The sequence below is a fragment of the Dendrobates tinctorius genome, unplaced genomic scaffold (assembly GCF_039654945.1).
Source record: "Dendrobates tinctorius isolate UK_male_01 unplaced genomic scaffold, ASM3965494v1 ptg000015l, whole genome shotgun sequence".
NCBI classification, from domain to species: Eukaryota; Metazoa; Chordata; class Amphibia; order Anura; family Dendrobatidae; genus Dendrobates; species Dendrobates tinctorius.
In genome coordinates, this window is record NW_027361683.1 from 51,545,271 (window position 1) to 51,689,449 (window position 144,179).

The 144,179-nt window shown below is 44.4% G+C and overlaps 1 protein-coding gene across 3 annotated transcripts; it reads right to left on the bottom strand.

Annotated features, from left to right (window-relative positions):
• Positions 1–26,553: 26,553 nt before the first annotated feature.
• EDN2 (endothelin 2) lies at positions 26,554–113,286 on the bottom strand. 3 transcript variants are annotated; one of them, XM_073564169.1, is made up of 6 exons: positions 113,119–113,251; positions 111,757–111,904; positions 110,894–111,013; positions 48,571–48,672; positions 27,370–27,486; positions 26,554–27,279 (listed from the first exon to the last, which is right to left on the bottom strand). In XM_073564169.1, exons 1-5 carry the CDS (start codon positions 113,159–113,161, stop codon positions 27,381–27,383), a joined length of 519 nt encoding a protein of 172 aa, XP_073420270.1. In that variant the 5' UTR covers positions 113,162–113,251; the 3' UTR covers positions 26,554–27,279; positions 27,370–27,380. The 3 variants fall into 3 exon arrangements, with proteins under 3 accessions (XP_073420270.1, XP_073420269.1, XP_073420271.1); XM_073564168.1 differs by having other exon boundaries at positions 26,554–27,486; XM_073564170.1 differs by lacking the exons at positions 26,554–27,279; positions 27,370–27,486; positions 48,571–48,672 and adding an exon at positions 73,743–73,919 and having other exon boundaries at positions 113,119–113,286.
• Positions 113,287–144,179: the final 30,893 nt, after the last annotated feature.

Here is a 144,179-nt window from a genome sequence, read left to right on the forward strand (position 1 = left end):
TTATCCAGATTATTTTATTCAAAAGCAATCAACACGTTTTTTTTTCTCCATTTGCTTGCTGGCACTACAGAATACAGCCAGATCCTTTCCATAGTACAGCGTGAAAATATATCTATTTTAAACAGGGGTTTGGCTGTCACACCTATCACATCTGAGTGCGCAGAAAATTCTGCCATTTTTGTGGTACTGTAAAATTTGTTGGAGTGTTTTATACATGTTCTTGACACCAGTTTGCTAAAAAAAATTATTTACCTACAGGGCAGATATTTTACACTGTTAGGGCTGGAGGAAGGCACCAAATAATAATAAGATGGTAATAAGGTGCGTTCGCAGCCCAGGGTCCACCGTGCAGAGATGTTAACTGCTGCTCGGTAATTGCGGACACTAAATGGCAGTATCGCACTGGACACGTGGGTTAAACGCCACCCAGTATGTAGTAGAAACTGGCTCTGTTGCTTCACAGAGCCACAGTACCGCATAACACAGATGCTGTACCCTGTTAACTGTCAGAGAGCACAGCTAAGTCAGCGATAGTGTACGGTCACAAGACTCTGCCCCAAGAATGCAGGGTCAGAGCCTCTCTAGACCCATTGGGCGCACGGTATCGCAACTGTGAACGCCACTAACAGACACTGGCTACTGTGGAGTGCAGACCAAGTGCACAGTGACTTACAGTCAAAGCCACTACTTGGCGCTGAAGCTAGGCCCTGACTCCGCCTCCTACCTGCAGTATCAGTCTAGGCACTACCTGGCAAGGCTGATCAACACATGCGTATCAGGGGTAGGGGTTTCATAATGAGTCAGCCACCAGAAACTTTCATACGTGCATACAACACTCACTCCACATTGTCTATACTAGTGCACCGCCATGCGGCGATGCGATCATTTTATAACCGCAGCCTTCCGGGACCTTCCTGATAGCCCAATCCGAGCTGCTTGAGGACCTGAGCATGTGATCTTCGACCACCAATGAGTGGTCATCTCACGGGCATGCTCAGATGGAGAAAAGCAGGACTTAGTCGCTGGAGCGTCTGCTCGCCACTGACTAATGCTGGATGCTAGACGCATAGCATTAGCCTGAGCAAGATGCTGGGACCGATGTCTCCGCTGAACAGAAACCCCTGCGGCCGCAGAAGCATGGGAGACCACAGAGGACGTGGCTTGAGATTCCCCCTGTGCAGTGGTGGGAACTCGATGCCTAACAATAACCCACCCTCCTAGGGTCCCCCTATGCTCAAAAGCTGCAATGAGCTGAGGAGCACGAATGTGTTCAATAGGTTCCCAGGTCCTGTCCTCTGGGCCATGACCCTTCCAGTCCACCAGTCCACTTTTTGCCACGTACCACCTTACACCCAACAATGGCGTTCACCTCATAATCGTCCGTAGATGAGCGCAATTTCCCTGCAGATGACTCGGAAAACCAGGACATGTGAACGGGTTTTAGGAGGGACACATGAAAGTTGTTGGTGATACCTAGGCATGGAGGATGGGCCAATCGATAGACCACAGGGTTAACTTGTTCCAGGACCTTGAAGGGACCTATATAGCGAGGTGCAATCTTAGTGGACTGCACTCGCAGCCTGATATTACGAGCGGAGAGCTACACTAAAACGCCAGGAGAAAAGGTCAGAGTGGGGCGCCAGTGAGCATCGGAAGAAACCCTCATTCTCTCCTTGGAGGCCCGGATGGCATCCTGTGTGCGGTCCCAAATGTCACGTGCTGCTCCTGGAACTCTTGGACTATGAGAATCCATCCTGTCTTTCATGTTTCCCTACTAAAAGCTGCAACAACTAACACATTTCCTGGACGTTCTTGTCCAAACCTTGACCCAGTGCTGGTCGATGGTCAGGAAGAATTTGTGGTGGAAAGAATTCTAGATTCCAGGTTGTACAGAAATCAGTTACAATACTTGATTAAATGGCAGGGCTACCCAGTGGAGGACAACTCATGGGAACCAGTCAATAACATTAATGCTCCTCGCTTACTCCGCCAGTTTCATCAGAGGTACCCAGACAAACCTGGTCTGAGGTCATCCAGAGGCTGTCCCTAAGGGGGGAGTAATGTAAGATTCTCAGTCTTTTTTGACATGTTTTCGAAATTCAGTTTTTTCCATCGGCCATTTTGCTTTCTGTCCTGCTGCAGCTATCTTGCCCTCAGTTAATATGGAGTTTCCAGCTTTCATGTTCCCGCCCTGATTCTCTCCCTCTTGCCTCTTAAGCAGCCTCAGCTGAGCAATCAGTGCTTCAGAATCAAGTCTGCAGTTAGCCTGTGACCTGCTCCTGGAAGTCTTGGACTTGGTACTCCAGCCATCTCCTGCTGAGGAACTTTTGAACACTTGTGGACACTGGAAACCTGCTGCCTGATAAATCCACAGTTCCAAGGGAAGTAACAGAGAGAGACCATGAACCTGTTGTGGAAGTTCTGCTGTGCTTAATGCTTACTCTGGCCTGCTGTGTCTCCTGCCTCTGTATCTGCCTCTGTATCTCTGTACTTCTGTCAACCCGACCAGCTCCATTACCCGCAGCAACCACCAGAGGGAGCCCAAACTCAGAAGTCAGGTCCAAAGTGTTCACAACACTCCAGGGTGGCAGACTGGACAGTGGAAGCACAAGACGCCATATGAATTGTACACAGTACATCACACGTGTCTCCACTGCCCAGTCTGCCACCCTGGAGTGTTGTGAACACTTTGGACCTGACTTCTGAGTTTGGGCTCCCTCTGGTGGTTGCTGCGGGTAATGGAGCTGGTCGGGTTGACAGAAGTCAATCACCTGAAGAGGATGATTGGAGGTCAGGTGTTACAGACTGGGAAGATTTAAGTCAGCAAGCTTCCCTCAGTTTTTGCTGGTGATTTGGTTTTCTTCCTGTGCATTTTGAAGTCTGCTTGCCCCCTGCTTGGTCCTGCATCGTTCAGATAAGTTACTTGTTTGCTGGAATCTTTTTGCATTTGATTCAGTTTTTGCCTTTCTCTGCTTAATGCTTTGCTGTGTGTTCAGCATTGTTCCCTGCAGGGACCTGTGCTGGACCCCGTTCCATATACCACAGCTTATGCCAGTCTGTTTAGGATTACTAGTCCCCTGTTATATCAGTATCTTTTGTTTTGCTTCCAGTTCACACCAGAATTCTGATCTAGTGGGGGGAGAGGTCGTGTGGCCTCATAACAGACGTGTTGGATGTTTCTTAGCGTTTTTTGCGTGATTGCAGACAGTATCTTTCCTGTCCTGTTCTACCTAGACAGTTTGGGCCCCATCATTTGCTTACTCTATTTTCTGCCTGTGTTTGTGCCTCATCTTGTCTCACTGGCAATATATGTTTGGGGGCTATCTATTCCTTTGGGGTTCTACTCTGGGGCAGTTTAGCTTTCCCATTTCTTGTTTTAGGCTTAGTTAACTCTCTGGCTGTGCCGAGGTGTCTAGGGCATCGTAGGTACGTCCCACGGCTAATTCTAGTTGTGTTGTTAGTTTTAGGGGTCTGCAATCTGCTAAGTTGCCAACCTTTCTGGTTGCCTAGCTTATTCCCCGGCTATCCTCCTTGGTGACCTAATTATAACAGAATCACCAGCCAAAACTGTAGATTCTAGGGTACTCTAAAGAAGAGAAAAATTGTAAAAAAAAGAAAAAAAAAATTTAAGTGTCAGAATTTTTTATATATTTTTTTTTCTCTGGGGGCCGTAGGAGGATTTTTTCTTTAATGGAGACTAAGCAATTGTCCGATCGTGTTGAGCAGCTCGCTGCTGAAGTTCGGGGAATTTCTGCCTATCTTGCTCAGTCGTCTGCTGTAGAACCAAAAATCCCTATTCCTGATGTATTTTCTGGGGATCGGTCAAAATTTTTGAACTTTAAGAATAATTGTAAACTGTTTCTTGCCTTGAAACCTAATTCCTCAGGAAACTCGGTGCAGCAGGTTAAAATTGTCATCTCCCTGCTGTGCGGCGACCCTCAGGATTGTGCTTTTTCTCTGACACCTGGTGATCCTATTCTGGCTAATGTCGATGCATTTTTTCAAGCTCTGGTGTTGTTGTATGATGAACCTAATGTTATTAATCAAGCTGAGAAAACTTTATTGGCATTGAACCAGGGTCAGGAGGAGACAGTTAAATTGTCAAAAATTCCGAAAGTGGGCAGTCCTTACTAAATGGAATGATAAAGCCCTAGCATCTCTTTTTCGGAAAGGTCTGGCAGAAACCGTAAAAGATGTTACGATGGGATTTCCTGTCCCCTCTGGTCTTAACGACTCTGTCATTAGCCTTCCAAATTGATTGACGTTTATGTGAACGTAAAACTATGCGAGAGACGGTGCTGCCTTTTGAACAAACTTCTGAGCCCATGCAATGTGATACAGTTTTGTCTAGGGCCCAACGTCAAGCGTTTAGGAGGCGTAATAAGGTATGCTTCTTTTGTGGGGACACCTCTTATACTATTTCTGTCTGCCCTAAGCGGGAAAAACGTTTTGCTCACTAATTTGCTGTGGGCAGTGTACAGCCTAAATTCCTTCTGGCGGTTTCCTTGATCTGCTCCTTATCTTCATTTTCTGCCAAGGCTTTTGTTGATTCAGGAGCAGCCCTGAACCTGATGGATTTTGACTTTCCCAAACGTTGTGGTTTTCCCATGGTACCCCTGCGAACTCCTATTCCTTTAAGGGGTATTGATGCTACCCCTTTGGTGGTGAATAAACCCTAGTTTTGGACCCAGGTGATAATGCAGGTAGCCCCGGACCATCAAGAGAATTGTAAATTTTTGGTGTTGCATAATTTACATGACATTATTGTACTGGGTTTTCCTTGGTTGCAGACCCATAACCCTGTTCTGGATTGGAAATCTGTGTCTGTGGTTACTTGGGGTTGTCAATGTGTTCTTAGTGACACTCCTGTTTTCTCCACCTCTCCCCAGTCTCATGATGTTCCTGACTATTTGGCTGGTTTTTCTGATGTATTTAGTGAGAGTAAGTCCGCGTCTTTGCCTCCTCATAGGAGTTATGATTGCGTGATCGAGTAAGTGCCCGGTTGTAAATTTCCCAAGGGTCGACTTTTCAACTTATCTGTACCTGAACATGATGCTATGCGATCTTATATCAAGGAGTCATTGGAGAGGGGTCATATCAGACAGTCCTCTTCACCTTTAGGTGCTGGGTTTTTTTGTGGCCAAGAAAGATGGCTCATTAAGGCCATGTATTGACTGTCATCTCCTTAATAAAATCACTGTTAAATATCAGTATCCTTTACCCCTGATTTCTGATTTATTTTCCAGAGTGAAAGGTGCTAGTTGGTTTACCAAGCTTGACCTTAGGGGGGCATATAATCTTAGTCGCGTCAAGCATGGTGATGAATGGAAGATGGCATTTAATACTCCTGAGGGACATTTTGAGTACCTAGCGATGCCTTTTGGGCTCACTATTGCCCCTTCCATCTTCCAATCTTTTATGAACGATATTTTCCGGGACTTTGTGGATAAGTTTTTGATCGTTTATTTGGACGATATTTTGATTTTTTCCTGTGATTGGGATTCTCATGTGGAACATGTTCGGACTGTGTTCCGGATTTTGAGAGAAAATGCTCTGTATGTTAAGGGATCGAAATGTCTCTTTGGCATACAAAAGATTTCGCTTTTGGGATTCATTTTCTCCCCATCTGCTATTGAAATGGACCCGGCCAAGGTCCAGGCCATTTATGATTGGGTTCAGCCCACTTCCTTGAAGGCTCTCCAGAAGTTTTTGGGTTTTGCTAATTTCTACCGTAAATTCGTAAGTAATTTTTCTGGTATTGTTAAACCACTGACAAATTTGTCCAAAAAGGGTGCTGATGTGGTGAATTGGTCTCCAGAGGCAGTCTCGGCGTTTCAGGCGCTTAAGCGGAGATTCACTGCAGCTCCTGTGCTACGGCAACCTGATGTTTTACTCCCATTTCAGGTGGAGATAGATGCTTCTGAGATTGGTGCAGGAGCCATTTTGTCTCAAAGAGATCCGGTAACCTCTAAGATGAATCCCTGTGCTTTCTTTTCTCGAATATTTTCCCCATCTGAACGTAACTATGATGTGGGGAATCAGGAATTGTTGGCTATGAAGTGGGCATTTGAAGAGTGGAGATATTGGTTGAAGGGAGCCAGACATCAAGTTGTGGTCCTCACCGACCACAAGAACTTGATCTATCTCAAATCAGCCAAGCAATTGAATCCGAGACAGGCTAGGTGGGCCTTGTTTTTCACGCTTTTTAATTTTGCGGTGTCCTTTCTTCCGGGCACTAAGAATGTTAAGGTGGATGCCCTCTCTAGAAGTTTCTTTGCGGACTCTCTTGATGTGACCGAGCCCACTACCATTCTAAATGAGGGTGTGGTTCTTTTTGCCATTTCACCCGATTTGAGACTTGCCCTGGAGGAATTTCAGGAAGACAAACCTGAACGATGCCCTATGTGGAAATTGTATGTCCCTGACCAGTGGAGGGGAAGAGTAATGTCTGAAATTCATTGCTCCACGTTAGCTGGTCATCCTGGTATTTTTGGTACCAGAGATTTGGTGAGTCGGTCTTTTTGGTGGCCTGCTTTATCTTGTGATGTCAGGAATTTTGTGCAGTCCTGTGGGACTTGTTCTTGGTCCAAACCCTGTTCTTGTTCTAGTGGTTTGTTAATGCCCCTGGCGGTGCCCAGGCAGCCATGGACCCATATCTCAATGGATTTTATTTCTTACCTCCCTGTCTCTCAGAGAATGACGGTTATCTGGGTAATCTGTGATGGACTATCTTAGAAAATCTATCTTGTACCACTCCCGAAGCTGCCATCTTCTGAGTTGGTGCCCTTGTTTTTACAAGAGGTGGTTTGTTTGCACGGTATTCCTGAGAACATTGTGTCTGACAGAGTAGTCCAGTTTGTTTCCAGATTTTGGAGAGCTTTTTGTTCTAAACTAGAAATTCAGTTGTCTTTCTCCTTTGCATTTCACCCTCAGACCAATGGGCAGACTGAGAGAACAAACCAGACTTTGGAAACCTATTTGAGATGTTTTATATCTGCTGATCAAGATGACTGGGTCTCATTTTTGCCCTTGGCTGATTTTGCTCTAAATAATAGGGCTAGTTCTGCCACTTTGTCTCCTTTTTTTGCAACTTTGGGTTTCATCCTCGATTTTCTTCAGAGCAAGTGGAGGCTTTGGCCTGCATAGGTGTGGATTCTGTGGTAGAGAGAATGCAGCAGATTTGGGATCAAGTAGTGAATAAGTTGTCTCACTCTCAGGAGAAGACCCAATGGTTTGCCAACCAGCCCAGGACCATTGGTCCCCGGTTTAAAGTGGGTGACATGGTTTGGTTGTCCTCAAAAAATATTCCTATGAAAGTTGTGTCTCCAAAATTCAAGCCAAAGTTCATTGTACCCTATAAGATTTTGGAAATCCTTAATCCCGTTTCTTTCCGTTTGGCTCTTCCAGGAACGTTTAAGATTCACATTGTTTTTCATAAATCTTTGTTGAAAAGGTTTGTGGAGCCAGTAGTTCCCATGGCTGCGCCCCCTTATTCTGTATTGGTTAAGGGTAATCTGGAGTATGAGGTAGAGAAGGTACTGGATTCTCATCTGGCTTTCTGGTTGCCTAGCTTATTCATCGGCTATCCTTCTCGGTGACCTAATCATAACACTAGAGTCAGTGGAAGATATGGGCATCGGCACAGGAACCCACAGATGCTGGCCGTAGTTAAGTAGGAATGGGGTTTGTCCAGTGGAATCGGCTAAGGCGTTGTTCAATGCAAACTCCACCCACAGTAGCAAGGGTGCCCAGTAGTGTTGAGCATTCCGATACCGCAAGTATCGGGTATCGGCCGATACTTGCTGTATCGGAATTCCGATACCGACTTCCGATATTTTTTCAATATCGGAATTCGGCATCGGAATCGGAAGTTCAGTTGATTGACGGCCTGACGTCATCATGATGCGCGGTGTGTGCGCATCATGATGCGCCGTCATTTCGGGCCTTCCGGGGGTCTCTGCCGGCCTGCCGGGGGGCTGTGCCGGCCTGCCGGGGGGCTGTGTGGACTGCCCGGGGTCTGTACCGGCCTGCCGGGGGGCTGTGCCGGCCTGCCGGTGGTCTGTGCACCCTGTGGGGGTCTGTACCGGCCTGCCGGGGGGCTGTGCCGGCCTGCCGGGGGGCTGTGCTGATGTCCGGGGGTCTGTGCAAGCATCGTCCGATGGGACTACAAGTCCCATCTGGCGATGCCTGCTACCATGACAGTGATTGACACATTAGCCAATGATGGGACAGTAGTAGTCCCATCATCCGGCTAATGTGTTAAATGTTAAAAAAAAAAAAAAAATACTACATACATACTACATGCATGCTACATACATACTACATGCTACATACATACTACATATATACTACATACATACTACATACATGCTACATACATACTACATGCATGCTACATACATACTACATATATACTACATACATGCTACATACATACTGCATGCTACATACATACTACATACATACTACATACATACTACATGCATGCTACATACATACTACATATATACTACATGCATGCTACATACATACTACATACTACATACATACTACATACATACATACTACATGCATGCTACATACATACTACATGCTACATACATACCACATACATACTACATACATACTACATACTACATATATACTACATGCATGCTACATACATACTACATGCTACATACATACCACATATATACTACATACATACAATACATACTACATACATACTACATACATACTACATGCTACATACATACTACATATATACTACATGCATGCTACATACATACTACATGCTACATACATACCACATACATACTACATACATACTACATACATACTACATGCTACATACATACTACATGCTACATACATACCACATACATACTACATACATACTACATGCATGCTACATACATACTACATATATACTACATGCATGCTACATACATACTACATGCTACATGCATGCTACATACATACTACATACATACTACATGCTACATACATACTACATGCTACATACATACCACATATATACTACATACATACAATACATTCATACAATACATACATAGACATACAGTACATATAACATAGAGTAACATACTTACCAATACTTGTCACATTGTTCCCCGAAGCCATTGTCGTCTACGGAATAAATATTAACATAACAAACCACAAAAATACTCACCCACGATCCGAAGCAGTCCACGAGTGTGTCCCACGACGATCTTGGGTAGAGAACTGCAGCATCAGCTGATGCTGCCGTTCTCTACGGGCTGCAGGAATCCAATGACGGAAGGTAGGTATCCTTCCGCACTGTATTCCTCCGCCACTTAAAAAAAAAAAGTCCCTAGTCTCACTTTATGCCATTGCTGCGTGGGAATTTCCCACACAGCAATGGCATAAAGTGAGACTAGGGACTTTTTTTTTTTTAAGTGGCGGAGGAATACAGTGCGGAAGGATACCTACCTTCCGTCATTGGATTCCTGCAGCCCGTAGAGAACGGCAGCAACAGCTGATGCTGCAGTTCTCTACCCAAGATCGTCGTGGGACACACTCGTGGACTGCTTCGGATCGTGGGTGAGTATTTTTGTGGTTTGTTATGTTAATATTTATTCCGTAGACGACAATGGCTTCGGGGAACAATGTGACAAGTATTGGTAAGTATGTTACTCTATGTTATATGTACTGTATGTCTATGTATGTATTGTATGAATGTATTGTATGTATGTAGTATATATGTGGTATGTATGTAGCATGTAGTATGTATGTAGTATGTATGTAGCATGCATGTAGCATGCAGTATGTATGTAGCATGCATGTAGTATATATGTAGTATGTATGTAGCATGCATGTAGTATATATGTAGCATGTATGTGGTATGTATGTAGCATGTAGTATGTATGTAGCATGCATGTAGTATGTATGTAGCATGCATGTAGTATATATGTAGTATGTATGTAGCATGCATGTAGTATATATGTAGTATGTATGTGGTATGTATGTAGCATGTAGTATGTATGTAGCATGCATGTAGTATATATGTAGTATGTATGTAGCATGTAGTATGTAGCATGCATGTAGTATGTATGTAGCATGTAGTATGTATGTAGCATGCATGTAGTATATATGTAGTATGTATGTAGCATGTAGTATGTATGTAGCATGCATGTAGTATGTATGTAGTATGTATGTAGCATGTAGTATGTAGTATGTATGTGGTATGTATGTAGCATGTAGTATGTATGTAGCATGCATGTAGTATATATGTAGTATGTATGTAGCATGTAGTATGTAGCATGCATGTAGTATGTATGTAGCATGTAGTATGTATGTAGCATGCATGTAGTATGTATGTGGTATGAATGTAGCATGTAGTATGTATGTAGCATGCATGTAGTATATATGTAGTATGTATGTAGCATGTAGTATGTAGCATGCATGTAGTATGTATGTAGCATGTAGTATGTATGTAGCATGCATGTAGTATATATGTAGTATGTATGTAGCATGTAGTATGTATGTAGCATGCATGTAGTATGTATGTAGCATGTAGTATGTATGTAGCATGCATGTAGTATGTATGTGGTATGTATGTAGCATGTAGTATGTATGTAGCATGCATGTAGTATATATGTAGTATGTATGTAGCATGTAGCATGCATGTAGTATGTATGTAGCATGTAGTATGTATATAGTATGTATGTAGCATGTAGTATGTATGTAGCATGCATGTAGTATGTATGTAGCATGTAATTTTTTTTTTTTTTTTTTTTACATTTAACACATTAGCCGGATGATGGGACTACTACTGTCCCATCATTGGCTAATGTGTCAATCACTGTCATGGTAGCAGGCATCGCCCGATGGGACTTGTAGTCCCATCGGACGATGCCTGCACAGACCACCGGCAGGCCGGCACAGCCCACCGGCAGGCCGGCACAGCCCCCCGGCAGGCCGGCACAGCCCCCCGGAGCCTGCACAGCCCCCCGGCAGGCCGGCACAGCCCCCCGGCAGGCCGGCACAGCCCCCCGGAGCCTGCACAGACCACCGGCAGGCCGGCACAGACCACCGGAGCCTGCACAGACCCCCTGGCAGGCCGGCACAGCCCCCCGAAAGGCCCGTACAGACCCCAGAGAGGCTGTACAAGGGCAGGAAAGGGTTTTTCTTATTCCGATACCGGAAGTCCCATAGACTTGAATGGGACTTCCGGTATCGGAATCGGCGATACCGATACTTTTTTTAAAGATCGGCCGATACCATCCGATACGATACTTTGAAGTATCGGACGGTATCGCTCAACTCTAGTGCCCAGTCATCCTGCCTGGCCCAAACAAAATGATGCAGATACATGACCAGGGTCTGGTTTGCCTTCTCTACCAACCCATTCGTCTCGGGATGGTAAGCTGAAGAGAGATTCAACTCAATGCTCAGTAGGCGGCAAAGCTCTCTCCAGAAACGAGGCGCAAACTGGGGACCCTGGTCACTGATGATTTTGCCAGGCATACCGTGTAGGCGAAAAACGCCACTAAGGTCCGTGCAGAAGGCACCCGCGGAAGAGGCACCAAGTGCACCATTTTGGAAAAATGGTTGGTCACTACTCAGATAACGGTGCAGCTATGAGACTTGGGTAAACCCACCACAAAGTCCATCTCGACCATTTCCCAAGGGCTTTCTGCCATCGGCAGGAGGTAAAGTAGCCCAGCAGGCCGTTGTCGAGAAGACCTATTCTTGGTGCAAGAGACGAACACCCGAATATATGCGGCCACCAGTATGTCCTCGCCAGGAGCTCAGATGTCCACTTGGTCCCAAAATGTCCACCCGCCCGTGCGACCGTGCGATTCTTTTATAACCGCAGCCTTCCGGGCTCTTCCAGGTGGCCCAATCCAAGCTGCTTGACGACCTGAGCATGTGACCTCCGACCACCAATGAGCGGTGGTCTCCAGGGCATGCTCAGATGAGGAAAAGCAGGACTTAGTCCCAGGAGCGTCTGCTCGCCGCTGACTAATGCTGTATGCTATAGCTGAATTTGGGCGGTAGCAGCAACCAGACGCATAGCATTAGCCTGAGCAAGACGCTGGGACTGACGTCTCTGCTGAGCAGAAACCTCTGCGGCTGCAGAAGAATGTGAGACCACAGGGGACATGGCTTGAGATTCCACCTGTGCAGTGGTGGGAACTTGACGCCTAACAGGTGGTCCCTAAAAATAATGGTTTTGTAAATTTTGTTGGAAAAATGAGAAATTGCTGGTCAACTTTTAACCCTAATAACTTCCTAACAAAAAAAAATTTGGTTCTAAAAATTGTGCTGATGTTAAGTAGACATGTGGGAAATGTTATTTATTAACTATTTTTTGCAACATAGCTCTCTGATTTTAAGGGCATAAAAATTAAAAGTTTGGAAATTGCAAAACTTTAAAAATTTTCACCATATTTCTGTTTTATTCATAAATAAACGCAAGTCATATCGTAGAAATTTTACCACTAACATTGTTAGGGCTGGCAGAATGCACCAAATAATAAAAGATGGTATAAGGTGCGTTCGCAGCCCGGGGTCCACCGTGCAGAGATGTTACATGCTGCTCGGTAATGGCAGACACTAAATTGCAGTAACAAATACACGCGTGTTAACCTCAACCGGTATAAAGGAGGCGATCCCTGTTGCTTCACAGGGCCACAATACCGCAAGGTGAACGCTAGTGTTTTGGTCACAAGACCCTGCCCCAAGGACACGGGGTCAGAGTCCCTCCAGACCCACTAGCGTTCAGCGCCACATCTGTGGTGCCAGGTAAAGATTTAACTAAAGAATAACTGCTCGGAGTGCGTACAGCGCCGCACTGGCAGACGCCACTAACCACCCTAAGCTTAGGGTCAGGAAAGCGCACAATTTGCGCACGGCACTGTTCTGATGGACGCTGCTGTAGGCGCTGTAATGTCATGCCTTGTGCTGGATGGCACAATCTGCCGCTAGTAGCTCAAACACCCAACACATGCAACAACGCTAGGTAGGGGATCTTAATGACTCATTCACCAGATACAAACATACATCCACACATACATGAATATAATTTTATATTAGCGCATTGCCGGGCGGCCATGTGAACCTTTTATAGCTGCAGGTTTCTGGGACCTTCCCTGTTGTCCCATCGGAGCAGCAACAGGACCTGAGCATGTGACCTCCGACCTCCAATAAGAGGTCGTCCCACAGGCATGCTCAGTAGGCTGAAAGACAGTCCCAGGAGCTGCTCGCACCTGGCTAATGCAGGTTGCTATAGCTGAACCAGGGATGGCAGCAGCAACCCAACCGACAGCATTACCTTGAGCAAGACACCGGGATCGACGTCTAAGCTGAGCAGGCCCCTCTGCCATAGGGACTGAATAGGAGACCGCAGAAGGCAAGGCTCGGGATTCCTCCTGTGCAGAGGAAAAGACCCGACGCCTAACAAACATGAAGTACAATATGTCACGAAAAACAATTTCAGAATCGGTGGGATCCGTTGAAGCCTTCCACAGTTATAGGCACATAAAGTGAGAGCGGTCCAATATCAAACTAAGGCCTGGTCATTAACCTACAAAATGGCTTGATCCTTAAGGGGTTAAATAAAAGTTGACCAATACATTCAGTGGCACGTAAAAGTTGGTGCTCACCTGATCAAAATTACTGTTATTGTGAAAAGTTAAGCAAGTTGAAGATGAAATGATGTCTAAAGGGACTACAGTTAAAGGTGACACATTTCCTTTATATTTCAGGCAAAAAGAAAAAAAAAAAAAATATATATATATATATAGCCATTATTTACATTTTAAACATTACAAAAAGGAAAAAGTGTTGATGCAAACATTTGGGTATCCTGCACAGTACCAAGTAGCACTCTCTTTTGCAAGTATCACAGCTTGTAAACACTTTTTGTAGCCAGACAACAGTTTTTAAATTCTTGTTTGAGGGCTTTTCATCAATTCTTCCTTGACAAAATGTTTCTAGTTTTGTGAGATTCCTGGATCGTCTTTTATGCACTGCTATTTTGAGGTCTAGCCACATAATTTCAGTAGTGTTAAGCTCAGTGGACTGTGATGGCCATTGTAAAACCTTCAGCTTGCACCAATTGTGGATTTTGACATGTGTTTTAGGATAATTATCCATTTGTAGGAGCCATCCTCTTTTCAACTTCAGATTTTTTACATATAGAGTTATGTTTGCTTTAAGAATTAGTTGAAATTTCATTTAATCCATTCTTCCCTCTACAGTGAAATATTCCCCGTGCCATTGGCTGCAACACAACCCCAAAGCATGATTGATCCATGCCTATACTTAATGATTGGCGAGATGTTCTTTTCCTGAAATTCTGTGCCATTTTTTCTACACAGATACTTGGCCAAAGAATTCTATTTTAACCTTAACGGTCAACAGGACTTGTTTCCAAAATGAATCAAGCATGTCTAGATGTTCTTTTGCATAATTCTGGCACTGAGTTTTAAAAGGGCAACTTGAAAGCGCTTTTCTATCTTCTTAAAGCCTTCTCCTGCTTTGTGGGCCTTCACCATTTTCAGAGTGCGCAGGAAAGGTTTTCTTCTGATGATTCTTCCATGAAGGCCATATATGTCCAGGTGTCTCTTTCTGAAGGTATTTTGCAGTAAAACAGGGTTTTGATTTGCCTCTCTAGAAATCCTATGAGCAGCTTGGCGTATCTTATGGATGCGCCATTTCTGGTGCGGCTGAGAGCTGATTTTTTTTGAAAGGAAGGGGACCAATATCCATGGTCCCTTCCTAGACTATTAACATCAGCTCACAAATGTCTGCCTAGCTTTTGCTGGTTATTAATTATAGGGGACTCTACGTCATTTTTTGGGACGTTCCCCATTTTAATAACCCGGAAAGGCTAAGTATACAGCTGTAAGCTGATATTAAAAGCATGGGAAGCTCCATGGGAATTACCCCCTTCCCAGGCTATAAACATCTGCCCCTAGCTGTCAGCTTTCCCTCTGCTGGTTAATAATTTTTTTTTCCAAAAATACAATGTCCAGTAAGCTACACAAGCCATGTACTAATTATACATGTCACTGACATCTTTATATCTATCTATTCTATGTGTATATACTGTATCTATTCCATCTATTCTATTCTGTCTGGTCATGCTGCAATTTTATTGTATGCGGCTGATGAAATGTTGGGTTTTCAAAGAGATGGGTGCGTAAAAATCGGATGCACACGCATAGTCTAAGCGATATGTGATTTCTTTCTCTCACCCATTGACTTGCATTGGTGAGTCTCGTCCATGTTGCGATTTTTTTCTCAGTCCAAATTCAGCAGAGAAAAAAAATTGTAGATGAGCAGGGAATCATAGAACATTAGGAAGTCAGTTTTTTTTATTGGGTTGCACTTGCCTATTTTTCTTGCAGATGAGTATGAGTCCTAATAACCTCATGCACATCACCACCGCCAAATATTGCAGTGTGCGCCTAGTTCTGCCAGTTGCTGTTTGGTTCATTCTGTGAAGGCTCCTGCATAAGCTTGTGACAAGGTGGAACATCCCTTTAACCCTTGGATTACTGTCAGTCCTGGGGTGAGTATATTGAGTTAATTTAAATGATTAAGTATGTGTCTGTTTTATTTCAGATAGTGTTTTATTCTCATTGTGTGTTTAAGTTTTTACTTACAAGTTTAGTAATGAGGTTGTCTAGCTAACACCTCTTCATTACTAAACCTAGGGCTAGGTGTCAATGACAGCTGCTGACAACTAACCCTTAATCCCATTAACCTGATGCTACTGCACTGGGGCATCAGGAAGAGCCTGGGCCAAGTACCAAAAATGGCTGAGGGATGGCAATTTTAGCCTGGGACGGGTCAAATAAGCATGAAAAAGAAGGGATTGAACAAAGAAATTATATCACAAACATCTTTTTTTTTATTTATTCAAATATCTTTATTTAGCTCCAAAAAGCATTCATTGATGTACAAAAACACATAACGCTTGCAAAAAAGCATGTTTTTCCTTTTGTTTTTATGCTGCCAATTCATAGAAATGCAGAAATGTTGCAGAAATTTCTGCAATCAAATACTCAACGTGTGCACATAGCCGTACAGTTGCTCAGGTGTACTTTTGAGAGACAATAAATGATGCAAATAAAATTGTACCTATATGGCCGGAAGTGGAACTGCAGAAAACCATCCCTGACACACTGTTCTTCCACACTGCACCTATAGTGTCACTTTAGGTTATAATAGGAGATTTCTAACCAACGCCCCCCAGAGTCTTAGGGCCCAAGCAGCGGCCAATTTTGCCCTTATTATACTGTGCCATCTGTAATTTATAAATAAGTGTTTATCAGTGGAAGAAAAAGGCACATGAGATACTGTCCATATGAGATGAGCAGTTGATTTATGCTGTCCTAGTCCAGCATCCTGGTCTTCGACAGTAGCAGACTTTCCCTTTTTCATTTGACTAGGGACTGGATGCTGGACCAGGGCAGGACAGATTGACTTGTTCATCTTGTCATCTCTCTCTCTCTTTCTCTCTGTAGATAGATAGATAGATGATAGATTGGGTATGTATAGTGCATTTTGTGCATGTAAAGAACAACTTGTTTTGTGTTACTACCTCCTGAGACTCCGTTTTACTTTCTACCTAATCAATTGAGCTACGTAAAGGCTTGAATTTTTTTCACAAGGCGAGTTATTTTTTATACTATTTTGGAAGAACGATGTTTTGACTGGGTTTTTTTGCGCATTTTCTTTGTTGTGTTGTGGGGGTACGGTGACCTAAAACTGGGTATTCTGGCTATTTGATTGTTTGCCATTGAATCATTGGAGAGTGGCATTTAAAGGGAACTTGCCACCAGAAAAACGCACTATTAACCTGCAGATTTGGGATAATTTGCAGGTTAATAGTGTTATTTATCTGCCTAACGTTTATGAATTGGAGCCACTGGGGCTATGCTGAGCAAACAAAAGGGATAACACCAATCTGTCCACGCAGGGACTCAACAATACTCAACAATAACAACACTTTTCTTATCGAGAATGCAACTAATCCGGCTAGACCGGGTGTAATGGGCCACAACGGCCAACTATGGTCCTTAGTTCCTAAAGTCAACTTATCCTTCAGGGTCACAGGCGTGGCTGCTTTGAGGTTGCTGATGCGGTTGTTTTGGCACCCCGATATCCAGGGGAAGCTGGGCTCAACAGGCCCTGAAGGATCTTTGCCGTTGGGGCGTACTAGGCCCTGGAGTAACCCGGACGCTGGGGGCACAAAAGGCCCAGAAGGATCTGTGCTGTTGGGGCGCACCAGGCCCTGAAGGATCTGTGTCGTTGGGGCGCAACAGGCCCTGTAGGATCTGTGCCGTGGGGGCGCAACAGGCCTTGAAGGATCTGTGCCGTGGGGGCGCAACAGGCCCTGAAGGATCTGTGCCGTGGGGGCGCAACAGGCCCTGAAGTAATCCTGGAGCTGGGGTAATCCTGGATGGAGATGACCCCCTGAAGACACAGCGGGGTAGGGCTTTCAGAACGTCTTAGCCGGCTCCCATCTCAAAGCGCAGTTATGTCGCAGTATTTACAGTGACGGTTGGTCGGCCTCTACTAATAGTCCCTCTGTAGACGGGATGTAGGCCTCTACTGCCGCCTATGGCGAGGTCGCGTCCACTGAGGCCGGTGATGGGAGGGCCGCAGCCGGGGGCGAAGACAGGGAGGCAGTGTCCAGGCCGCTGCAGCGGGTTGGTGTGAAGTAACAGCGGCGGCTAGGGGTAGCGGACCAGCCGCAACAGAGCAAGGAACAGCGGCACAGCTGCGACCAACCGTGGGTGGAGAACGGCCCCCCAGTAAGGGTAAAGCACATGTCACTGCTCGGCGAGTACGTCGCTTACCCCTCACAGACCCCTGACCGTCTTCCAACTCTCCAAAGCCCATTACACCGTCCCTCTCTATATCACACGGTTTCTTGTCTCCTGTTCGCCTCTCTGCCAACTGACAACTGAGCGTGCTCCCAGCTCCTTTTATCCTCGCCCCGCCCCTTGCTGCTCTGTCACCTTCAGTCATGTGTTTCTCTTCATTGCCCCCCCGGTGTCGTTCCTTCAGGAACCCTGATGGCGGTCCCCTTGGTTCCGGCACAGTCACTCTATGGGGATCCTTCACTCTATAGGAGTCCTCCTCCCCACACCTGCACAGTGACTGAACCCAGAATAAAGTTTACTTTCTCCCCACAGAGTTCGACTAAGTGCTGGCGCCGAGCAGGTTAATAAGGCTATTAACTTGCATTAACCCCATATCTGCAGGCTAATTGCATCTCTTCTCGTGATAGGTTCCCTTTAGGTGGTTAAACTAAAAAAAAATCAGAGCTCGCTCCAGTTGCTTTTCTTAGAGCCAGGTGCATGCTGGGGGTATAATAAAGCCAGCACCAACTCAGCTTCTGAGCCCATGTCATACAGCTCCATGCCCAGAATGATTTTTAACAGGGAAAAATACAAAGTACAACATCTGGGCAATGAAAATGAAAAAAGCATATACAGAATGGGAGGAATAGGGCTAAGCAACAGCACATGTGAAAAAGACTTGGGTATACTAATAGATCACAGACTGAATATGAGTCAACAGTGTGATGCAGCAGCAAAAAAGGCAAATGCAATTCTAGGATGTATTAACAGAAGCATACACTCTAGATCACGTGAAGTCATTATTGCCCTCTACTCCTCTTTGGTCAGACCTCATCTGGAATACTGTGTCCAGTTTTGGGCGCCACATTTTCAAAAAAGCCAACAAACTGGAGCAAGTTCAGAAAAGAGCTACCAGAATGGTGACCGGTCTGCAAACCCTGTCTTATGAGGAAAGGTTGCAGGATTTGGGAATGTTTAGCTTTCAGAAGAGAAGACTGAGATGAGACTTAATAGCTGTCTACAAATATCTCAAGGGCTGTCACATTGTAGAAGGATCATCTTTATTCTCATTTGCACAAGGAAAGACTAGAAGCAATGGGATGAAACTGAATGGGAGGAGGCACAGATTAGATATTAGAAAAAACTTTGAAAGTATAAAGTGCCATGATATACTGTACATTTCGAATGCCCCTTTCACAAGCATGGTGCTTACTGAAGAACTCCAATTCCATTCTCTTAATCATACATTTTTATGGATACACTGCTATCCACGTTTTTCCCCCATTTAAGATCATGAGAGATGATTCCTTGGTGTTATCATCTCTCATGATCTTAAATGGGGGAAAAACGTGGATGCTGTTATAAGAAAAGCACAACAGAGGATGTTCTTCCTGCGTCAGCTGAAAAGATATGGTTTGTCTAAGAATCTGCTGATCTTATTCTTTAATGCTGTCATCAGATCTGTGATTTGTTCCTCTCTGATAGTCTGGTATGGGGAGCCACTGCGCATGACAAACTCCGCTTACAAAGGACTTTCAGAACAGCAGAGAGAATTATAGGTTCCCCCCTGCCTAAAATCCAGGATCTTTATGATAAGAGTATTCGATCCCACGCATTGAAAATTTCATCCGATCCCTCTCACCCGGGACATTCCTCATTCCAACTACTCCCTTCAGGTTGTCGCTTCAGAGTCCCCAAATGCAGCACCAACCGCCATATGAACAGCTTCTATCCACTCTCTGTTCAACAATTAAATCGTCATGTGTAGACTATTGTATATACTGTATCTGTCTTGTTAGATGTTACTTGTTGTATCTGTTGTTATATATTATGTTGCCTCTTTGCCACAAAGAATTCCTTGTATATATGTAATATGTACTTGGCGATGATAAATTTGATTGATTGATTGATTGATTGATTCATACCATACATGGAATAATCAATTACTAATAACTATAGTGTAGAGAAGATTAACTTTCATGCAGATAATAATTGCTTTGACATAAATTACAGACAGAGATGTCACTTCATATACTTCAAGCTATCTTATCAACAATCCCATGGTTCATAAGGTGATGTAGGTGTGACTTTCAGATAGGTGTGCAGTTGCAAAATGCTCTCTGACCCCAGCTGCTGTTGGACTTGTACAAGTTGCACTGTAATAAAGTATAAGCTTTGTTTTACTCAATCACATAACAAGGGGTTATCCGGTCCAAATCTATAAGTTTGCTATCGCTCTGCGTGAGTGCAGGTTTATGAATCCCCTGTGACCAGAGAGGTGTGTGTGTGTGTGTTATACATACTCCAAGACAGCAACCGTCCAGTGGGCATGGCCTCTCTAGTATGTATACATATCCTCGGTCCCAGATCAGAAACCGGCAAATCTGCACATCTCACAGTGCGTGCCCTGGGGGGGATTCACGAGTCTGCAGTCAGACAGAATGACTACAGACATCAATTTGGACTGGACAACCCCTTTAAGGAAGACATCACTACATATACCTATAAAAAATGTGCAAAGCTCAAAAGTAAATACAAATAAATTTTATTGACAATATTTTAAAAAACAATGGTAGACATAGAAAGTGGCACATATATAATATAATAATTTGGTGAGCAGTGACATCACACTCCCAGATGTTTAAATCAAAATAATAAAGCGTCATAGTTATTGATTCCTAAGTATTGAAGACCGATAATAAAAAAAGAAAGAACCAAAAATAATCAATGTTTGAAAGCAGTGTTGGTAGTCAGAAAGAAAGCGGAGTATCACATAACTGGATTAATACACAGTAGCATTAATAAGAGTTCACATATAAGGAACGCACCCAATGCTTGTTTCGCATCAAGCTTCGTCAATGGGTGGTCCCTGGATAAGGCTTGATGAGAAACGTGCATCATGGGCTCTTTTGAGTATCTGCCTTCAAATCTTGCTATCAATGACTGTGATGCTTTACTGTTTCGCTTTAAAAATCTGGGAGTGTGGTTCCATTGCCCACTTAATTATATTATTTTATAGTTATGACTTTGTACATCTGCCAAATATTTTTAACTATAGTCAATAATAAAATATATTTTAAGTTACTTGTTGAGCTTTGCACATTATTTGTTTAGGTATTTTTCATTTTATTGCACATGTTGGCTTTATACTTTAATCTCAGGATACTAATGTAGGTGTGATAATAATATATATGAAGAATCATTCAACTCCTGCACTGATGATTCATCTTGCATGTGTTCACTTTATTCCATGTCAGGAAGCATTTTGTACTGGTAATCATTTCATTCAACTCCTTTGCTATAATTCATCTGTCATATTGTTCTCAGTACTTACTGTTGTATATCCATGGGGGGAATCACTGGAGATGTTATCATGGGAGAGGTGCTATAGCATAGAGATGGAATCAGGACTAGAGTCTTTGATCATCTATTCCAAACCAGGATGTGTTGAGCAGCTGTTGTTAATTTATAACTAACCAGCTCCCTAAATCCCTTTCTCCTGGCCCTGCAGTGTGTTGTATAAATTTAGATTAATTCTAAGGGTAACACACGTGAAGCGTCGTACGCATTCTGCAAAGCATCGCATTAGCTAAGCATCAAACAAAAGCAGTTATTCTATGGCAGGAGTCAGGTAGCCCACACTTTGCACTCCCTTTTATCCATGTGCTTTTCTTCTATCCTCCTGTGTTCCCTTGCCATCCACATTCACCACCCCATCCCCCCTCCATCACGACTCATACACATCAGCCTCTCTATACTTCCTCTCCCATGTACAGCTCTCATGCACTTCTCACCTTCCTGAAAAACCTCAGCCCATCTTGCCCATACACATTGCACAAAAAAACTTCTTACAATTCCAACAACTACTTGCTCTTTATCTTCCTACTCCTTCTGATTTTGGGGGACATCTTCCCCAACCCCAGTCCACCATCCACCATCCTCAACCCATACTCCTCATATTGAAACCATACTAATCTTATTAATATTACTTACAATCCCTCATCTCCCTCTTTCAATTTTGCCCTCTGGAATCCAAGGTCTGTGTGTAACTAGCTTCCTTTCCTGCACAATTACTTTCTGAACAACTCTCTGAATCTGTTGGCCTTCACTGAAACCTGGATCCAGGACTCTGACACTGTCTCCCCTGCTGCCATTTCCCATGGTGGATTACAATTCTCCCATTCCCTGAGACCCACAAACAGACTTGGTGGTGGAGTTGGAGTCCTGTGTCAATTGATTTACGCATGACCGGAAGTTCCGCGGCCATTTTGCATTCGGGCATATTGAATTAACCGGAAGTTTGGCAGTGAAGACCGCGATGTATATGTATGTATATTGTCGGGAATGGAATAGGTCTGATCGCTGTGTACATGTGAGCATGGGGCTTTATCAGTGCCCGGAGTATTGCGATTATTTTCGCGGTATCCGCGGAGCGGTCTCATGTTGATAGAGTTGCGCATGACCGGAAGTTCCACTGCCATGTTGGTTTCGGGCTGAGTGAGTAAACCGGAAGTATGGCAGCCCAGACCGCGGCGTATACACACGCCAGGAATAGAGGAGGCGTTGTATTTATGTCGTTTAGCGTCATTGATCACAGGTGGCGCTTCAAAGCGTGTGTTCTAATTTCAGGTGGGTGATTTTATCCTGATTAGCAGCCTATATCCAGCCCCTTGTTACAGGCTGCCTCACTCTATTGTCACCTAGGAGGTAGCCTAGTTACTGTGTTTTGCATCAAATATGTGCAACTAGATCCCCTGAAGAGTCAGCAAATGACGAAATGCGTTGTGATGCATAGGAACATTGTAGGGCGAATTCTATGAGGGTCAGATGTGGACTGCCCTTGTTAGGGCGGGAGTCATGGGTGTAAGGTCTGCTAGCTCCTACAGGGTTTGACTAGGGTAATGCCTTGTTTCCTGACCTGACTCTGATGGACATCTGATATTGGGCATCTTCCAGACGCATGGGTGCGATCTAACCTTTATTCAGAGTGTTTATGGATTATTGTTTTTTGATGTCTCCTCCTTAGATATGAATGGGTTATTTCCTTGTTGAAACCTAAATGGGATAGGAGGCTGTATATGCCTCTGATAAGGTAACCATTCATGATTAGACTGTGGTTGTTATTCATATTGTCTTTTATCTAGTAATATTTGTCTGTCCAGGTTTCTCTACTTTTGGACATAGAATAAAGTCACATGTATATACTCAGAGTGATCTGGTGTGGAAAATATACAGACACTCCGTGCTATAGTCTGTGGCAATTGATTTAGTGTGTTTTTTAATTTCACTTTATCTTTTGGTAGCTTTTATATATATTATTAAAAGTTATGTTTTATTATTTCTCTATTGCTGATTCACACTTCTATATTGTGAGAAATTGTGGATTTTTATTCCACTAAGTGCTGTATTTCATACTCCTGACCCCACAATGCACTTTCCAGGTCATCCCCCCAGTTCCATCACTCTCATTCCCTTCTTTTGAGGTCCACACCATCAGGCTCTTCCATCCCCTCGCTCTCTCTCAGAGTAGTGGTCATATACCGGCTCCCAAACTCACCCACCCTCTTCCTTGACCACTTCTCAGCCTGGCAGCTGCACTTCATGTCCTCAGAACTCCCAACCCTTATCCTGGGAGACTTCAACATCCCGATTAACAGCCCCACTTCCACATCTGCATCCCAGCTTCTATCACTAACCACTTCTCTCGGCCTCTCACAGCTCTCAACCTCTGAGACACACAAAGAAGGTAACACCCTTGACCTGGTCTTTGTCCCGCTCTGTTCAATCTCCTACCTAAATAACTCACGGCTTCCTCTCTCTGACTACAACATTCTCTCCTTCATGCTCACAAATCCTCGCCCACCCCAGCACACTCCTACCTAGCACACATTCAGAAATTTACAAGCCATTAACCCTAATACACTTGCAGACTCCCTACACTCATCACTGTCCCCAATCTCCTTTTTTTCCTGTCCTGATCTGGCTGTACATCACTACAATGACACTCTTAGAGGCACCCTTGACCAAGTAGCACCCCTCACCCTCAGAACCTCCAAACACAGAGTAAAACAGCACTAGCTCACATCGCAAACTCAACTTCTCCAGCGATGCTCTAGGAGTGTTGAACACTTATGGAGGAAAACCTGCACACCAGAAGACTTCATCCACTTCAAATTTATGTTAAAAACCTATAACTCTGCCCTTCACCTCAACAGACCTACTTCACCACCCTGATCTCCTTCATTATCCAACAACCCCAAGAAACTTTTTGACACCTTTCACTCCCACCTCAGGCAAAAAGCACAAGCCCATATCACAGACATTCGTGCTGATAACCTGCCCTCCCACTTTATAGAGAAAATAGATATTGGTTGGGAGCAGATTTCCCTGACGGATGCTAAGTGCTGTGAATCCCATCCCTCCCTGCATTTCCCCTGGCTCACTCTCCACATTTGATCCCATCACAGAAGAAGACGACTCCAGACTCCTCTTCTCATCCGACTACATGCACTACCTACCTCATTCCCTCACATCTCCTCCAGTCTCTCTTTCCAGTTGTCACAACTAACCTAACTACAATATTTAATCTCTCCCTCTCCTCTGGCATTTTCCCATCCTCTTTCAAACATTCTATGGTTACTCCATTATTAAAGAAACTGCTCTCAACCCATCCTGCAATAACAACTACGGATCAGTCTCCTATCTCCCCTTCATCTCTAAACTCTTGGAGCACCTAGCCTACTCCCACCTTTCTCATTACCTTTTCACTCACTCCCTCCTAGACCCTTCACAGTCCAGCTTCCACCCCCTTACATTCGACTGAAACTGCACTCAAAGTTACCAATGACCTTCTGACAGCAAAATGTAATGGTGAACACTCTCTGCTCATTCTTCTCGACCTTTCTGCAGCTTTCAACACTGTTGACCACCGTCTCCTACTCTCTTGGTTCCAGTTACTAGGCTTTGGTGTTTTGTTCGCTGGCTTCACTTCATCTCATCTTCCTCTCACTGTTGGGGTATCTCAGGGCTCAGTCCTTGGCCCCCTTCTCTTCTCTCTTTACACAGCCTCAATTGGACAGACCATCAGCAGATTTAGCTTTCAGTACCATCTTTATGCTGATGACACACAACTATACACATCATCTCCTGACCTTACCCCCACTGTACTACAGGATGCCAGTGACTGTCTGCAGTCTCCAACATCATATCCGCCCTCTATCTGAAACTCAACCTCCCAAAAACTGAACGTCTTTTGCTCCCGCCATCTACTAACCTCCCTAAACCTGACATTTCCCTCTCCGTGGGTGGCACCATAACACCCCGGCAGCAGGCGCGCTGTCTGGGTATTATGCTTGACACCAATCTCTCCTTCACATCCCATATACAATCTCTTGCCTGCTCTTGCTGCTTACACCTAAAGAACATCTCTAGAATCCACCCTTTTCTCACTATGGAAACAAAAACCTTTACTGTCGCCTTGATCAACTCTCGCCTGGACTACTGCAATGCTCTATTAATTGGCCTCCCCATTGCTCGACCACCCCCTTTCCAGTCCATGCTTAATGCAGCAGCCAGGGTCAATTTTCTGGCTAATCGTTACTCGGACACGTCCGCTCTTCGCCAATCGTTACATTGGCTGCCCATTCATTATAGGATCCAATTCAAAATACTTGTTCTCACCCACAAAGCACTCCTCAGTGCGGCATCCCCCTACATCTCCTCCCTCATTTCTGTCTATCGTCCCAACCGACCGCTGCGCTCTGCAAACGACTTTCGACTAACCTCCGCACTAATTCGTACCTCCCACTCCGGCGCTGCACCAATCCTCTGGAATGCTCTACCCCAAGAAATTAGGACTATCCACAATTTGCATAGTTTTAGGCACTCCCTCAAAACACATTTGTTCAGAGCGGCCTATCACGGTCACTAATCAAAGTCATTTTATGTGAAAGTGTGCATGTGTAGCCCATTCGCTATCCCCATCTATCCCTCACTCCCTCAAGATGGCTGGACCATCATTGTATATACACACCTGTACTTTGTATCTCCCCCACCTCATTGTAGATTGTAAGCTCTCACGAACAGGGTTGCCTAACTTTGCTTTAATTATTGTATTGTTAATGTTGTTACTTATGAGGTGTTTTCAAACTGTTAAACTGTAAATCGCTGCGGAATATGTTGGTGCTATATAAAGATTATTATTATTATTATTAATCTACTACCTATACATAGAACGTTTTGTGCATAAAACTGGACCACACTGAAAATATGTTATCCAATTGTGCCCTACATTTATACTTTATAATTTTCTTACATAACCAATTAGGGACAGAAAAATTCCTGGTGGATGGATAGGTGTATTAATACTTTCACCATACATATTAATTCCTGTTCCCTCAATTTAATAACCTTATTTAAGACTCATAAGACAGTGAAGCCAATAAAACCTCCTCGGTGGGAGTGAAGTTTAGTAAGTAGATTAAACCTATGCACACATGCAAACTACATGCAGCTGTTAAACCCAGAAGCCAAGCACCGCAAGCTATAGTGCTTGCCACCATGCTGCTCGCAGTGTACGTGCTACAACCCTTTTTTTGTGTGCTTCATCAAGTATGAGACAAGATGGAGCGCTATAAATTACACTTCAAGTTACCTCATCAACAATCCATTTTCTGTTACAAGTTAATAAGCTGTAATTATGTTTTTTAATGTATGGGAGATTCATTTTTGTAATTGAAAAATAAGTCTTAAGAACCATACTTCTATACAATTTGTTCAAATTCTCTTTATAATACACTATTAATTTTCAAAGTTTAAAGGGAAACTGTCACCTGATTCATGCTGCCATGAATCAGAGCTTGGCTGCATGTTAGCAGTCAGGATCATTTTCCCTGAAACCACAGAGCTTTAAGTACACATGAAATATCTCCCCGGGAATCATAGACAGATAAGAGACTAGGCCCTAGTGCAAAGTTTCAACAAAAACAGAAATCCCAAATTACAGATAGCAACAGTATAGTAAAGCTGTAGAGAGTAAGTCATTCATTGGGTTCAGAAACATATTACCTTCATGATGTGGACTTCACTCTTTGTTTACAGTGTGACAAAGTCTATACAGCGTAAATAATTCTACAATAGTTTTTTGAGGGGCACTGCTTTCATTAAGAATACCCAATACAATCTTTCATGCCCTTTTTTCTGCTCTAATGTATGATAAAGGCTCCAATCAGCTTGGAGTCCAAAAGTTTCTGTCTTCTTTACTTCTTCTAAAACAGTACATATATGCAATTCTTTAGTAGAATTCTTCACAGCTTAGGTTCAAAGTGCTTTCCTTTTACTGGAACTCTTTGATCTGCTCTTCCCCTTCCCAAATGGCTGAACAGCCTGAGATGGTCTCCTGCATGAAGACTCCCTGAGTGATAGAGATGCCAATATGTAGCATGGTAAGCCAGGCAAGGCACCCCCTTCTCTATCAAGCCATCTTTTGTCTAGCTTTTAGTACCTCTCCCTTTCTTATCTTTTTCTTTTCCACATTGTAGAGTCTGAAGGCAACTTAGTAGCAGTAGATGAGAAGTATTTTATGGTGTACACAACCTGTTTGTTGTATGTGGCAACATCCCTAAGGAAGAAGAATGAATATTATAAAATTTCTGTATCTACAAATAAAAACATATACACACACAAAGTATATTCGTTGCAGAGTCACGCTACAGAGTTGTTTCTACGTACATTCTAGCATTTGTCGTTACAATTTAGTACCATAATTTTCAATAATTTTGAGGTATTTTATTGCCCCCACTAAATTAGTAATTACATAAAATATATTTGTTCGCCAAGCAGTGGCTGTATATCCTTAGCTCAGTACAAAAGTTGCTTAGCTATCCTCAGCATTACTTAAGTCCTTGAAATCTACTGCAGAGGAATTCAATTTCACATTTGTTTATACCTCTTATCTATGTAATTTTTATAGAGCAATTTGTGTCCTTCCAGTGCCTATAAACTGGGGAGGAACAGCAGGTAAAAGTTAAGATTTAGGTGAGGCCACATGAGTAAACAGAAGCAAGCGGCCTCTTATGTAACTTGCCTTTCCAGCCTTTTTCAGTTATATTAACCATTTTAGATAGACTTATCAAGAATCCATAGTTCTAAGCTGAATGTACAGAACAAAACATAACTGAGTTTAAAAAAGCTTAAACAAGAGTATTAATTTGTACTTAAATGGGTTTTCTGGAGGTTTAACAAAAAAACATTTCAATTTCACATTCTCATTTACCCTTTCAGTATAATTATTATTGCACAGATTCAGGTATAGGTCTGATCGTCTCAGCTCTGCTGTTACATGGGCCAGCTATACTACTGTTTTACAATGCTGTATGCTCATAAAAAAGAGACCGTGCATGCATGATCAGCGAAATAGCTTGAGAAGTCACATGTATGTGATGCATGCCTGTACAACGTAACTTATTGCTCCAAGGATGTAATTATATGTACTAGGAGGTGTTGATGGAGCTCGGAGATGTCCTAGGTGGAGATAGCTAGAGAAAGGGAAGACGAATAATGCAAAGCAGGAAAATACTGACAAGTAACGAAGTAAGAAGTACTGAAAAGCCCCAGTAGACCAAGGTGTCAAAAAAAGTCAGGCAGCGAGACAGAAAAGTATTCAAATATCTTAATTTTCACAGGCAACATGTTCAAAAAGAAGTTCCTCACAAAAGCAACTTTAATGTAGCATACATTTGAAACCAGAAGTTTGCATACACTATATAAAATGACCCTTGCACTTAAACTGATTAACATGGGTCAAATACTTGGGATATCCTTCCACAAGCTTCTCACAATAGTTGGTCGGAATTTGGGCCCATTCCTCCTGACTAAATTGGTGTATCTGATCCAGGATTTTAGGTCACCTTGCTCACACCGGCTTTTTCAGCTTTGCCCATAAAGTTTCAATTGGATTGAGCTCAGAGATTTGTGATCGCTACTTCAAAACACTGATTCTGTTATCCTTAAGACACTTTGTTGCCATTTGGTCAGTATGCTTCGGGTCATTGTCCATTTGTAATACCCATTTCTGCCCAAGCGGCTGTTGTCTTGAGATGTTGCTTCAGTATTGCCACTGTGACGTCCGTCTGCAGTTCTGGGCTGCAGCCAGACAACACCCCGAGAAACACTGATACCCTTTACCCCTATACAGGGATCTGGATTTACAACAGAGCCCAGGAGGTAGCTGTCTGAATATGAGCAGCGGCCAGAGCAGGACGGTCGTCAGAGTGAAGTACAAAAACAGCAGGCAATAGCAGAGTCAAATTCAGGCCAAGGTCACAAACCAGGAGAGTAGCAGAAGTACAGAATCGTCAGGCAAAAGAGGGGTCAGAAATCCAGGCTGAGGTCAGAGTCAAACAGAAATCAATCACTAAGTAACACACAGGGGAACGAAGAATATATCCGGCGGCTTGCAAGACCAGTCCCAAGGTATTTGAGGGATCAGGTCATCCCTCACAGGTTCCTGGACTGGTGATGTCATTAGGGCCGCCCCCAGGACCAGGCCAGACGGTGATGCAGTAACCCCCTGATGACTGACAGAGGGGCGGAGCCTGCGCCCACCAGATGCCTGCGCAGGAGCCACTTCTCTGTCACCACCATAACTCATGGGTGGACCACGGCGCATCCCAGTGGCCGAGGCAGGAACAGCCGTCCCCGAGTCTGACGGTGAAGTGGCGGTCCGGCGCCTCCTAGTGGCCGTGACCGGAACAGCAGGCCTCGAATCCAACGGTGACGTGACAGACCGGCGCCTCCTAGTGGCTAAAGCTGGGACCATAGGCCCCGAGTCTGACGGCAACATAATAGAACCACGGCGCCTCCCAGTGGCCGAGGCAGGAACAGCCATCCCCGAGTCTGACGGCGAAGTGGCGGTCCGGCGCCTCCTAGTGGCTGCGACCGGAACAGCAGGCCCCAAATCTGACGGAGACGTGACAGTACCCCCCCTTTCAAGATGGGCCTCCGGACCCTCAAAACCTGGTTTGTCAGGGTGAAGGAGGTGAAACCTTCTAATTAGTGCTTTTGCATGGATGTCCCTCGCAGGGACCCAGGACCTCTCCTCTGGGCCGTAGCCCTTCCAGTGTACCAGATACTGTACGGACCCTCTTACAAGGCGGGAGTCAAGGACACCCTGGACTTCATACTCCAAGGACCCCCCGACCGAAACGGGAGGAGGAGGGGACGGGACAGGGTGAATTGGGGAGCGATACAACTTGAGAAGAGACTTGTGGAAGACATTGGGTAATTTGAAAGACTGAGGGAGTTTTAAACGGAAGGCCACCGGGTTAATCACCTCTATAATCTCGTATGGACCAATAAATCTGGGACCCAGTTTGGCAGACGGTACTTTAAGCTTGATGTTTTTGGTGGAGAGCCAAACCTTGTCTCCAACTCCCAGGTGTGGTCCTTTGGATCGCCGTTTGTTCGCTGCCGAGGTCTGTCTAACCTGGGCCCCTTTCAAGTTCGAGTTTACCTCAGACCAAATGGTTTTTAAACGATGTATATTTTTCTCTACTCCAGGAAGCTCCGACATTCTGGCCGAGAATGAGCCAAAGCGCGGATGCAGCCCATGGTTGCAGAAAAAGGGGGTAGACTTAATGGAGTCCTGATACTGATTATTTAGCGCAAACTCGGCTAGTGGCAGATGTTCTGCCCAATCGGACTGGTGTTCTGAGACGTAGCAACGAAGGTATTGCTCCAGAGCCTGGTTGACATGTTCGGTTTGACCATTGGTTTCAGGGTGGTAAGCCGAGGAAAAAGATAGCTCAATACCAATGCGTTTACAGAACGCCCTCCAGAACTTTGACACGAATTGGGTACCCCTGTCAAACACAATATTGACCGGGGCACCGTGTAAACGTACCACATGTACAATAAACAGTTTTCTCAACGTTTCCGAGTTAGGTAACCCCGACAGGGGGACAAAATGACATTGTTTACTGAACCTGTCCACCACCACCCAGATACACGTCTTTCCATCTGAGGACGGTAGGTCCGTAATGAAGTCCATGGAGATGTGGGTCCATGGACTCTCGGGGGTGGGCAAGGACTGGAGCCAGCCGGCAGGGCGATTATGGGAGGACTTGGCGCGGGCACAGACCTCACATGCTAAGACATATTCTTAGCAGTCCTTAACCACCGTCGGCCACCAAAAATTCCTAGTTATCAATCTGGCGGTATTATTGAGACCAGGATGGCCTGCCAAGACAGAGTCATGTGATTCTCTAAGCACTTGTAGGCGAAACGAACAATTTGTTGGGTGGCGTAGTGTCAGGGGCTTGTTCTGGGGATTTACGGATCTCCTCCAGAAGGTCCAATGACACTGCGGACACAACGATCCCAGTGGCCAATATCGAAACTGGTTCACAGTCCTCAGCTTGTGAGGGGCAGAAACTGCGAGAGAGGGCATCGGCCCTCACATTTTTTGTACCAGGGCGGAAGGTGATTATAAAATTAAACCTAGAGAAAAACAATGCCCACCTTGCTTGTCTAGGATTTATCCTTTTTGCTGATTCTAGGTATGTCAGGTTCTTATGATCGGTAATTACAGTGATCTTGTGTTTGGCGCCCTCGAGGAAGTGACGCCATTCCTCGAAGGCCCATTTAATTGCCAATAGTTCCCGATTCCCTATATCATAGTTTTTCTCCGTGGAAGAGAATTTGCGGGAAAAAAACGCACATGGACGAAGCTGAGTGAGGGATGTAGTGCCTTGTGATAGCACTGCTCCCACTCCGACTTCAGAGGCATCCACCTCCACAATAAATGGACGGTCCAGATCCAGCTGAACCAAAACTGGGTTGGCCACAAAGCACTCTTTTAATGTAAGAAACGCCTGAATTGCCTCAGGATTCCAGGTTGCCACGTCCGCCCCTTTCTGGGTCAGATCCGTGAGTGGCTTGGCAATCTCTGAGAAACCTCTAATAAACTTGCGGTAATAATTAGTGAACCCCAAAAATCGCTGCAGCGCTTTCAGCGATTTGGGTTGCACCCAAGCCTTAATAGGCTGGACCTTGGCAGGATCCATGCGGAAGCCTTTACCTGAAACCATGTATCCTAAAAACTGTACCTCCTCAGCAAAAAAGACACATTTCTCCAGTTTAGCAAACAAGGAGTGTTCACGTAGTCTTTGTAGCACAGAACAGACGTGTTGAGAGTGTGTCACAGGGTCAGCAGAGTAAATCAGAATGTCATCTAAATACACCACGACATACACCCCACAAATGTCTCTAAAAATATCATTAACAAAGTGCTGAAAAACGGCAGGTGCATTACCGAGTCCGAACGGCATTACCAGGTACTCAAAATGGCCAAGGGGTGTATTGAAGGCCGTTTTCCACTCATCTCCTTTTCTTATGCGGACCAGGTTATATGCCCCCCGGAGGTCAAGTTTAGTAAACCAACGGGCTCCTGTTAGCTGATTAAAAAGATCAGGGATGAGTGGAAGCGGATACTGTTTTTTTATAGTGATTGCGTTCAACTCCCGATAATCAATGCAGGGCCTGAGACCACCATCTTTCTTCTCCACAAAGAAGAACCCGGCCCCAACTGGAGAAATGGACGGTCTGATAAACCCTTTTCTTAGGCTATCTGCAATATAGTCATTCATGGCCTGATGCTCTGGGCCAGAGAGATTAAATATTCTTCCCTTAGGGAGACGGGCATCCGGAATCAGATCAATAGGGCAATCATACTCTCTGAGGGGGTAGCTTTTCAGATTCTACAATAGAAAAGACATCCTCAAAATCTCTGAAAGCAAACGGTATGTGGGGGGTTTTAACCTTAACTTGGTTTACTGCCAAGGATATGCAATTTTTCTGACACTGTGGGCTCCAGCGTACAACGTCACCCAAGTGCCAGTCGATGACAGGATTGTGCTGGCGTAACCACGGCATTCCCAGAATAACTGCAGAGGTTAAATTGTCCATCACAAAAAATGACACAAGATCAGTGTGTAAGGCTCCCACAGACATAGCAACCTTGGCAGTAACAAACTTAACCCCCTCATGAATAATGGATGTGCCATTAATAGCCGTGGTTTTAATAGGGGCGTTAAGTTTTAGTAGTGTTACACCCAGATTCCTAGCAGTCAAAGAATCCATAAAATTTCCTTCAGAGCCACTATCCACATACGCGTTTAAACACTGCGTTTTCTGACCACACGAAACTGAAATGGGTAATAAAACTTTAGCCGCATCTGCGGGCAATACCTGAGCCCCTGGGCAACCATGGCCAGAGTGACTGCCCAGAGGCCGACGTGCCAGGAGCATGGATCTCTGAGGTGCAGCTCTCTCCCTGAAGACTCCAGACTGCCGCATAGTTGTCCAGGAAAATGAGAGTGATCTTCCAGGCTGGGCAATGCAACAGGTGTTCAGGCTAAAAATCAGCTCAGTCAGAAGAAGGGAAAAAAAAAAAGTTCAGGGAGACTGCTTTTGTATATGTTGGGTATATACACAAGAAGCAGTTAATTTTATGGCCGGATATAATGTGACGTCCGTCTGCGGTTCTGGGCTGCAGCCAGACAACACCCCGAGAAACACTGATACCCTTTACCCCTATACAGGGATCTGGATTTACAACAGAGCCCAGGAGGTAGCTGTCTGAATATGAGCAGCGGCCAGAGCAGGACGGTCGTCAGAGTGAAGTACAAAAACAGCAGGCAATAGCAGAGTCAAATTCAGGCCAAAGTCAGAGTCAAAAACCAGGAGGACGGCAGAGGTACAGAATCGTTAGGAAGTAGCAGAGTCAGAATATCCAGGCCAAGGTCACAAACCAGGAGAGTAGCAGAAGTACAGAATCGTCAGGCAAAAGAGGGGTCAGAAATCCAGGCTGAGGTCAGAGTCAAACAGAAATCAATCACTAAGTAACACACAGGGGAACCAAGAATATATCCGGCGGCTTGCAAGACCAGTCCCAAGGTATTTGAGGGATCAGGTCATCCCTCACAGGTTCCTGGACTGGTGATGTCATTAGGGCCGCCCCCAGGACCAGGCCAGACGGTGATGCAGTAACCCCCTGATGACTGACAGAGGGGCGGAGCCTGCGCCCACCAGATGCCTGCGCAGGAGCCACTTCTCTGTCACCACCATAACTCACGGGTGGACCACGGGGCCTCCCAGTGGCCGAGGCAGGAACAGCCGTCCCCGAGTCTGACGGTGAAGTGGCGGTCCGGCGCCTCCTAGTGGCCGTGACCGGAACAGCAGGCCTCGAATCCAACGGTGACGTGACAGACCGGCGCCTCCTAGTGGCTAAAGCTGGGACCATAGGCCCCGAGTCTGACGGCGACATAATAGAACCACGGCGCCTCCCAGTGGCCGAGGCAGGAACAGCCGTCCCCGAGTCTGATGGCGAAGTGGCGGTCCGGCGCCTCCTAGTGCCTGCGACCGGAACAGCAGGCCCCAAATCTGACGGAGACGTGACAGCCACATAATTTTTTCTCATGATGCCATCTATTTTGTGAAGTGCAAAAGTCCTTCCTGCAGCAAAACAACCCCACATCATGATGCTGCCACCCCCATGTTTCACAGTTGGGATGGTGTTCTTAGGCTAGGTTCACATCACGTTAGAGCAATTCGTTTAACATATCCGTTAAACGGATGCGCTAATAATGAGCCCCAAATTGTCTGTATTTTAACGCATGGTTGCATTGCGTCGTCCTGCGTTAGAAATGGAGTTCTATGCAGAGCGACCACTTCCATTCGCTGTGTGTTCGCCATAATGGACCCGAAAATGCGGTAATCCGTGTTTGAAGGTGCGTCACAAAATAATGGACCATCGCTAACGCATCCCGATTTTGATATGCGTTAGGATCCGATACGCTAATGGAAGTCAATGGGTGCGTTAACGGATCCATTGCATTGCATTAGTGCCGCTTAGAAATGGATCCGTTAAAAGGATTGCCCTAACGCGATGTGAACCTAGCCTAAGGCTTCTAACCTTCTCCCTTTTTCCTCCAAACGTAACGATAGTCATTATGCCCAAAAAGTTCACTTTTAGTTTCTTCAGACCCCAGGACATGTCTCCAAAAATTAAGGTCTTTATTACTGTGTGCATTTTCAAACATTAATCTGGCTTATTTATTTTTCTTTTAGAGGAATGGCTTCTTCCTGGCAGAGTGGCCCTTGAGTCCATGTTAATACAGTAATAATTTCACTGTGGATATTGACACAATCTTACCAGCTTCCGCCATCATCTTCTCAAGATCTTTTCCTTTTGTCCTTTGGTTGATATGCACATGTTGGACCAAAGTACATTCATCTCTGGAACACAGAACCTGTCTCCTTTCTGAGCTTTATGATGGCTGGACATTCCCATCTTACTTGTACTTGAGTATAATTGTTTGTACAGATGAACGAGGCACCTTCAGGTATTGTGAAATTGTACCCAAGTTTGAGCCAGACTTGTGCAAGTCCACAATTCTCTTCCTGATATCTTTGCTGATTTCTTGAGACATTCCCATGATGCCACAGAAAGAAGCAGTGTGTTTCAGGTGTGCATTAAAATGTGTCTCTAATTAACTCAGATGTTGCCAAAAAAACAAAAACCAGATGCTTCCAAACACATGACATCATCATATTGGCAGTCCAGAATTGTTTAAAGGCATAGTAATTAGGGATGAGCGAGTACTGAAGTATTTGGATTCGCTATACTTGCACCGAGTATACTTAATACTCGGGTATTTGGTACGAATAGCGAGTCCAATGATAGTCAATGGAAAATGTGAGTAATTGTCTGCTGGACCCTACAAAGCGGTCTGGGGGCTGAGTAAAAGGCTAAAAAATGTGTAAATGTTAAAAAATGCATGCTGCAAACAAATGTATATAACATGGGGGCACCTGGTCAGGGGCTGCATGATTGTTTTTACACCACTGCTTCACTAGAATGTACAAACACTATTTGAAGTCCTGTGGTTTTTTGCCAGGAGAGCGGGACTCGTATGCCACTTACGCAGTGCCAGTGATATATCAGAAGTGCCATAAGAGCGAGTGATGAAGGAGGCGATCTTCTGACAGCTAAGTGTGTAAGTGGTGTAAGGAGAGCAATCTGCCCTAGGGGCTGTGTTATGGTTAACGCAGAAAGAAGCCACCCATCATTATCATCATAAGGGATTCATAATTATAAAGCTTGGACTACTGTCCTTGTTGTGCCACTGCCCAATGTGTAGGCATAGATATAGTGTCTTCAAAACATTAGCCCTAGGGGCTGTATCATGGTTGATGAAGGAACCAAGGCAGGTCTGAAGGGCCAAACAATTATGATAAAGTCAGGACTATTAGCATAGAGGTGGCAGTGCCCAGTGTCCATGCATAGCAATAGTGTCTCCAATAATTAGCCCTAGGGGCTGTATCATAGCTGATGAAGAAAGCAAGACAGGTCTGAAGGGCCAAACAATTATTATGAAGCTACGACTACTAGCATAGAGGTGGCAGTGCCCAGTGTCCAGGCATAGCCATAGTGTCTCCAAAAATTAGCCCAAGGGGCTGTATTATAGTTGATGAAGGAAGCAAGACAGGTCTGAAGGGCCAAACAACTATCTTGTTCAACTTCTCCCTCCTTGACATTGCTACTGTTCCAGCTAGCCCTTGGTGATGAGCCGGTTTATTGAAGATGGCCCAGTTTGTGGACATTTTACCACCACCTCCTCTTTTCGACCTGCTTGGTGTATCTCTCCCCATTAATGCATGATGTTGCACAGAGCTGCTATCTCTGCTAGCAGTGGTGTCTGAGGGTGCTGTTGCCATCAAATGATCGACAACGGCCTTCTTGAAGGATTCCATTGTGAAACCCCTTGGTGACTGCAACAGTAGCAAAGGAAATTTGTCCTTGTACCGTGGGTCTAGAAAGGTGGCCAACCAGTATAGGTTGCTATTGAAAATGTGGATTACGAGAGGGACAGTCAGATATGAAGTGAGCCATGTGTGCCAAGCTGCAAAGAAGCAAATGTTCTGTGACCCCTGATGGAGGAACAATACCCATCCTCTCCTCACACTGACTCTCCTCCTCCACCTCCTCCTCTTCAACCCATCCATGCTGGACAGACATGAAGCTGGGTTTGGGATTCCCCTCTGTAGCATGAGGTGTCCCCTCGGTACCACTGAAAAAGAAGTCCTCTCCCTCCTCATTTTCATCATCCTCTTCATCCCCCAATATTAACCGGTTGATATTGGCTGGGCTGGGTAGGATCACCCATTGTGAAATCTTGCTCCATACCAAGCTGCTGGGCACGCAAAGATTCCATTTTTTGATTCTGCAGCGATATTTTCAGCAGACATAGCATAGGGATGCTTACGCTGATAATAGCCTGATCACGGCTTACAAGCTTGGTGCAGTACTCAATGTTATCAAGCACCTCACAATATCAGCGATCCACACCCACTCGACAGTTATGTGTCTTGGCTGAGTCTCAGTGTGACGGGCATATTTAAGCTGGTATTCAGAAAGTGCCCTCTGCTGCTCACTTACCCTTGCCAACATATGATATGTTGAGTTCCACCGTGTTCGCATGTCGCAAATGAGTCTGTGGTTTGGCAAATTAAATTGCTTTTGAAGCGCTGCAAGACCGGCAACAGCGGTTGAGGAGTGGTGGAAATGGGCGCAAATACGGCGCACCTTCTCAAGTAGGTATGACAAGTCAGGGTATGTTTTTATAAATTTCTGCACCACCAGGTTCAGCATGTGAGCCATGCATGGCACGTGTACCAGCTTCCCGAGCTTTAAAGCCGCCACCCGGTTATGCTCATTGTCGCAGACAACCAGACCAGGTTGGAGTTGCAGTGGGGAGAGCCACTGATCGGTCTGTTTTATTCCTTGCCACAGCTCTGCTTCAGTGTGTGGTGTTTCACCTAAGCAGATCAGCTTCAGCAGAGCGTTTTGTCGCTTTGCCGATGCACAGCTCCCAACTTGGGAGTGATGTGGAGGGTAATTCAGCATAGGATGACGAGGCGGAGGAGGAGGAAGAGGGGAGACTGGACATATATGATGAGGCGGAAACCCTGATTGAGGTTGGGCCCGCTATTCGTGGTGTGTTGAAGGTCCAGTTTGAGATTTGTCCTACCCTCCACCAGGTTGAGCCAGTGTGCCGTGACAGAGATGTATAGTCCCTGGCCACAAGTACTTGTCCACGTGTCTGTTGTAAGATGGACCTTCCCGGTTATGGCGTTGGTGAGATCACGCTTTAGTTTGCTTAATTGTGCTGGTGTAACGCAGGGATGGCACAACGGGTAAAATAGTGCCGGCTGGGAACCGAGTATCGTGGGGCAGCCGCATCCAAAAGATCACAGAAAGACTGTGTCCCCACAAGCCTAAACGGCAACATTTCCATGGCTAGCAACTTGGCAATGTGCGCGTTCAGTATTTGTGCTTGTGGGTGTGTGGCTTGGTATTTACGCGTCCTTTCATACATCTGGCTCACGGACAATTGGACGCTTTCCTGGGACAAACAAGTGGATGAGCTTGTTGTGGCCTGTGTTTGTGCAACCGCAGCTTGTGAGCAAGAGGTATGATGATCACCTGCTTCCTGCCCAGCAGATTGGAAAGGACGTATCACAGGCGACATGGCAGTGGTTTAACCCGCAGTCGCAGACACTGATTTGGTACCCTGTTGTTCAGCCCACCGACTAGGGTGCTTGGCTGCCATGTGTTTCCACATACTGGTGGTGTTTTGGTTGCCTTTGCCCTGGTCTCTGCTCAGCTTCCTATGGCAGATGCTACAGATGACAACATTTAGTTCAGAAGGACTATCGGAAAATAATTTCCAGACAGCGGCTGAATGCACCCTTGCCTTGACTTGGGGCACAGAGGGATTGCTCTTGGCAACAGTTGACACAGTTCGCACTCTGCTCAAACCAGTAGCCTTTGGTGCCTTTGTTGGTGCTACGTATCCACCTTCATCCTCTGTGCTGGCTATGCGTGCCAACGGTCCAGGTCGGATCGGTGGTCTCATCATTGACCACCTTGTCGTCCATGTCATCCTCCATCCATGTTGATATTGGTGACCGGCCAGATTGCAACTGTGTGTCATCACCATCAGCCTCCACCTCTTCACCCGGTATATCACGTGGATGAAAGTGGCTTTCTTCTGGACATGGGGTTTCAAATATTTGGCCATCTTCAACAGACGATACCCCCTCACGTTCCTCTTCAATGTCATGTGGTGAGAGGCCAGAGGCAATGTAAGGAAATGGATCAAACAGATCCTCGGAGTGACCAAGGTTGGGGTCAAATGTTTCCTGTGACTCCTGACCGGGTGATGAACTAGTTACAGGTTGAGAATAGGATGACCCAGCGTTATCTGTATGGACAGTAGACTGTTTTGTCATGGATGATTGGGTGCTGCTACAACATTTCGTTGAGGCCTTACCAGCCATCCAAGACAGTATCTGCTCTTGTTCTTCTGGCTTCCAGGCCCATTTATGTTCCAGACCGGGAAATTTCGCCAGGAACCTAGATGCATCAACCTTCTTCGATCTCCCAGACTCTGTGCCTTGTTGGGCACCAATGACCCCACGTCCCTGTCCCTTCACAACAGCCTTTTTAGGAAATTTGGATTTTTCTGCCATAGTTGCAGATGTTCAGATGCAGATATTGGGGAACAAGGAGCAGTTAGTGCTTTGTGGAAGGTAGCACTACAGCCTACTACTGCTTTGTGTTTTACAAACAGCACCGCAACAGCACAAGAAAACTGCCCTGAGGTTCAAGGCAAGAATACGCACCCCAGACACCACACAAGACAGTGGTGCTGGCAGCGTGTCAGTTGTGCAGTGCCGTGCGTGCATACTATTCGCTGTGAACCCAGCACCGCAACAGCACCAAAAAACTGCCCTGAGGTTTAAGGCAAGAATACGCAGCCCAGACACCACACAAGACAGTGGTGCTGACTGCGTGTCAGTTGTGTAGTACCGTGCGTGCATACTATTCGCTGTGAACACAGCACCGCAACAGCACATAAAAACTGCTGTGAGGTTTAAGGCAAGAATACGCAGCCCAGACACCACACAAGACAGCGGTGCTGGCTGCGTGTCAGTTGTGCAGTACCGTGCGTGCATACTATTCGCTGTGAACACAGCACCGCAACAGCACAAAACAACTACCCTGCAGGGGTAAATGTGACCTCAAAAAAAGCTGGTAAAACGGTCACTACTCAGTCCCTGACCTTGTACTTTCAGCTCTGAAAAGAGCTTTTGGGTTTCGGAGGATTTCTGGATGATTTGCACCAAAAAACACAACTCTCCCTAGCAGCTGCTCACACTCTCCCTACACTAGCTGTGTTCTGCATGCAATGTGAAGAAAATGGCAGCGGCAGGGTTTAGTGCCAGGCTATGATGACTCATAGGATGCTGGGTGGCCAGCCAATCATAGTAATTCCGCCCACAACCAAGAAGGGTGCGGCATTACTGTGATTGGCAACTGCTGGGCGGGAGAACCGAATAGCGAGGCGAGTAAGGAAATATTTGCGATGTACCGAGTACCGCGAGTACCGCATTACTCGCCAAGTACCGAATACCCACGAATATGCTCGCTCATCCCTAATAGTAATCTTAGTGTATATAAACTTTTGACTTTTCAGTAAGTAATAAAAATGCCTTAAAAAATTCTCTCAGTCGCATTATTCTGGCATTTGGCAAATAATAATGATAGTTAATCCTAATTGGCCTAAAATGGGAAAGGTTTATTCTGATTTCATGTCAGAGATTGAGAAAAACATGCACATGTGTCTTTTTAAACAGTGTATGCAAATTTCCAGTTTCAACTGTAAGTAGTTAAGCATTTTAAAGAAGGAATCTAACCTCTACATCATTTATGCTGCCATGACAAGAGAAAGATGGAGCACTGGAAAGAACCAGTGAATGGAAACACAGAAAGTGATAAATGCATTATTTTCTAAGCTCTCTGCCTGGTAGCTCACACGTGACCCGCACTTGTCTTGTTGTGCCAAGCACAGACTTCAACCGTGGCCTAGTAGAGGATTATGGTGGATTTCCAGGTTGAAAGCATGCAGATTTATAAAATTTACTTAAAAGTGACTTTTAGGTGGCAACTTTTCATTTAATTTTTGCCTGAGTCATATTTTAAATACCAGTTCCCAAATAAAAAAAAAAATCAACTTTAACTTTGGTTTTTGGAAATACGTACTATACACCATGTTCTAAATTATTATGCAAATTGGTTTTTAAGTCTCATAGCTTTTTTTTTTTTTGTGTTAATGAAACCCATTGATGGTATTGTGTCTCAGGGTTTTTTGGATCACTGAAATCAATCTCAGATAACTGTGATAATTAGTTTGCCATGTGAGCCCAATAAATGGAAAACTGGATGTTCCACACTATTGAGCAGGCCACAGTTTTCAAGTAACATGGGAAAGAAAAAGGATCTCTGCTGCCGAAAAGCATCAAATAGTGCAATGCCTTGGTCAAGGGATGAAAACATTAGATATTTCCTGAAAACTTAAGCGTGATCATCGTACTGTTAAGAGATTTGTGGCTGATTCTGAGCACAGACGTGTTCGTGCTTATAAAGGCAGAATGAGGAAGGTTTTTGCCAGGCAAGTTGATCGGATTAAGAGAGCAGCTGCTAAAAAGCCATTACAAACCAGCAAACAGATATTTGAAGCTGCTGGTGCCTCTGGAGTCCCTTGAACCACAAGGAGATAAACTCATGGTGTGGCCACCATCTTCCCCTGACCTCAACCCTATACAGAACCTTTGGAGTATCATCAAGCAAAAGATCTAGGAGGGAGGGAGGCAGTTCACATCAAAACAGCAGCTCTGGGAGGTTATTCTGACTTCAAGCCAAGAAATACAAGCAGAAACTCTCCAAAAACTCACAAGTTCAATGGATGCAAGAATTGTGAAGGTGATATCAAAGAAGGGTTCCTATGTTAACATGTAACTTGGCCTGTTAGGATGTTTTGGAGTTAAATAGCTTTTTTGTTCAGTGAATGTGACCACCTAATGCTGCAAATTCCACAAATGAACATTTTCAGTTCTTTAAAACATATCAAATGTTTAGAAATTCTACTGTGCCTAACAATTTGGAACAGTGCATTTTGAGTTTTTATTCATTTTGGAGATTATACTGTTATCATTGGGAGGTTTCTTCAATAAAATTTGATGTATACTCTAATGGGTGTGTCATGATCCAGGATGGGCTTTGTCTTTGGCCCGTCCTGGTCAGACAGGGGTTAATTGTTTCGGCCTCTCTCTGGCAGAGGGCGGCTATTTAATGCTCACTTGACCTAGGTCCGGTGTCAGTTATACTCCTGCCCTTGGCTGAGTTAGTTGACCTCGTGCGTACGTGTGCCTTGTGCCTGATATCTTGCTTGCTTGTTTGGTTTTGATCTGGTTCTGTTCCTGTTACGAGTTCTGCCTGTCCCTCTTGTACTGCGCTACCTCTCTGTGTATGACCCTCTGCCTGTGACTTGACTATTCTCTGCTCTTCCCTCTGGTACTGCACAGCCCTCTCCGTGTACGAACCCTCGCTTGTCTGACCTGTGTTTTCCTCTACTACAGTTTCCCTGCAGTAGGTACATTATATCATCTGCAGCAGTAGGACGCTAAGCCCCGCCTCCTGCAGTCACATGATCTAGGTCCTGGGACTCCTTACTATTTTCAGTAAATAGTCTTAAATAGTCCTGTCTGCTTGAACCGTCTCTACTTTATTGGACCCCGCGCTCTCCCATAGTGGGGGTAAGTCACCCTGCTCGGCGTGGCAGTTTGCCGACGCTGACAGGGTCCTGAAATTTCAGTCGTGACATTATAACTGACCGTTACCATTTTTTTCTCTGCTCCCTTTCTCCTGTGTGTGTGATGGATCCTATGCACACTCTTTATGAGCAGGTAAAGCACCTGACTCAGATGTCTCAGAGACTCCTGGGGGAACAACTTGCCCTGGCTCAGTCTCAGCAGTTGATTGCTGACACTGTGCAGGGGGTTTTATCATCGGGGGCTCGGGATGTTACATTAATTTCCCCTGAGTCTCCGGTTGAGTTACCAGATACCTTTTCTGGAGATAAAAGGGAATTCAAAGTGTTCAAGGAGGGCTGTAAGCTTTTTTTTTTTTCATTGAGGCCACTCTCTTCTGGGGATGAAAGTCTGAGAGTGGGGGTCATTATGTCTCTGTTAAGGGGAGCTCACCAGGCTTGGGCTTTCTCCCTTCCGACCACTGCCCCTGAGCGTATGACTGTGGATGCACTTTTTAAGGCCCTGAGGCATATTTATGATGAGCCTGATCGGATGCGTCTGGCTGAGGACAGGGTGATGAGTGTGTGCCAGAGGAAGCACTCAGCCGAGTGGTTTTGCTCAGAGTTCAGACGCTGGGCTGCGGAGGTCTGCTGGAATGATGCCGCCCTCCGGGGTTTGTTCCGTAGAGGCCTGTCTGAACGTCTGAAGGATGTCTTGGCTCTCCACCCTCCGCCTGATTCCATGGAGGGCGCTATGACACAAGCCGTCCGAATGGATCGCAGGCTATGGGCCAGGGGAGTGATGCAGATTGAAACCCCGTTATTTTCCCAGGAAGGGGAGCCAGTCCTACATTGGAAACCATGGAGATGGGAACCATCGACGTCAAGGAGAAAGAAAAGGGACAACGGCGCTTGGGAAAATGCTGTTTTCACTGTGGTGATTCCGGACATTGGAAAAAGGATTGCCCCTGCTGTCCACTGACCAGCAAGCGACTGAGCCCGGGTGATTGTCGTGGAGGTCACCCAGGCTCTCAGGTACCTTTTTCTCCATTTTCAAAAATGTTATTGCAAGTGGAACTTTTTTGTGGGAGTGTCTCCACACCCACTTCTGCTTTCGTGGATTGCGGATCGTCGTTGAACTTTATTGACTCTGACTTGGTGTCCAGGTGTAGGTTAATACAAAAAGGGTGGGGGAACAAGAGGCGCAATAGTGCCCTATCACTAGTGACACTACGATGTGAGTGGTGTAATGCAGTTCCACTCACCTATTCCAGTTGTGTGATCCACAACTGGCTTGAAGACATAACACAGTATCAGCTGCTGCAGGACCTCCACCGACCACTCCAACGTGGAAAAACTGCCAGAGAATATGGGAAGCAAGGTGTGCCACAGTCCGCGCTGCTGAGTCCACAAAATCACCTGGGATGCAAGATGTTGTAACAAAGTACTTCTTTATTCCTTCCTACGCGTTTCGGCGCCCTTCCTGGCACCTTCCTCAGGTACTTTGTTACAGAAGTACTTTGTTACAACATCTTGCATCCCAGGTGATTTTGTGGACTCAGCAGCGCGGACTGTGGCACACCTTGCTTCCCATATTCTCTGGCAGGTGTAAGTTAGAGACAGTTAGGCTGGAGACTCCTATCCACGTTGTTGCCATTGATAAAACACCACAGGCTAAGAATGATGTCATATTTCTTACAGAGGAGTTCCATGCACCAGGAACATATTTCATGCTTTGTTACGGATAACCTGCCTGCGGGACTGGTGTTGGGGTTCCCCTGGTTACAATTACATAATCCAGTGATTAATTGGGAATCTCGGGACATTGTTAAATGGGGTCCCTATTGTTCTGAAAAATGTCTTGCTACTGTGCCTGTGTCGTCCGTGGGTCTGGAAGGTATTCCGGAGTACCTAAAAGACTATACGGACGTTTTCTCCGAAAAAGAGGCTGAGGTTTTACCACCACACCGCCCATTTGATTGTGCCATTGACCTGGTTCCAGGTGCGAAATTGCCCAAGGCCCGCTTGTATAGCCTTTCGGGTCCCGAAAGGGCTGCTATGAAGGAATATATTTCCGAGAGTCTCTGTAAGGGACACATTCGTCCTTCTGCCTCTCCTGTGGCGGCGGGGTTCTTTTTCGTAAAAAAAAAAAAAAGACGGTGGTTTACGCCCATGCCTCGATTTTCGAGAGTTAAATAAGATAATTGTGAAAAATATGTATCCCCTCCCACTTATTCCTGATTTGTACAACCAGTTGTCCGGAGCCAAGTGGTTTTCGAAATTAGATCTACGGGGAGCGTATAACCTTATCAGAGTCCAGGAAGCAGATGAGTGGAAAACTGCTTTTCTCACTACTGAAGGGTTGTTTGAAAATTTGGTCATGCCTTTCGGTCTGACCAATGCTCCAGCGGTCTTCCAAAATTTTATAACTCACGTGTTCTCTGATTTTATTGGACGTTTTATGGTGGTGTATTTGGATGACATACTGATCTACTCTCCTGATAAACAGGTTCACATTGGTCATATTTAAGCAGTCCTCCAAAGGCTTCGGGAGAACTGTCTATTTGCTAAACTATGTTTATTTTTTGTACAGGAACTGTCTTTTCTGAGGTTCATTGTGTCTGCTGAGGGGTATCGCATGGATCCTAATAAGGTGCAGGCCATTGTCGATTGGGTCCAACCTTGTGGTTTAAAAGTTCTGCAGCATTTCCTAGGATTTGACAATTATCGCAAATTTATAAGGGGGTTCTCACAGGTGGCTAAACCCCTCACAGACATGACTCAAAAGGGGGCCGATATCAAGAATTGGTCAGCTGCAGCGATAGAGGCGTTTCAGTGTTTAAAAAAATGTTTCATGTCTGCTCCGGTTCTTATTCAACCGGACCCGTCTGACCCATTTATTGTTGAGATGGACGCCTCAGAGGTGGGGGTGGGGGCGGTATTGTCCCAGGGACCTGCCACTTTGACTAATTTGAGACCTTGCGCCTTTTTCTCAAAGAAATTCTCCCCTGCGGAGAGAAACTATGATGTTGGGAATCGAGAACTTCTGGCCGTGAAGTTGGCCTTTGAAGAATGGAGGCATTTTTTGGAGGGGGATGTCCATCCTATAACCGTAATTACAAACCACAAGAACCTAGCTTACATTGAGTCAGCTAAAAGGTTGACTCCTAGGCAGGCTAGATGGTCACTTTTTTTTCCAGATTCCACTTCTCTATCACTTTTCGGCCAGGATCCAAAAATGTCAGAGCTGATGCCTTGTCACGCAGTCTAGATCCGGTTTCCCCCCCCCGAACCTCCATCCTCCATTCTTCAGCCCGGGGTGGTGGTGGCAGGTATTTCTAATTTGTTGGAACGGGAGATTCGGGAAGCCCAGTCTCTTGCACCTCCGGCTAAGCCGGTGGATAAACTTTTCATACCAGCTCAGTTTCGTCTCATGGTCCTCCGGGAGTTCCATGACTCAGTTCTGGGTGGACATCCAGGGATCTCGGCTACCCAGAAGGCCATTGCTAGAATATTCTGGTGGTCTTCTTTAGCCTCTGATGTTGGGGAATATGTGTCTGCGTGTGATGTTTGTGCCCGTGCGAAAAACCCCCATAACTGGCCAGCCGGGGAATTGGTACCACTGCCAATTCCTGAGAGACCATGGACTCATTTGTCCATGGATTTCATCACCAACCTTCCCCCCTCCAAGGGTAATACCGTCGTTTGGGTTGTGGTGGACAGGTTTAGCAAGCAGGCACATTTTGTACCTTTGGCAGCTCTACCTAATGCGGAAACGTTGTCCAAATTGTTTGTTGAGCATGTGGTGCGGTTGCATGGGGTACCCTTGAATGTGGTGTCTGATAGAGGAGTACAATTTGTTTCCAGATTTTGGAGGGCATTTTGTAAGAGCTTGGGTATTGGTCTGTCCTTTTCATCCGCTTACCATCCAGAGACTAATGGGAAGACCGAGCGGACCAATCAGTCTCTGGAGCAAATTCTGCATTGCTTGGCCTCAGCCCGACAGGATGATTGGTGTACTGCATTACCTTTGGCTAAGTTTGCGTTTAACAACCGCATTAACCAGTCTAAGGGTACATCTCCCTTTTTCTGCAACTATGGGTTTCATCCTCATTTCGGAGAGTTTTCCCGTTTGGACTCTGGGTGTCCTGGGGCGGATGAGACTATCCAGCGGTTGGGGGAGGTATGGCAGGAGGTCCAGAGTAACATTACGAAGGCCCAGGATAAATATAAGCTTTTTGCAGACAAAAAAATGGTCCGTGGGGCCGGTGTTCCAGATTGGGGATAAGGTATGGTTATCTACCAAGAATATAAGGCTCAAGGTCCCATCTGCGAAGCTTGGACCTAAGTTTTTTGGTCCCTATGAAATGACCAAAGCAGTTAACCCGGTGGCTTTCCGGTTGCGTCTCCCGCCATCTCTACGGATCCCCAATGTTTTCCATAGGGCCCTTTTGAAACCTGTGAGGTCCTGTGGGGAGGGATCATCGTCTTCCCCACCACCGGTTTTGGTAGACGGGCAGTCTGAGTACGAGGTGGAACGAATTGTTGACTCTAGGTTGGTCCGTCGTGCCCTTCAATATCTTGTACATTGGAAAGGCTACGGTCCTGAAGACCGGTCATGGGTTCCTGCTCGATCAGTTCATGCGGATCGGTTGGTCCGGGCCTTTCACGCCAAGTATCCTGAGAGACCCGGGGGTCCAGTGGCCCCCCATTGAGAGGTGGGTACTTTCATGATCCAGGATGGGCTTTGTCTTTGGCCCGTCCTGGTCAGACAGGGGTTAATTGTTTCTGCCTCTCTCTGGCAGAGGGCGGCTATTTAATGCTCACTTGACCTAGGTCCGGTGTCAGTTATACTCCTGCCCTCGGCTGAGTTAGTTGACCTCGTGCGTACGTGTGCCTTGTGCCTGATATCTTGCTTGCTTGTTTGGTTTTGATCTGGTTCTGTTCCTGTTACGAGTTCTGCCTGTCCCTCTTTTACTGCGCTACCTCTCTGTATATGACCCTCTGCCTGTGACTTGACTATTCTCTGCTCGTCCCTCTGGTACTGCACAGCCCTCTCTGTGTACGAACCCTCGCTTGTCTGACCTGCGTTTTCCTCTACTACAGTTTACCTGCAGTAGGTACATTATATAATCTGCAGCAGTAAGACGCTAAGCCCCGCCCCCTGCAGTCACATGACCTAGGTCCTGGGACTCCTTACTATTTTCAGTGCCGCAGGTCCTGTCTGCTTGAACCGTCACTACTGTATTGGACCCCGCGCTCTCCCATAGTGGGGGTAAGTCACCCTGCTCGGCGTGGCAGTTTGCTGACGCTGACAGGGTCCTGACATTTGAGTCCTGACAGGGTGATGACTTTTATTAGACTGACTGTCATTTGCACAGACCATTTAGGAAAAATCAGAGAAAAAAATAATTTGCAAAATAATTTGGAACATGGTGTAGTAATCTATTCATATAGCAGTCCAGTCCTTGGCAGCTTGTGAGATCTGTAGGGATTTAGGCTTTGTTCACATGTGCATTGGAGACTTTGTTCAAACAAATTAGCACAATATGCTGTGCTATTTTGTAAGGCAAAATACCGAGCACCATAAGGTATTTCTGTTCCTGTAAAAGAACAAAAATATGGAAATAAGAATGCCGACATGAACAGAGGCTTACCATGGCTAATAATCGTATAAAGTAACAAAGTACTGTATTAGCAGCACACAGCTGTTAGTCAAAGCGTTCAACAGCCAAAGTAAAAGTAGAGAATCTCTTTTGTAAATTTGGTAAAATAGCTGTAAACAGAAGTTAATTCATGCCAAGCAGCTCCTTGTACATGATTTTGAAGTTTACCGGCCAGGTTTGATAGCATTGTATGGTTACATAGTTATTGCCTTCACAAAGATAAGCAGATGCCATTTCTCCTTCTCATATGGCAGGTATTCTACATTCAGATCCTAATTCCAATTGAGTGAATAGTAGCAATAACATTCTTGTACTTCATCTTACCGGAAAACACGCAAAAGACGGACTTGAGATTTCTTCATGTTTATGTAGTTGTTTACTGGAATAAGTTCCTTAATGAACCTTGGTTTACTATCAGCAAAGGCTCTGAAGAAAATAAAAGTATTTTAGTCTTGCTAAACGCTGGATACATTACAAAAAAGCAAAACTGAATTGTAAACTAAGATTCAGAATGATTTGCCTGTAGTAACGCATTGACAGGGTTAAACGCATTTTCTTTTATAGCTTTATTACATGTTTTTTATTGGAGCAATATAAGAAAGCTGGCATTGTGGTTACTTTTCCCTGACGCCATCCAGGCAAAAAAAATGGATCCATACCAACTGCAGGAATTTTTTCTTTTAAATGAAGTGAAGTGGAGAAAAAAAAAATAGCAAAAAAAGAATAAAAGAAAATGCCTTCTGCTAATTTACTATCCAACAATTCTAAGGAGGCGGTCACCAAGACATCCAACCGAAAAAGAAAAAAGATCACTAATGAGGAAAAGTACCGACAGCGTCATCAGATCGTGCTGCAGAGTAATAAGTAATCTCAGGATTCAAATAACAAATTAAGGGGATTTGTGATAAATACAAATTTTATTGCACACGCAAACAGACAAAAACACAAAGGTATTCAAATCTATCTATCTATCTATCTATCTATATATATATATATATATATATATATATATATATATATGTGTGTGTGTGTGTGTGTGTGTGTGTGTGTGTGTGTGTGTGTGTGTGTGTGTGTGTGTGTGTGTGTGTGTGTATATATGTGTATGTATCAAGCCCTGCCCACTCAACATAGCCCTGCCCACTCCTCATAGCCACACTCACTCCACACGCAAGCCTCATCTAAATGGCTCACATTGATAGCACACATGGGCGGGGATACATTCTCCTTGAAAGCCACCCTGCAAAACTCACTGGTTGCGACATCCCAGCCGCTGCGAGCTACAATCAGGGCCACCGCCTTCAGAATATCAGTCCGTGGCAGGCACAGGCCACATCTAGCTCCGTCATGTCTAGAATGGGAGGCATGACGTCAAGGGAAAGGGAGGAGCCTCATGGATTACACCGCTGTGCTCATAACAGGAAGTTGCTGTGTAGTGCTGCAGAAGAAGTAGGCTGTGTATACAATACTCTTTATTGCAATTAGTGCAATTTTTCTCGGGATCAAGTGTTTCCAATTGTATATGGAAGAGGAGTGTGAGGTGCTGCCAGTGGAGGCAACTAAAAGGAAGAAAAGATTTGCAGCAGAAAAATCCTGTGTAAAAGCAGGAGCATGAGGTGCAGGAGGAATAAGGCCTCTTCACTGCCACCGTTAAATGTAGTATCGGCAGTCGTTAAGGGGTTAGTGTTGAATATATGATGTGAAATGTTTTTATGTGCAATATCATAATTTGATATAACTAACCACAGTTAGTTACTATGCCCGGGCAATGCTGGGCTCTTCAGCTAATGAGATATATAAATGACAGCTAAAGAGGCCGGTGCTACATAATTGTAGATGGTAAATAATGCACCAGAGAAACTCGTGTCTCACGGCACGTCCGCATAAGATGGAGAAATGAGTGGCAGGTGTTCGTCAAAGGTAAACCAGTTGTCAGATCATTTGATCTGAGAAAGGTTATGCATAGTATACAAGCTATAATTAAATTAGCCTGCAAATAGTTTAGCTGAAGCTTAGAGAAATTGACTTATAAACTTTGCCTGGTTATAAGTTAAGGATTTAAATAGTTGCAAACATAAGGGCCTAAGGTTAAAAAATATGCAGGCAAGATAAAGTATGACAGAAAATTACAGTACCTTGAGACATAGTGAGTGCCACATGCAGGGGTGCCAGTAAAACATGCAAGAGCCTTCATGCCCATTTCACCACTTTTGGCTTCGTCAGGAGGCATGGTTTGTTGAGAAGAGGGCAGGGGGTATATGTATAGAGAGATGTGGACGCGCAACCCAGCATGATGTACCGCCCGTGACAGAGCAAACCTGTGCGCGCCATGGACGATGGGAAGGAGGACATGCGTCATCACCTCACATTGCCATGGCAATGCCCCTGGCCCATGATGTCACGGGAGAAGTGCAGCACACTAATTGAGTGCGTCTGCATGGAGAGCGGCACCACACCGCTGTGTCGGAGCAGGCCGGTGCATGCCCAGCAAGACAAGGGGTGGAGGAACCTCTCCTCCATCACCACGGCAAGGCATCAAGCTGGCGGGGGCTCAGCAAGGTGACAGCACAAGCCCGGGACAGGCAGCTAAAAGTATGAGTGTAAGATTGGATCTCTGTTATGATAGACATTAAGTAAATACATCATGTGATGCCAGCTGTCACAAAGTTACCGTAGAACAGATGAAGTATAGTATAGAGACTCAAAACAAAGGGAGATATAGGGGTATGAATGAATACTCAATGATTACTGCAGCAGGAAGGCATATAAATAATAACATTATGCATTAAGTTAATAATATATTAACTTGAAGCAGCAAATGGGAGTAAATGTATGAAAAATTTAATTATCTAATGCTGCTAATTGGGAAATGGGAAGATTAATTGAGATTTATCAAATATTATATAGACTATCCCGGAGCAGTAAAAAATGCCTAAAGTAGAGAAATTAAATTATAATTATATTATATTAGAACAAAAAGGAAATCCAGCAAGAACTCAGCAAACCAGGATTGGAGTAAAATGATGCTTTTCTTTATTTCTTCAACAAGGTATAAAAACGACCCACAAGAAACAGAAACCAGAGTAAATGGCAGAAATTAGCGCAAATGGGACTGCGTGTTTCGGCGGCCTAATTCGCCTTCTTCACGGTCAAACTGTGGTTTGGACCGTGAAGAAGGCGGATTAGGCCGCCGAAACGCGTAGTCCCATTTGCGCTAATTTCTGCCATTTACTCTGGTTTCTGATTTTTGTGGGTCGTTTTTATACCTTGTTGAAGAAATAAAGAAAAGCATCATTTTACTCCAATCCTGGTTTGCTGAGTTCTTGCTGGATTTCCTTTTTGTTCTCTTATTGAAGGATTTACTCCTAATCCAGTCCGTGCAGGTACTTGATTACCAGATGGAAAGACCCAGGAGTCTCATTGCTGCAGCTGGACACTGACACACATATTCAATTATATTATATTATAAATATTATATCCCTACAATAAGGGAATGAGGAGGTCAGGGAGTATATTTGGACAGATTATTAAGTACATTTGAGTATGGGACAGCAAAAAAAACTAGGCATACATAAGCTTGGCACACACAATCTGTGATTCCAGTGAGAAGTAATTTAATAGATTACAGTACATACAATAGACGTTGCGGTCTCAGCTACCTTCATCAAAGTACTGTAAATAAAACAATAAATCATAAGCAATTATAAACAAAAGTATAAACATAAGAACAAATAACGGCTTTGTGCACAGCAAAAAAAGAAGAAGACATAAAACAACTGTAAAGATGATGAGTGAAAAAATAAGTCAAAGAAGTGAGACTGTGGGACTACATATATGGAGCATCATAAACATACAGAAAATATATACTAAATAGAAAGTGCTTATTTGGTTAGAAAATAAATATATTGAAAATAAATGTAAAGGGAATAAATGAAACTGTAGGTCATGCAATTAATAGCCATCCAATATCGTCATACAATCAATGGCATATATTCTAGCCCCATTTTCCAAATAACTTTATTAAAATTTTCAAAATTAACAGTAGTGATTCTACAGTAGTATAATAAAGTAGAAGTTACATTAATTAAAATTTTCAAAATTAACAGTAATGGTTCTACCATTTACCAGTAATGGTAAAGTAGAGGTTACATTACAATATAAATTATATAAACTAACAGTACTGTTTCTCTTCAGTATGATTAGGAGTTAAATAAACCCCTATAAAAAATAAAGATAAGCAAACATATTAATACAGCAGCTGCAATAAAGGTATTAATATCACTTAATACATTGCTTACTAACAGATGCCTATACAAAAGCCAAAGTATACTCAAAATATAAATTATATGTAGACTTGTCACATTAGAACAGAGGAAGAATCCGCAACTTGCATATAGACTTCCTAAATTGGCAAAGTTCGTGGAAACTCTGCAGATCTTCTGCATATTAAAGGATTCAAAACATAACGGGATATGAGGTCTCATCCAGGATTCATCCAGGCGTTTCTCTTTTATTCAAGGATGCAAGAAAGGACATTCCCTCTTGAGCGGAGAGAATTGAGATAACTTTTCCCCCATGGTTAACCAAAAGCTTGGTGGGAAACCCCCACCTATAAATACACCTTTTTTGCGAAATAGTGTAGTGACCTCACTAAAATTCTTTCTCGACTGGATAGTATCTTTTGAGAGGTCTGCAAATGTTTTGATGTGATCGTAAGGGTGGGGAAGTTGTTTGTTAGTTTTAAGATAGTTTAGAAGTTTTTCTTTAGTAGAGAAAAAAATGGAACCCAAGAATTGTGTCCCTGTGGATTTCAGCCGAAATAGATCTAGGGCGGGGCAATCTATGTATTCTGTCTATCATTAATTCTGATTCTGGGATGGAGGGTAAAATTTTAGTTAGAATCTCCTTAGCATAGTTTTGTAGACTATTTTGATTTATTTTTTCTGAGATTCCTCTCAGTATATTATAGCCCCAAATGGACCGATATGAGAAAACAATATGAGTTCATAAATATCTTGCTGATATCCATAAGTCGATGTCCGATAATGGTGATGAATCCAGAAGAGAGAGGAGCAGGTCACAACACAGAGTAATTGGGGTAGGAAGAAATCTACAGTATTTGAAAAATACATATATTAATGGATATAGAAGTTCAAAAACAAAATCCCATGCCCAAGTATAACAACACACAGATAATACTTGAAACTGATGTCCTCGTTGAGGCCTTTTTGCATAAGGGTATCAAGTGTGACCATCCAGCGTGTTTTTATCTGCAAAAGTTTTTGTTTGAGATTGCCACCACCATATAGACATGGTCAATGCCTCAAACTACAAATCCCTTAGGCTATGTGCACACACTGCGGATTGGTCTGCGGATTTGTATCTGCGGAACCGCAGGTAAAATAACCTAAGGTTTTACCTGTGGATTGGCCTGTGGTTTTCCCCTGCGGTTTATCACCTCTACAATGAAGGAGATGGTAAACCGCAGCAGAATCCGCAGAAAAGAAGTGACATGCCATTTCTTTTTGTGGATTCAAAACCGCAGCTTTTCCGCAGTTAAAAATCCGCAGCATGTGCACAGCAGATTGTAAGTCACATAGATTTACATGCTACTGTACACTGTCTGCAGAACTGCTGTGGCCAAAACTGCAGCGGATCCACAGCAAAAACCTCAGCGTGTACACATAGCCTTAGGGTTACAATTGTGGACCTCAAAGAAGTGTTTAGAGATTGTTTTCAGATGTGGTTCCAGACAATTAGCTGCATTTTTAACGTCCCGAATGTGCTGCTGCACATGGATTTTAAAAGGTCTTGTTGTCATGCCAATATATATACAACCATAGGTGCAGTTGACATGGTAAACAACTGCCTCTGTGTTGCACATAATATGATGAACGATTTTATAAATTTGATCTCTGAATTTGAAAATTCCTTTGTCCTTAAAATATATCGACAGGCCGAGCATTCTCCCACAGGGAGAACTGCCCCTTGAGGGGCCTTTGTTATTTATCAAAAAGGGATTATTTTTGGGAGGTACATAGTGTCCGCTGTATAAAATATCACCTAGTCTGTGATCTACACCAAGTAATCAAACTATAAGGTGTTAACTGCCTTTGTAGATCTTTATCTGTTAGCAGAACTGGCCAATCTCAATCCAGTTAGGCTATGTGCACACGTAGCGGAACTCTCGCGGAAGTTACCGCAAGAATTCCAGAATTCCATTCTGTGGGAAAATCGCATTTTAAATTCCCGTGATTTTCCCGTGGAAAAATTAGCGATTTGCAAGCGTAATTAGCTTGCAGAATGCTAGCGTTTTCCAAGCGATCTGTAGCATCGCTTGGAGAACTGATTGACAGATTGACGAGTGTGACCAACTTTTTACTATTGAGGCTGCCTATGCGGCATCAATAGTAAAAGATATAATATTAAAAATAATTTAAAAAATTAAAAATGGTGTTCTATTCACCTTCCGGCGTCCCGCGCAGCCTTCCCGGGCCTCAGCCATGCTTCCGTACCCAGTAATGCCTTGCGAGACCTTTGATGACGTCACGGTTTTGCGATAATGTAGCGGTCTCGCGAGGAATAGGGACTACTACATTATCGCGAGACCGTGACGTTATCAAAGGTCTCGCAAGGCATTACTGGGAACAGAAGCATCGCTGAGGCCCGGGAAGGCTGCACGGGACGCCGGAAGGTGAATATAACACCATTTTTTATTCTATTTTTTACAGGGATATAGTACCCACAGCCCGGAGGACAGTCTCCTCTCCTCCGGACCGTGGGTACCATCCGCAAATGTTCTGCTTACTTTTCGCATTGTGGGCACAGCCACATGTGGGAAGTAAGCTGAACAATGCAATCCTATGGGTGCGGGATCGCCGCGATTCCGCAAAATAATGAGCATGCTGCCTATTTTTCCGCGATACGATTCTGCCGCAGGAAAATCCGCAGCATTAGCACAATATTGCGGAATCCCATAGGATTGCATGGGATGCTGTTTTTTGCATTTTCGGTGCAAAATCGCGCGTTAAAAAATGCTGCAAAAACACAAAAAAAAACGCATCATGGGCACACAGCCTTAGAGTTGAATTTAGCAATAAATCTAGGTGTTGTATCTGAGATCTTGCCTTTGTTTTTGGATGATTGGGTTAAAGGTTGGATCTATCGGAGTGTATTGCTCAGGAATATCTTTATTTGGGTAGCCTCTAATTTTAAAATGGCAATACAGATCTCTGGCTTGCTTGTGGAATGTCAAATTATCCATGCAGATATGGTGTGCCTGCAAGAATTGTCCTGTTGGTACAGAACTTTTAAGTTTAGGCAGGCGTGAGGACGTAAAGTGCAGGAGTGTATTGGTGGCGGTAGCCTTTCGAAAGATATCTGTACTTATAGCTCTCCATCAATATCTTTTAAAATCTGAAGGTCCAAAAAAAAAAAAAAAAAAAATCAATTGAGGTTTGACTACACTGTGTTCCAAATTATTATGCAAAAAGAGTTTGGGAGTGATAAGGTTAGAATTTTTTTGTTTGTCATTTAAACTCATTGATGGTGATGTGTGTCAGGGCTCTTTATATCACTGAAAGCAATTGCAGATACCTGTGCAAATTAGTTTGGCAGGTGTGTCCAAATAGAGGCAAGACTACTTAAGAAGGCTGTTCCACATTATTAAGCAGCCTACATTTTTTGCCAAAATGGGAAAGAAAAAGGATGTGTCGGCTGCTGAGAAGCAACAAATTGTGGAGTATTTAGGTCAAGGCATGACTACAATCAACATTGCCAAGACACTTCATCGTGATCATCGCACAATCAAGAAGTATGTAGCTGATTCCCAGCACACACGTGTGCGTGCTGATATGGAAAAATTGAGGACTCTTTCCAACAGGCAAATGCGTCAGGTTAAAAGAGCAGCTGCAAAAATGCCTTGTCATAGCAGCAGACAAGTTTTTGAAGCTGCTGGTGCCTCCAACGTCCCCGAACAACAAGATGCAGGGTCCTTCAGAGGTTTGCAACTGTGCGTAAGCCATCCTGTCGACCACCTCTATCCACTGAACACAAGCAGAAACGGCTCCAGTGGGTCAAACGATACATGAAGACTGATTTCCAAACTGTTGTGTTCACCGATGAGTGCCGTGCAACGCTCGATGGTCCAGATGGATGGAGTGGAGGATGGCTGGTTGATGGACACCCCATGAAAACACAGCTAAGGCGCCAACAAGGAGGAGGTGGAGTAATGTTTTGGGCTGGAATCATGGGGAGAGAGATTGTCGGCCCCTTTAGGATCCCTGAAGGGGTAAAGATGAACTCCATAATCTATGTGGAGTTTCTAAAACAGCACTTCCTGCCATGGTTCAAGAGGAAGAACCGTGCTTTCCGCAGCAAGATCATTTTCATGCATGATAATGCACCGTCTCATGCTGCAAATAACACATCTGCATCTCTGGCTGCTATGGGCATAAAAGAGAACAAACTTATGGTGTGGCCACCATCTTCCCCTGACCTCAACCCCATTGAGAACCTCTGGAGCATCATCAAAAGGAGTGAGTGTCTATGATGGCGGGAGGTAGTTCACATCTAAGCAACAGCTCTGGGAGGATATTCTGTCCACATGCAAAACAATTGAAGCACAAACCATCCAAAAACTGACAAATTCAATGGACGAGAGAGTTCAGAAGCTTCTTTCGAACAAGGGGTCCTATGTGCAAATGTAACATCACCTAGAATAAAGTTTTGACTTGAAAACTATTTGATTTCATTTTGTAATACGCTGATAATGCTTATAATTTCACAATTGCCCATTTTTTTGTTCAAAAAAAAGGTTGAAAACTCTGCTGTGCATAATAATTTGGAACATGCATTTTGAGTGTTTATTATTTGTAAAAATATACTGTTTTCATAGGCAGTTTGTTCAAAAACATTGCAATTATACTAGAATATTAGATGACTGGAAAATAACAATGACTGCAATTCACATAGGTAATTTAGAGAAAATATGAGGAAATATTTTTTGCATAATAATTTGGAACACAGTGTATATATTGTAGTTCAAATTGATGGTCACATATTGAACAGTCTGGTATCTTCATCAGATGCCTGATCTATCTGTGGGCTACAAATTGTGGCATTTCAGGCCTCCATTCCACTGTATTTGCTGTCTACAAAGGAAGGTTGTACCGGGAGACAGTACCCGGAGAATCCCAAAAGGAGTGGTTGAGGGAAATACAGCTGGTCGTCCCCTATCAATTCAGAGGTGAGCTGTTGCGGATTGCCCATGAGATTCCACTTGCTAGACACTTGGGGACCAGCAAAACTAAGGCCTGGCTGTCTCAACACTTCTATTGGCCCAAGATGGGGACAGACGTGACCCAATACTGCTGCTCCTGTATCACCTGCCAAAGAGTGGGAAAGGTGAGGCCTGCTCTTAAGGCTCCCCTGATCCCTTTGCCAGTCATAGAGGAGCCTTTCCAGAGGATTGCGGTGCACATTGTGGGCCCGCTGGCAGTCCCCAGCAGCTCTGGAAAGCAATGCGTCTTCACCATGGTAGACTACGCTACCTGGTACCCAGAGGCAGTGGCTCTGTCCTCAACCAGGGCAGATAAGGTGGCGGATGCACTGTTGGCCATCTTTTCACGATTAGTATTTCCCAAGGAGATGCTTACCGGCCAAGGAGCCCAATTCTTGTCTCGCCTAATGGAGGCTCTCTGTAAGAAAATGCAGGTGAAGCGTCTGGTATCGAGTGCATATCACCCCCAGACCAATGGTTTGTGTGAGCGCTTCAATGGTACCCTCAAACAGATGCTCAGTATGCTGGTTGAGACCCAAGGACACGACTGGGAGCAGTACCTCCCACACCTGCCATTTGCTTACTGAGAGGTTCCGCAGGCCAAGGCGGGGTTCTCCCCCTTCGAGCTCCTGTATGGCAGGCGAGTCCGGGGACCCCTTAGGTTGGTGTGGGAATCTTGGGAAGATGAGACAAACTCTTCAGAAGTGTCCATCGTGGATTATGTCATGCACTTCCTTGACAAGATGCAGACCTTGACGCAGTTGGTGCATGACAACATGGTGCAGGCTCAGGCTGACCAGAAGCACTGGTACGACCAGAACGCCCAGGAGCGGACTTACAAGGTGGGTCAAAAGGTGTGGGTTCTGGTCCCCGTACCAAAGGATAAGCTTCAAGCAGCCTGTGAAGGCCCGTACGTCGTCCACCAACAGCTCAACCCAGTCACCTACATGGTCACGCTTGACCACGCTCGGGGTAGGCAAAAGGCCTTTCATGTCAATATGAATGAATATGGATGAAGGCTCATCCCTAACATGAAGCCTGCGTCCTACTGGTCTGCAACCTGCCCGAGGACAGGGAGGAAGATGGGGAGGAAGACCCCCACTTGGAAATGCTGGCCCAAACCAAGGCCGGTGGGTCCATCGAGGTCATGGAGGTAAGAGTCTTCCTATCTGAATCCCAGTGGTCGCAGATGTGGACCACGCTGGAACCCTTCTGGACCATGTTCTCCAACCGACCTGGAAGGATTGAGTTAGTGGTCCATGAATTGGACACCAGGAATCATGCCCCACTACGATGAACACCCTATTGGATCTCTGACGAGGTGCAGCAGGTTATGCTCCAGGAGATCAATGAGATGTTACAGCTGGGGATGATTCAACGGTCCAAAAGCACGTGGGCCTCACCTGTAGTCCTCGTGCCGAAGGATCGGACCACTCAGTTCTGCGTGGACTAAAGTGGGATCAACGCCATCACTACCTCTGATACGCATCGAGGAGCTGCTTGAGCGGTTTACCTTTCCATCATGGATTTGAGTCGGGGATATTTGCAGATTCCCCTGATCCCCGAGGCTCAGGAGAAGTTTGCCTTTATCACTCCCTTCGGACTGTAGGAGTCCATGGTCATGCCCTTCGGCATGAATAATTCCTCTGCCACTTTCCAGCAGATGGTCAACCAGTTAGGCATCGGGTTCCGGGCGCTGCACAGCGGGAATCCCAAGCCTTGCCATCGACAGTCTCCCATTCCCCTCCAGCCGCAGTGGAGCCTGCTCAGCAGACTCCACGATCCCGGCGTTCTGCCCACATCAGCATTGTGGGTTCAGTTGCTGCTGCCATCTCTGGTCCAGTTATGGCAATGCAGCCTGGCCAGCAGCAAAATACTCCAGAGTCTAAGTCCTTCCTTCGGTCCACTGAGCATGCTCATGAGGCGAACTCCCACTGGGGATCAGGAGTCACATGCTCAGGTCCTTCTCCAGTTCCGATTGGTCCATCTGGAGGATCAGGAAGGTCCCGGAAGGGCACGACTATAAAAGGTTCGCATGGCCGCCCTGCCATGCGCTATGATAGACTTTGAGGCTATAGTACTTAGTGTATGTGCGATGATGGATGAATGAGCCTGGTGACTGACACATTATAATTCCCCCTCCTTGGATATTACGCATGTGTTTGGGTTAGGAATTGGAGTCAGCACAGCAGCTCTGACACTGCATAGCGCCGCAGTGTTCCTCATAGTCTTCCTCTTGCGCCTTGGGCGTCGGCCAGTACAGGCCTTCTGGACCACTGCTACCTCAGCGTCCACCTAAGTGACGCCGTGCACCTTAGCTTTCCAGCTCAGTTGATAGGCTGGTTAGTGGCGTCCGTCAAGGCAGACAGTGCACCCCTACTAAGTGGTGGTTCACACTACCGTGACTTGTGACGCTAACAGGTCGCAGTTGTTCGCCGGCTGGCACGTGCCTAGTGAAGTAACGGGGTTTGTGCCTGTTCGCATCAGGTTAGTGTTTTCCCACCGGTGTCCGGCTCTCTCCTACATGCCTTCTCCCCATTGTTTTAGCTGCAGTTGATCATCTCTGCACGGTGGGCCTTGGGCTGCGAACGCACCTTACATATTATTTCATCTTTATTATTTGGTGCGTTCCGCCAGCCCGTAACACAACCACCTGCTTCAGAGACTGGAGAAGTACATGGTGGCATACCTGGATAACATTGCCGTCTTCAGTTCCACCTGTAAGGAACACCTTCAGCAGCTCCAGGATGTGCTCCAGCGTGTTCACCAAGCAGGCCTGACCATCAAGTCGGGAAAGTGCCAGATGGGCATGAGTGAGGTCCACTACCTGAGGCAGTGGTAGGCGGTTCTCCAAGAGGCCAGAGCCAGGGAACGTGGACGCGATCCTGGCTCACCCCAGGTCCAAGAAACAGGTGATGTCCTTTTTGGGCACTGCAGGGTACTATAGGTAATTCGTACAGAACTATAACAGCCTTGCAAAGCCCTTGATGGCCCTTACCAGGGGGAAGCTGCCCCAAAAAGTTGACTGGACAGATGGCTGGGAGGTGACCTTCCGGGCTTTGAAAACAGCACTGTGCAATTCTCCTGTGTTAAAAGCAGTTGACAGCAGTCAGCCATTTCTGGTACAGACCGATGCCAGCGAGTTTGGCCTCGGTGCTGTGCTCAGCCAGATCGACTCAGGGAACCAAGAGCACCCCATGTTGTACCTGAGCAAGAAGCTTCTGCCAAGGGAAGTGGGCTATTCCACCATAGAGGAATGCCTGGCCATGGTTTGGGCACTGCGTCGTTTGCAGCCCTGCCTGTACAGTCGCACCTTCATTGTGGTGACTGACCACAACCTCCTGAGCTGGCTGCATACCGTGTCTGGAACCAATGGAAGGTTGCTACACTGGAGCCTTGCCCTCCAGCAGTACTACTTTACCGTGAAACACAAAAAGGGCAGCGAGCATGGCACTGTCGATGGGTTGTCCCACCGGGGTGAGCCTGCCAAGGTGCGCATGGAGTACCACCGAAAGGTCCTGCCTCCGTAGTGCATTCCAAAAGAGGGAGGTGTAATGATCCTATTACTATGCCATATTCTGAGTATACTTCTAGAAGGTTACATGGCTTTATAGACACACGCTGTGGGCTTTTGACCCCCCTTCCACCTCCTTCTCTCTTCCTCTGTCTGCATGTGTAGTCCTATACTCCTTCCTCCCCCTCCCTCAAGAATGTGCTTGGGGAAATCAGAATACAATCATTTGTCTACAGACATGTGCTTTAGGCGTATGTGAGAGGGCATATCTTGAGCCCAGTTGGTATAAAAGTTACATATTTGGAATGTGCTCCAATAGAGCTACCCACCCTGTAATTTTCTAGACTCCAGCTTCAGCAGAATCCAAGAAATGGATTCCTACTTAACCGGTTCACAGGCACTTCAGGTTTGGACTTAAATGAATGCCAATGTCATGCTAAGATGATACTTTGTCGCTATACGAGGTTCTCTCCACGAGATATGATACTCATGAGTTTTCAGTACGTGTTAGTCCCTCTGAGAAAAGAATAGGGCTTCCATAACTCAGCCCCTTCAGTGATGTCACGATCAGGGGGTATAAGATAGTGGGGGCTCATTTTGCAAGCCTCTTTGCCCTGGAGCCCTGATACAGAGAGCCTCTGTGATGCACTGTGATGTATCGCCCTTCCCCCCGCACAGCATGGTCTGCTATGAAATGATTTAAGCAACTGTGTTTTTTCCTTTTAATCCCTGTTATTTTGTAATCATTTGTACATACTTCAATTGTCTCACTTTATAATATCTTTCTATACCTTTTGTAAACACTGCCTACTTTTTGGAGTAAAATATAAAATTACTAGCTTGGTTTCTCCTAGCTCTATAATCTATCTTCACGTCCTCTGAGCCTAAACTCGCTAATGATTGGGCTGGTTCCTGACCCGTTACTAATCAGAGGAATAGGAGCTGGTGGCAGCATAGAGTGTATTCTGAGTTTTAGGGGGAGACCCTGGCAGTGACAGACGGAGTTTTATAAGTGTATATCCCGCCTAGGACCTGGGTTAGTCATCTCCCTCACTGCAGCCTTCCCATTAGCCCGTACACAGGGAGGCAGCCCGTCCGGTGACTACTTATCCTAGGTGCAAATCCCTTACTGACCTGAGGGTAAAGGGGTGCCGGAGAGCTGCTAAGTCCAAACCAGAAATTGGAAAATGGAATATACATAAATCCCTGCTGAGAAGAACTGGGGGCAACCAGACAACCCAAATATATCCCCCCTGCAATTCGTCACACACAGTATGGGACTGTGGAGAAGTTTGTGCTGCGTGAGGTAATAAAAAATCGTAAGTAAGCATGCGCGGGTACATTGCGCAGTTATGGCTGTTAGGGTATGTGCACACGTTGCGGATTTGAATGCAGAATTTTCTGCACTGAAACTGCACCTTTTGGCAGAAAACAGGTAAAAAACGCATTTTTGATGCGTTTTTAATGCATTTTTTTATGCGGATTTTCATGCGTTTTTTTGGGACGATAATAGGTCATTGATTGTATGACCTTATTGGATGGCTATTAATTGCATGATCTACAGTTTCATTTATTTTCTTTACATTTATTTTGAATATGGATTTTCTAGCCAAATAAGCACTATTTAGCATATATTTTCTGTATTTTTATGATCCTCCATATATGTAGTCCCACGGTCTCACTTTTTTTACTTATTTTTTCACTCTTATCTTTACAGTTGTTTTATGCTTTTTGATTTTTTTGCTGTCCCATACTCAAATGTACTTAATAATCTGTCCAAATATACTCCCTGACCTCCTAATTCCCTTAATTGTAGAGATGTACTTTATATAACAATCTCTCTACTTTAGGTATTTTTTACTGCTCCTGGATAGTATATATAATATTTGATATATCGCTATTAATCTTCCAATTCCCCAATTAGCAGCATCAGATAATTTAAAATTTTCATACATTTACTCCCTTCGGCTGCTTCAAGTTAATACATTATTAACTTTACTTAATGACAGTTTTATTGTTCATATTGATTAATACCTTCGCGTGGCAGTGATTATCGAGTATTCATTCATACATCTATATCTCCCTTTGTTTTGAGTCTCTATACTATACTTCATCTGTTCTGCGGTTACTTTGTGACAGCTGGCATCACATGATTTTTTCACTTAATATCTATCATAAAGAAGATCCATTCTTAGGCCGAGGTCACACTTGCGAGTGTGATGCAAGAAACTTGCATGAGTCTCTTGCATCAATACCCTGCACTGCCACTGGCACTCAGGAACGGAGTGTGTGGCTGCATGCATTTCTATGCAGCTGAATGCTCCAGTCCACTCATACTTTTAGTTACCTGTCACAGGTTTGTGCTGTCACCTTGCTGTGCCCCCGCTGGCCTGGTGCGTTGCTGTGGTGACAGGGGAGTGGTTCCTTTTCCCCTTGTCTTGCCGAGCAGGCGACGGTCTGCTCCAACACAGGGGTGAGGCGCCGCTGTCTGCGCAGACGCACCCCATGCGTGTGCTGCACTTCTCCCATGGCGTTGCGGGCCAGGGGCATTGCCATGGCGATGTGAGGTGATGACACACTTCCTCCTTCCCATAGTCAGTGGCGAGCGATGGCTCGCTCCGTCAAGGAGCAGAGCATCATGCTGGGTTGCACGCTGATTTGTTGATGAGTCCACATCTCTCTATACATATACCCCCCTGGCCTCTTTTTAACAAACCAGGTCTCCTGACGAAGCCGAAGGCAGTGAAACACGCGTCGAGGCTCCTGCGTGTCTCACTTGCACCCCTGCATGTGGCACTCACTATGTTTCCAGGTAATTTTCTATTATACTTCATCTTACCTGCAAATCTTTTACCTTAGACCCTTATGTTTGCAACTATTTAAATCCTTATTACCTTTGCCTGGTTATAAGATAAGTCAATTTCTCTAACTTCATCTAAACCATTTGCAGGTTAATTTATTCATAGCTTATATACTATGCATAACCTTTCTCAGATCAAATGATCTGACAACTGGTTTACCTTTGGCGAACAACAGCCGCTCATTTCTCCATCTTATGCGGACGTGCCGTGAGACGCGTGTTTCTCTGTCCGGAGCATTATTTACCATCTACAATTTGTGTAGCACCGGCCTCTTTAGCTGTCATTTATATCTCACATTAATATCTTTGTGTTCTTGTCTGTTATTTTGTGTGTGCAATAAAATTTGTATTGATCACAAATCCTCTTAGCTTACTTGGATCCTAAGATTACATATTATTCTGCAGCATGGTCTGATGACTCAGTTGGTACTTTTCCACATTAGTGATCCTTTTTCTTTTTTGATTTGATGGCGTAGGCTTAGGGGTGTGTCCCACTTGGCCACAGCAACATTTTTATAGGTTTATATTTCACCAAGACATGTAGCAATGTGTGTGTGTGTGTGTGTGTGTGTGTGTGTGTGTGTGTGTGTGTGTGTGTGTATCTGTAAGATGCCCTTACTAAAGGGCCTGTCCTGTTGACACACACACACACACACACACACACACACTGCTCAAAAAAAAATAAAGGGAACACTACAACACCACATCATAGATATCACTGAATGAAATATTCCAGTTGCAAATCTTTATTCATTACATAGTGGAATGCATTGGGAACAATAAAACATAAAAATGATCATTGAAAAATTAAAATAATATCCCATGGAGGTCTTGATTTGGAATGATACTCAAAATGAAAGTGGAAAATCAAATTACAGGGTGATTCAACTTCAGTGGAAATGTCTCAAGATAAGGAAATGATGCTCAGTAGTGTGTGTGTGTGGCCTCCACGTGCCTGTATCACCTCACTACAAAGCCTGAGCATGGTCCTGATGAGACAGCAGATGTTCTCCTGAGAGATCTACACCAAGACCTGGATTAATGCATCAGTCAACTCCTGGACAGTCTGTAGTGCAATGTGGCATTGGTGAATGGAACGAGAGATTATGTCCCAGATGTGCTCGATTGGATTCAGGTCTCGGGAATGAGCAGGCCCCAGTCCTTAACATCAATGCTTTCATCATGCAGGGAAGGCTGACACACTTAATCCACATGAGGTCTATCATTATAATGCATCAGAAGGAATTCAGGGCGCACTACACCTGCATATGGGTCTGAGGATATCATCCCCACACCTACTGGCAGTAAGGGTACCTCTGGCTAGCACATAGAGGGCTGTGTGGCCCTGCAAAGGAAGGCCTTCCCACACCATTACTGGCCTACTGCCAAACTGGCCATGCTGTGGGATGTTGCAGGCAACAGAATGTTCTCCATGACGTCTCCAGACTCTGTCACATGTGCTCAGTGTGAACCCACTCTCATCTGGGAAGAGCACAGGGTGCCAATGTCGAATCTGCCAACCTTGGTATTCTGGGACAAATGCCAATCGCCCTGCACAGTGTTGGGCTGTGAGCACAATCCCCATCTGTGGACATCAGGCACTCAGACAATCCTCATGGAGTCGGTTTCTAACCATTTGTGCAGACACATGCACATTTGTGGCCTGCTGGAGGTCATTTTGCAGGGCTTTGGTAGTGCTCCTCCTGTTCCTCCTTGCACAAAGGCTGAGGTAGCAGTCCTGCTGCTGGGTTGTTGCCCTCCTACGACCCCTTCACATCTTTTGGTGAACTGGCCTGTCTCCTGGTAGAACTTCCAACCTCTGAACACTACGCTGACAGACACAGCAAACGCTCTTGCCACAGCTCGCATTGATGTGCCATCCTGGATGAGTGGCACAACCTGAGCCACTTGTGTGGGTTGTAGAGTCCGTGCCATGCTACCACGAGTGTCAAAGCACAACCAACATTCAAAAGTTGACCAAAACTTCAGCCAGAAAGCACTGGTACTGAAATGTGATCTGTGGTCCCCACCTGCAGAACCACTCCTTTATTCAGTGTGTCTTGATAATTGCTAATAATTTCCATCTGTTGTCTATTCCATTTGCACAACAGCAGATGAAATTTATCGTCAGTGTTGCTTCCTAAGTGGACAGTTTGATTTCACAGAAGTTGATTTACTTGGAGTTATGTTCTGTTGTTTAAGTGTTCCCTTTATTTTTTGAGCAGTATACAATCACGCACACACAGTTGTGTGAAAAAGTGTTTGCCCCCTCCCGATTTCCTATTCATTTGCATGTTTGTCCCAGTTAAATGTTTTACATCACCAAACAAATTTAAGTATTAGACAAAGATGACGCAAGTGACCACAAAATGCAGTTTTTAAATGAAAGTTTGTATTACTAAGGGAAAAAGAAATACAAAACTACAAGCCCCTGTGTGGAAAAGTGAGTGCCCCCTAAACCTAATAACTGGTTGGGCCACCATTACCAGCAACAATTGTCAATAAGTCTTTTACAACGTTCTGGAGGAATTTTGACCCACTCATCTTTGCAAAATTGTTGTAATTCAACCATGCTGGAGGGTTTCCGAGCATGAACCACCTTTTTAGGCCAGGGTCAGACTTGAAAGAAACTCGCATGAGGCGCATTCGGGACCGTAGCTTTCAGCTGCATACAAATACATGCAGCTGAATACTCCAATCCGAGTGCCGGCAGCAGTGCTGGGTATTGACGTGCGAGTTTCTCGCAAGTCTGACCCCGGCCTTAAGGTCATGCCACAGCACAGCATTTGAATTGGATTAAGGTCAGGACTTTGACTAGGCCACTCCAAAGTCTTAATTTTCTTTTTCTTAAACCAGAGGTGGACTTGCTTATGTGCTTTGGATCATTGTCCTGCTACATAACCCAAGATAAGGGGGGTGGGGGAAGGAAAACCAACAAAGAAACAATTGAAACAAAAACTAGAAAAATTACAAAACTTTATTAAAGTATGGAAAACAGATAAAAATGGTCACAAATTGCATGGGTCTTAAAAAACTCTCACAGACAAGGGCAGACAGGGTACACATGGAAGTCAGATATAGGAAAGTAATAGCCTGAAAGACCTGATGGAGCATTCATCCGAAACGTACGTAGGGGTGGCAGGCAGGTCCTCTGTTGTCAGACTTTACTTCCATTGCAGGTAAATCTACCGGTTTTTGTACAGCTATCATTCACTTTTTGTCCTCATGAGTGTGATTTACACACCTTATTCATCTCTATGGGCAATTATGCTCTCTTTATCACCATTTTCATGAGGTTTTTGTATGTATTCTTTCAGGCTATCACTTGCCTGCATCTGACTTCCATGTGTACCCTGCCTGCACTTGTCTGTGAGAGTTTAAGACCCATGCAATTTGTGACCATTTTTATCTGTTTTCCATACTTTAATAAAGTTTTGTAATTTTTCTATTAATTTTTGTGTCAATTGTTTCTTTGTTGGTTTTCCTCCCCCCCCCTTATATTATGTAGTTTAACAATTGATCTTGATTATTCGTCCATTTTGTACATGTGAACAATCTGTTTGTTCATATTGGGTTAGAATTCTAATTCATGATTTTTTTTATATATCTTCTAAATTTACACATGTCTGTCACATTTTGCTATACATAACCCAAGAGCACTTCACCTTGAGGTCACGAACAGATGCCCGGATATTCTTCTTCAGGATTTTTTGGTAGACAGCAGAATTCATGGCTCCATTTACCAAGTTTTCCAGGTCCTGAAGCAGCAAAACAGCCCCAGACTATCACACTACCATATTTTACTGTTGGTATGATGTTCCTTTTTTGAAATGCTGTGTTACTTCTACACCAGATGTAATGGGACATACACCTTCCATAAAGTTCAACTTTTGGCTCGTCAGCTCACAGAGTATTCTTCCAAAAGTCTTGAGGATCAAGATATTTTCTGGAAAACTGAGACAAGCTTTTATGTTTTTATTGCTCAGCAGTAGTGTTGAGCGATACCATCCAATATTGAGAAATATCGGATTGGATTGGTTCGGCCCGATACCCAAAAAAGTATCGGGTATCGCCGATTCCGAAAGTCCCATTCAAGTCAATGGGACAGAAATATCAGAATAAAAAAAAAACCCTTTTTTACTTGCACATCCAGTTCGGGAGAGGGAAAGAGTGTGGGCGGACACTGTGTGTGTCTGTGTGTGCGGGCGGGGTCTGTGCGGGCCTGCCAGGGGCCTATATGGACCTGCCGGGGGCTTGTGCTGGCTGCCGGGGGTCTGTACGGGCCTGCCGGGGGTCTTTGTGTGCAGGCATTGTCCGATGGGACTACAAGTCCCATCGGGCGATGCCTGCTACAATGACAGGGATTAACACATTAGGCAATGATGGGACAGTAGTAGTCCCATCATCCGGCTAATGTAAAAAAAAAAAAAAATAAAAAAATAAAAAAAAAAAAAACACACATACATACTACATACAATACATTCCTACATTCATACATATAGACATACAATACATATTACAGAGTACATACTCACCAATACTTGTCACTTTGATCCCCGAAACCAGTGTCATCTGAGGAAAAATATGAAAATAACAAACAACCTATATACTCCCTGATCCGCAGAAATCCACGAGTGTCCCACGCTGATTTTCCGTGGAGAACAGCAGCATCAGCTGATGCGACCGCTCTCTACGGGGCTCCAGGAATACAATGACGGGAGGTAGGTATCCTTCCGCACTGTATTTCTCCGCCACTGTAATAAAAAAAAGAAATAGTCCCTAGTGTCACTTTTGGCATTGCTGTGTGAGAAAGTTCCCACGCAGCTTTTGCCATAAAGGGAGACCGGGGACTATTTTTTTTACAGTGGCGGAGGAATACAGTGCGGAAGGATACCTACCTCCCGTCATTGTATTCCTGGAGCCCCGTAGAGAGTGGTTGCATCAGCTGATGCTGCTGTTCTCCACGGGAAAATCGGCATGGGACACTCATGGATTTCTGCGGATCAGGGAGTATATTGCTTGTTTGTCATTTTCATATTTTTCCACAGATGACACTGGCTTCGGGGATCAAAGTGACAAGTATTGGTGAGTATGTACTCTATGTTACATGTATTGTATGAATGTATTGTATGAATGTATTGTATGAATGCAGCATGTAGTACGTATGTATTGTGTATTGTGAGGTAGCGCTGTCATTCAAGGTTGACAGTCACACAAAAGATCCAGCTCGGGTTTTCATAAGCCATAACAGTCCATGAGGTTTGTCATCATAAACCACAGCAATATAAACAGCATTACAGGATAGCATCCAGTATACAGGCTATTCAGCCTCATCCTTCTCACCCACGTCAGGGTTCCCACATGGCTGTTTCTCCAGGCTGCAGAAATCCACTCACTCCTCAGGGGCTTTCAGACACTGGCCGCCATTACACACACAGCCGCTCCACAGGCTGTTAGTGAGGAGATCCTTCTCACGGGACCTTCCAAACTGGACCAATCAGGTCCCAGCATTCACTCATGTGACCTACCCTGGCCACCATATATGGTCCATAGCCACGCCCACCGGGTCACATGGCTATGACCTCATCACAGGTCCTTCACATACTTACAAAGCCTTTTACTATAGGCGTTTTCAGACACACCCCTGGGTGGGTTTGTAGGTAACCAGAACCTGCCCATCTCTCAAGTTACCTGAAGACTTCTCCCTTATACTTAGAAACAACACCTCAGCCATGATATTGCTGATCATACATACACAAGTCTCCATCTCAAAGCCACCCACTTTGAGATACATAACTCTCTTTCAGGATTCTGCCACTCATCCGTTCTCTTGGGACATCCACACAGCGCCCTCTAGTGGACACAGTGGTCATTACACCACAGTATGTATGTTGTATGTATGCATGTTGTATGAATGTAGTATGTATGCATGTTGTATGAATGTAGTATATATGAAGTATGTTGTATTAATGTAGTATGGATGTTGTATGAATGTAGTATATTTGAAAAAAAAAAAAAAAAATATATATAATTTTTTTTTTACATTTAACACATTAGCCGGATGATGGGACTACTACTGTCCCATCATTGGCTAATGTGTCAATCACTGTCATTATAGCAGGCATCGCCCGATGGAACTTGTAGTCCCATCGGACGATGCCTGCGCACACACACACACACACACACACACACACAAGACCCCCGGCAGGCCCGCACAGACCCACAGCAGCCAGCACAGGCACCCGGCAGGCCCGTACAGGCCCCCGGCAGGCCCGTACAGACTGCGCATCATAATGACATCATTTCAGCAGCCAATCACAGCCACAACAGTGGCTCATTGCATTATGGGGACTTCCGATTCCGGTATCCGATATTGAAAAAATATCGGTATCGGAATTCCGATACAGCGAATATCGGCACGCTCAACACTACTCAGCAGTGATTTTCATCTTGGAACTCTGCCATGCAATCCATTTTTGCCCAGTCTCTTTCTTATGGTGCAGTCATGAACACTGACCTTAACTGAGGCAAGTGAGACCTGCATCTCTTTGGATGTTTCCGTCGGGTCTTTTGTGACCTCTTGGATGATTCGTCCCTGTACTCTTGGGGTAATATTGGTCAGCTGGCTACCACTGTTCCATGTTTTTGCCATTTGTGGATAATGGCTCTCACTGTGGTTCGCTGGAGAACAGGTGTGGTAGTAATCAAGCTAGGGAATTTGAACTCAGCTTCCCATGGATGTGATAAATAGTTAATTTATGTTTTTACAGGGATGGGGCAATCAATTTTTCACACAGGGTCCAGTAGGTTTGGTTTTTTTTTTTTTTCCTTAAAAATAAAGACCTTCATTTAAAAATTGCATTTTGTGTTTACTTGTCTAATCTTTGTGAAATATTTAAATTTGCTTGGTGATCTGAAATATTTAAGTGTGACAAACATGCAAAGAATAAGAAATCAGGAAAGGGACAAACTTCACACAACTGTATATACACAGTGGGGAAAATAAGTTTTTGATACACTGACGATTTTGCAAGTTTTCTCACCTACAAAGAATGGAGAGGTCTAATTTTTACCGTTGATACACATCAATGTGAGGGACAGAATCTAAAAAAAAAAAAAAAAAAAAAAAAATCCAGAAAAATCACATTGTATGATTTTAAATAATTAAATTGCATTTTATTAGATGCAATTAGTACTTGATGACCTACCAACCAGCAGGAATTCGGTGTCTCACAGACCTGTTAGTTTTTCTTTAAGAAGCCCTCCTGCTCTGCAGTCATTAACTGTATTAATTGCACCTGTTTTAACTTGATAAAAGACATCTGTCCACACAATCAATCACAGTCCAACCTCTCCACCTGGTCAATGACCTGAAGAGAACTGGGACCACAGTCTCAAACATTACCAACACAACTCTCATGTGATAAAAGCCTGCTGGACATGCAAGTTCCCCCTGCTCATGCCAGCACATGCCCAGGCCCAATGACCATCTGGATGATCCAGAGGAGGAATGGGAGAAAGTCATGTGGTCAGATAAGACCAAAATAGAACTTTTTGATATCAACTTCACTCGCAGTGTTTGGTTTAAGAAGGTTGACTACAACATTAAGAACACTGTCCTAATTGTTAAACATGGTGGGCAAAACATCATAATTTGGGGTTGCTTTTCTGCAAAGGGTAAATATTGAAGGGTGGGTTTGAGTCATGTATCTCGAGATTTTGTTCAACATCCTCTCTCCCTCGGTAAGAGCATTTAAGATTGGTCGTGGCTGTGGCTGGGTCTTCAAGTATGACTGTTAGACATCAGGTTCCTGTCGCTGTACAGTGGGAATCCCGAGCCTTGCTTCCGGCGGTCTCTCATTCCTCTTCGGCCGCAGAGGAGGCTGCTCAGCAGACTCGTCGGTCCAGGCACTCTGCCCAGGCTAGCTCTGTGGGTTCGGTTGCTGCTGCCACCTCTGGTCCAGCTATAGCAACGCATGCTGGTCAGCAGCGAGCTACTCCAGGGACTAAGTCCTCCATTCGGTCCACTGAGCATGCCCGTGCAACGATCTCCCATTGGAGATCGGAGGTCACGTGCTCAGGTCCTTCTCCAGCTTGGAGTGGACCATCAGGAAGGTCCCGGAAGAACGCGGCTATAAAAGGCTCGCATGGATGCTCGGCCATGCGCTAGTATAGACAGTATTTTGTAGTTGTGTGTGAAGATGGATGTATGCTTTCTGGTGACTGACTCATTAAGACTCCCTCCCTCTGGTTGTACATGTGTATAGGTTACAGGTGGCATTGCCTATGTGCCACGGTGCATCCAGTCCTCTGTACCACACTTAGCGCCTAACTGTGCCATCCAGCACAAGGCACTACTATACTGTGTCAAGCAGCAACCGCCAGTGCAGCGCCGTATGCAAACATTGCGCTTTCCAGCCATAAGATTAGGCTGGTTAGTGGCGTCTGCCAGTGCGGCGCTTTCTGCACCTAGTGTGCTTTAACTTTAAGTTGTGTGTGTCCAGGCACCGCAGTAGCGGCGCCGAACGCTAGTGGGTCTAGAGGGACTCTAACCCCGTGTCTTTGGGGCAGGGTCCTGTAACCACAACACTAGCGCTCACTCAACGGTATTGCGGTCCTGTGAAGCAACAGGGTCCGCTTCCTATTAACCGGGTAAAGTTAACCCATGTGTACTAGTTATACTACCAGTTATTGTCCGCCATTACCTAGCAGCAGCATACTACCTCTGCATGGTGGACCCCGGGTTGCGATTGCACTCTCTCATATTTTATATTTAGTGCAATCCGCAACCCTAACAATGACAATGAACCGAAACACACAGCCAGGGCAACTACGGAGTAGCCAGTCTCCAGCCCTAAGACCAATAGAAAATCTTTGGCGGGAGCTTAAACTCAATGTTGCCTAGCGACAGCCCCATAACCTGAAAGATCTGGAGAACATGTGTATGGAGGAGTGGGACAAAATTACTGCTGCACTGTGTGAAAACTTGTCAAGAACTACAAGAAACCTACAACCTCAGCAATTGCAAACAAAGGTTTCTGTACCAAACATTAAGTTCTGTTTTTCTATTGTATCAAATACTTATTTTATGCAATCACGTGCTAACCAATTAGGTAAAATCTTGCAATGTGGTTTTCTGGATTTTGTTTTACATTTCTGTCTATCAGAGTTGAAGTGTACCTAAGCCTATGATAAGAAGTACAGACCTCTCCATCCTTTGTAGGTGTGAAAACTTGCAAAATGGGCAGTGTATCAAATACTTATTCTCCCCACTGTATAAAGTATTATATATATATATTTTTATAGATCGACTCACTTGACTGCTTAAAGAAGTAGTCAAAGGAATACTTTCCGTTGAAGTTTTCAACTGGTTTATTAAAACATACTGCATAAACCAGTCCAAAATTAGGTTAAGAAGACACAGGCACAATTGGAAAAAAATAGCCTATAGCACAATTTCTGTGGCTGCGGGAATTCGCTCGCTCAGGGGAACAAAACCAAGGTTCTCTTTAACATGAGCAAAAATTTGGAGATCTCATCCTCAGACACACCAAACACTGAATAAGTCCAAAGGCTCTACATATAGCTTCTGGATCACATCCTGGGGTTGGAGATATGGTGAACAACCTCCTACCGACTCTTCAGCTGTCCACGAAAACCTAGCCCTTAATATGGCAGATTAACCATTCTCAGCACAAAGTGTGCAGTAGCATTTTTTCTAGGTTCAAATCACTGAGGCCAACATCCTCAGCGACATATCTCTCCTCCAATATTTTTCCAGTGACTTCTCACAATGTGGATGTGTATGTATATTTTATATATATATATACACACACACACACACACACACACACACACACACACAATTATTGCCAACTTTAAATGTTCAAACTCATAATACGGAGTCTGGAAGCTCTTCAACTTTCATCATTACTTTGTCTATCCCAACTTTTAATTTCTGATATAGACATAAGCCTCTATCTTGAAGGAAATGCTGCAAAAGGTTTCTGATGTTGAAATAACTAGGGAAAATTAAATGGTGCTGTCAGTAAAATCAATCCTCCTAAGCAATCAAGAGTGACATACAGATAATACTAAGCTAAATAAAATAATACATTGTTATCTGATCGGATGTCTTATTCCACAGGAATCCACATTTACTTATATGTAAATGAGCTGTTCAGGACTGCCTCCAAGGGTTATTTTAATAAAAGATTAAGTTACCAGGTTCAGACTTGTAAATCAGGACTGCAGACTGTAAGCCATTACATATAACATTGGTAACGTCTCCTTTCATTTAAAAAAAAAAAAAAATCTGAGGAGGCAAAGCATCATGCAGCTCAGTGTCCAGCCTATAGATCTAAACAGCTCATAAGAAAAACCTTGATTTCTCTGAAATAAGACATTGGATCGCAGATATCAAGGCATCACTTTCATCAGCTTTCTATCACCTATGTGACTACAGGTGCTTCTGACAAAATTAGAATTTCAATCAAAAAGTTAATTTCAGTTCTTCAATGCAAAAAGTGAAACTCATAATATATAGAGTCATTACTACTAAGATGACTATATACAGGTGTTTCTCACAAAATTAGAATATCATAAAAAGTTAATTTATTTCTGTTCTTTAATACAAAACATGAGTCATATGATATAGAATCATTACAAACATACCGATTTCAAGTGTTTATTTCTGTTAATGTTGATGATTATGTCTTACAGCCAATGAAAACCCAAAAGTCATTATCTCAGTAAATTAGAATAATTACCAAAAAACACCTGCATATGCTTCCTAAGTGTTTAAAAAGGTCCCTTAGGCTACTTTCACACTAGCGTTTTTTTGCGCTGCATGTGCAGTCCAAACGCATACAAAAAACGCATCAAGCGTTTTGCATGTGTTTGCTTATTTTAGGCACATGCATTTTAACCAGTTTGTTGCTATAGTGACTCTTAAAACGCAAGCGATTTTAAACGCGACATGCGCACGTCTGCGTTCCCATAGACTGTAATGTGATTTCTTTGTCGCATTCTGTGCGCACGCTTTTTTTGAGACAGGTCGGATGGACCAAAAATGCAACAGGTTGCATCCTGCACGCCTCGGCGCACACAAAAAAAACCACATGCGCACGAAAACGCATACGAACGCGTGCAAACACTAGACCATGCGCCCCCATGTCAAAGATAGGGGATCAGGATGCATGCGCATGTACGCACACGATGCGCTGCGCTAAAAAATGCTAGGGTGAAACCAGCCTTAGTCTGTTTCAGTAGGCTCCAGTGTCATGGGGAAGACTGTAAGCCATAATCATCAACATTAACAGAAATAAACACTTGAAATAGATCATTCTGTTTGGGTTGATCCTACTGACAGATTCCCTTTAAAGGGAATCTGTCACCGGAAGTTGGCAGCCTATGTATATGGCCTGTGTCCAGTCCGATGGGTGGTGTTTCTTCTTTGCCACGTTCTTTGCCGGTATTAGAGAAGTTCAACTCCATATTTAGCGTGCGCAAAGCAATCTTGCTTCGCGCATGCGCAGTATGCTTTGCCTTACTGCGGGCAAAGTCGAAAATTACTGCGCATGCGCCGGTACACCATGTCCCGGAAAACAATGTTAGGGCCTGTGGAACACACCAAATAATATAAAAGGAGATATGAGGTGTGTTTGCACCCCGGGGTCCACCGTGCAGAGATGGAACCTGCTGCTGAGTAATGGCGGAACAAGATGGTGGATGAATGCTTGCTCACATGTGGGTTAACTTCACCCAGTGTGAATGGAAGAAAATTCTGTTCCACAGAGCCGCTTAAACAAATGCCAGAGCCTGTTGAACTCACAGAGCTTGGCTGGGTAAGCTCTAATTAGAGGTCACAGAACTAGAGTTCCTCTAGACCATCAGCGCTCGGCGCCGTGGCTGCGGTACCAACAAAAGGAAATAATATATACAATTATGCCCAGTATGCACAGTACCACTTCAGCGGACGCCACTAACCACCCATGGTGGGGAGGAAAGAGCTAGAGTTACACACGGTGTCGCACTGGCGGTACAACAGTGCCCTGAGCAGGGAGGCACAATGGGATGCTAGAAAGTGCAGAGGACTGGGATGCACTGTGGTGTATAGCCTAGCCACTGACAGGTGCTGACTCTAACCTCTAAGCCCTAATAGGCTCAACCAAGGGTAGGGGTTTCATGAGTCATTCGCAGTAACAAACATCCATCATCATGCACACCATAAGACACAAGAGTCTATACTAGCGCATGGCTGAGCGGCCATGTGACTTTTATAGCGGCGTCCATCCGTGACCTTGTCAGTGGACAAATCAGAGCAGGAACGAAACCTGTGCATGTGACCTCCGATCTCCAAGGAAGGTCATCAGTAGGCAAAAACAGGACTTAGTCCCTGGCGCATCTGACTGCTTCTGACGCAAACATGGTGTTACAGCAAAGCCTGAAGGAGCAGCCAGACGCCTAGCATTAGCCTGGGCAAGACGCCTGGACCGATGTCTCTGCTGAGTAGGATTCTCTGGGGCCGCAGAGTATATGGCTTGAGATTCCCCCTGTGCAGTGGGGGAAACTCGATGCCTAATACACAGCGAAATACCTCAGGGACATAGTGTACTGGCGCCTGCGCAGTAATGATTTTCGACTTTGCCCGCAGTTGGGCAAAGCATACTGCGCAAAGCAAAATTGCTTTGCACATGCGCAAAATATGGAGTTAAACTTCTCTAATACCGGCAAAGATCGTGGACGGGGGCCACGGATGGGGTTGAGAAAGAAGATACACCACCCATCGGACCGGACACAGGCCATCTACATGGGCCGCCAACTTCCGGTGAAAGATTCCCTTTAAGGAAAGTGCAGATTAGAGACTCTTTGGTAAAGTATTGTGTAAGGAATTAACATTTTTAGGGCTTGACCAGTAATCACTGCCATCATTACCATCACTGCTATTCTGTTTACTTTCTTTATGACATATGGCCAGGGATAAAAAAAAAAAAAAAAAAAAAAAAAAAAAAAGGGAAACAAAAGATCTAAAGCATTGATACCTAATACAATTACTGTATAGTAGTTTGGTTTTAGAAAGATGCAGGACAATCTTGTTACTTAGCATGGTGAAAGTATAAGACTAACTTTTTTCTTGGGGTAGGTGGAGGGATGGTAGATAAAAGTTTTTGACATGACTTGTCCTGCAACATCAAATCTATACAAAGTTAGATTGGTGGGAAAAGCTATGAACATAATGCGGTGATGCAAAAAGAAACAAAAAATGTAAAATACAAATTCAATATAAAGTTATCACAATAATAAGATTAAAAATTATTTAATTTTCAGTGTCATAAACATGATGGTAAAAATAAATCCCCAACAAGGCAAAACTGCTTCCTTTTGTATTCCACTCTAAATATATATTCTATGTATCCAATAGAAGATATAAGTTGCCCCACAAAGACACAAGCCCTCATGCAGCTACAGTTGTGGCCAAAAGTATTGACACCCCTGCAATTCTGTCAGATAATACTCAGTTTCTTTCTGAAAATGATTGCAAACACAAATTCTTTGGTATTATCTTCATTTAATTTGTCTTAAATGAAAAAAAACACAAAAGAGAATGAAGCAAAAAACATTGATCATTTCACACAAAACTCCAAAAATGGGCCAGACAAAAGTATTGGCACCCTCAGCCTAATACTTGGTTGCACAACCTTTAGCCAAAATAACTGCGACCAACCGCTTCCGGTAACCATCAATGAGTTTCTTACAATGCTCTGCTGGAATTTTAGACTATTCTTCTTTAGCAAACTGCTCCAGGTCCCTGATATTAGAAGGGTGCCTTTTCCAAACTGCCATTTTTAGATCTCTCCACAGGTGTTCTATGGGATTCAGGTCTGGAATCATTGCTGGCCACCTTAGAAGTCTCCAGTGCTTTCTCTCAAACCATTTTCTAGTCCTTTTTGAAGTGTGTTTTGGGTCATTGTCCTGCTGGAAGACCCATGACCTCTGAGGGAGACCCAGCTTTCTTACACTGGGACCTACATTATGCTGCAAAATTTGTTGGTAGTCTTCAGACTTCATAATGCCATGCACACGGTCAAGCAGTCCAGTGCCAGAGGCAGCAAAGCAACCCCAAAATATCAGGGAACCTCCGCCATGTTTGACTGTAGGGACCGTGCTCTTTTCTTTGAATGCCTCTTTTTTCCTCCTGTAAACTCTATGTTGATGCCTTTGCCCAAAAAGCTCTACTTTTGTCTCACCTGACCAGAGAACATTCCTCCAAAACATTTTAGACTTTTTCAGGTAAGTTTTGACAAACTCCAGCCTGGCTTTTTTATGTCTCGGGGTAAGAAGTGGGGTCTTCCTGGGTCTCCTACCATATAGTCCTTGTTCATTCAGATGCCGACGGATAGTACAGGTTGACACTGTTGTACCCTCGGACTGCAGGGCAGCTTGAACTTGTTTGGATGTTAGTCGAGGTTCTTTATCCAACATCCGCACAATCTTGTGTTGAAATCTCTTGTCAATTTTTCTTTTCCGTCCACATCTAGGGAGGTTAGCCACAGTGCCATGGGCTTTAAACTTCTTGATGACACTGCGCACGGTAGACACAGGAACATTCAGGTCTTTGGAGATGGACTTGTAGCCTTGAGATTGCTCATGCTTCCTCACAATTTGGTTTCTCAAGCTCTCAGACAGTTCATTGGTCTTCTTTCTTTTCTCCATGCTCAATGTGGTACACACATGGACACAGGACAGAGGTTGAGTCAACTTTAATCCATGTCAACTGGCTGCAAGTGTGATTTAGTTATTGCCAACACATGTTAGGTGCCACAGGTAAGTTACAGGTGCTGTTAATTACACAAATTAGAGAAGCATCACATGATTTTTCGAACAGTGCCAATACTTTTGTCCACCCTCTTTATGTTTGGTGTGGAATTATATCCAGTTTGGCTTTAGGACAATTCTTTGTGTTTTTTCATTTAAGACAAATTAAATGAAGATAATAATACCAAAGAATGTGTTTGCAATCATTTTCAGGAAGAAAGTCTTAGTTACTCACCGGTTAACGGTATTTTTCGGAGTCCATGACAGCACCACCTGAGAGAGGGGATCCGCCCTTCTTAGGAACAGGAAAACCTACAGATACAAAAGGGCGGCACCTCTCCCACGCATCAGTTGGATTACAAAGTATAAAAAGAGGACCTCCAAGGTTAATGCATAATTATATGTACAACAATATCAACACTTAAATCTTTATCACCCGTGGATATGTACAAAGGGAAGACGTGCACACCCAAATTAACTAAGGGAAGGGAATCTATGGGTGCTGTCATGGACTCCGAAAAATACCGTTAACCGATGAGTAACTAAGACTTTATTCGGTCGTCCATGACAGCACCACCTGAGAGAATTACAGAGAGTAATCACTACTTTAGGGGGGGGGGGGGGACTGCAGCCTGCAGAACCCTGATACCGAAGGAGAGGTCTGCAGAGGCACCCAAGTCTAGTCTATAATGACTATAAAAAGTGCTCGGAGAGGACCAAGTGGCCGCCTTACAAATCTGGTCGATGGAGACTTCCGACCTCTCGGCCCACGAGGTTGCCACAGCTCTGGTGGAATGCGGCTTCAATTTCTCCGGAGCTACTCTACCTTTTGAGGCATAAGCTAACGAGATTGCTTCTCTAATCCACCTGGCTAGTGTACTTTTGGACACCCTAAGACCTTTCCTAGGGCCTTGGTAGGAGACAGAGAGCATTGTCTTTCTTCCAGGGATCGGTAGCTGCTAGATACTCCAAGAGGCATCTCCTAACATCTAAAGTGTGTAGCTTCTCCTCTTTCTCATTAGTTGGTTTAGGGAGGAAGGATGGAAGGACTATTTCCTGCGACCTATGAAAGCTGGAGGCTACTTTTGGTAAATACGCTGGGTCGGGTCTAAGTATTACCCTATCCTCCTTTACCTGAAGAAAAGGTGGGCGCCTAGACAATGCCTGAATGTCGCTTACCCTACGGGCTGACGTTATGGCTATTAGGAAAGCTATTTTGAGGGACAGGCTCCTAATAGAGGCCGACGAGATGGGTTCAAATGGCGCTTCTGTCATAGCTGTGAGGACTAGGTTCAAATCCCATGGCGTGAGTCTATTCTTTACTATTGGTCTGGATCTACTCGCTGCTTTGATAAATCTTTTGACCCAATAATTAGCCGCGATGTTGCAGCTAAAGAGGGCCCCTAAGGCGGATACCTGTACTTTAAGGGTACTGGTGGAGAGACCCAAGTCCAGACCTTTTTGTAAAAATTCCAAGATCTGGCCTATGGGGACGGAATCACCAGTATTTACATTTGAGCTTTCGAGGAACCTTTTCCAAATTCTGACGTAAATCTTAGTTGTCACTACTTTCCTACTTTTTAGTAGAGTGTCAATTAGGTCTGGAGAGAAGCCTTTACTTTCTAGCAGTGACCGCTCAAATTCCACGCCGTGAGATGTAGGCCAGCCACCTGAGGGTGGAAGACCGGGCCCTGGAACAGAAGGTCCGGGATGTCCGGGAGAACCCAAGGATCGTCTACCGACATGATCCTGAGGTTCGAAAACCATGCTCTTCTGGGCCAGAACGGGGCGATGACCATGACCCTTGCCCTGTCTTTCCTGATCTTCCTCAACACTAGAGGAAGTAGAGATAGGGGAGGAAAGGCGTAGGCTAGCCTGAAGTCCCATTTTATCAGAAGCGCATCTACTGCCAGAGGAGTCTCCCTGGGGTTTAGGGAGCAAAACTGTGTCGTTTGAGTTCTCCTTGGTGGCGAATAGATCCACCTCTGGTTGACCCCATCTCTGCACAATCTGAACGAAAATGGAGGTGTTTAAGGCCCACTCTCCTTGTTTTAACAGATTGGGGCTTAGGAAATCTGCCGCGATGTTCTCTTTCCCTCTTATGTGAAGAGCCGTGAGAGATAAAAAATGACGCTCTGCTAGCTGGAACAACTGTCCTGCCACCTTCATCAGAGTTCTGGATCGAGTTCCGCCTTGGTGGTTGATATAGGCCACGGCCACTCGATTGTCCGATAGAACTCGTACGTGATGGCCCTGTAGATACATAAGGAGCTCTTTAGCTGCGAGTACTACCGCTGTTAATTCTTTCAAATTAGAAGACATTTGTATCTGATCTCGTTCCCATAGGCCCTGGACCAGAATTTCTTCCATATGCGCCCCCCAACCGGAAGGACTTGCATCCGTGGTGACCACGCGGGTAATGTTATACTCCCAAGGGACCCCTCTAGACAAGTTATTTCTTTCTAGCCACCATTCCAGGGACTCTATTGTGTTTCTAGATAAGGTCAGTCGACCTTCTAAGTTACCCCCAAGAATCCTCTGATACCATAAAACTTCGCCCTGTAGAGTTCTCGTATGAACTTGGGCCCACTGGACTGCGGGAATGCAGGATGAGAGGGAACCCAACAGGGACATGGCTTTCCTGAGGGACATGGAGGGGTTGTTGGAGGCGTTCAGGACCCGGCCATGCAGGTGCAGCAGCTTCTCTGGGGGCAGACGGCATTCCTGCTTTTTTGAATCTAGGGTTAGGCCTAGAAATTGTTGAATTTAATGGCTGCAAACGGGATTTTTTGATATTAAGTAGCCATCCAAACCGCTCTAGAGCCGCCGTTGTTTTCTGTAACTGTTCTAAACACTGCTCGGCTGAACTGCCTATTATAAGGAGGTCATCTAAATAGGGGACGACTAGAATGTTTAGCTCGCGCAGATGGGCCATCACTTCTGCCATCACTTTGGTGAATACTCGAGGCGCAACCGCCACCCCGAAGGGTAGGGCCGCGTACTGGAAGTGCTGGATTGACCCATCCAACTGAACCGCCAGTCTAAGGAAAGATTGGTGTGCTAGACCTATGGGTATATGATAGTAAGCGTCTTTCAGATCTAGGACCACCATGAAGCAGTTTTGAAACAGCATCTTTATTGCGGTGTTGATTGTTTCCATTTTAAATGGACGTACAACCAGGAATTTATTGAGGGCTTTGAGGTTAAATATAGCCCTAAATGAGTCGTCCGGTTTACGGACCAAGAACAGGGGGGAATAGAAGCCTTTCCCCCTCTCTTCCTCTGGAACTCTCGTCAGGACTTTTTTGTCCAGTAGCTCGAGGACCTCGGTCTCCAGGGCAGCTTGTTCTAGCGGGGGAAGATTTGAGTGGAGTTACCTTGAACCGATCTTGGGGAACGCAGGCGAACTCTAGGTGCAGTCCTGTAGCTATCACCCCCAGTATCCAGCTGTTATTCGAGATTCTGGCCCAGGCCGGGTATAAGGCAGATAATCTTCCTCCTACCGGAGCCACTAGTCATTGGGGCGGCTTCTTATTATCCCGTGATGGACCTTCTTGGCGCCCCCCTCCTCCATACATGAAGCCCGTACCTCTGGTTTTTTTGTTGTCCCATCTGTTCTGATCTCTGGCCTGTCTCCTGCGGGAATACCCTTTCCTAGAAAAGGGACATCTCCAGGATGTATTAGGCAGACTCGGAAATTTCTTTTTCTCGTCCCCGGCTTTCTCTAACAGTTCGTCTAGGACGGGGCCGAACAAGTATTCACCCTCACAGGGGATAAAACAGAGACGGGACCTGGCTTGGATATCTCCCGGCCAGCATTTTAACCAGAGGGCTCTTCGGGCCGAATTAGACAAACTTGCAGACCTAGCCGCCATTCTTACTGAGTCCGCCGAGGCATCTGCCAGAAAGGCAGCAGCATTCTGGATAATTGGAAGAGACTTACGGATGGAGGCTCGCGAGGTTCCATCCTTTAGCTGAGAGTCCAATTGATCCAGCCAGACCATCATGGATCTGGCTGCGCACGTGGCTGCTATTGCTGGCCTTAGGGCGCCTGCTGACATCTCCCATGTGCCCTTTAAAAAGGAATCTGCCTTTTTATCTAGGGGGTCTTTAAGGGAGGCCATATCGTCGAAGGGTATAGATGACTTTTTTGAGGCTTTAGCTACCGCTGCATCCAGCTTGGGGGCCTTATCCCATCGACTTACTATTGGGTCCTCAAAGGGGTATCTACGTTTGAAAGCGGGCGGCATAGAACCCCTTTTTTCCGTTTTTTTCCACTCCCTGTCAATCAGGCTCTGGACTTTTTCGTTTAACGGAAAGGTCCTTTGCTTTCTGGGGTCTAGACCCCCGAACATAATGTCCTGAGCAGACAGTTCTGTCTTTTTTTCTTCTACCCCCATGGTTGACCTTATGGTTTTAATTAATTTATCCATTTGGTCCAAGGGAAAGCAGAACCGGCTGGAATCCTCTTCGGAAGAAGAAGAGGAGGCCGAGGACTCTGAGGAGATATCTTCCTTCCTAGGGCCGACTGAAGACTCTGAGCCTGAAACACTAGCTCGTCTTCTTTTAGAAGAACCTTCTTTTGATAGGGCTTTTATTTCAGTCCTGATTAATTGCCTCAGGTCTGTAGCGAAGCTTGGAGCTTCTTCCGCTACCTGTATAAATAGGAAAGAGTGTAAGAGTCTGATACTCCACTCACGTTCTAACCCTCATCTCCGTCCCTACCGTCTGTCTCACGCAAGACTGACACAATCTCTTGGGGTGGCCATCTGGTAAGGGGCAACTACAGAGGGCACATTCCTTGTGCTTCTGCTTCCCTGTGGCCTTCTTCCCCTGAGAATCAAACACATAAGGGGACACTGCATCAGGGTACATTCTCGCAGATCTCTTACCCTTGCAGATGAGGACAGGTACCGGATCATGGGGGGCTGCGGGAGGATCCTTTGACCTAGAGGAACTGCTGTGGCTCCGTCCACTTGAACGTCCCTCCTTCCTCTTAGGTTGGGCACTGGGGCGCTTTGCCACGGGCTGCACCTCTTGTGGGTCCATGGGGGCTTCTGTTGTGTCCATCGCTGGGCCTCCAGAAGCACCTCAGCAGCGATGCCTTCTGTCTTAAGAAGGCTCCCCCTCCGGATTAGCAGGACTCTGTCCGGTGTTCGGGCCCCCCCATTGGACCGCTCCCCGCGATCCTCCCCCTCCCCTTCAGGTGGCGGGCGCGCGTTCACCACAACCGGAAGTCGCCGGCATCCGACTTCCGGTTTCGGCACTAGGCCCCGCCCCCTTCGCCGCGTCACTTCCCCGCGCGACAGAGGCCGCAGGGACGCGCGGCAAGGGGCTAGAACTGCGCCGCCGGCTCAGAACCGCCGCTCCCTTTGTGGGACACCGCCGGCGGCGCCCGCCCGAACGGACCGCACCCCCGGGGGAAGGAGACACAGGGGGACCCGCTTACCTCACCGGTCCCGTGGAGAAGGCGACCGCCGGACCCTGTCTCCGCCTGCTCTTACCACTGCCGTGGAAATCCTACCCGGACCCACCGTGGCGCATCCAGGGCCCCCAGCGAGACCGAGGTAGGAGAACCCCCCGCTACCTGAGTCGGTCCGCTGGCCTGGGATTCGGTTATCCATGACGGACGATCTGTAGGGAGTTCTGTCCTCGTTAGGAACAGGAAACCAACTGATGCGTGGGAGAGGTGCCGCCCTTTTGTATCTGTAGGTTTTCCTGTTCCTAAGAAGGGCGGATCCCCTCTCTCAGGTGGTGTTGTCATGGACGACCAAATAAACTGAGTATTATCTGACAGAATTGCAGGGTTGTCAATACTTTTGGCTACAACTGTATGTTAGGCCGGTTTCACACTTCAGTTTTTTAGGTCAGTCAAAATCCGCCACTTTTAGAAACAGATCTGCCCCTTTTTTGGCGGATCCATTTTTTTCCCCCATAGACTTACATTAGCGGCGTATTTTGACTGATGGTCATCCGTTGCTTCCATTTTTTGACGGTTCCGCTAAAATTTTAGCGGTTCCTGGGTGGAGTAGACGGACAATGAAATTTTTTTTTTTTTTTTTTTTTTTTACACTGGCGGACCGCTTTTTCTGACTGCGCCTGCCCGGGAGAATTTATCGGCGATGCTTTTTAACCCTATACGCCGTTCTGGAAGCTGAGAAAAACCCTCTCTCTCCCTCCCCCCCCCCCCCCCATTTCCAGAGTCATGACACTTTAAATTTCATGAACTTAGCAGCTAAAACAGATCTATCAAAAAACAGATACTGTGCCATCCGTTTGTTACAAAACGGAAACGGATCCGTTTTTTCACACTGGCGGATTTTGACTGACGTCAAATAACTGAAATGTGAAACAGGCCTTAATGGGAAAAAAAATATTTTTCTCAAAATACAGAGCCAAATATAGATATTATAAAATAGTCTGCATGGTTATCTGGAGAATAAGTAAATCTATGCTTTATTGGAATGATATATTTAAGAGATAATCACAATTCATCTATCAGTTTCACATTCATCTATCATTTTCATTAATCCCTTATATCTGGTCTTGACTTCAGTGTTGAAGAATTGTAACACTACATGCAAAAATGCACCTGTATCGGTTTTAGATGAGGAGTCCGGAAAAATGCACAGGACTTTTCCAATATGTTGACATTATTCTGGAAGCATATAGGAATTTTGGTGGTAATGCCTGGTTAATTTATGATGATATGTTCATCCAGAAGTTAGTGGTGCATCCACTGGTGAAATGGGGTCAGAAGGATGTTGGTTTGTGGATCAAACTTAATGCTACCACAGAGGTCTAGTAGGTTGGTCCCTGAAAAAATAGTAATGTTACTTTTCTCAGGGGAGTATGCTTTGCATTCAATGAGGCGTAGTGTAAGTAGTTGTGTAATTGTTGCTACAAGCATGAATGCTCATTTTGGGGAGGAGTGTCACCATGGTAGCTACAAAAAAGCAAGTCAGTTTTCTCAACAGAAACTTAAAGGATTCATTGGTCAAAGGCTCTGACCCCAGTGAAGCTGTCAAAAATTCTTCCCTGATTAGAATTGTATCCAGACCGCATGAAGGCAGAACTAATAACTAGTGGTTTTAGAGATGGATTTTATGTTTCGGAATTCAGTGGTGAAGGTTGCTGATGGGTTGACAACTTCATGTCGGTTGATTTGAATAAAGAGATGGTTCTTCATAACGGCCGAGTTGAGGGCCGTTTTTCATCTCTTCCATTTGAGAGCTTCCGTTTGTCACCACTCGTTTTAGTTTCCATGAAGGAACCGAACAGTCTTAGATTAATCCACCATTTGTCTTGTCCGCTGAATCTGCGTTACATGATATTCGGTGGATAAGTCAAAACCTTCAGTGTGTTATGCATCTTTTGACTTAGAGTTGGCTTTGTTGAGAAAGTCCGGGCAGGATGCCCTGTTAGCAAAAACAGATAATATTCTTTTAGGTTCTTACCAGTGGCCCCTAAAGGTTTTAATTCTCTTGGATTTCAGTTTAATGGATTTTTTAACTTTGATAAGGCTTTACCAGTGGGTTTCACACCATCTTGTTTTTATTTTGAATCATTTTCATCATTCCTTGAAAGGGTTGTTGAAGTCGAATATAATGGCCAAGGGAGCTTGTTACATTATCTCGACGATTTTTTTTGGTTGAAAGGAAGGGAGTTGACAGGTGCAGTAAGTTATGGGGATACATTTTCAAATTATTTTGGCATTCCATTAGCTGAAGAGAAAACGGTCCACACGTCATCGATTGCGTTTTTTGGGTATTTGGAGTTTTGTTTGCCGACTCAGGATAATTTGTTTGATAAGTTTATATTAGCCACAAAAGTTTTACTAAAAGACTTTCAATTGTTGTTAGGAATGTTAGTATTTGCAACTCTGGTAATTCCGATGGGCAGAATTTTTGCTCGGAGACTGTATTTTTCGACAAAAGGTTTAGTGTCCACATAATCTCATATTCTATGAAGGAGGATTTGAGAATTTGGCGTGAGTTTTTAATCTAACTTAAATGGTCATTCTCTGTGGCAGTCTGATTTCATTGAAGTAGATGCACTACTGCGTGTAAACACGCAGTGACAGTTCAGTGCCGACAGCTGACAGACACAGCAAGAGGTGCAGGGACCCTTGCAGTCGGTCCCTGCACCCCAAGCGCTGTGATTGGTCAGTCAATCTGACTGACCAAACACAGCAGCAATCGGGCAGGAGATGCTGAAATTTCAGCATCTCCTGCCCGATCAGTGCAGGAGCTTAGAGCTGCAGTGGCCAATAAAAACGTCAGCTCGACCCGCAAAAAACAAGCCCTCACATGACTGTCTGACGAAATATGGAAAAATTATAGCGCTCAAAATACGGCAAAAATTTTACAAAAAAAATTTAAAAAAAAAAGTCTTTTAGTGTGTGACAGAAGCTAAACACGAAGAAAGGATATAAATCTGTATTGCTGCAATCACACCGACCTGAAGAGTAGAGTCGCCTAATCTCTAATACTGCACGAGGAACAGTGTAAAAAATAAAACCAATTCTTCACCTTTTATGGATTTGTGCAATCTGCCTCCCAAGGATCGCAGTGGTTCCCCCCCACATATGGGGTATCAGCGTAGTCAGGAGAATTGCACAACAACTTTGGGGGTCTAATTCCTCCTGTTACCCTGGGGAAAAATAAATATTTGGTGGCAAAGAGATTATTTTTGTGGAAAAAAAAAAAAATATATGTTTTTTTATTTTCACGGCTCTACGTTATAAACTTCTGTTTAGCACTTGGGGGTTCAAAGTGCTCACCATACATCTAGATAAGCTCCTTGGGGGGGGGGGGGGGTCTAGTCTCCAAAATGGTGTCACTTGTGGGGGGTTTCCGCTGTTTAGGCACATCAGGGCCTCTGCAAACATATGACACCCGCAGACCATTACATCAAAGTCTGCATTCCAAAACGGCGCTCCTTCCCTTCTGAGCTCTGCCAAGCACCCACACAGTGGTTTACCCCCACATATGGGGTATCATACTCAGGACAAATTGCACAATAACGTTTGGGATCCTGTTACCCTTGGGAAAATAAATATTGGGGGGGGTGAAAAGATCGTTTTTGTGTGAAAAATATGATTTTTTAAATTTTATGGCTGTACGTTATAACCTTTTGTGAAGCCCTTAGGGGTTCAAAGTGCTCACCACACATTTAGATAAGTTCCTTGGGGGAGTCTAGTTTCCAAAATGGGGTTATGGGGGTGACCGCTGTTTAGGTACATCAGGGCCTCGCCAAACGCAACATGGCGTCCGCTCTTAATTCCAGCCAATTTGACATTCAAAATCTCAAATGATGCTTCTTCCCTTCTGAACACTGCCGTGCGCCAAAAGATTGGTCTTCCTCCACACATGGGGTATCAGTGTACTCAGGAGAAATTGCACCACAAATATTGTGTGTTGAGTTCATTTTCCCCTTCATTACTGAGGCCCGGGGAACTCCCTCTTCTGGTAAAGAAAGGTAGTGAGCCTGATTATCAAACACCTGAGGCTGATGATGATGACTGGATACAAGTCTGACGACGCCCTTCTGCCCTGCGGGCGATTTCTCTGTGGGATCCTTGGAGACCAGTCTGAATTCCTGCTCCTCTAAAGCTAAGTTTGCTGCTTGGCCTTTTGCTTTTGTGCTTTGACTTTGTTTTTCTGGATTTCTGCAATTCCCTGCTGGGGTGTGCTGAATTCCTTTAGCTCTGTCTTCTGAAAATACCTGAGTGCTGATTTAGTTTTTGAAGCCTAGCTGCTTCAGGGCCTTTTTCATATCAGCTTGTTGGCTTATGTCTTTGATAGGGTTTTGGCAGATTGCAGACAGCAGCCTTCCTGTCCTTTCCTATCTAGGTAGTTTTGGGCCCCGTCTTTGCTCAGTCTATCCTTCTGTCTGTGTTTGTGTTTTCATCTTGCTTCACTGTCATTATATGTTGGGGCTGCCTATTGCTTTGGGGGATCTGCTCTGGGGCAGTTTAGATTTCCCCTTTCTTTCTTTAGGCCTATTTAATTCTCCGGCTGTGATCGAGGGGTCTAGGGCATCGTAGGAACCCCCCACGGCTACTGCTAGTTGTGTTGATAGTTGCCAACTTCTCCGGTTTTCTGGACTTAGCTTGTATTTCTGTTTTTGCCTCCTACGGTGACTCATTCATAACGATTGTGGTTCATTTTCTCCTGAAACCCTTGACAAAATTAAAAAAAAAAGAAAAAAAATTGTGTCCAAAGTAAAAACTTGGGTGAAAAAAATTAAATGTTTATTTTTTCCTTCCACATTGCTTCAATTCTTGTAAAGTACCTAAAGGGTTAACCCCTTCACAACTCATGATGCCTATGTAGGCGTCATGAAAAGTCATGCCCAAACGACCCATGACGCCTACGTAGGCGTCATGCTATAAATCGCCCTCCTGCGGGTCAGGTGACGGGGTCACTGAAAGGTCACCCGACTCGCACAGAGGACACTCTGGTTAATCACAGGGGGCGTGGCTTAGCCCCATGTGCCTACGATCGATTTGATTGGCTGTTTCACGTTTAACAGCCAATCAGAGCGATTTGTAATATTGCACCAATGAAATTTGGTGAAATATTACAATCCAGCCAAGGCCGATGCTGCAATGGATGGCGGCTATCGGTCGCCGCCATCATCATCTGCTCCCCCTCCCCTTCCTATCGCTCCCCCCGGTACCTCCGATGCCCCGTTGTGGCTCCCGGTGTCCCGCCATGGCTCCTGGTGTCCGGATGACGGGCGCCGCCATCTTGCAAAATGGCGGGCGCATGCGCAGTGCGCCTGCCATTGTCCAAGATGGCGGTGCCCATGAATTTGCCGGCTGCCCGTTTATTTTTCATTTTGATCACTGTGAGAGTGTAAGTACACCCCCCGCTTATCACCCCCATAGCCGGCACAAATAAAATAAATATTTTTGTTAGAATTAGGGTTAGAATTGAAGTTGGAATTGAGGGGTTTCGACTGTTTAGGCACATCATGGGGTCTCCGAATGCGACATGGCGCCATGATTTATTCCAGCCAATTCTGCGTTCAAATTGTCAAACAGCACTCCCTCCATTCCAAGCCCCGACGTGTGCCCAAACAGTGGTTTACCCCCACATATGGGGTATCAGCATACTCAGGAAAAATTGCACAACAACTTTGGGGGTCTAATTTCTCCTGGTACCCTTGGGAAAATAAAAAATTGGGGGCTAAAGAAAAATGATTTTTTTTCTTTTCACGGCTCTGCGTTATAAACTTCTGTGAAGCTCTTGTGGGTTCAAAGTGCTCACCACACATCTAGATAAGTTCTTTGGGGGGGGGTCTAGTTTCCAAAATGGGGTCATTTGTGGAGGAGCTCCAATGTTTAGGCACACAGGGACTCTCCAAACTCGACATGGCAACCGCTAAATATTCCAGCATATTTTCCATTCAAAAAGTCAAATGGTGCTCCTTCCCTTCTGGGCCCTGCGCCCAAACAGTAGTTTATAACCACACATGAGGCATCGGTGTACTCAGGAGAAATTGCCCAACAAATTTTAGAATCCATTTTATCCTGTTACCCATGTGAAAATGAAAAAAGTAGAAATTAAAATTTGTTGGAAAAATTAAAATGTCCATTTTTTCCTTCCACATTGCTTTAGTTGCTGTGAAGTACCTGAAGGGTTAATCTTCTTGAATGTAGTTTTGAGTAGCTTGAGGGGGTGCAGTTTTTAGAATGGTGTCACTTTGGGGTATTTTCTGCCATATAAAACCCCTCAAAGTGACTTCAAATGTGAGGTGGTCCATAAAAAAAAAAAAAAAAATAAAAAAAAAAATGGATTTGTAAATTTTGTTGAAAAAATGAGAAATCACTGGTCAACTTTTAACGCTTATAACTTCCTAACAAAAAAAAAAAAAAAAATTTGTTTCCAAAATTGTGCTGATGTAAAGTAGACATGTGGGAAATGTTATTTATTAACTATTTTGTGTCACATAACTCTGGTTTAACGGAATAAAAATTCAAAATGTGCAAATTGCAAAATTATCGCCAAATTTCCATTTTTTTTTCACAAATTAATGCAAACATTATCGACCTAAATTTACCACTAACATGAAGCCCAATATGTCACGAAAAAAAACAAAACAAAAAAAAAAACCCACACACAATCTCAGAATCGCTAGGGTCCATTGAAGAGTTCCTGAGTTATTACCTCAAAGGGACACTGGTCAGAATTGCCAAAAATGGGCAGGTTATTAAGGTCAAAATAGGCTGGGTCATGAAGGGGGTTAATAAGCTTCTTGAATGTGCTTTTCAACACCTTGAGGGGTGCAGTTTTTAGAATGGTGTCATTTTGGGGTATTTTCTGTCACATTGAACCCTCAAAGTGACTTTAAATGTGAGGTGGTCCCTAAAAAAAAAAAAAAAAAAATGGTTTTGGAAATTTTGTTGAAAAAAAAATGAGAAATCACTGGTCAAGTTTTAAACCTTATAACTTCCTAACAAAAAAAAAAAAAAATTTGGTTCCAAAATTGTGCTGATGTAAAGTGGACATATGGGAATGTTATTTATTAACTATTTTTTGTGATATATCTCTGATTTAAGGGCATAAAAATTTTAAAGTTTTTCACCATATTTCCATTTTTTACATAAATAAACGCAAGTCATATCGAAGAAATTTTACCACTAACATGAAGTATATGTCACGAAAAAACAGTGTCAGAATCAATCAAAATCCGTTGAAGCGTTCCTGACTTATAAGCACATAAAGTGACAGTGGTCTGATTTCAAAATGAAGGCCTGGCCTTTAACCTACAAAATGGCTTGGTCGTTAAGGGGTTAAGATTGGTTTTCACAGCCTTTTTTGCAGCCTTTAGAGTGGGTGAGTTTACAGCAAGTAATAACTCTTCTGTTGCTATTTTGAAATATCCTGATGTGGTGTTCAGGGATGAATCAACTTATATTCATCTTAAAAGATCTAAGACCGATACATTTTCGAGAGGGTTCACACATCAGAGTTAATAGTTTGAACGACAGTAAGTTTTGCCTGGTATTTTTATTGAAGGAATTTATGAGGCTTAGACCATTGTCTTCTAGATCATTCTTCATTAACTCGGATTCTTCACCACTAACAAGGTTCCAGCTTTCTTCAGTCTTACGTAGATCTTTAAATTTTCACGGTTTGGACAACCAATTTCTTCCTATTCCTTTCATATTGGGGTACAGAGGCTGCTATCTTAGGACTGGATGAATCAGTCACGAAAAGATTAGGTAGATAGTCATGTGATATAAATTTTGAATTTAAGGCCTGACCAAATTGATTAATTAATGCTTTACAGGAGTTCGGAAATTGATAGTTTGGATAGTCGGCCATTCTTTCATCTTCTGGGCCCAAAGGAAAGCTGTTTTCAGATCTTATGGCATCAATCATTTAATAAGGATCAATTCGCTTTGTTCTAGGTAGGAGTAAGGCCGGCGTCACACACAACGTATATAAGTACGGACCATATTGTATGGCCGTAATATGCATAAATGGTCCCTAAATAGTGATCCGTATGTCATCTGTTGTCAGGGTGTGGCCACGTATTTTTCCTATGTAAGCATCCGTATGCCAAGATTTTCTCACAGGCTTGCAAAATTGACATAATAGAGCCCAATGACAGGTTAAAACCCAAACGAAATATATATATTACACATACACACACTAGCTGAAGAGCCTGGCGCTGCCCCGGCATAGTAACTAACTGTGGTTAGTTATAGCAAATTATAATTATCCTCCATCCCATAGTCCTGTGCCCATATACCCATCATACATATCCTCCATCCCACAGTCGAGTGCCCATATACCCATCATTCATCCCATAGTCCCATGCCCATCACACATCCTCCATCCCATAGTCCCATGCCCATATACCCATCATACACATTCGCCATCCCATAGTCGAGTGCCCATATACCCATCACACATATCCTCCATCCCATAGTCAACCATTATGACATCATAATGAGCGGCGAGGCTTGCAACCTATGACATCAGCGTCGCCATGGCAACCATTATGGCATCATAATGAGGGGCGGGGCTTGATACACTTTTTCCCCCAGTATGTAGATAGGGGCAAAATTGTTTGGTGAATTGGAACGCGCGGGGTTAAAATTTCGCCTCACAACATAGCCTAGGACACTCTCGGGGTCCAGACGTGTGAAGGTGCCAAATTTTGTGGCAGTAGCTGCGATGGTGCGGATGCCAATCCCGGACATACACACACTTGAGCTTTATATATTAGATATACAGTCATGGCCAAAAGTTTAGAGAATGACACAAATATTATATTTTCACATGATCTGCTGCCCTCTGGTTTTGTATGTGTGTTTGTCAGATGTTTTTATCACATACAGAAACATAATTGCAATCATATTATGAGTAACAAAAGGTTATATTGACAGTTAGAATGAGTTAATGCAGCAAGTCAATATTTGCAGTGTTGACCCTTCTTCTTCAGGACCTCAGCAATTATCCCTGGCATGCTCTCAACTTCTGGATCAAATCCTGACTGATAGCAGTCCATTCTTGCAAAATCAATGCTTTTATTTTGTCTGAATTTGAAGGTTTTTGTTTGTCCACCAGTCTCTTGATGATTGACCACAAGTTCTCAATGGGATTAAGATCTGGGGAGTTTCCAGGCCATGGTCCCATAATCTCTGTTTTGTTCCGTGAGCCATTTAGTTATCACCTTTGCTTTATGGCAAGGTGCTCCATCATGTTGAAAAAGGCATTGTTGATCGCCAAACTGCTCTTGGACGGTTGGGAGAAGTTGCTCATGGAGGACATTCTGGTACCATTCTTTATTCATGGCTGTGTTTTTAGGCAAGACTGAGAGAGAGCCCATTCCCTTGGCTGAGAAGCAACCCCACACATGAATGGTTTCAGGATGCTTGAGAGTTGGCATGAGACAAGACTGGTGGTAGCGCTCACCTGGTCTTCTCCGAATAAGCCGTTTTCCAGATGTCCCAAACAATCGAAAAGGGGATTCAGAGAAAATGACTTTACCCCAGTCCTCAGCAGTCCACTCCCTGTACCTCTTGCACAATATCAGTCTGTCCATGATGTTTTTCCTGGAGAGAAGTGGCTTCTTTGCTGCCCTCCTTGAGACCAGGCCTTGCTCCAAGAGTCTCCGCCTCACAGTGCGTGCAGATGCACTCACACCTGCCTGCTGCCATTCCTGAGCAAGCTCTGCACTGCTGGTAGCCCGATACCGTAGCTGAAACACTTTTAAGAGACGGTCCTGGCGCTTGCTGGTCTTTCTTGGGCACCCTGGAGCCTTTTTGGCAACAAGGGAACCTCTCTCCTTGAAGTTCTTGATGATGCGATAGATTGTTGACAGAGGTGCAATCTTTCTAGCTACGATACTCTTCCGTTAGGCCATTTTTGTGCAGTGCAATGATGACTGCACGTGTTTCTTTAGAGATAACCATGGTTAACAGAAGAGAAACAATGATGCCAAGCACCAGCCTCCTTTTAAAGTGTCCAGTGGTGTCATTCTTACTTAATCATGACAGATTGATCTCCAGCCCTGTCCTCATCAACACCCACACCTGTGTTAATGGAGCAATCACTGAAACGATGTTAGCTGGGCCTTTTAAGGCAGGGCTGCAATGATGTTGAAATGTGTTTTGGGGGATAAAGTTCATTTTCTAGGCAAATATTGACTTTGCAAGTAATTGCTGTTAAGCTGATCACTCTTTATAACATTCTGGAGTATATGCAAATTGCCATTATAAAAAATGAAGCAGTAGACTTTGTAAAAATTAATATTTGTGTCTCTCTAAACTTTTGGCCATGACTGTGTATATATATATATATATATATTTTTCATAGAGTTCTACATAGTAGAGTAGCCGCAAAATCAATTGCTGGCTTTTGTAAAATCATTCCCCAACCTGACATGAAGTGACACATGGTTTACATACAGTAAACCATTTAATGTATTTTATTTTTATATGTCACTGACTAAGAATTAAATTACTGTTTGTGTGTAAAATTTGGGACGTCTAGGTGTTAAATTAAGGGGTTAATTGTTTGGACAAAAATGCGTGGGCTCCCGCGGCAAAAATCGCAACCAGAGAGGTAAAGGTGAGTGAGGGCAGATTTTAATAGCTTTGAGAGAGACCATTGTTTTTGCCGCCCCCCCCCCCCCCTACAAAAATCTGCCCCTAGACACCTCAAAAAAGCGCATCTTATAGATGCGCCTTTTCTGGTACTTATGTCTATTTCCATTGCACTGTAGTGGTGGCTAATGGGTTAATAACAAAGGGTTAATGTCACCATTCGATTGGAAGGTGACATTAAGCCGATTAATAAAGGAGAGGTGTCAATAAGACACCGATCCATTATTAACCCTAGACTATGAAAGGGTTAAAAAACCCACACAGACATTAATTAAAAATTATTTTAATGAAATAAAGACACCTAGTTTGTCAAGATTTATTGCTCTGGTAATCCAAAACTAAACAGTTGACCTGTAACAAAAATAAAACAACCATATCCTTACCTCTCCGCTGCTCAGTCACGTCCCCCGCTGCAATCCATCAGATAGGGTTGAGTGGTTTACACAGTGACCGGTGCCAATGCGACCAGCCCCATTTAAACCACTGCCAAAATGAATTATTTCATCTTCGCGCAGCCTCCCTGGCTGCCCTGAGATGAACTAATTACCATGGGAAAGTTTCTGCATTTTTTCCCACGCTCATTAGTTCACGTAAGGTCAGCCAGGGGACTTTGCACAGCCTCAATAACATCAGAGGGAGTCCCTGGCTGACCTGAGGTGAACTGATGAGCATGGGAAAAAAGTCAGAAACTTTCCCACACTAATTAGTTAATCTCCAGGCAGCCAGTGAGGCTGCACAGATCTGAACTAATTCATTCTGAAGTAGTTTGCAGTGGGGCTGGTCGCATTAGCACCAGTCCTCATTGTAAACTATTTAACCCCTTGTGAAGGATTACGGCGTGGTACATGACTGAACGGCAGAGAGGTAAGGATATTGTGGTTTTTTTATGTTTTATTTTTTGCAGGTCATGGTTTTATTTTGGAATAGCAGAGTAATAAAAATTTGGAAAAAACTTGGTGTCTTTATTTCATTAAAATAATTTTAATTAATGTCTGAGTGTTTTAACCCTTTCATAGTCTAGGGTTAATAATGGATAATGTTATGAATGAGTCACCGAGGAGGAAAAAACAAAAAGCAAGCTAAGCCCAGAAAACCGGAGAAGTTGGTAACTAGCGGATTGCAGACCCCTGATCCTATCCACAACAACTAGCAGTAGCCGTGGAGCGTGCCTACGGTGGTCCTAGACGCCTCGTCACGGCCGGAGAACTAAATAAGGCTAAAGAAAGAAAGGGAAAATCTAAACTGCCCCAGAGCAGACCCCAAAGCAATAGACAGCCACCAACATGCATTGTCGGTGATACAAGATGAAAACACAGACACAGATAGAAAGATACGCTGAGCAAACGATGGGGCCCTCGCTAACTAGAAAGGACAGGAAAGAAAAGCTGCTGTCTGCAATCACACAAAAAACCCTGCCAAAAAAAATGTCCAACATGTCTAATAGAAAAAGGCCCTGAAGTCGCTAGACTTCAAATCACTATATCAGCACTCAGGTATATTCTGAAGACAGAGCAAAAGAGATCAACTGATCAGAGACAAAATGGGGATTCAGCCAAGTCCCAGCCAGGGCTGGCTGAACACAAAAACTCATATGAACAATAGCAGAGAAAACTTAGCTTTAGGAAGGCAGGAACCAAACTGAAACCAGGAGCCACAGTCAGGAAAAAAAATCACCAGCAACTAGGGAGTCGGCTGCCTTAAATCCAATCAGAAACTCCTGATGTCCAATCGCAGTCCTCTTCCTCAGGTGGCTGGTCTCTGCCATTTAGATCAGCTTCATTACCTCCCTTCACCAGAGGGAGTTCAGATAGAGAATTCACTACTCCTCTGTCAGCACAGCCAGCTCCAGAACCCTCACCAGAAGCCAGAGGCAAACCCAAAAATGAGCTCACAACAGGATAATGTCTAATTGACACCTCTCCATTATAAATCAGCTTAATGTCACCTTCCAATTGCAAGAGGACATTAATATTAACCCATTAGCCACCGCTACAGGACAATGGGAATAGTTTTACTCGCCCTCCAATCTCCAAATGGCTGCCATATACCGACCACAGGGCTCAGCCACTGCCTTCATCGACCAATTCTCCACCTGGCTCCTCCACTTTCTCTCTTCTGACATCCCCACCATCATCATGGGGGACTTAAACATCCCCATTGACACCCACCAGCCTCCAAACTCCTGTCAATTACCTCATCCTTTGGACTTACTCAGTGGTCCTCCACAGCCACCCACACAGATGGACATACATTAGACCTCATCTTCACCTGCCTCTGTTCCCTATCTAATCTCACAACCTCTCCCTTCCCCTATCCGATCCCCATCTACTCACCTTCTCATCCTTGTCACCTGCCCCCCCCCCCCCCCCCATGTCCAGCCACTAGCACATTTTCGCAGAAACCTCGTACACCTAGACATTCACAGACTCTCAAGACTCTTCTACCTCTGTTCTCCATATCTTCACTCCACAACACGGACAGTGCCACCGCTTTCTACAACACCACCCTCACATCAGCCATAGACTAAGCCGCTCCTCTCATGCATGGCAAAGTGCGACAAACCAATAGGCAACCCTGGCACAATAACCTCACCAAAAAACTTCGACAAGCATCCAGGGTTGCGGAGTGGTGTTGGAAGAAAACATGCCTGCCAGACGACTTTATTGCTTTCAAACAAGCTACACTTGCCTTTAAATCAGCCCTCACCTTTGCTAAACAGACCTATTTCACAAACTTGTTTCTTAATTATCCCACAAACCAAAACAACTGTTCAGCACATTCAACTCTCTCCTCTGCCCACCACTGCCACCTCCAACTCCCCTCATCTCTGCTGAGGACTTTGCCACCTATTTCAAAAATCAAGATTGACCAAACAAGGCAAACCTTTACATTTCCACCACCCCAACCACTCCACATACCAGACATCTGCCCTTCCCTAATAACCTCCCTCTCCAACATCACTGAAGGAAAGCTTACTAATCTCCTTTCCAAATCACGCCTCACCACCTGTGGACTTGACCCCATCCCTTCACACCTGCTCCCCAACCTTACTAACATGATTATTCCGGCCCTAACCCATCTCTTCAACCTATCCTTAACTTCTGGTACCTTCCCCTCTGCCTTCAAACATGCCACCATAACACCCATCCTCAAGAAAATCAAACCTTGACACAACTGCTATACCCAGCTATCGCCCCATATCACTGCTCCCATTTGCTTCCAAACGCCTTAAACAGCATGTCCATGCTCAACTTTCCTTCCACCTCTCATCTAACTCCTTCCTTGACATCCTGAAATCTGGCTTCCGCTCCCACAACTCCATTGAAACTGCCCTGACCAAAGTTACTAATGACTTACTCACAGCCAAAGCTAACAGACAGTTCTCCATCCTTCTCCTTCTTGACCTGTCCTCCTCCCCCCCCCCCCCCCCATCTATACTCTTGGCCTAGGGCAACTCAAAGTCCCATGGCTTCCAGTACCACATGTATGCAGATGACACTCAGATCTACCTCTCTGGCCCAGATGTCACCTCTCTGCTGTCCAGAATCCCGGAGTGTCTATAAGCCATATCCTCCTTTTTCACCTCTCGCTTCCTAAAACTCAACGTAGACAAAACTGAACACATTATCTTTCTTCCATCTCACGTATCTTCCCTATCTATTATGGTAAACGGCATCACGCTCTCTCTAGCACGTGAAATCCGCTGCCTCGGAGTAACTCTCAACCCTGCCCTTCAAACCACACGTCCAACCTCTTGCCACCTCCAACTCAAAAATATTTCCAGAATCCGTCCCTTCCTCAGTCCTCAATCTACTAAAACTCTTGTACATGCCCTCACCATCTCTCGCCTTGACTATTGCAACATTCTCCTATGTGGCCTACCTGCTAACTCTCTTGCACCAATCCAGTCTGTCCTCAATTCTGCTGCCCAACTAATCCACCTCTCTCCTCCCCTGTCTCCCCCCCTCTGCAAATCCCTCCATTGGCTCCCAATTCCCCAACGAATCCAGTTCAAACTATTAACACTGACCTACAAAGTCATCCACAACCTTTCCCCTCCCTATATCTCTGAACTAATCTCCCAATATCTTCCCTCACGTAATCTTTGATCCTCCCAAGACCTCCTACTCACCTCCACACTTATTCGTTCCTCACACAACCGCCTCCAAAATTTCTCCCGAATATCCTCTGGAATGCCGTGCCTCAACACGTCCGATTAGCCACCACCCTCGGATCCTGACCACCACCGCCTCATGACCACCAGAGCTGCTGCACCCCCGACCTTCTGTCTCTTCCCCACTATCCCGTAGAATGTAAGTCCGCAAGGACAGGGTCCCCTCCTCTCTGTAACAATCTGTCATTGTAAATTTGTTTACTGTTAACGATATCTATAACTTTGTAACCCCCCCCCCCCCCCTTCTCATGTACAGCACCATGGAAAGGCGCTATATAAATAAAGAATAATAATAACAACGAGGGTAAGTGCCAGAAAAGGCGCATTTTATAGATGCGCCTTTTCTGGGGGCAGATTTTTGTAGCCATGGGGAGCCCATATCAATGGTCTCTCTCAAGGCTATTAAAATCTGCCCTCACTCACCTGCTTTACCCATCTGGTTGCGATGTTGCCGCGGGAGCCCACGCATTTTTGTCCAATTAATCCCTTCAACCTTGACGTCCCAAATTTTACACACAAATCCTAATTTAAATTAGTCAGGGACATATAAAAAAAAAAATACAGTAAACCATTTCATTTCATGTATGTAAACCATGTCTCATTTCATGTCGGGTAGGGGAATGATTTTACAGAAGCCGGCAATTGATTTAGCGGCTATTCTGCTATGTAGAAAGCTATGAAATACAAATATATATGTGTCTCAATGACATATATGTGTAAAAAAAAAAAAAAAAAAAAAATAATATAGGAACTGCACAAAATACCTTAGAGCAGTGCATGCTTCTCCAGACACCTCAATGTCCTTAGATACAGTATATACATATACACACACACTACCGTTCAAGAGTTTGGGGACACCCAGACAATTTTGTGTTTCATGAAAACTCACTTTTATTAATTAAATGACTTGCCAAATGAATTAAAAATCTAGTCCAGACATTGACAAGGATCAAAAAAAAAAATAAAAAATAAAAAATTTTTTTACTTGAAATAATTTTCTCCTTCAAACTTTGCTTTTGTCAAAGAATGATCCCTTTGCAGCAATTACAGCAGTGCAGACCTTTGGCATTCTAGCAGTTAATTTGCTGAGGTAATCTGGAAAAATTTCACCCCATGCTTCCAGAAGCCCCTCCCACAAGTTGGTTTGCCTTGTTGGGCACTTTATGCGTACTATATGGTCAAGCTGCTCCCACAACAGCTCAATGGGGTTGAGATCTGGTGACTGCGCTGGCCATGCCATTACATATAGAATACCAGCTGCCTGCTTCTTCCCCAAGTAGTTCTTGCATAATTTGGAGGTGTGCTTTGTCTCGTTGCAAAATGGAGTGATAGCCTCTCTTATTCAAAATCCTTTTTAACTTGTACAAATCTCCCACTTTACCAGCACCAAAGTAACCCCAGACCATCACATTACCTCCACCATGCTTGACAGATGGCGTCAGGCACTCTACCAGCATCTTTTCAGTTGTTCTGCATCTCACAAATGTTCTTCTGTGTGAGCCAAACACCTCAAACTTGGATTTGTCTGTCCATAACACTTTTTCCAATCTTCCTCTGTCCAATGTCTGTGTTCTTTTGCCCATATTAATCTTTTCCTTTTATTAGCCAGTCTCAGATATGGCCTTTTCTTTGCCGCTCTGCACTGAATGCCAGCATCCCGGAGTCGCCTCTTCACTGTAGACGGCGACACTGGCATTTTGCGTGTACTATTTAATGAAGCTGCCAGTTGAGGACCTGTGAGGAGTCGATTTCTCAAACTACAGACTCTAATGTACTTGACCTGTAGCTCAGTTGTGCAGCGGGGCTTCCCATTTCTCTTTCTACTCTGGTTTGAGCCTGTTTGTGCTCTCCTCTGAAGGGAATAGTACACACCGTTGTAGGAAATCTTCAGTTTCTTAGCAAATTTTCAGATGGAATAGCCTTCATTTCTAAGAACAAGGATAGACTGTCGAGTTTCATATGAAAGTTCTTTTTTTCTGGCCATTTTGAGAGTTTAATGGAACCAACAAATGTAATGCTCCAGATTCTCAACTAGCTCAAAGGAAAGTCAGGTTTATAGCTTCTCTAATCAGCCAAACTGTTTTCAGCTGTGCTAACATACTTGCACAAGGGTTTTCAAGGGTATTCTAACCATCCATTAGCCTTCTTACACAGTTAGCAAACACAATGTACCATAAGAACACTGGAGTGATGGTTGTTGGAAATGGGCCTCTAGACACCTATAATGATATTGCATTACAAGCCAGACATTTTGCAGCTAGAATAGTCATTTACTACATTGACAATGTATAGAGTGTATTTCTGAATCATTTAATGCTAGCTTCATTGGGAAAAAAACGTGCTTTTCTTTCAAAAATAATGAAATTTCTAAGTGACCCTAAACTTTTGAACGGTAGGGTATATATGTATTCTATGTGTATATAGCTATTCTTTCGCTTCTTTATTAAACCTGTCAGTGTGATTTTACTGTATCGCACACTGAATTGCCAGCTTTTCTAGAGGACACCGGGTGCGTATTTCTCGCAAGTCACAGATGTGGTCCATGTGTAATGCGTTTTTTTTTTGCACACCCATAGACTTGCATTGGCTCGGCCAGTAAAAAATACGCCAGAAATATACAGCTGATGGGAGCTACCCCATAGAGAATCATTGGTCCGTGTGCAATGCGGGTTTTTAATGCCTCTCACTCGTCCGTATTTCTCTCTAATGTGATGCCGGCGTAATTCTTAAGCAAGCCAGCTTTTGGTCGGTGCCAGACGTTCTATTTATTCATCTGGGAGGTAGCGACGTGGGCCGTTTAAATACTGCTGTGTTACTGACTCAGATGAAATTGTGCATTGCCAATCTCAAATGGCTATTCCCCTGTTGTATTTTGGGATACTCAGGGTAAATGGTTCCCCATTTAGCATGGTTTTCTCATCATTTGGTCTTTATGGGAAAAAAAAAAAAAAAAAGTGATTGAATAGGGGTATGTCTAAAACTCTCAAGTCTATTGGAGGTTTATTGAACCAGGCATATTGACAAAGTGATTTCCTTTAGGTTATGCAGATCTGAGTTAGTATACCTATTGGATATAGGACTGGATATTTTTAATGTAGGCATAGAGAATTTGATGGAGAGTGGTTTTGTAAGGCGTCACCGGCTGAAGCTGATCTTGGCTTGTGGGTGGTCGTCCAGCTAATGCTGGGTGGACATTTTGGTTTTTAGAAGTTTTAATATGTTATTTATTGGTACTGAATTTTATTGAACGTCTATGAAGTAATTATATTTGTTGTTAACCCAAAACAAACACTGTGGCCCTTTACTGCCAAATTCTGCATGGTGTTCTAGTTTTTATTTAATTGGTTTGGTGGGTTGACAGCTACGTTCCCATGCAGGATAGCCTAAAAGACACATCCCAAGAGAATCCGGTGAGCCAACTTGTAAAGACCAGAAAAATTAGCACTGAAAAAGGCCAATATCTCTGGAACTGGATGGCAGATTTAAAAAAAAAAAAACAAAAAAAAAACAAAAAAAAAAAAAAACACACACACCAAACACTGGAATGCCCAAGTGAAGAAGCAGGAATAAAATTAGAGTAAATCAGGCCACCCAAAATTTCAACTACATCAACAGAAACTTTGATTCATATTTTCTAAAGTTTACTAGCAATTTCCAACCTCAAAAGGTTGTATCTGGTGTATGTCACTGAACCTTGATTTTACTTCTAATCTGCCCGTTCTGGGTCAGGGTCTATCCATTGTAAAACTTTGAGGTGAAAGAAGGCCAAAATGGAACACTAAGTATCTTTAGTAGACCAGTTTTACACGTCAGTGGCTCAGGTACATGTAGTGACAGTTTTCTCACGTACCGGAGACACTGACACACAGACACATTCTAATGTGTCTATGCAGATGTCAGCGTGTTTTCACGGACCATATGTCCATGTGCAAAATACGCCGTCATGTCCGTTTTTGTGCAGCAGCACGGATCACACGGACCCATACAAGTCAATGGGTCTGTGTAAACACGTACCGCACACGGATGGCGTCTGTATGTGTTTTTAGGATTCATAGGGTTAATATTGAAACCAATTTTTTCACTACACAGACAGCGGACGGTACACACGGACATATGGATAGCACACGGATGGCCTGCGTACCCACACGGACAGCTCCGGTACCAGTTTTTCCAGTACTGGAATTATCTGGACGTGTGAAACCGCCCTTATGGAGTACAAGAAGGAGGCTAGAAACCACAACAGAGGAAAAACCTGTCACAGCTTTTCCTCTGTGTTTATAATGAAAGATTCAAAGTACCCTTTGAAGTGAACCTGTCATGTAAACAGATTAGCCTCATATCTGCAGGCTGATAGCTTTTTTTACATGAGAGGTTCCCTATAAAAGGGTACTTTGAGGGGTTCACCTTACACAAAGAGGAAGAGCTCCATTTCTACTATGGAAAACATAGATGCTTTTTAAAGGGAACCGGTCATGTAAAAAACCCCATTATTTTCCTGCAAATATGGGGTTAATTTTCAGGTTAATAGCGTTTGGAAGCTGTCCGGTGACCGCACTGCCAGGAGGAAAGGTACTTTATTCCCCCCGACAGTCTTGGGTTTTCAATCAGGGTATGTGCAGATTCTGCTTCGAATCTGGAGTGGATTGGCCTCTGCGGATCCGCAAGCAATGTACAGTATAATGTTAATCAATGGGTTTTAGAAACCGCAGTGCACATGCTGCAGATTTTTTCACGCGGTTTTAAATCCGCAGCATGTCAATTCTTTGTGCGGATTCCACAGCGGTTTGACACCTGTTCCATTGTCCAGGTGTCAAACTGCAGGGGAAAACCGCTGGCAAAGCCACAGGAAAACCGCAGGTCACTTTACCTGTGGTTTTACCTGCAAATCCATGCGGAAAAATCCACAGTGGAATCCGCACTGTGTGCACTAGGGTGACCGCAAAAAAAAAAAAAAAAAAAAATTTATATAATAATAATAATAATAATAATAATATGATGTCGGAATTTTGTCCGTCTGGACCACACAAAACGATTCCCCTTTCCAGATATTGAGAGAGCCAAAATTTGAGCTCGATCAAACGACGTTAACCCGTGCCGCTCGTCGCTCAAAGTTTGAAAAAATCCAAATTGAGGTATTTTAAGATTTAGGTATTTTGCATAGTCTGTTAGACTATAAAGAATGTGACAACAACATTGCAGAAATAGCCCTGACCAAATTTTCGAACCATTTGTGGTATTTGAATGCAGAGTTGGTGGGATTATCGTTTTTTGATCCCACCATTACAGACAATGAAAAGTTGTTAATGGCTAATAAATTGCTCAGTAGCACAGATGAACCATCAGAGCACGCTAGGGTTGTAAATCCAAAAGTTAGGAAAGAAAAATGAAAAGAGGTAGGAAGTAACCGACTTTAACGACCTTCTGACAAAAGATGAAGAACAAAAGCAATATGTCCTGCAAGTTGTAAGCAAATGCCGAGCATTATATTCTGACGTTTCAAAAACTACTTTAACAAAAGCTCTAGAATAGATTAGATAACTATGTAAAATTATCAACTCATGTAGGTTAGCGTGCTCTGATGGTTCATCTGTGCTACTGAGCAATTTATTAGCCATTAACAACTTTTCATTGTCTGTAATGATGGGATCAAAAAAACGATAATCCCACCAACTCTGCATTCAAATACCACAAATGGTTCGAAAATTTGGTCAGGGCTATTTCTGCAATGTTGTTGTCACATTCTTTATAGTCTAACAGACTATGCAAAATACCTAAATCTTAAAATACCTCAATTTGGATTTTTTCAAACTTTGAGCGACGAGCGGCACGGGTTAACGTCGTTTGATCGAGCTCAAATTTTGGCTCTCTCAATATCTGGACAGGGGAATCGTTTTGTGGGGTCCAGACGAACAAGATTCTGACATTTTTTCCCCCCCATATGAGATCCGGTCACCCTAATGTACACTCACCCTCAGAGGTGTTGCTTCAGTCAGTGCTCAGTAGATTGTGAATGGTGTCTGTAGCCATGTTCCAGCACTGACTTAGGGCGTGTGCACACGCTGCGGATTCTGCTGCGGATCTGCAGCGGTTTTCCATAATATCCTATGGGAAATTGAAACCGCAGTGCAGACGGTGTGGATTTTTCCACACAGATTTTCTGCGGTTTCTAATCCGCAGAAAGAATCGACATGTCAATTCCTTCCGCGGATTCTGCTGTGGTTTACCATCTCCTCCATTGTAGAAGTGATAATCCGCAGGCTAATCCGCAGATAAACCGCAGGTCTTTTGACCTGCGGATTTTGAAAGAGCCGCGCGGATCAACCCGCAGCAGAATCCGCAGCGTGTGCACACACCCTAATATCAGGCTGTTGACTGAAGCCTTGCAGGCCCACCTCCATGACTGAAAACATGAGGCTGCCGGTAGAAATAAAGGTCATTTTATCCTGGCAGCCAGGCTCTCAGTGGGCAGACTCAGAATACTACTAGCCTTAAGATTTAGGCTATGTGCACACGTAGCGTTTTAAAACGCTCACTAAAAACCGGACTCCTTCCCAGAAATCGCGGTTTTTTCCGCGCGATTTCACCGCGATTTTCGCGTGTGTTATTCAAGCACTTTCCAAGCGATTTGAAGCATCGCTTGGAAAGTGATTGACAGGTTGGTCACACTCGTCAAACATAGTGTTTGACAAGTGTGACCAGGTTTTTACTATTGAGGCCGCCTATGCGGCCTCAATAGTAAAAGATAGCATTTTAACATCCCAAAAAAAAAAAAATTAAAATCGGGGTATATTTACCTTCCGGCGTCCCGCGCTGCATTCCCGGGCCTCAGCGTTCCCAGTAATGCCTTGCGAGACCTGTGATGACGTAGAGTCACGCGAGACTACGTCATTACAGGGCCTTGCCGCAAGGCATTACTGGGAATGCTAGGTCGAGAATGGAGCGCGGGACACAGGAAGGTAAATATACCCCGATTTTTTATTCTTTTTTTTTTTTACAGGGGTATGGTGCCCAGGGCCTGGAGGACAGTTTCCTCTCCTCCACACCGTGGGTACCAACCGCACATGAGACGCTTAACTTCCCGCATGGTGGGCATAGCCACATGCGGGAAGTAAGCGATTCTCATGCATTCCTATGGGTGCGGAATCACGGCAATTCTTTGCGATTCCGCACAAAAGAATGAGCATGCTGCGATTTTTTCCGCGATGCGATTCTGCCGCGGAAAAAAGCACAGCATGTGCGGAATACCATAGGAATGCATGGGGGGCGTTCTGTACACGATTTAAGCGTTTTCACGCCGAAAATCGCGGCAAAAACGCTTAAAAAAAAAAAAAAAAAAAAAAAAAAAAAAAAAAAATCGCTACGTGTGCACACAGCCTAAATGTGGCGCCCCTGAGGGTTCAGTCGCCACAGAGGTACTGCACCTCCTCCTGAGGTGTGGTGCCCCACCATTCAGGTAAGGTGGAGACACCTGACCACACTCCAACACCTGCATCCCACACAACATAGTAGTGTAGCAAAGCACCTTTGGTGGCTCCCTGCGTGGAGCACGAAGAGTGCTGGGAGGTGGGTGGAGCTTAGTCTGCACCAGAGAGCGGGAGATTATTGGGACTAAGTCAGTCAGACAAGGAGTCAGAGAGAGGATCCCCTGAGTGGGATAGATGAAGGAAGTGCTGCAGCAGACCTCAGTGACCTGGGTCTGCTGGCACAGGAAAGATATTCAGAAAGCCTAATTCTCCATAAGAAAGATTGATTTGTACGGAACGTAAGGAGAAGAGAACTAAGGATTAGAGCAGAGCCCTTCCTCAAGTTCTAAGCGCATGGCCGGGGTCCGGTCCCCGAGGTTGTATGGATACTAATGGTCCTGCAACAGACACCGGAGGAATAGAAGTTGTCATCACTTTAATCCCACACAAGACTTGGCGGCACAACAGCAACATGAGAGAGCCGGGACTTAGTAGCAAGGAGTCCCCGAAGCAGACTACAGCTGTCTGCCGTACAAGTAGAGTTCTAAGAACATCTGAAAGGAGGAACTCCAGTGTAACTCAGTACTTCACTACGAGTGCTAAGGAGGGAGACGTTCAGGAAAGGCATATTTTGGCGGAGTGTTGGAACGGAGTACTTCATCTTGCCTGGAGGCTGGCTGAGCTCCTGACCTGGAGGACACAGCATGGATGCGGGCACCTGTATGCACAACAGACTGAGTAAAGCTTTGGAACTACATGCCCTGGTGTCCTCCGCTTATTCCTGCGCCAACCCACTCGGCACTGCTACATCTCTGTGCTGAACACTGCACCCTCTTACTCAACATCTATTACACTGCCCTGGGACTACAGTCCTGCCTGTGGAGGGCTACACCAGCATTGCTGCACCACACCATCTGTCCGCAGCGTCGGCTTAACATCTTCATTGCCGAACACCACAGGTGGCGTCACGAATCATTCACTAATAAACTTTAATCATCATCCACACATTTAACATTCCCCTTTTACAAAAGACACCCAGGGCCATGGACCGGGTCACAGCTACCGTGACATCTACCATTGAAATCAATGGGCCCGGCTCCGAGTACCCCGCCGCCCTTTGAGGGCAACCGGTCCATAAACCAATATCTGCAAGTTATTGTTTTTTTTTTACATGGCAGGTTCCCTCTAAAATGCAGCTATGCTTCCATAATAGATTGAGCTTTTATGTGCAGTTATATTCCCTTGTAGAGGATTACTTTTTATAAACAATCATGTCCTTCTCTTGGAGGTTAACTGTTTACTAATGTTGAGCAATCGTGCTTGGATAAGATGTTATCTGAGCATGCTCACGTGCTATTAGAGTATCTGCGGCGTGCTCGCATACTATGTTCGAGTGGCTGCAGCTGCATGTCTTGCGGCTGGTTGACAGCTGCAACACATACAGGGATTGCCTGTTTGTTATTGTTGTTCGCTCCTTTGTCTGGGCTGCGTATTACACAAAGGCATCTTATTACATAGCTGCCAAATAATATTCTGAATTAAGTCAAATTCAAGCTATTATTTGGAGGTGAGGAAAATGTTCACTAGATTTGTGTTTTGCTCATTCGCAGCACATAATTTACAACTTTTCTGCTTCACTTTTGGCATGTCATCCATTGTCACGTGACCGTGTTCCGAAACAGAAAAAAGGCACATATCCAAGAGTTAAAGTTTATAGGTAGTTTATCAAAAAGTTACATAATTTGTTCCAAAATCAAATAAAGAATTTTATGGCATGATGTACTCATCTTTCGCCAGCAGTTCCACTAACATTAAATTCAACAGAAGACTAGCATGCTTACCGCAGCTTCATTCAAGAGAGGGCTGCTGAGCAGTTATCCCCATCTTATAAAATTAGCACAAAATAAAAAGGCCAATTTCTCTGAAACCATATGATGAATTTAAAAAAAAAAAAATGAATAAACTGGAGCAGGCAGAAGGAATGAAATAAGAGAAAAAAAAACTGGCCAGTTTTCACCTGGGAACAAGTCCTCTTTAGCCCCTTCCTGACATATGCAGTACAGTACAGTTACTGTACTACAGTTATGATAGGGGTCCCTAATGTTTATGTGGGCTTGCACACCGAGCCCACATCTTTCAAGTGCATCACATGATAAAATGAGTAAAGTCATTCAAAAGTACAATTTGTTTCATAAAAATCAAGCCCTCATATGGCTATGTGGACGAAAAAACAAACAAAAAAAAAAAATATTATATATATATATATATATATATATATATATATATATATATATATATATATATATATATATATATATATATAATTTTTTTTTTTTTTGTTTGTTTTTTTTGTTTTTTCCTCCCTTTTTCCAAGAGAGATAGATATATATATATATATATATATATATATATATATATATATATATATATATATATATCTATCTATCTATCTATCTCTCTTGGAAAAAGGGAGGAAAAAACAAACAAAAAAACAGAAATTGGCCGCTGTGTGAAGAGGTTAAGTTACCACTAAAATCATTAATATTGAAGTTCTATAAGTGTAACGGTGGATGTATGAATGAGATGGATATCAATAATTACAATAATGAAGGGGCTGTCCACTAATAGGACTCTAAATGTTTGCACCCTTCATACTCTAAATGTTTGTCCCCATTAAAATAAAACACACTTAGGCTATGTGCACATGCTGCGGATTCACCAGTGGATTTTTCCGTGCGGATCCGCAGGTAAATTAACCTGCGGTTTTACCTGCGGATTGGCCTGCGGTTTGACACCTGGACAATGGAATAGGTGGCAAACCGCTGCGGAATCCGCAGAAAGAATTGACATGTCATTTATTTTTGCGGATTTAAAACCGCAGCTTTTCCGCAGTGAAAAAACTGCAGCATGTGCACTGCGGATTGTAAATCCCATAGACTTACATTGTACTCTACACTGTCTGTGGAACTGCTGCTGATCCGCAGAGGCCAAAACTGCAGCGAATCCGCAGCAGAATCCACAGAATGTGCACATACCCTTACTCTCCTCCCGTGCCAGGGCTGTCCAGCAATGTCGGCATTTGTGTTCCCGGGGCTCACGTGAGGTTGTTACATTATGCGAGCCCTGCACCCAATCAGCACTGATGTCACTGTCTCCGTCTTCAAATATACAAGTAATCAAGAGGAAGAGCCACAGTGACACCAGTTCTGACTGAATGCAGCACTCACGTGACCCAACAACCGTACGAGCGCCCCAGTACTCAGAGTGCCAACACTGCTGGAACGGCGCCAGCATGGGAGGGAGTATAAGGCCGGGACCACACATGCGAAGAATACGGCCAAGTCTCGCATGTTAATACCCAGCACTGCCGCCGGCACTCGGGAGCGGAGCGTACGACTCCATGTATTGATATGCAGCTCGCATGTGTGATCCTGGCCTCAGTGTTTTTATTTTAATGAGGCCAAACATTCAGGGTAAAAATTGATTGTCGTAGTAGTGGACAACCCCTTTAAGTTTATCAGTCACCTGCATGAGTTCTATATCAGCCCAGCATGTTGTCAACTTTCAATTGACAAATTTTGAAATCTCAACTTGTAAATATGAACTACAAATGGCCAGCGTGTCTAAAAAAATATAATCAACTATTAATATTTTTGCTACATAAAAGAAATGTTAGGTAACCCTGTAGTGACAAGCATGAAAGATTTATTATCCAGTTACGAAACTTCATTTAACGTAAATACAAGATTATTAGGTTTATTTTCCGTGATGAGTTTTAGACGCTACATACTGTTGCAGCTTAAAAATGCAATGCCTTAAAGTTCCAGCAATGTGAATAGGATTTATAGAAATCTCATGCCTGCTGCCTTTTTTACGCATTGTAGAATGACCTGCGGTGTGGGTTTCAGATCCTCGGCATGTCAATATCTCTTGTGAATTTTATGAGCAGATTTTCCCCATAGAGTTGCATTAAATATTGAAAATCCATAGGCGCATCTTAAATGCATTTCCACTCTGGAAACCCACTAAAACACTTCTAATCCACACATGATTGTATCAAGAAAGTTTTGTCAAAGCAAAAAACCAGGATGTAAAAAAAAAGTTTTATTAAAACATGAGGTACCAAAGAAAAAGTTCCAAAACCGCTTGTAGAAGGCATGCAACATTGGTTACCTAACAGGTGCAGAAAATCTACACCAAAATGCTCATTGTGGGAAAGTAGCTTTAGATGCAGCATTTACCTGTTTTTTTTATTCAATTCTTTACACTAACACTACTCGAGCTAAACCTATATAAACCAAATTTATTATAATATACAAGCTAAAAATTCTCACAGCTCTTCAGATTGGCCTGTTAGGGGGTAATGACAGTCACCAAACAAGATGTGAAGACAACAAGCATAACCTCACTTACCTTGCTGGATTCTGGCAAAAACTGTTGCAGGTTGTGTCCTTTACATCCGCACAATGACACCGTGCAGACGCTCTCTTTCTGCGCCTTCCTGCATTCCCTAAGCCATAAGGAAGCATTTGGCTGTGAGAACAGGTAAAACAGATACATTATTTATGATATGCAGCAGCGCGACCGTTGTGGGATATTTATATGGTATGTATGTATTTACGTACACAATATGTAGCCTTGCAAAGCAGAAGAATAAACTAAGTAACTAAGTACACATAGGACAAGGAATGCATTCTAAGGAGCGCAACTGCCTGCAGTATAATACATCTGATCCTGGTCACAGTCAACATTACCTTCTCAGCTTATAGTCGTGGACATATCGTTGAGGCACCCTATCCAGCTGCACAGGGGCCCAAGAGGTAATGGGGCCCATTTCTACCTGAAACCTAGGTGGACTTGTGCATTATGAGGAGCTATTGGACTGTAAGGCTGTGTTCACACACAGTGTTTAGCGGTTTTTACTATAAAACCGCTAAAAATAAGCTTCCCAGTCATTTCTATGCATTTTGCACATTGATGCGTTTTTTAATGCGAAAAAACCGCATCGTGGTAAAAAACGCAGCATGCTCATTAATTTTGCGGATTTTTCCCCGGTTTTGGCTTCTTCAATGCGGTTTGAAACCGCTGCAGAAAAAAAACGCATCAAAAACCGCCACGGAAAAATAGGTGGGGTTTCTGGAAAGGGATTCAGGTTTTTGAGCAGAAATTTTCTGCAACGTGTGCACTTAGCCTAAAGGGGCCATATTCTGTTCTTGCACAGGGGCCCTCTTCTGTCTGTGTCCGCCAGGGATTACTATTCATTAGACAGCACTCACCTTCCTGTGTTTATCCAAATAATATCCAAGTGACAAAAATATATGCACTCCTTGTCCATCCAGTTATTGCAGGAGCAGCGCTTCACCCGCGTGTGACTGCCTGGTGGGACCGCTGGAGAGATGTCTGAAGGGGAAATGGTGGCAACAGCTAGAAAGATGAAGAGTGCAAGTTATAAAGTAGCGCAGAGCATTGGATTGCAGTGCTCAGTAACACAAGGCTGGATAGTCCGACTTCTACATCATGGAAACTGACGTTCATGCACGCAGTGTCCATTTTTTAGCCATGAAAATTTATAGATTGGGTGAAAACTTGTTCAGTTGCTCAGAAAATGGATCGCTCCCTGCGTAAAAATGATTCTCGAGGCAGTAGAACTACAGTTCTCAGCATTTTAAAATCAATTCAGAATTGCTTAGTCATGACCCACAAAGAATTGGTCAATTAAAGCAATGTAAAGTACATAATTTGTCTGAACGATCTCAGCAATAGGGTATGTAGTCTATCCCAGCTGAATGGGAAACATGGTGTGTCTTACAGCTGGCCTGGATCATGGACAGTTAGCTCTAACCCCCCCCCATCACGGCGCAGCAGGGGGCCGACACAGCACCGGCGCAGCAGGGGGCCGACACAGCACCGGCGCAGCAGGGGGCCGACACAGCACCGGCGCAGGGGCCAATTCACACCTCAGCTATTGAGGGCCATATCCTGTTCTGGCTCAGGCACCACTGTCTGGAGCCTGCCAGTGCACAGGCACAGCTTATAGGAGACCCCCGTGACACTGTATATGCCACACCATGACAGGGTCCATCAGCAGCAGGCGGCATTAGCTCTGTGCTGCTGGGGTACAGCTGTCAGGGGATGCTGAGGAGCCCGGAGAGGCAGACATGCCCAAATCCTGCCATTCCCATGCCGGCGAGTGTAGAAGGTAGGGCAATAAAATCTGTGGGGATGTCACCTCTGCACGTGTAGCTGAATGTGCTGGAAACATTTCCTACACGACCTCACAATAACACGAGCGGCCAACATTGTCCGTCCTGCTCCCGGGAGCAGACCAGCCTCCAGAACACCAAGCTCGCGGTGTGGAAGCTTCAGTGCCTGGAATCACTTCCTTCAGAACTGCTCAATAGGAGGGCAGCGTGGGCGTCTGTGGTCCTGGTGGTCCTAAGATTCATGGCGCTGCCATTCTATACATCTGCTGCACAGAGCAGGCAGAACATACATGGCAGCGCTGCTTGGTACCACACGCCATGCTATACACCAGGTGCCACGGCTGCTCCTCGCACACTGACACTACTATGGGGGACTACTAGGAAAGAGTTCTCTGCCCCGCACCCCTGCACACCAGGACCGTACCAGCGACTCACCTGCCACAGCCAGGACCATGGCCGCACAGCCGGCTCCCAGCATCTCGGCTGTCACCAGGTGTGAAGTGCTCTCTACCTGCCCTGATCCCGGCGCTTAAATAGCCCCCAGGACGTCCACGCCCCTCCACTGTGGACCAGGTGAGCGACAAGTGGCTGCCTACCGCCAGGCCTGCCCCCCACCGACAGCCCTCCTATTCTGGAGAAATCCGTCCTTATCGTCCAGGGAGGGAATGACGGGAGGCCGAGGAACAGCGGACTTAACCCGTGCGGTGACCGGCTTATCGGGGTCCGGTATACAGGAAGGATGAGAGCTAGAAAATACACAAGAGGGGAGGTGAGGGAAATAAATGATAGAAAGATGTAGATTATCTCATATCTCATCGTTATCTTATAGCACATAGATTGATAATCTTCATATCTATCCATCCAATCTCTATCTACAATCTATCTCCCTATATATCTTTCTATTTGTCTATATAATAATAATAATCATTTTATTTCTACAGGGCCAACATATTCCGCTGCACTTATATCTATTATCTATCTATGCTATTTATCTATTATCTGTCTGTCTATCTATCAGGAGATAGATAGATAGGTAGAGATAGCTAATAGATAGATAGATACATAGATCTATATGGGATAGATAGATAGAAGGATAGATAGATACAGTTGTGGCCAAAAGTATTGACACCCTGCAATTCTGTCAGATAATACTCAGTTTCTTTCTGAAAATGATTGCAAACACAAATTCTTTGGTATTATTATCTTCATTTAATTTGTCTTAAATGAAAAAACACAAAAAGAATTGTCCTAAAGCCAAATTGGACATAATTCCACACCAAACATAAAAAAGAGGGTGGACAAAAGTATTGGCACTGTTCGAAAAATCATGTGATGCTTCTCTAATTTGTGTAATTAGCAGCACCTGTAACTTACCTGTGGCACCTAACAGGTGTTGGCAATAACTAAATCACACTTGCAGCCAGTTGACATGGATTAAAGTTGACTCAACCTCTGTCCTGTGTCCTTGTGTGTACCACATTGAGCATGGAGAAAAGAAAGAAGACCAAAGAACTGTCTGAGGACTTGAGAAACCAAATTGTGAGGAAGCATGAGCAATCTCAAGGCTACAAGTCCATCTCCAAAGACCTGAATGTTCCTGTGTCTACCGTGCGCAGTGTCATCAAGAAGTTTAAAGCCCATGGCACTGTGGCTAACCTCCCTAGATGTGGACGGAAAAGAAAAATTGACAAGAGATTTCAACGCAAGATTGTGCGGATGTTGGATAAGGAACCTCGACTAACATCCAAACAAGTTCAAGCTGCCCTGCAGTCCGAGGGTACAACAGTGTCAACCCGTACTATCCGTCGGCGTCTGAATGAAAAGGGACGGTATGGTAGGAGACCCAGGAAGACCCCACTTCTTACCCCGAGACATAAAAAAGCCAGGCTGGAGTTTGCCAAAACTTACCTGAAAAGGCCTAAAACATTTTGGAAGAATGTTCTCTGGTCAGATGAGACAAAAGTAGAGCTTTTTGGGCAAAGGCATCAACATAGAGTTTACAGGAGAAAAAAAGAGGCATTCAAAGAAAAAACACGGTCCCTACAGTCAAACATGGCGGAGGTTCCCTGATGTTTTGGGGTTGCTTTGCTGCCTCTGGCACTGGACTGCCTGACCGTGTGCATGGCATTATGAAGTCTGAAGACTACTAACAAATTTTGCAGCATAATGTAGGGCCCAGTGTGAGAAAGCTGGGTCTCCCTCAGAGGTCATGGGTCTTCCAGCAGGACAATGACCCAAAACACACTTCAAAAAGCACTAGAAAATGGTTTGAGAGAAAGCACTGGAGACTTCTAAGGTGGCCAGCAATGAGTCCAGACCTGAATCCCATAGAACACCTGTGGAGAGATCTAAAAATGGCAGTTTGGAGAAGGCACCCTTCAAATATCAGGGACCTGGAGCAGTTTGCCAAAGAAGAATGGTCTAAAATTCCAGCAGAGCATTGTAAGAAACTCATTGATGGTTACCGGAAGCGGTTGGTCGCAGTTATTTTGGCTAAAGGTTGTGCAACCAAGTATTAGGCTGAGGGTGCCAATACTTTTGTCTGGCCCATTTTTGGAGTTTTGTGTGAAATGATCAATGTTTTGCTTTTTGCTTCATTCTCTTTTGTGTTTTTTCAATGAAGATAATAATACCAAAGAATTTGTGTTTGCAATCATTTTCAGGAAGACACTGAGTATTATCTGACAGTATTGCAGGGGTGTCAATACTTTTGGCCACAACTGTATATATGGGATAGATAGATACAGTAGATAGATAGATAGATACAGTAGATAGATAGATATGGGATAGATAGATATGATATAGATAGATACAGTGGATAGATAGATACAGTAGATAGATATGGGATAGATAGATATGATATAGATGGATGGATAGATAGATAGGTTGATAGATATGGGATAGACAGATAGAAAGACAGGTAATCTGAATCTATCTCCTAACACATAGATAGATAAATAGATAGATATGATCAATTTATCTATTATCTACATATCAGGACATACAGTAGATAGACTGTTAGGTAGAATAGATAGATATATTCAGCTTGCCTGTCTTTATATCTCCTAACACATAGCTAGCTAGATAGATAGATAGATAGATAGATAGATAGATACATAGATCATACCTATCTATCTATGTATTAGGACATAGACAGGTACAGTGGGGGAAATAATTATTTGATCCCTTGCTGGCTGATTTTGTAAGTTTGCCCACTGACAGACATGAACAGTCTATAATTTTAAGGGTAGGTTAATTTTAACATTGAGAGATAGAATATCAAAAATAAAATCCAGAAAATCATATTGTATAAATTATATACATTTATTTGCATTTTGCAGTGAGAAATAAGTATTTGATCCTCTACCAACCATTAAGAGTTCTAGCTCCTACAGATCAGTTATACTTTCCTAATCAACTCATTACCTGCATTAAAGACATCTGTCTTAGGCTGTGTGCACACGCTGCGGATTCTGCTGCAGATCCGCAGCGGATTCGGCCGCTGCGGATCTGCAGCAGTTCTGCAGACAGTGTACAGTACAATGTAAATCTATGGGATTTGCAATCTGCTGTGCACATGCTGCGGATTTTCAACTGTGAAAAAGCTGCGGTTTTGAATCCGTAGAAATAATTGACATAATAATAATAATTGACATGTCAATTCTGCGGATTCCGCTGCAGTTTGCCACCTATTCCATTGTCCAGGTGTCAAACCGCAGGGGAAAACCGCAGGCCAATCCGCAGGTAAAACCACAGGTCATTTTACCTGTGGTTTTACCTGCGGATCCGCAGATACAAATCCGCGGGTGAATCTGCAGCGTGTGCACATAGCCTTAGGGTATGTTTCCACAGTCAGGAAATGCTGCAGGTTTGATGCTGCATAATAATAATAATAATAATAATAATCTTTATTTTTATATAGCGCTAACATATTCCGCAGCGCATTACAGTTTGCACACATTTTCATCACTGTCCCCGGTGGGGCTCACAATCTATATTCCCTATCAGTATGTCTTTGGAGTGTGGGAGGAAACTGGAGTACCCGGAGGAAACCCACGCAAACACGGGGAGAACATACAAACTCCTTGCAGATGTTGTCCTTGGTGGGATTTGAACCCAGGACTCCAGCGCTGCAAGGCTGCAGTGCTAACCACTGAGCCACCATGCTGCCCTGTGCATACATCCACAGCGTCAAACCCACAGCGTCCAGATGTTACAGCATAATGGAGGGTATTTCATGAAATCCCGTCTCCACTAGGCATTAAAAGACGCAGGCGACAGACCCGCGTAAATTGACATGCGGCACATCTTTTCAGAACGCAGCATGTCTGTTTACAATGCTTCGCTGCCGCACTGTGAATTTCCCATAGACAATCATTACATGCGGTAAAACAGCATCTAATGATTTGTCACATGCGTAATAACTGCGTAAACGCAGTTTACTACGCATGTCTACTAATTTACATAAAGTTTTTACCTGTGCCGCCACTGGAAGTCACCATGTTATCGCACAAACTGCCATATACATGACCGGGGGTTATCTCCGATCACGTGCACAGTGTAGGTGACCGCCGGACATCTCTGGCGGTCATCTACAAGCTCTGCTTTATCTGGGCGTCATGCATCCAGATGTATCAGAGCTGAACTCATCGTGGAACACTCGTATAAATGCACTTCGTCAGATCAAGGAATATACTGTTGGTTTGTTATTTTATTTGTTTTTCAGGAGATCGATGGCTTCGCTTGGATTTGGGCATGCAATAAAAATATGGAAAACTGTGTAGTGTTTAATTTCATTAAAATACTTTTTTCTGGCTGTGTCTTTTTTTAACCCTTTAACTATAGGATTAATAATGGATAGGTGTCTTATTGACACCTCTTCATTACTAACCGAGATGCACCATTTCTGGGGCGGCTGAGGGCTGGTGTTTGTAGCCAGGGGGGGTCCAAAATCTATGGCCACTTCCTAGGCTATGAATATGAGCCCGCAGCTGTCTGCGTAGCCTTTCTGGCTATAAAATATAGGGGGACCCCACATCATTTTTTTTGGGATCCCCCTATTTTAACTCCTTAACCCCCAAGGGTGGTTTGCACGTTCATGACCAGGCCAATTTTTACAATTCTGACCACTGTCCCTTTATGAGGTAATAACTCTGAAATGCTTTCATGGATCCCGGTGATTCTGACATTGATTTCTCATGAAATATTGTACTGCATGATAGTGGTAACATTTTATTCATATAACTTACTTTTTATTTGTGAAAAAACGGAAATTTGGTGAAAATTTTGAAATTTTGCAATTTTCCAACTTTGAATTTTTATGCCCTTAAATCACAGAGATATGGCACACAAAAAACTTAGTAAATAACATTTCACATATGTTTACTTTACATCAGCACAATTTTGGAACCAAAATTTTTTTTGTTAGGAAGTTATAAGGGTTAAAATTTAACCAGCGATTTCTCATTTTTGCCACGCCATTTTATTTTTACCGACCACATCACATTTGAAGTCACTTTGAGGGGTCTATACGATAGGAAATACCCAAAAGTGACACCATTCTAAAAACTGCACCCCTCAAGGTGCACAAAACCATATTCAAGAAGTTTATTAACCTTTCAGGTGCTTCACAGGAATTTTTTGAATGTTTAAAAAAAAATGAACATTTAACTTTTTTTCACAAAAAAATTACTTCAGGTCCAGTTTTTTTTATTTACCAAGGGTTACAGGAGAAATTGGACTGCAAACGTTATTGTGCAATTTGTCCTGAGTACGCTGATACCTGATATGTGGGGGGGAACCACTGTTTCGGCGCATAGCAGAGCTCAGAAGGGAAGGAGCGCCGTTTGACTTTTTCAATGCAAAATTGGCTGGAATTCAGATCGGACGCCATGTCACGTTTGGCGAGCCCCTGATGTACCTAAACAGTAGAAACCCCCCACAAGTGACCCCATTTTGGAAACTAGACCCCCTAAGGAACTTATCTAGATGTGTGGTGAGCACTTTGAACCCCCCAGTGCTTCACAAAAGTTTATAACGCCCGGGCGTGAAAATAAATAAATCATATTTTTTCCACAAACATGATCTTTTAGTCCCCAATTTTTTTATTTTCCCAAGTGTAACAGGAGAAATTGGACCCCAAAAGTTGTTGTCCAATTTGTCTTGAGTACGCTGATACCCTATATATGGGAGAAAACTACTGTATAGGGACACGTCGGGGCTCGGAAGGGAAGTAGTGACGTTTTGGAATGCAGAGTTTGATGGAATGGTCTGCGGGTGTCATGTTGCGTTTGGAGAGCCTCTGATGTGCCTAAACTGTTGAAACTCCCCACAAGTGACCCCATTTTGGAAACTAGACCCCCCATGGAACTTATCTAGATGTGTGGTGAGCACTTTGAACCCCCAAGTGCTTCACAGAAGTTTATAACGCCCGGGCGTGAAAATAAAAAAATCATTTTTTTCCACAAAAATGATATTTTTGCCCCAAATTTTTATTTTCCTAAGGGTAACGGGAGAAATTGGACCCCAAAAGTTGTTTTGCAATTTGTCCTGAGTAGGCTGATACCCCATATATGGGGGTAAAACTCTGGGCACATGGCAGAGCTTGGAAGGGAAGGAGCACCATTTGACTTTTTCAACGCAGAATTTGCTGGAATTGAGATCAGACGCCATGTTGCGTTTGGAGAGCTCCTGATGTGCCCAAACAGTGGAAACCCCCCAATTTTAACTCCAACTCTAACCCCAACACACCCCTAGCCCTAACCCTAGCCCTAACCCTAATGGGAAAATGGAAATAAATACAATTTTAATTTCATTATTTTTCCCTAACTAAGGGGGTGATAAAGGGGGGTTTGATTTACTATTTATGGTGGATTTTTATGTTTGGCAGCTGTCACACGCTAAAAGACGCTTTTTATTGTAAAAATAGTTTTTGCATCACCACATTTTAGAGCTATAATTTTTCCATATTTTGACCCACCGAGTCATGTGAGGTCTTGTTTTTTGCGGGACGAGTTGACGTTTTTATTGGTACCATTTTCGGGCATGTGTCATTTTTTGATCGCTTTTTATTCCGATTTTTGGGACGCAGAATGAACAAAAACCAGCATTTCATGAATTTCTTTTGGGGGGTGCGTTTACACCGTTCCGCGTGCGGTAAAATTGATAAGGCAGTTTTATTCTTTGGGTCAGTACGGTTACAGCGGTACCTCATTTATGTAGTTTTTTTATGTTTTGGCGCTTTTATGCAATGAAAACAATTTTATATAAAAAATAATTATTTTTGCATCGCTTTATTCTGTGAGCTATAACTTTTTTATTTTTTCGCTGATGATGCTGTTGCAGCTCGTTTTTTGTGGGACAAGATGATGTTTTCAGCGGTACCATGGTTATTTATATCCGTCATTTTGATCGCGCGTTATGATAAAGCTTTATTTTTTGGTTTGTTTTTTATTTTTATTTTTTAAGGGGTTCACTAAGGGGGTAAACTAATGGGACAGTTTTATAGGGCGGGTCGTTACGGACGCGGTGATACCAAATATGTGTACTTTTATTGTTTTGTTTTATTTCCAAAAAAATGAATTTATTAGGGAATATTTTTTTTTAATTTATTTAGCGATTTTATTTTCACACTTTTTTTTTAACTTTATTACAATGTCCCAGGTGGGACATAACTGTCATGTGACAGATCGCTAATCTGTCACATCACAGATCGCTATGACAGATCAGCGATCTGTCACAGGCAGTACTGCAGGCTTCCTCGTGACTGCGCTTTGCAGGCACTGAGGAAGCCAGTTCCCTGCAGGCCCCCGAAGGTCCCCACTGCCATTTTGGATCCGGGGACCTGCAGGGAAGGAGGTCCCCGCAGCAGCTCAGGGAAGCACGGAGGGAGCCCCCTCCCGATGCTTCCCTAAACCCCCGATACACTGCGATCGTGTTTGATCGCAGTGTGCCAGGGGTTAACGTGTCAGGGGCGGTCCGTGGGAGGGGCCCTTGCCTGGGGAAAAGCATAGCCTGGCTGATCATGAATGAGGGGGCCCCTGGCCTGGCCTGGGGAGAAGCATGGCGTTGGCTGCTCATGAATGGGGGCCCCTGGCCTGGGGAGAAGCATGGCATTGGCTGCTCATGAATGTGGGGCCCCTGGGGAGATGCATGGCTGCTCATGAATGTTGGGCCCCTGGGAGAGATGCTTGGCTGCTCATGAATGGGGCGGCTCATGGGGGGAGAAGAAACCTGAATCAGGTGGCCCACATAGGGGGAGAAGCAGCATAAACTGGGGGGGGCACATGGGGAGAAGCAGGATAAACTGGGGGTGCCACATAGGGCGAGAAGCACTATGCCAAAAGTAGACTGCATTTGGTGGAGAGCATTCTGAAACAAAGGGAATGGGGGGAGCCCTGGCCTGTTGAGAAGCATGGCCTTGGCTGCTCATGAATGGGGGGCCCTGGGGGAGATGCTTGGCTGCTCATGAATGTTGGGCCCCTGGGAGAGATGCTTGGCTGCTCATGAATGGGGCGGCTCATGGGGGGAGAAGAAACCTAAATCAGGTGGCCCACATAGGGGGAGAAGCAGCATAAACTGGGGGGGCCACATGGGGAGAAGCAGGATAAACTGGGGGTGCCACAAAGGGCGAGAAGCACTATGCCAAAAGTAGACTGCATTTGGTGGAGAGCATTATGAAACAAAGGGAAACAGGGGTGCCTATACATATTACCTGGAGGCTGTCTTGGGCTATATATATTATTTAGAGGCTATGCTGGGCTGTATATACTACCTGAAGGCTATGCTGGACTGTATCTATTACCTTAAAGCTATGCTGAACTGTATATATTACCTGGAGTGGAGGCTATGCTGGCCTGTATATATCACCTGGAGGCTGTGGTGGGCTGTATATATTACCTGAAGGTTATGCTGGACTGTATTTATTACCTTAACTGGAGGCTTTGCTGGGCTGTATTATATATTACCTGGAGTCTGTGCTGGGCGCTGTATATATTACCTAAAGGCTGTTGCTGTACTGTATATATTAACTGTAGTCTGAGCTGGGCTGTACATATTAACTGGAGGCTGTGCTGGGCTGTATATATCACCTGAAGGCTGTGGTGGGCTGTATATATTAATTGAAGGCTATGCTGGGCTGTATACCATATTTTATTTGGCAGCTGTGCTGGGCTGTATATATTAACAACTAGAGGCAATGCTGGGCTAGTGGGCTATATATGTTATTTGGAGGCTGCAACTGGCAAGTAATAAATACAGCCCAGCAGCACCCTACAGATATTATATCCAGCCCTGCATAGCCTCAATATTAGATATACAGTACATTTACGGTGGGAAAATCCGCAGCAAAAATTGACATTGTGTAGATTTTCCCGCTCTAAAAAAACGCAGCATATCCGCTGTATATTTTAGTGACACCATGTAACGCGGATCTAGCACAACTGCACTCGCCGCGACCGGCCGCAAGCCCGATAGAGAATGAATGGGGCTTGCCGGATCGGTGCCACAAGTCGCCTGTTAGGCGGCAGAGGTGTGGAAGTCTGCCGGATCTGCTGCTAGTAGGGGGGGGCCCTAAAAATTTCTTGCACAGAGGCCCACTACAGTCTGTGTCCGCCCGTGATAGAAATATCTATTTATCTATAGATATAGCTATGTCTTTATCTATAGATATATCTATGTATCTATAGATATATCTATCTATCTATAGATCTGTCTATCTATATCATTCCCTCTATCTATCTATCTCTCTATGTAATGGAATGTGGGTTGGACAAATGTAAAAGAGGAGGTTGGACTAGAAATTACATCATAAATCTTTTTTTTTTGTTAAATAATATATCTTTATTTAGCCTACAAAAAAAACGCATACAAATCCACGCGAAAAAACGCATCAAAAACGCAGGTGACCTGCCAGTGACCTCAGGTGCAGATTTGGTGCAGATTTTACCTGCGTCAAATCCTAAGCAAATCCTGATGCAATCCTGAATGTGGAAACATACCCTTACATAGTTACCTTTATAAAAGACTCCTGTCCAGACTCAATTAATCAGTCAGACTCTAACCTCTACAACATGGACAAGACCAAAGAACTTTATAAGGATGTCATAGACAAGATCATAGACCTGCACAAAGCTGGAATGAACTACAAAACCATAAGTAAGACGCTGGGTGAGAAGGAGATAACTGTTGGTGCTATAGTAAGAAAATGGAAGAAATACAAAATGACTGTCAATCAACATCGATCTGGGGCACCATGCAAAATCTCACCTCATGGGGTATCCTTGATCATGAAGAAGGTGAGAGATGAGCCTAAAACTACATGAGGGAAACTTGTTACTGATCTCAAGGCAGCTGAATCCACAGTCACCAAGAAAACCATCGGTAACATAAATGAGCCGTAAAGGTTTAAAATCCTGCAGTGCCCGCAAGGTCCACCTGCTCAAGAAGGTACATGTGCAGGCCCACCTGAAGTTTGCCAATTATCACCTGGATGATTCTGTGAGTGATTGGGAGAAGGTGCTGTGGTCAGATGAGACAGAAATTGAGTTCTTTGGCATTAACTCAACTCGCTGTGTTTGGAGGAATAGAAAATCTTAATGATTTAGAGATGATCTGCAAAGAGGAGTGGACCAAAATGTGAGGAGTTCTGTGAGGAGTTCTGTGGACGTGGAGAGAGGAGCTGGGAGATTGAGCAGAGAATTGAGGCTCATTCCCAGCTAGAGCACATGATCTGGAGCCTGGTATCCAAGGTTGTATGGATACTGACGGTCCTGCAACAGAAACCAGAGGAATAGGAAGCTGTAAATGCTCTATTCCCATCTAAGACTCGGAGGCACAACAGCGACGTGTGAGCCAAAGGAGATAGAAGGCTACAGCTGTCTGCTATACGAGGTAGATCCAAAAGGGAAGAAGGAGGAGGAACGTCAGTGTAACACAGTACTGCATGTACCTCAAGTAAGCGCTAGAGAGGAGACTACACAACCCATCTGACAGAGAGATTCCTAAGTTGCTTCCAGGCTAATCAGCTCCTGTGCCATCTGTAATCTGGACCCTGGACTGCACTTACAAAGTAAAGATAAAGAAACTACATTCCGCTGTGTCCTTGCCTTCTTCCTGCAAACTCTCCAGCACTGCTACATCTCTGTGCCAAGCACTACACCCTCTTAATCAACACCTTCCCGCTTCATCTACTCTGCCCTGGGACTACAGCCCTGCCTGTGGAGGGCTACAACATTATTGCTGCACCACACCATCTGTCCCAGAGGATCTGTCTGCAGGGTCGGCTTAACACCTTCATTGCCGAACACCACAGGTGGCGTCACGAATCATTCACTCATAAACTTTATTCCATCACTCTTAACCCCTTTTCCATGGGTGCCCAGGGCCATGGACCGGGTCACCGCTGCTGTGACATTCCCCTCTGAGAAACCGGCCCGGTACCGAGTACCCTACAGCCCTGGGAGGGCGACCCACTAACACATACTGTAGATAGATAATACATAGATATCATCAATCTATCTATTATCCACATATTATGACATAGACAGGTAGATAGATACAGGGTCGTACTGGCCCACCGGAGAACCCCCCTGCTCCCAACCAGTGTTGTGTCGCTAATAGTGGCATACCCAGCTGCTATTGGGCCCCTGAGTCGGGAGGCCGGCCCAGTGCCAGCAGAGCAGCAGCAGAAGACAGGATCCTGTCCTTGCTGCTAAAGAGAAATGAATATTCATGCTTCCCCACGCCCCCATGGGCATGGAGAGGAGTGAATACCATTTCACTTTAACAGCTGGCAGTTAGCTGCAGGCTGAGGCTAGTACTGCCAACATGTAAAGCCGGTGCGGTGGCATCGCAGCCCAGGAGGTGGGCCCCTGCAAGGCGGCTAACTCTGAGTGGAGCGGAGCAGCAGGGATCTGATACCGTCCTGCTTCCTTCCCAGCACTTCCTGTCTGACACAGCGCAGCTGAATGACACCTATGAGGGGGCAGTATTATACCTTATGAGGGGGGCTATGTTATACCCTATGAGGGGTGCTGTATTATACCCTATGAGGGGGCTGCATTACACAATATGAGGGGGCTGCGTTATACAGTACTTTATAAGGGGGCTACATTCTATTCTGTGGGGGGCTGCATTATATTCTGTGTGGGGGCCGCGTTATTCTCTCACGGTGCTACAATATATTCTGGGGTTGGCTAGATCATACTATATGAAGAGGGCTGCATTATGCCCTATGAGGGGGCTACAGTATATTCTGAGGGGGCTGCATTATACCTTATGAGGGGGTTGCACTATATTCTGTGGAGGGGCTGCATTATACCAAATGAGGGTGCTACATTATATTCTATGGGGTGCTGCATTATAATATGTAGGGTGCTGCATTATACCCTATGAGGGGGGCTGCATTATATTCTTTGAGGGGATTGCATTATATTCTATAAGAGGACTACATTATATTCTATGAGGGGGCTACATTGTACCCTGTGAGGGGGCTACATTAAATTCTATGAGGTGGCTAACCCAACCCCTGCTACATAATTAAGATGTGTATTACCTTATATTATACCCTGATATTAGCGTGTTTTACCAGACAATTGGTGGTCTTGAATTTATTTCTATGTAGCTACATAGTGGGCCCCAAGATTGATTTTCTCTGGTGGGCCCAAGGTGCTCCAGTCCGATGCTGGATAGATACATAGTAACATAGCAAGGCTAAGGTGCCCCGCTTCCTGCACATACTTAAAACAGCAGAGCACCTGTTTTCTATTAGGGCTGTCTGTGCTGTGATTAGTGATGTGTTGTTCATGATCGATCCGATTCAAAGAACCGGCTCCCTGCTGTGAATGAAATGAGCCGGCTCTGCAGGGAGAAGGAGCCGTTTTTTTTTCTATCTGGCGCCTCAGCAGCTTATCAGACCCAGCTTACTGAAGCCTGACTGTGACTCATCTGGGGGAGGAGCAGTTAGGAGAGGACTGTGAATAAATGCAGGGGAGTTAACCCTTCAGTCCCAAATATACACTGCCAGTTCCTCCATGGCATATATGGCATGGAGGGACTCAGCACATTGTCATCATCATCATCTGCAATGACCTGTGCGTTACCTTTAGACCCGAATAAAGATCTACTTTACTGGCCCCTCATCCATGGCGTATACATACAGTATATAGTATGTGTAGGAGGAGAGACTCCGCACATTGTTTATATCATCTCATAGTATTAGGCCAGGTTCACATTGTGTTAATGGCCCTGCGTTCAACGGGATCCATTACATAGCAAGCGGCACTAACGCTATGTAACGGATGCGTTAACGCACCCATTGGCCGCAATGCTGCTAATGCATCCAAACGGATGCCAAAATCTGCATAGTGCGTTACTTCATGACGCACCCCTGACTGCTGCAGACCGAGTTCAAGGGTACGTCATGAAGTAACGCATCATGCCCATTTTGGATGCGTTAGTAGCATTGCGGCCAATGGGTGCGATAACGCATCTGCTACATAGCGTTAGTGCTGCTATGTAACGGATCCCGTTGAACGCAGGGCCAGGAGGATTCAGGACAACACTACAGGGAGTAGAACAGAAGACGTCAGTTGTTGCTGCTAAGGGCTCATACTAGCGAGAGAGCTGCACAATTCTTGTGCGAGTCTCTCGCATGAAAACCTGGCACTGCCACCAGCACTCGGACCGGAGCGTGCGGTTACATGTATTTCTATGCAGCTGCATGCTCCAGTCCCAGTGCCCGCGGCAGTGCCGGGTTTCCATGCGAGAGACTCGCACGAGAATCACACGAGTCTCTCGCAAGTGAGTATGAGCCCTAAGGGTAGGGTAAGAAATATAAAGTGATTTTAGGTAAAACCTGTGGAGAGATCTAGGTCCAGGCCCAATCATTATATAGGGTTAAGTTGGTTTCAAACTTTCATATTTTGCAATCCATGTTAAAATGGCTGCACACGGATCCGTTTTCGTCTCCATTGACTTTCAGTGGTGACGGATGGGACTTGCGTGTGCATCCAATTGTCACCGTTTTCCCACAGATCCGCATGTCTGCATATTTTATCAGATGCACAAAAACGCAACTTGTTGCAGTTTTGTGTCATCTGAAAAACACACAGGCTCAGGGAGACGCACGGATCCACGGCTACACGTCTGGAATTAAAATGGAGTTCTATGGAGCACGGATCCAGGACTACATGGATCCATTTGCTTCCGTGTGCAGGAATCCGTTTTGTGGCACTGAGCATGCTCGAAAGCGAGGGATGTGCTGTATGGGACAAGTATGCAGACATAATATAGACTATGTCCGCATGCTGCTCTGTCATACAGTGATCTTTCCTGCCTCACTAGAAGGGCTTATGCCCTGTGTTATAGTGTGGTAATGATAATAAAATGTATTAGGAGCATGTATATAACATGGGGGCACCTGGTTAGGGGCTGCACGAGTGGGGCTGCGTTCACACTAGCGCTGTGGTACGGTGCATTGTGATGCGTAGCAATCCTGATGCATCCTGATCCAGATTACATCCCTAGGCTGGAGTCACACACAACGAATAAAAAATCGGTCCCATTTTAACGGTCCGAAATCGCACAAAGGTATCTTAACCAGTGATGCGTTTTTGATGCGATTTTTCTTCATTGATGCCATTTTAATCGCATGTAAGGATCCGTTTGACATCCGTCTGGCGAGATTTTCTCGCTGGATAGCAAAATGGACATATAATGGAGCCCAATGACAGGTTTCCCCACACAAACGAATTAATAGATCTAGACACACACATATATATATATTTTATACATGTCATAGAGACACATTTATACATATATTTGACATTCATACAGTTCATCATAGCAGAATAGCCACAGAAACATTTGCCGGCTTTTGTATAATTATATTATCCATAATTTTACCCACAAACACTCATCTAATTAATAGTGATAGACATTACAAAAAAAACATGAAATTAAATGGTTAACTACCGTATATGTAAACCATGTGTCATTTCATGTCGGGCAGGAGCATAATTATACAAAAGCCGGCAAATGTTTCTGCGGCTATTCTGCTATGATGAACTGTATGAATGTCAAATATATGTATAAATGTGTCTCTATGACATGTATAAAATATATATAAATATATATATATATATATATATATAGTGTCTAGATATATTCATTCTTTCTTTATTTAACCGGTCTCTGTGATTTTACTGTATTGGAATAAAGAATTGCCGGCTTTTGCTAAAGGACACCGGGTGCGATTTAATCGCAACTCACACATCGGGTTCATTTTTAGTCCCATTTTTTCTCGCCCCCATAGACTGGTATTGTCGAATCCGATCCGAAAATCGGTGACAATCGCAGCATGCTGCGACTGTCTCGGTCAGAGGATCGGATGCGATAAAAAATCGCACGATGGGAGCTGCCCCATAGAATAACATGGGTTCGAATGCAATGCGATTTTTTTATCGCATTGCATTCGTCCGTTTTATTCGCCAGTGTGACCCCGGCCCTATACTTAACATAGGGACTCACGGACCTGTGTTTGCATCAGGATCAGGATGCATCATGTGCACCAACACATATCACAGCAATTACTAATTCACAAACCACATGAGCAAAAAATGCCGCAATAGATGGTAAGGCTACAACTGAGGAGCCGGGGCCTGTTCACAAGAGCTGACAATCTGAAGAAACAGCAATGCTGAATAACAGTCTACACTGCGTCACTAGATCCTTATACAGGGGTATAATGAGGCCTCACTGTACAGGAGAGACCAGAGCGAGGAGCAGGGGCCTGATCACAAGAGCTGACAATCTGAGGAAACAGCAAAGCTGAATAACAGTCTACACTGCATCACTAGAACCTTATACAGGTGTATAATGAGGCCTCACTGCACAGGAGAGATCGGAGCGAGGAGCCGGGGCTTGATCACAAGAGCTGACAATCTGAGGAAACAGCAATGCTGAATAACAGTCTACACACTGCGTCACTAGATCCTTATACAGGTGGAGAATGAGGCCCTCACTTTACAGGCAAAGACCTAGAACGATGACTGTGGAAAACGGATTTCTATTTAAAAAAAGAGCCGTTTAAAGAGCCAAAAGAGCCGGCCCTTTATGGCGAGTGGAGCCGAATGAGCCGGATCACCAAAAAGAGCAGAACTTCCCATCACTAGCTGTGATGTTCTGTGCATAAAAGGCATACTCCTCTTGAGGGAGGTGCCTGAACAACATGTTCATTCTGTGGGATCTCTGCCTCCCACTCAGGCCACACTCTGCTTTGCTCTGCGTTCTGAAGGCTGTTCCAATATTCTAATATCTCTGTCTCCTCAGAATCCTCTGCTGCCAGTTCCCTCTCCTGGTTTCTTTTGGACACTCCGGTTTCTACCCCAGATTGACCAAGGCTCTCCTCTTGGAATCATCCAGTTACCATTGCAGGCTAGATCAGCCTTTCTGGGTTTACACAGACCTTCTGGGATTCTTGCCACCTCCTCTATACGATCTGTATGGGTTGTCCCTCTGGTCCGGGTATCGCGGTTTCAAGGTCATCTGGTGTTGCGATAGGGGAGCCCCTGTATAGGGGTACACCTTGCCCGGTGCTCCACTATATGGTTCTGTGTCGAGGTCCAGAGGGTTCTTCCCTGAGGCACCTTGTCCATTTGTTTGCTTTCTTTAATAAACATCCTTCGTTTTTTGAAGCTCATTCTCCTGTCTCTTGTGTATCGGGTATACAGCTACCACTGCACCATCAGTGGTCTAGTGGGTTCACTATACATCTTCATGCCCTGTGGGCGTAACAGTTTGTTCAGGCCATGGACTCCTCTGATACCCAATACACAGCCCAGGGAGAGCTGGCTGTGCTTTGACAGAGTTAGGATCAGCTAGTAGCCTTTATGCAAACCTTGGATACCCACCTGTCTACTCTGCAGGCTGCCGAGCCCACCAACACCACCCAGCTAGCAGAGCTCCATCTGGAACTCACTCACCAACTAGAAATGCAGACCCGCTTGTTGGACTACATGACCTCTGTGGAAGACCAGTTAACTAAAGTACTGCTGGTTTCTGCTTCCCCAGTCCTTCAACCTCCAGTACTGCATCCTATGGTTGTGCCCACTACAGGACCCAGTCCTCGTCTCTGCAAACCTCCTCGTTACAATGGTGACCCCAAGTTGTGCAAAGGATTTCTCAACCAATGCTTGTTGCATTTTTGTTTTTTGCCTCAGCATTATCCGACTGAGATGGCAAAGGTGGCTTTTCTTGCCTCACACCTGAAGGGTTAGGCTTTAGCCTGGTTCAACCCCCTAATGGAGCGGAATGATCCCATCGTGTCTGATCTGCAGGTATTCCTGGATACCTTCCACAAGATATTCGATGATCCTGGTCATGCCACATCTGCTATGGAGTCTCTCTTCAATTTGCAACGGGGCTCTCTCTCTGTCGGTCAGTATGCCATCCGTTTCTATACCCTGGCTTCGGAGCTCCAGTGGACCAATGAGCCCTTGGTTGGAGCCTTCCGGCGAGGATTATCCGGAAGAATCAAGGATGAATTAGCAGTCAGGGACCTACCTGAGACCCTGGATGATCCCATATCCTTCGCCATTCGAAATGACCTGCGTCTCCAGGAGTGCTCCAGAGAGAGGATTCTCGAGAAGCGATTTCCTCTTCCTGCATCTTCTTCACCGAAACCTCGGTTTCCGCCTTGTCCTGCTCGGGTCTCTAAAAATGAACTCATGGAGCTTGATCGCATTAAGGTGGAGAGGAATAGGCAGGAGAAAATGTCCACCAGGAATCCACATCATTATGGTGGACGCCCTGCTCCCATTCAATGCAGTGGAACGGAGAGGCTGGAGAAACTCTTCCGCCTGGGACAGATAAGAGAGGCCTCCCTAGGTGAGAATGATTTCTCCCCTCCACTAACTACTTTATATCCATAAAGGTGATCTTCGGAAAGGTGCGGTTCTCTGAGATGGCCTATCTGGACTCTGAATCTGGTGGAAACTTCATCCAGCAAGCAGTGACCAGGCGGTTCGAGATCCCTATCACTCCTCTGCAGCAGTCCCGGCACATCATCTCCATAGATGGAAGACCCCTGAAAGAGCTCATTCTTCGTATCACCGAAGAGGTGGAGCTTCAAATCGGAGCACTCCACAAGGAGAGAATTGCCTTCTTTGTGTTACCGAATCTTTCTCCACCGTTTCTACTAGGTCTTCCGTGGCTGCGCCATCATGAACCCGTCCTGGATTGACGGTCAGGAGATGTCCTTCGATGGGGTCAGTCTTGTCACAATCACTGCCTCATACCCATGCAGCCTGGTTCAACCCCGATTTCTCCTGCTGCCATACCCGGGTTACCCGCTGCCTACTGGTCCTTTGCAAAGGTATTCGACAAGAAGGAGGCCAAAACTCTTCCCCCTCACAGTCCTTACGATTGTCCCGTCGACCTAATCCCCGGATCCACTCCGCTTAAAGGTAGGATCTACCCTCTTTCTCCCACTGAGACTCAAGCCATGTCTGATTACATCACGGAGAATTTGGGTCGAGGGTTTATCCAAAAGTCCTCCTCTCCGGCTGTAGCTGGATTCTTCTTCGTCAAGAAGAAAGATGGATCTCTTCGTTGAGAAATGTCTGTTTGAACAGAGATCTTTACCCTTTCTTGGCTTTATCATTTCTGATACAGATGGATCCAGAGAAGGTCTCCACCGTGCTTAAGTGGCCCCGACCAGAGGGAATCAAGGCCATACAGGGGTTCCTGGGATTCGCCAATTACTATCGGCAATTCATTCCTCACTTCTCCTCCCTGGTAAGACCACTCTCCACCTTGACTTGTAAAGGTGCAAAACCAAAAATCACTATAATATAAAAATAACGGAAAAGACAAGTTATAAACAAGACATGACAAAAAAAATGAATATGAAAATATGAAACAGCTCTTGGCCCAAACGGAGATAAGATGGATTGTTGAATTGGGCACTATGGCCCCCATGGGATTGAATAATAAAAAAGAAAAAATGCCAGCTTACCCGGTTGGTTCAAAAGATAAGCTGCTATATTGTATAGGCTCTCAGCAACGGATAAAAGACAGGAGCTCTTGCCAACAATAAATGCGAAAAGGAGATGAATCCAGCGAGCCAAGTTTGAAGTACATAAAAAATCTTTTTCTTTATTTCAAACGTAGATTAAAAATATTTATCCATAGCAGCATATTATAAATATAGGCAGAGATAGAAAAAATTACTGCTGTAAAGCGCACGGCAAGACGCGTTTCGGCTAGACCTTTATCATAGCCATAATACACATTGCTATTTTTCTGGGATATAAGAAGGAAAAGATCCTAAGATAGGTGGTGCTATAGTTGATTAAGCGTTAATAGATCACACTTGTAAGCATCAACCTATAAGATTAACTATTTAAAAACAAGTGTTAACCCTAACAAAAGCTAATATGCTAGCAGTAATTTTTCCATATATTTTACAAATATTTTACAATACATGATATAACAGAATATATATACAGAGATTTTTTTCTCATGTTATCCTCCACAATACTTCCATAATATAATTTTTACTCAAAAAAAAAAAAAAATATTAAAAAAAATATATATTTATGAACTTGAGACAGAGCAGGTTATAATTATTAACATAAGAATCATAATTTTAGGATTTTTAATACATTCTAATTAAATCTTGTCTATTGTTTAAGCCAATTTGCATCCTAGTTACCAAAGTAAAAATCCAAGCAGATTCTCTGTTAAGTAGTTTACGTTTTCTATCGCCCCCTCTGGTAGACCGTGTTACTAACTCTATTGCTTTAAATCTGAAGCTATCAAAATTGCCTGAATGATATTGTGAAAAATGCCTGGAGACCGCTGATGGATTGAAGCTGGAGGGGTTAATAGCATCAGAAATGTGTCTTCTAATTCTTTTCCTCAGTTTTCCCGGTGTGCAACCTATATACTATTTACAACATGATGTACAGTCAATCAAATATACTACATAGGTGGAATCACAGTTCAAAAAACTGTTAATAGAATATTCTTTGTTGCTATGGAATGAGGAAAATTTGTTGATTTTATGTGCATATTGACAAAAAGTACATCTCTTATTTCCACATTTAAAAAACCCCTTTAGATTCAGCCAGGTGTCACTGGTTTCCAGCGAGGAATTCAAGTACAGACTAGGCGATAGTTTATCCTGCAAAGCACCTACAGAAAAATAGCAATGTGTATTATGGCAATGATAAAGGTCTAGCCAAAACGCGTCTTGCCGTGCGCTTTACAGCAGTAATTTTTTCTATCTCTGCCTATATTTATAATATGCTGCTATGGATAAATATTTTTAATCTACGTTTGAAATAAAGAAAAAGATTTTTTATGTACTTCAAACTTGGCTCGCTGGATTCATCTCCTTTTCGCATCCATGGGATTGAATGAAACACTCAGCTTTGCTCCATTTTTGTAGGTCTCTGCTAATTTTAACCCCTTTCTGACATCAGACGTACTATCCCGTCCATGGGACCCGGGCCCCTATGCCCATGGACAGGATAGTACATCTAGCGCGATCAGCGGCGCCAATGTGGTGAGCTCTGCTGATCGCGGCCGGGTGTCAGCTGATTATCACAGCTGACACCCGGCACTATGTGTCAGGGGCGGTCACGGATCCAAGATGGTGACGGGGACCTTTCGGGGGCCTGCAGGGAGCTGACTTCCTCCGTGCCTGCAAAGCGCAGGCATGAGGAAGTCTGCGTCTATGCCTGTGACAGATCGCTGATCTGTCACAGTGATCTGTGATGTGACAGATCAGCGATCTGTCACAGGACAGTGATGTTCCCCCTGGGACAACCTAATAAAGTTAAAAAAAAAAAGTAAAAATAATTTTTAAAAAAATCGCTAAATAAATAAAAAAAAATAAATAAAATATTCCCTAATAAATTCATTTTTGGAAATAAAAAAAACAAAAAAAAATAAAAGTACACATATATGGTGTCGCCGCGTCCATAACGACCTGCCCTATAAAATTGTCTCATTAGTTAACCCCTTTAGCAAACCCCTTAAAAAATAAAAATAAAAAACGAAGCAAAAAATAATAATTTATTATCATACCGCCAAACAAAAAGTGCAGTAACGCGCGATCAAAAAGAAGCATATAAATATCCATGGTACCACTGAAAACGTCATCTTGTCCCGCATAAAACAAGCCGCCACACAGCATCATCAGAGAAAAAATAAAAAAGTTATACCTCGCAGAATAAAGCGATGCAAAAATAATTATTTTTTATATAAAATTGTTTTTTATTGCATAAAAGCGCCAAAACATAAAAAAATGACATAAATGAGGTATCGCTGTAACCGTACTGACCCGAAGAATAAAACCGCTTTATCAATTTTACCACACGTGGAACAGTGTAAACGCAACCCCCAAAAGAAATTCATGAAACGTTGGTTTTTGTTCATTCTGCATCCCAAAAATCGGAATAAAAAGCGATCAAAAAATGTCACGTGTCCGAAAATGGTACCAATAAAAACGTCAACTCGTCCCGCAGAAAATAAGACCTGACATGACTCAGTGGGTCACAATATGGAAAAATTATAGCTCTCAATATGTGGTAATGCAAAAACTATTTTTACAATAAAAAGCGTCTTTTAGCGTGTGACAGCTGCCAAATATAAAAACCGCCATAAATAGTAAATCAAACCCCCCGTTATCACCCCCTTAGTTAGGGAAAAATAATAAAATTAAAAAAATGTATTTATTTCCATTTTCCCATTAGGGCTAGGGCTAGGGTTAGGGCTAGGGTTAGGGCTAGGGCTGAGATTAGGGTTAGGGTTGGAGTTAGAATTGGGGGGTTTCCACTGTTTGGGCACATCAGGTGCTCTCCAAACGCAACATGGCATCTGATCTCAATTCCAGCCAATTCTGCGTTGAAAAAGTCAAATGGTGCTCCTTCCATTCCAAGCTCTGCCATGCGCCCAAACAGTGTTTTACCCCCACATATGGGGTATCAGCCTACTAAGGACAAATTGCAAAACAACATTTGGGGTCCTATTTCTCCTGTTGCCCTTAGGAAAATAAAAAATTGGGGGCAAAAATATCATTTTTGTGGGAAAAAAATATGATTTTTTTATTTTCATGCCCGGGCGTTATAAACTTCTGTGAAGCCCTTGGGGGTTCAAAGTGCTCACCACACATCTAGCTAAGTTCCTTAGGGGGTCTAGTTTCCAAAATGGTGTCATTTGTGGGGGGTTTCCACTGTTTAGGTACATCAGCGGCTCTCCAAAGGCAACATGACACCCGCAGAGCATTGCATCAAAGTCTGCATTCCAAAAACATCACTACTTCCCTTCCGAGCCCTGACATGGGCCCATACAGTAGTTTTAAACCACATATGGGGTATCAGGGTACTCATGACAAATTGGACAACAACTTTTGAGTCCGTTTTCTCCTGGTACCTTTGGGAAAATAAAAAAATTGGGGACTAAATGATCATGTTTGTGGAAAAAATACGATTTTTTTATTTTCACGCCCGGGCATTATAAACTTCTGTGAAGCCCTGGGGGGTTCAAAGTGCTCACCACACATCTAGATAAGTCCCTTAGGGGGTCTAGTTTCCAAAATGGTGTCATTTGGGGGGGTTTCCACTGATTAGGTTCATCAGGGGCTCTCCAAAGGCAACATGACACCCGCAGACCATTCCATCAAAGTCTGCATTCCAAAACGTCACTACTTCCCTTCCGAGCCCCGACGTGGGCCCATACAGTAGTTTTCTCCCACATATGGGGTATCAGTGTACTCAGGACAAATTGGACAACAACTTTTGAGTCCATTTTCTCCTGTTACCCTTGGGAAAATAAAAAAAATGGGGACTAAATGATCATGTTTGTGGAAAAAATATGCTTTTTTTATTTTCATGCCCGGGCGTTATAAACTTCTGTGAAGCACTGGGGGAGTTCAAAGTGCTCACCACACACCTAGATAAGTTCCTTAGGGGGTCTAGTTTCCAAAATTGGGTCACTTGTGGGGGGATTCCACTGTTTAGGTACATCAGGGGCTTTCCAAACGCGACATGGTGTCTGATCTCAATTCCAGCCAAAAAAATCAAATGGCGCTGCGTCCCTTCCGAGCTCTGCCATGCGCCCAAATAGTGGTTTACCCCCACATATAAGGTAGCATACTCAGGACAAATTGCACAATAACTTTCGGGTCCTGTTACCCTTGGGAAAGTAAGAATTGAGGGTGAAAAGATCATTTTTGTGGAAAAAATATGATTTTATAATTGTACGGCTGTACGTTATAAACTTCTTTGAAGCCCTTGGAGGTTCAAAGTTCTTACCAAACATCTGGATAGGTTCCTTGGGGGTATAGTTTCCAAAATGGTGTCATTTCTGGGGGGTTTCCACTGTTTTGCTACATCAGGGGCTTTCCAAACGCGACATGGTGTCCAATCTCAATTCCAGCCAAAAAAGGCAAATGACGCTGCTTCCCTTCCGAGCTCTGCCATGTGCCCAAATAGTCGTGTACACCCACATATGGGGTATCAGCGTACTCAGGACAAATTGCACAATAACGTTTAGGGTCCTTTTACCATTGGGAAAATAAAAATTGGGGGTGAAAAGACCATTTTTGTGGAAAAAATATGATTTTTTAATTGTACCGCTGTACGTTATAAACTTCTGTGAAGCCCTTGTGGGTTCAAAGTTCTCACCACATATCTAGATAAGTTCACTAGGGGGTCTAGTTTCCAAAATGGGGTCACTTGTGGGGGGTTTCCACTGTTTAGGAACATCAGGGGCTCTCCAAACGTGACATGGCGTCCGATCAGAATTCCAGCCAATTTTGCGTTGAAAAAGGCAAACGGCGCTCCTTCCCTTCTGAGCTCTGCCATGCGCCAAAGCAGTGGTTCACCCCCACATATCAAGTATCAGCGTACTCAGGACAAATTGCAAAATAACTTTTCCAGTCCAATTTCTCCTTTTACCCTTGGTAAAATAAAAGAAATTGAACCTGAATTATTTTTTTTGTTAAAAAAGTTAAATGTTCATTTTTTTTTAAATATTCAAAAAATTCCTGTGAAGCACCTGAAGGGTTACTAAACTTCTTGATTGTGGTTTTGAGTACCTTGAGGGGTGCAGTTTTTAGAATGGTGTCACTTTTGGGTATTTTCTATCATATAGACCCTCAAAGTGGCTTCAAATGTGATGTGGTCCGTAAAAATAAAATGGTGTTGTAAAAATGAGAAATCGCTGGTCAAATTTTAACCCTTATTACTTCCTAACCAAAAAAAATTTTGGTTCCAAAATTGTGCTGATGTAAAGTAAACATGTGGGAAATGTTACTTATTAAGTTTTTTTGTGTGCCGTATCTCTGTGATTTAAGGGCATAAAAATTAAAATTTGGAAAATTGCGAAATTTTCTAAATTTTCGCCAAATTTCCATTTTTTCACAAATAAACATAAGTTATATGAATGAAATTTTACCACTAACATAAAGTACAATATGTCACGAGAAAACACTGTCAGAATCACCAGGATCCATGGAAGTGTTCCAGAGTTATTACCTCATAAAGGGACAGTGGTCAGAATTGTAAAAATTGGCCCGGTCATGAACGTGCAAACCACCCTTGGGGGTGAAGGGGTTAAACTTGTTGTTTTTTGTCATGTCTTGTTTTTAACTTGTCTTTTCCGTTATTTTTATATTTTAGTGATTTTTGGTGTCTCTCTCTTGTCTGAACTATGGTTTAATATACTTACCCAGGATTGTTAAATATTTGTGGCAACATCTGATGCTGAGCTACACCATGAAAAGGACTCTTTTCAACCATGCTGAGGTTTATCCTCAAATGATCATCACAACAATTCCACAACTGGACTGCTTTAGATATATTTTTTGTCATTTTACTATTGATTTCATTGTTATCATATTATTGACCCCATTGTTAATTATATTTATATGTAGAACAACTGTGTTATGAAGTTTTGTATGTTGAATTTACCGCCATCTGCAATAATATTTATAAATACATTTATAAATTCGTATGTTCTAAATGATGATGTTTCATTATCTATATAGTGCTTGAATCCTTTGTTATATGATATGCTAATTATCTGAAAATGTTAGTGTTTTATCAATAATCCGTTATGGATTGTGCCCCTCATCGCTATGTTTTACTTTTTGTGTGATTTCTAATATCATCTTATGTATACGGCGATTATGTTTAGGGCCCTTTCCACATTGCAGCGGTATTTTCTCAGATTCCTGCATTTATTGTGGCTTGCAGGTGCGGTATTTAAATAATTCCTGCTTCAGATATAGGCCCTGATAATATGGTGACCGGGCTACAAAAAGATGGTGACGCGCATGCGCACCATACCTAGGTCTCATGCTTCTTGCCGACAGCCTCTACCACTTGTGGCGTGCGGATATGACGTTATCAGGGAGCTTTCCTCCATGCACACCACAATTGAGTGCTGAAAGCGGCTGCACCTGAGACTTGGGGGCGGCGGTGACGTGCATGATGGAGGATTGGTTCATAACTGGGTGAGTTTGCCATAAAAGTCAGACAGGTCTCAAGTCATGACACACACAATTTCCTTGAAAAACCTAAAAATGCGAAACGCGCGTCGGACTCCAGGTATTCTGTGGACAGGCGACTAAATGGGTATGTGCTTATGTAACATGTGATTGCCAGCATGGGGACTTTCTCTTTTTTATGGCACTTTGCACTTTATAGACCACTATGGGTCTAGGAGGATATATGCTTACATCCTGATGTATTTTTTGCACATTCCCATTACCTGTATCTATCCTCCCATTCCTGTTTTTGTGTGTACTTCACTTGGGTATATATTCCTTCCTCTAAACTTTGTAGTTTTTTGTCTATTTATGATATGAATTTACTTAATAAAATTTATTACTTGTTCATGATATATCTCTCTTTGTGAGTAGTGTGTCCAGGATACCTTGTATCCATCTTTTGGTCTTATCTGGGTAATTGACCGGTTCTCCAAGATCGGACACTTCACTCCGCTCTCCGGTCTTCCTTCCGCTCCTAAACTCGCAGAGCTCTTCATTCAGCATGTCCTTCGGCTTCACGGACTTCCACTCCACATTGTCTCTGACAGGAGAGTTTAGTTCATTTCCCGCTTCTGGCGGTCCCTCTGTAAGTTGTTGGATGTCACCCTGGACTTCTTCTCGGCCTATCACCCACAATCTAACGGCCAAGTGGAGAGAGTGAATCAAGTTCTCACAAACTCTCTGCAACACTTTGTGAATGGTCACCACAGCGACTGGGCAAACCTGCTACCGTGGGCGAAGTTTTCATACAACAATCAAGTCGGTGAGTCCTCCTCTAACTTCCTGTTTTTAATTGTTTATGGACAGCATCCTAGGATCCCGACTCCACTGCCTCTTGCTTCCAGCAATCCTGCAGGTGAGTCCCTGGCAAAGGACTTCTCAAAGGTCTGGACAGAGACCAGGACCTCACTGGAGCAGGCATCGGCTGGAACCAAGGAGCATGCGGATCAGAGTCGTCTGGATCCACCACCTTGCCAACCCGGAGATAAGGTATGGCTGCCTTCCAGGCACATCCCTCTTAAGGTCCCTTCTTATAAACTGGCTCCTCGTTTCATCGGTCCCTTTGAAGTGCTGCACCGGATCAACGATGTGTGCTATTGTTTGAAGTGGCCAGCCACCTTACGGATCCATGACATGGAGGGCCATGTCTCCCTGCTGATGCCAGTTGTTCTCAGTCGCTTCACCCTACACTAAGTGTATGGGCATTCCAAGTCTATGAGACCCGCACCTTCCTATTGGTCAGACGTTAGCTGCTCTGGTGATGTGGCAGCCTCGGATTGGTCTTGACCGACTGGGCATAAGTGTTTGGGGAGGTGGAGCCTAGCGTCTAAAAGACCCCCAGCAGCGCACGTCGGCTTGCTAGTATCACTTATTTGTAGTATATGGGAGGGATAATCTACCACTCCATTTGCACATCTGAGTGTGTCGCTCTATACAAAGTACTTTTGTGGGCAGGTAGCGACAGGGTCTTACACCTAGCGTCACAAGTAGTGATGGGCGAGCACTAAAATGCTCGGGTGTTCGTTGTTCGGGTCGAGTAAATTGGAGTACTCGAGTGCTTGGACAGAACAACAAGCCCAATGTAAGTCTATGGTCCTTTTAAGGTCTAAACACGTCTGAAAATGATGGAAACACTGCTCAAATGACATGGGGACATCATGGGGATCGCCCCTGGAAGCATTCCTGACTCCTAGTTCACAGCTTTAAACAATTTTTTCAGAGTTTCATGCCATTTTTACGGGTGCACCAAAAACATACCAAAACGAAACCAAAACGGATTTTGCTGGGAAATATGTTAAGGAACATCCTTTCCAAGTTAATGACTTGTATATAAGGCAAAATAATTAACCCCAGACCAAAATGTTCCTCCTCCACTTTTGCTATGTTCACACGCAGCGTTTTTTATGCGTTTTTCAACTTTAACATTGCTTTCAACCAATACTAATGCATTCAATTGGAAATGTCATTGTAACATTTAGCAACCCTAGCTGGCCATTTGCTGTGTGACACATAAGGAGACACATCTTGTTTCATTTCTGAGGGAGGGACTCAAAGTCACAAAGCCTATTTTTAGAGGGTCATCAGGCGGCATTAATCTGCTTAAAGGGCCATTATTAAACAGTGGGTCTCCTATGCTGTTATTGTCTATGCAGTGAGTGGCTGGGCTGCCAAGAATTACAACACACCCCAAAACCCCTTTCACGAGAGGTACAGGAGGGCCTCCTGAAAAAATGTTGCATTGAATGGAAGGTCTGCCCTGATATCAAGTCATATGCACCCCAATATGCCTTTGAATCCAGATACTGGAAGGTCACATGAAAACCCACTCCACAGTCTTCAGTTGGTCCTGCCATACAGTTTCCTTATGCATTGAATGCAAAGGCTGTCTTGACCCAAATTTGCATGCACCCCAATCCCCCCTTGGACGAAACATGGAGGAGGGCCTCCTAAAACAAAATGTCGCATTACAAAGGAGCGGGTCTCCTAGACTTGTAATACCCATACAAGCAGTGCATGGGCTGACAAACATTTCCCCATGGGGGGTACATTTTTAAAAAATATACTATGGGCATCATAGACACCCTTGCCAAAAATTGGCCTGGCTGTAGCAGCACAGAAGACGTTAACCCTGGTGATCTACAGGCGGAGAATGAGGAGACATTGATGAAGGCCTCATTAAAACCTAAGCCCAATGTAAAGGAGCGGGTCTCCTAGACTTGCAATGCCCATACACGCAGTGCATGGGCTGACAAACATTTCCACATGGGGGGGTACATTTTTTAAAAGTATACTATGGGCATCATAGACACCCTTGCCAAAAATTGGACTGCCTGTAGCAGCACAGAACACGTTAACCCATGTCATCTAGTGGTGGAGAATGAAGAGACCTAATGATAAATCATACTGAAATCAAACAAATAAATTAAAAATGTGAATCCACCTATGAAAGAAAATAACAAAAGGGAGGGGCGAACACAGGTTCATAGATATGAAGCCAGAATGTGATCAAAGAGATATGTTTGTCCCTAGCAACAGCTCAGAGACAGGGATATAAATTAAAATATAATATAATAGGATTTCACTATTTTTATATTGGAGAGGTATACACTAGGTCATAAGAGGATGTTCCATAGATAGTAAAAATGGAAAATATAAGAATAAATGGGAAGAATATACTTACATTTCATTTGTATCAGATTTCCCCCTGGGGGAGTAACATTTGTTTTGGGTTTAAAATTAGTAACGGGCATCATAAAAACACCCTTGCCAAAAATTGGACTTCCTGTAGCAGCACAGAACACGTTAACCTGGTGTTAGGCATCGGGTTCCTGCCTCTGCACAGGAGGAATCCTGAGCCTTGCCTTCTGCAGTCTCCTTGCACCTTGCTCAAGCTAATGCTGTCAGGTTGGTTGCTGCTGCCACCTCTGGTTCAGCATTAGCAATCCGCACTAGCCAGCAGCGAGTAGCTCTAGAGACTAAGTCCTTTTTACAGCCTACTGAGCATGCCCATGGGACGACCTCTCATTGGAGGTCGGAGGTCACATGCTCAAGTCCTGAAGCAGCTCGGATTGGACCATCAGGAAGGTCCCGGAAGGACGCTGCTATAAAAGGCTCGCATGGCCGCTCGGCCATGCGCTAGTATAGACTGTTATTTGTAGTTGTGTGTGTGAAAATGGATGTATGCGTTCAGGTGACTGACTCATTAAGACTCCCTCCCTATGTTTGTGTATGTAAATAGGGTATTGGAGTTACAGTCAGCTCCTACCAGTGGCTTCGTTTTGGTGCCACGGACCACTCAGTGTTCAGCACCACACTTATCGCCAGATTGTGCCATCCAGCACAAGGCACTATTGTACCACATCTATTGCAGCACCTGTCAGAGCAGCACCGTGTGCACTTCTGTACTATTAGAGTGCACTTTCCAGTCCTAAGTCTTGGCTGGTTAGTGGCATCTGCCAGTGCTGCACTGTATGCACTTTAGTCCGGTTTCTCTTTAGTCATCCCTGGCACCGCAGCTGCAGCTCCGAGTGCTGGTGAGTCTAGAGAGACTCCGACCCTGTGTCTTCGGCAGAGTCCTATGGCTGTACACCAGCGCTCACTTCGCCGAGCTCTGTGAGATTAACAGGCTTCGGCATCTATCTTCTGCAGTAGTGCAGCTCTGTGAAGCAACAGAGTCCATCCCTGTACACACAGGGTGACGTTAACCCGCGTGTGTTCATTTATTATATCGCCATATAGCGTCTGCCATTACCGAGCAGCAGTTACCATCTCTGCACATTGGACCCCAAGCTGCAAACGCACCTAAATACCATCTTAATTATTTGGTGCGTTCTGCCAGCCCTTAACATTATACTAGCGCCAGGGTCTGGCTAGCAATGGCGGACAAACAGCGACTGCAATGGTACATCCAGCAGCAGGAGGGCAGGTTGGCGGCTCTCGAGCACTCAGCCTCAGCTGTGGATGTAGCCGTGGTCGCTGTTCAGGCAGCCATGGAGGCTGTCTCCCATGTGTCCCCTGCCATCCCTGTCCCGACTTTGTCCCGCCTCCCATTGCACGAGAAGTTCTCAGGTGATAGTGCTTCTTGTAGGGGTTTCGTGAGCCAGTGTACCAAACAGCTGGAGCTGCTGGCTGCACGATTCCCCTCTGAGCGGGCTAAAGTGGGATTTGTTATTTCCTTTTGTCGGGCAGGGCTCTGGAGTGGGCCACACTGCTGTGGAAGTGTGGTGATCATGTGGTGCAGAGTGCCTCGCAGTTCTTGGGCACTCTGAAGCAAGTCTTCTTGGGACCACGAGTCACCCATGATACTGCACTCCAGCTGCTGGCATTGTTGCAGGGTTCATCTCTGGTTAGCCATTATGCCATCCAGCTCCGGATTCTGGCTTCAGAACTGGAGTGGTCAGACAATACCCTCGTTCCAGTGTTCTGGAGAGGTCTGGCTGACCATGTAAAGGATGCCCTGGCCACCAGGGAGATTCCCATCACACTGGAGGAGCTTATAATCATCTCCATCCGCAAAGACCTTCATTTTTCGGAGCGATGGTTGAAACGGTCCCAGTGTAGGCAGAGGTTTAGGTTGGCACCCAGTTTTGCTAAACCTCCGGAACCTCCCGATCGGGTGTCCGAACCCATGGCCATGGGGGATTCTCATGGGGGATTCTCACACGGTATTGAGGTCCCGGTCACGTTTGCCGGCAGTCTGGTCACCCTGCCAACAGGTGCCTACAACGGCCAGGAAAACGCTCGCGTCTAGGGGCTGTTGGAGGAGGCCTACTAGATACTGCAATGTTTTCCTCCAAGCTGTCCTTTGAGGGGATGCTTGAGTTTGGCTCTTCCACTCTGGCAGTGGAGGTTTGCGTGGACTTCGGGTTGGAGGGCAATTTCATGTCATCTGCCTTCGCCCAATGGCACGCAATTCCTCTGGTTTTGCTACCTCAGCCAGTCACCATCAGAGTGGTGAATGGAGCGACACTACCCTCTCAGATTACCCACCAGACCGCTCTGCTGATACTCTCGTCGTCTCCTTCCCATTAGGAGACGCTATCTCTCCTTGTCATGCCCGAGGGTATCAACCAGGTCCTTTTAGGGCTCCCCTGGTTGCGTCATCACTCTCCCCATATACAGTGGTCCTCGGGGATAATTCTCAGCTGGAGTAAATCCTGTGAGGGTAGATGTCAGAGGGAGTGCGTTCAGGTTGCATCCACTGAAGTCCCCACAGATCTTTCCTCTCTCCCTAAATACTATCAACAGTTTGCAGACGTGTTCTCCAAGAAGGCGGCGGAGACACTTCCACCTCACTGCCCCTTTGACTGTCTTATTGATCTCTTTCCTGGTGCTGAGCCTCCCCAGGGTCGAGTCTATCCCCTCTCTCTCCCGGAGATAGAGGCCATGTCTCAATATATCAGGGTGGCAAGGGGATTCATTAGGAAGTCGGTGT

Coding starts and splice junctions, on each gene's coding strand:
- EDN2 (XM_073564169.1), bottom strand. CDS start 113,161: ATGCTGGGAGCCGGCTGTGCGGCCATGGTCCTGGCTGTGGCAG. Junction 111,905..113,118: donor CATGGTCCTGGCTGTGGCAG/GTGAGTCGCTGG, acceptor TCATCTTTCTAG/CTGTTGCCACCATTTCCCCT. Junction 111,014..111,756: donor ATTTGGATAAACACAGGAAG/GTGAGTGCTGTC, acceptor CTGTTCTCACAG/CCAAATGCTTCCTTATGGCT.